At 42.3% G+C, this 121,896-nt stretch overlaps 4 protein-coding genes across 5 annotated transcripts in view; all 4 read right to left on the bottom strand.

The window, feature by feature from the left end:
* Positions 1-492: 492 nt before the first annotated feature.
* LOC138976613 (sacsin-like) lies at positions 493-30,785 on the bottom strand. Of its 2 annotated transcripts, XM_070349480.1 has the most exons (5): positions 29,196-30,785; positions 27,300-27,935; positions 14,474-14,752; positions 8,852-8,979; positions 493-5,563 (listed from the first exon to the last, which is right to left on the bottom strand). In XM_070349480.1, exons 1-4 carry the CDS (start codon positions 30,774-30,776, stop codon positions 8,890-8,892), a joined length of 2,586 nt encoding a protein of 861 aa, XP_070205581.1. In that variant the 5' UTR covers positions 30,777-30,785; the 3' UTR covers positions 493-5,563; positions 8,852-8,889. The 2 variants fall into 2 exon arrangements, with proteins under 2 accessions (XP_070205581.1, XP_070205580.1); XM_070349479.1 differs by lacking the exons at positions 493-5,563; positions 8,852-8,979 and having other exon boundaries at positions 14,019-14,752.
* A 41-nt stretch (positions 30,786-30,826) lies between these two features.
* Positions 30,827-67,080, bottom strand: LOC138977295 (sacsin-like). The gene is made up of 14 exons (XM_070350195.1): positions 66,600-67,080; positions 64,801-65,966; positions 63,521-63,739; positions 61,793-62,600; positions 61,304-61,463; positions 57,190-58,653; positions 56,383-56,716; positions 55,692-55,826; positions 55,061-55,272; positions 53,623-53,713; positions 50,764-50,917; positions 32,462-34,072; positions 31,251-32,011; positions 30,827-30,838 (listed from the first exon to the last, which is right to left on the bottom strand). The coding sequence occupies exons 1-14, from the start codon at positions 67,078-67,080 to the stop codon at positions 30,827-30,829; spliced, it is 7,608 nt and encodes a 2,535-aa protein (XP_070206296.1).
* A 7,703-nt stretch (positions 67,081-74,783) lies between these two features.
* LOC138977294 (sacsin-like) lies at positions 74,784-82,719 on the bottom strand. Its single transcript, XM_070350194.1, has 5 exons — positions 82,714-82,719; positions 77,711-77,734; positions 76,901-77,041; positions 75,738-76,072; positions 74,784-75,429 (listed from the first exon to the last, which is right to left on the bottom strand). The coding sequence occupies exons 1-5, from the start codon at positions 82,717-82,719 to the stop codon at positions 74,784-74,786; spliced, it is 1,152 nt and encodes a 383-aa protein (XP_070206295.1).
* Positions 82,720-113,181: 30,462 nt separating this feature from the next.
* LOC138977293 (G-protein coupled receptor GRL101-like) overlaps positions 113,182-121,896 on the bottom strand; it is a 19,641-nt gene continuing 10,926 nt past the window's right edge. The window contains exons 5-8 of the mRNA XM_070350193.1: positions 120,540-121,655; positions 119,670-119,978; positions 118,375-118,718; positions 113,182-113,978 (exon numbers count right to left, since the gene is read on the bottom strand). Coding sequence (XP_070206294.1) covers positions 113,666-113,978; positions 118,375-118,718; positions 119,670-119,978; positions 120,540-121,655 — 2,082 coding nt within the window. The 3' untranslated portion in view covers positions 113,182-113,665. The remainder of the gene's footprint in view (positions 113,979-118,374; positions 118,719-119,669; positions 119,979-120,539; positions 121,656-121,896) is intronic.

The raw sequence follows: 121,896 nt of genomic DNA, 5'->3' as shown, positions 1-121,896 counted from the left end.
ACCACGAAGGTTATATCGCGACGAATACATTTAGCTACAATGAACTAAATATACTACTCCACATAAGCAATTATTCGCTTGCACCGTGATAAAGCGTGGACATTCACTCTCAAAATATAGGCAAAACAAAGAGAAACAAGTCGCATAAGGCGAAATTACTACATTTAGTCAAGCTGTCAAACTCACAGAATGAAACTGAATGCACTGCATTTTTTTTTCACCAAGACCATAAACTATAGCATCGTCAGTTCCGCGCTCGTGAAAAAAGCAGTGAAATTAACAAGGCAGTATAGCGCGGTAGTGGTTGTGCTAAGCGGGATAGCACACTTTTCTGTACCTCTATTCTGTATCACTTTCTGAGATTGTTTTTAATCCAAACATAACATATCTACTGTACGAAAATTTCGTCTGGGGATATCGTACCAAGGAACTCTCATGGGAAGTTTCATGAAAATCGGTCCAGTAGTTTTCTCGGAATCGCTCTATACACACACACCCACACACATTCACCACAACCCTCGTCTCGATACCCAGCCTATGTTAAAACATTTAGTCAAAACTTGACTAAATGTAAAAAGAACAAAACAGCAGACATAACCAAGTGAAAAAAAGTATGATCAATCGCAAAACAATGCTGTCATTAACATATTCTTACATTTATGAAAATTTAAAACTATGAACCCATTTCACATATATCAATGTTTCTATTTAATAATCATCAAGAAAAATATGTACAGATATTGAAATAAAAAAAAACGGAAGTTGCATTTAACTTTTTCACAGTTGAAAGAGCTGTCATAAAATACAAAAAGCAAACAAACAAGAGCCCAAATAACCAGGAAACTGGTACCGCATGTTAGTCTCTCACTGTTTCTGTGTGATGCAAGTGTGTATGGCACTGTGTTGTTTGGTCTTAAAATGTGCCCATGTGTCTCATCTGATATCATAAGATAAGATAAGATAAAAAAAAAGTCGCGTAAGGCGAAAATACAACATTTAGTCAAATAGCTGTCGAACTCACAGAATGAAACTGAACGCAATGCAATGTTTCAGCAAGACCGTAGCATCGTCAGTCCACCGCTCATGGCGAAGGCAGTGAAATTGACAAGAAGAGCGGGGTAGTAGTTGCGCTGAGAAGGATAGCACGCTTTTCTGTACCTCTCTTCGTTTTAACTTTCTGAGCGTGTTTTGAATCCAAACATATCATATCTATATGTTTTTGGAATCAGGAACCGACAAGGAATAAGATGAAAGTGTTTTTAAATTGATTTCGAAAAACAAAATTTGATAATAATTTTTTTATATTTAATTTTTAGAGCTTGTTTTTAATCCAAATATAACATATGTATATGTTTTTGGAATCGGCAAATGATGGAGAATAAGATGAACGTAAATTTGGATTGTTTTAGAATTTTTTTTTTGTTTTTTTACAATTTTCAGAATTTTAATGACCAAAGTCATTAATTAAATTTTAAGCCACCAAGCTGAAATGCAATACCGAAGTCCGGGATTCGTCGAACATTACTTGAGCAAAATTTCAACCAATTTTGGTTAAAAAATGAGGGCGTGACAGTGTCGCCTCAACTTTCACGAAAAGCCGGATATGACGTCATCAAAGACATTTATCAAAAAAATGAAAAAAACGTATGGGGATATCATACCCAGGAACTCTCATGTCAAATTTCATAAAGATCGGTTCAGTAGTTTGGTCTGAATCGCTCTACACGCACGCACACACATACACACACCACGACCCTCGTCTCGATTCCCCCCTCGATGTTAAAACATTTAGTCATAACTTGACTAAATGTAATGAGCCTTTATTTACATTTGCGGCAGGGGAGGGACTACTATAAATCCCATATAACCACATCAATTCACATATAAAAAGAAGAAAACAAAATCATTAGAATATGTACACAAGAACTGCTATATACATATACAATCATTTAAATTTATAGAAGTAAGTTTATGTAAAATCGCTGTAAACTCGCATTCTAAACTACCAAGAGTCTATTTTCATTTTCATTTTTGTATTTAGTCAAGTTTTGACTAAATATTTTAACATCGAGGGGGAATCGAAACGAGGGTATGGTGTATGTGTGTCTGTCTGTCTGTCTGTCTGTCTGTGCGTGTGTGTGTGTGTAGAGCGATTCAGACTAAACTACTGGACCGATCTTTATGAAATTTGACATGAGAGTTCCTGGGTATGAAATCCCCGAACGTTTTTTTCATTTTTTTGATAAATGTCTTTGATGACGTCATATCCGGCTTTTCGTGAAAGTTGAGGCGGCACTGTCACGCCCTCATTTTTCAACCAAATTGGTTGAAATTTTGGTCAAGTAATCTTCGACGAAGCCCGGGGTTCGGTATTGCATTTCAGCTTGGTGGCTTAAAAATTAATTAATGACTTTGGTCATTAAAAATCGGAAAATTGTAAAAAAAATTAAAAATTTATAAAACGATCCAAATTTACGTTTATCTTATTTTCCATCATTTGCTGATTCCAAAAACATATAAATATGTTATATTCGGATTAAAAACAAGCTCTGAAAATTAAATATATAAAAATTATTATCAAAATTTTTTTTTCGAAATCGTTTTAAAAACACTTTCATATTATTCCTTGTCGGTTCCTGATTCCAAAAACATATAGATATGATATGTTTGGATTAAAAACACGCTCAGAAAGTTAAAACGAAGAGAGGTACAGAAAAGCGTGCTATCCTTCTCAGCGCAACGAATATCCCGCTCTTCTTGTCAATTCCACGGGCACTGCCTTTGCCACGGGCGGTGGAGTGACGATGCTACGAGTATACGGTCTTGCTGCGTTGCGTTGCGTTCAGTTTCATTCTGTGAGCCTCAGCTACTTGACTAAATATTGTATTTTCGCCTTACGCGACTTGTTATTTTTTGTATCTCATTTTATATTTGTACAATAACATAAAAACAAGTAAATAGAAGTAATAACCAGATATAAAACAACAACAAAACACTATGTGGATTCACACGATAATGCATTACATCTTAATCAAGTGTGACAATGATCAAACAGTATAAAGTTTAATGAGAAGTATAAAGTGGCAAGACAAATGCAAGCAGGCATGACCAATCAGTGACATATCAATCAGTAAAATATCAATCAGTGATTGGTGGCAGTATCAAATAGATACTCAAAAGACATGTTTAGCAAAAGATTCCTTGAATAATAGTAACCTGATTTTCATAAAAATCAGATGTTTGCAATCATATTTAAAACTGGAAAAGGGAAAAGCACATGCAGGCATAATGATTTAATATTGTATTGTCGTACACCAAGACATAAATAAAGACATAAAATCTAAATACTTTGACAGAAACAAGATTTTTGTTAGTCAATTAAACCAAATCTCAGTGATTCGTTGTAGTTTTGATAATGAGCAGATTACACATGGTCAGCAATGAATATAAGAACAACCGGTACAACAAACATCTTCATTATTTAAGAAAAAAGTAAATACTAAATACAAAATCATGTACAGTAGTAATCTAAGCCGTGCATCCTCTGTAGGCTTAATAATATGGAGAAAAAATCTCGCATTCAGGAATAAATTCTGTTTTTGTGACAATTCACACATATATAGAATCTGCTGCATAATCATTTGTTACGAGACATAAGTAAGTATGTTTTACATCAAACTTAGGAAAACTTTTCTAAACACTAGTTCAATCAATTTCTAACTCAAGGCATTTCTGATTATTCATGACTGATTTCATAACGCCTTCAAAATCAAGAAAGTGTATTTGTGCCCCGGGGCAGGCAAGTGAGAGCCGGTGTTAAAACAAAAGTCTTACGCATTAAATACATTACGATGATTTCAAACACCTGTTCTTATCATTGATAAGTTTACACCGGGTAAACTTTCTAACAAATTCAAGAAAAACAAACACAAAACCAGATTTTCATTATCCAGTTTCAACAATCCAAGCAAATCCAAAAGTAATGGATCAAAACGTGTTAGCTTTCAATGCCATTTACTTCGCCATACAGCTGGTATAACCTGTTTTTAACAGCATTTCATCTTGCATGTGGGCACAAAGGTATCTATTTTAAGCAGCAACACACTTACAGAATTGCAAAAGGCTAGCAATGTCGGATACAACGACGAAGTAGATTGGGCCAAGGACTGCAGGAAAATGTTTTCTTTTGAATAAAGCGACAAACATCCTACTGACCCAACGTTTAATGAAAGTCTTTGATATGTATGTACAGTTTTAGGTTGATGAATATGAAAGCCATGGTAAAAATTGAAAGCGGACATGAATGTTTTGCATACCAGAGATTGAGATTAATCTAACAAACATTCTCCAATGGTGCAAAGATTGATAACGAAAAAAAAAGTTTTAAAACTATTTTTACTCTCAACATGAGATACAAAGGATTTACGCTGCTGAGACAGATCTGTCCAGCTAGGTAAAGTCGATGGAGGCAGACATTTGAATACAAAACAAGCAACCAACCAACCAAAAATCAGCAGGTCATACAGACACCAACAATAGCTGTTTACACCAAATTTCATCTGGGATATTTTCCTATAAGCATTCGCAGCAGCCGCAAGGCCACATACGAAGTGTCGCATACGTAAAAAGTAGTCTTGTCTCCGTGAGACCCTTGGTTTCTCAACAAGAGCAAGCACTGGTCTATTATGCAGCAATATTTTTTCAAAGTCTTACCCTTGACATTGCGTAATGTAAATTCGATCTTACATTTTGCTTTGAACAGAAGTAGTCATACAAACAAATCTAAATCACACAAACCGCATACTCGTTTTCATTAATATACACTAATCTGTGAACAACCAGACTGAGCTTTTCATTTAGTTTTGCAAAGACACACTGCTAGCAATGCACTGTTCAGCTTTCCTCCATGTCTGATGCATTTTCAGAGGAAGACATCGAAGTTGAGTGCGAGATGTTCATGATGCCCAAGTCACTGTAATCATCACTAGTAACGTCATTTCCGCCTGGGAGTTCTGCGAAAGCTTCTTCTACCGTTTCCCCTGATTCATCGTGGGCCGGTTTACTGTTTTTGGATCTGCTGGGCTTCTTCTGGTGCCTCTGTCGGTTGTCCATCCCCTGTGTCCCTCTGTTAACAAGACGTTGTCGTTGTGTATTTAGGTTTGATGTTGACCCATTTGGTGCGTTTTGTTCAATGCATGGGTCTGACTGAGTTTGATGTGGAGGTTTGTTGATTTGCTTTGGTCGAGCTCCAGCTCCACAAGTCTGGCCAGTAAAGGGTCGTTGATGACCCAGCTGGCCGAAACCTTGCTGATTAGCTCTTTGACTACCCATGACATTTTGCTGATTCGAAACATTTACAACCATGGGTTTTGTCCGTTGCTGTCTTTGCCTTGGAACCAAAGGCCCGTGCGTATCATGCGTCACATCCATTTCACTCTCTGAGGATTCCGCGGGGAAGCCGTGTGCTGCCTGTGTAACGTTGCCAGCATGGGGGTTCTCATACCAATTTGGATAAGGTAACACCTGGTCAACGAAGTTGCCGACCAGTTGAGTTCGAGATTCTCTGAAAAAAACCAAGCACATAACACTTAAAACGCGTGTTCATTTTGAGTCCCGAAAAGACACCTGTCGTTATTATAAAATCGGCTTCAAAGAGACGGTTATCAATAAAAAAAAATAAGACTTCAAAAAAACAGTAGCAACACAAAATCAGTCTCCAAAAACACCTAGGAAGAATATTAATAAGCAATATGCCATGCTACTCTGTGAAACAACTTTGGTTGTCATCATTTTCACGAGTTTTCATTCACAAGCACCTGGGAAATAAATCTCATGTTCCCCAGGCAATAAATCCCCGGTTACCATAGTTGCAGGAAGCAGGTTATACATGGATAATCTAAAGCAAACCCAATACAATAGAAACGCTCGGGGATTCTTCGGCTCTTTTCATTGGCGTTTCCCCAGACCTAAACAGACGACACGACACTGCTTTGCAAAGTTCCAAAAACGAACTGGCAAAAGTAAACAAAAAACAAAACTACTTCATGAAAGGTCATACATTCATCAAAAACAAATGAAACCAAACGATATATTTTGTCTTCTTACATAGTCATGGAGTGCGTGTATCTGTGTTTCGATACACAGACGTTCTGAGAAACACGAACGTCAAGTTCAAGTAAAACGACCCCTGACACACACATTTTGACCCGTGCACAAGACGTTGTATCGATAAACGAAGCACAAATAAGAAACAATAATACAAGCAAAGAAAATAGCAACAAGATATGCAAACATCTAACAAAGCCGAGCAAGCAGAATGACAGGTCAAATGAAAAACAAAGAGGTACTGAGTCGGAAACAAGATCGCGATTCTTTCCTTCGCTGCACGACGCAAATCTTCTGTGACCTTTGACCAAACGTAGCTTCCACATTCGATCACTCAGCTTAATATTTACAACAGAAAGCCGAGGGGGTGGAATACCGAGATGAACCTACAGAACTGTGCATCCTCAAACCTGACATATTCATCCCAACATTTAATGAACTCAAAAACACAGAAAGTTGCTTTCACACGCCAGCTTTGATTGCCAGTGATTATCAAACCGGGACTCGTGTGGTTATCAGCACGGAACCCGTGTTTCAAAGCATGGCTCCCTGGGTTGATTGTGCACTTATTTTTTCACTACCAAAATGATGACAAAAACGATGTTTGATGGTTTGTTGACAGATCAGCTTTTTTGTCGGTCCTCGGGGGGCATGTCGACTTTTGTTTCAAAAGTCGACATGCCCCCCGAGGACCGACAAAAAAGCTGGTCTGTCAACACCCCATCAAACATCTTATATTGACGACGGTTTCTTAAAAAAAAAATTAATTGTACTATTTGCGAGCACATCAAAGTAGCTTCTATGTCTGTCTGTTTATTTGTCTCTCTGAGAGATGTCTTCACCTGACAGACAAGAAAAGTTGATAAAAAAAAAATCCATACAAAAAGAAAACGATCAAAAAAAATCCCGGAGAAGCGAACTCTAGTTAGATTCCAGCTAAACGGGGCGATGCCTGCATCATAAAAAGCCAAACTGTTCAAAGAGAGTGGGCCAATAGTGACGAAAACAGCAGTCACCGTCCTTGGGAACACAACGGGCTGTTGAGAGTAAAGAAACCCGCTCTGGTAACTGGCACCAGGCCAACACCCACGACCGAGGTAATGACTTCACTGAGCTGGGAGTTGACCAGACCACTTGGATTAACCATAGTTAGCATAGAAAAAGCCCAAAAGGAGAGCGGACGATGATTTCCGTTTCCAAGGGGGATTTTGAAGAGGAAAGTCATAATTCTCTGTGTGTCACGGGATGGTGCTGTTTTAATGGGTGGTTTTTTTTAAAGGTATATGGCCATATTCGGTGTAGGAGCCCTCAATAAAATTACCACATGGTCACTTCATCAGTTTTTGCCAGTTTCAGGCCAGAAAGGGAAACCGACGGAATACTTTATCGCGTAATAATGTAGTTCTCATGATAACATTTTAGGTTGAGATTACTGATTTCATGTCTTTTATTAAATAACAGAGTTTACTATTGACGTTGTTTTTATTAATGTGTGTGTGTGTGTGTGTGTGTTTGTGTGTGTGTGTGTGTGTGTGTTTGTGTGTGTGTGTGTTTGTGTGTGTGTGTGTGTGTTTGTGTGTGTGTGTGTTTGTGTGTGTGTGTTTGTTTCTTGTTTGCCTTAAGTTATCATTGACGTTTGGATACGCCCACAAGCGGGAGCGTTGCTGGAACGCGTATTTTGTTGATTCTTCTTCTTCAGCTTCTTCTTCAGCGTTCCAGAATGTTCTGGTTACGTGTGAGCTCGTTTGCCCATGTGGGTTCCCCACACTATTCTCCGAGAGCATAGTCAGCTTCACTCCGCTTTCGTTGAGTAGGCATGCTGGGTATTTTCGTGTTTCCATAACCCACCGAACTCCGACATGGATTACATGATCTTTTCCGTGCGCATTTGGTCTTGTGCTTGCGTGTACACACGAAGGGGGTTAAGTCACTAGCAGGTCTGCACATAAGTTGACCTGGGAGATCGGAAAAATCTCCACTCTTAATTAACCCACCAGGCGGCAGCGACCAGGATTCGACCTCCCGACCTCCCGATTAGGAGGTCGACGTCTTACCACCACGCCACTGCGTCAGTCGTTGTTGATTCAATTGTCTTTTCTTGATCTTTTATTGGGTGTCTGCATTAAAGGCACAGTGCAGCTCACAGCCTTCGTTTTGCGTTTGTGTTGCAGCTGAGTGCATTTACAGTTCAAAAATCCTCCTATGGTAGTAAAACAAACCCAAAACTACCCAACGACGACATCTGTGAAGCTCGACAGTTTCTTGTTCACGCGAGTGCATAAATTAACCTAGTTATTACGTGGTGTTTGGTCGGAGTTCGATTCAACTGAGTGATTCCGGCCTCCATTTTGTTTTACACAAACTCATGATGACGTCTGACATAGTTTGCTTGTGACGTGTCTTTTTGTGCATGATGTGGTGATCTACCTGATCTAAATTTAGATCCAAAAATAGGTCAAGACCAGCCGGGTCCGAGTACGAAATTAATTCGTAAAAAAATCGCAGTTCTTGACTCTTTGGGTGCAAGTCAATGAAACTTGGTAGTTCTTCTAACGGATAGCTGCCTGAGGTATGACTAAAAGCCCCAGGGGCTCCGTGCACCTGGATTTGACAAGTTCAGTACCTTTAAGAGCGAGCATTTACTTATACATACATTAAAATCACAAAGAAGAACACCAGTTTTTAAGACGAAGGTAGAGGGGGTAAAGTTAAAAAGTGAGGGAAGAGGACATGGTTGACTACGCACCTGTTCAGTCGCTTCATGTTTCTTGCAACTGACTAAAGCTAATCAGAGATGTCCACGTCACTTACAGTCTGTTGGGATTCAGGAGGCACTTGCCGATCAAATTGTGACTGTGGTTCGTCTTCTTGTACCTGCGGATTAAAAGATACAATAAGACACGTCGCCGCTACTCAATGTTTAATTATCTTATCAAATAACCAAAGATATCAGAAAACGATAGATATTTCTCTGGATTTAATTGTCGGACAATACCCTATCAATCGGTTCTGTTTAAGCGAAAAATATGTTTTTCCTTTTAAATAAAACAAACGTTTATATGGGTTTATCAGAATGTTGCACATGTCAGTTTAATAATTGATGTAACTGTTCTACACTACCCGTCATAAAAAGAACTAGGCAGATGCGTTTAAGTGCAGATCTTTCTGATGAGGCTGTTTATTGTAATTTTTAACCAACTAGACTTGGCCAAACAATTATTGCAACAAGTTTCGCACGTTCAGAAAAGCGTTAAACCACAATCCATTTTAATTGAACTTTATATGCTGGAAAAGGTAATTATGTCTACTATTCATATCATTTATTCGATAGGTGGTACTTTGTATAGGCATCCCGTTGCAGCCTGTCAAGCAAGGTCACACCTGACAAAAACCAATGCCCCGTATTTTAAAATCTGCAAAAAATCAGAATGTGCACTTACCAAACACTTCTGACTACCATTGGACAGGCCATTCAATTTCTTGTTCAGAGCATTTTGTTTCATGTACCTAGCTTATACGTCTTTAGTATTTGTGTAGCCTTTTGTCAAAGGCGGTACGGTAGGTGTCAACCGTTTCAGATGCCAAAAAAGGCACGTTTTGCGTCCATTTTTGAGGGGGTCCTCCACTGAGAGAGCCATATCTCCTCAAGTTCTCAATGAATTGCTTTGAACATTTCAGAAGTTATGACCAATAGGCTGATAAGAATGTGTGTGGATTTTTGTGAACGTGTATAACGAGCGTGTTGTATTACGTCACTTTTCCGAAAGATCTTGCACGCTAAGCAAACAATGGATGAGGCAATTAGTGCCAAAGTTTCAGGCAGATCTGAGTGCTGGTTTACATTTGCTGAAGATGGGAACGCACAAGAAAAATTATCGATGATCGTCTTTTTACATTTAGTCAAGTTTTGACTAAATGTTTTAACATAGAGGGGGAATCGAGACGAGTGTCGTGGTGTGTGTGTGTGTGTGTGTGTGTGTGTGTGTGTGTATGTGTGTGTGTCTGTCTGTCTGTCTGTATGTGCGTGTGTGTAGAGTGATTCAGAGTAAACTACTGGACCGATCTTTATTAAATTTTACATGAGAGTTCCTGGGTACGATATCCCCAGACATTTTTTCTTTTTTTTAATAAATGTCTTTTATGACGTCATATCCGGCTTTTTGTAAAAGTTGAGGCGGCACTGTCACACCCTCATTTTTCAATTAAATTGATTGAAAATTTTGGCCAAGCAATCTTCGACGAAGGCCGGACTTCGGTATTGCATTTCAGCTTGGTGGCTTAAAAATTAATTGATGACTTTGGTCATTAAAAATCTGAAAATTGTCATTAACTTTGTTTTAAATAAAACGATCCAAATTTACGTTCATCATATTCTTCATCATTTCCTGATTCCAAAAACATATAAATATGTTATATTCGGATTAAAAACAAGCTCTGAAAATTAAAAATGTAAACATTTTGATCAAAATTAAATTTCCGAAATCGATTTCATCTTATTCCTTGTCGGTTCTTGATTCCCAAAACATATAGATATGATCTGTTTGGATTAAAAACACGCTCAGAAAGTTAAAACAACAGTGCAACCGCTACCGCGCTAAACAGGCTCGTCACTTTCACTGCCTTTTGCACTAGCGGCGGACTACGGTCATTGTGAAAAAATGCAGTGCGTTCAGTTTCATTCTGTGAGTTCCACAGCTTGACTAAATGTAGTAATTTCGCCTTACGCGATGCTACGCTGAAAATACAATAACGATTATATAGCTGTTCTGACCTTGATTTGTTGTTCCAAACTTACAAAATGACAGTTTTTGCGTCGATGCGTTCATATCAGGTTTTGATAGCAGACGCCGTTTCCGTTATGCGCATTAGTTTTGCGCAGGAGCCACACTGACTTTGGAAAAAAAACTCGATTTGACAACAAAGCTGTTAAACAGCTTTTTATTAGTTCATTCGTATACAACAAAAAGAAGTTTGAGTTTTTTTACATTTTGAACAAGACTACTTATGAAGAAGACCAAAACACAACATCAACGGAAAACTAGAAACAACTGAAGAACTAGGATGCAACAAGGGGAGGAGAAGTATGGCAATCCGAATGGTGCAAATGTCCCTTCTAGCTCTTGATGTCTAAATAACGCATTATTTAGCTAAATAACGCGTTATTTAGCTAAACAATGCTTTATTTAACTATATCATGCATTATTTAGCTAAATAATGCATTGTTTAACTTAAACAATGCATTATTTACAGATACAGAAAAAAGAGAGCACAAAGCACTAAACAATGCATTGTTTAGCATAAATAATAGATTGTGTCTGTAAATAACCCATTATTTATAAATAATTACGCGTTTTCTCTAAACAATATATTATATGTAAATAAAGTGTTATTTAGATAAATAAAATATTATTTAAATAAATAAAATATTATTTAGATAAATAAAATATTATTTGGATAAATAAAATATTGTATGTAAATAAAATATTATTTAGATAAATAAAATATTATTTAGATAAATAAAATATTATTTAGATAAATAATTTATTATTTACTGTTTTTGCCTTAAAATAGTATTATTACGCTAAATAATGCTTTATATAGCTATATAATAGGTTTCCGCTATATAATTCATGATTTGGTAAATAATACATTATATACCGTAAATAAAATATTATTTACCGTAAACAATATTCATTGTTTAGCGCAGTGCATCGAAGCCGATATTTCTCTTGTTGTTTTTTACCACGTGTTTCCGTGGATCCACTAGAGCTCTGTTGATTCTCAAACTGACCAATCAGACAACTAGCATCTGTACACTAAACTTAAAGGCGAAGTTCCTGAGGAATTTTTCTGCGAGTACGAAGTTTTGATTTATGACGCGCAAACTGACACTTCGGTCGGAATTTTTCTCGTGGAGACGAGAAAAGCATGCGATACGAGAAAAGCATGCCAAGCGGGTGGGGATTTAGTCTCGGCAAAGAAACTACAATACAGTGTTTGGTCTCGGTGAGACTGAAAGAGAGACAGAGAGCACGAGAGAGAGCGACAGGGACACACAGGGTCAGTGATTCAAGTTGGTGGCTTGGTGGCCAAAGGGATCCGGGTTCGATTCCCGGAATGGGCGGTCTTTTAATTATTTATATTTTTTTAATTCTTGTTTACTATTGTTTATTATGAACGTTTTAATGTTTTATTTTACTCTAATAATTTTTTTCATTGTGTAAAAAAAAAAAATGAAACTGGTACAAATATTCAATATTCAATATGTTGGTCCGGTGTCAGAATAATGTGACGTGGCGCACGTTATATGTCAAAGCAGCACCGCCCTGATATGGCCCTTCGTGGTCACATTATTCTGACACCGGACCAACCAGTCCTAGCACTAACCCCATAATGCCAGACACCAGGCGGAGCAGCCACTAGATTGCCAATTTTAAAGTCTTAGGCATGACCCGGCCTGGGTTCTAACCCACGACCTCCCGATCCCGGGGCGGACGCCTTACCACTAGGCCCACCGTGTATGTGCGTATGAGTGTGTGTTTTGTGTGTGAGATTTGTGTGAGTCAATGTGTGTGTGTGTGTGTGTGTGTGTGTGTGTGTGTGTGTGCCGTGGGTGTGTGCGTGCGTACATGCGTGCGTATGTACATGTGTGTGTGTGTGTGTGTGTGTTTGTGTGGGTGTGTGTCTGTATAAGAGAGAAAGAGAGAGAGAGTGGGTGGGTGGGTGTGTGTTTGTGCGTGTGCGCTAGTGTATATGTGTGTGTATGTGTGTTTGTTTGTAAAAGTGTGTATGTCCGTCTGTCTATATGTGCGTATGGGGGTGTGTTTTGTGTACTGTATGAAGTGTGTGTGAGAGAGTGAGTGAGTGCGTGTGAGTGAGTGTGTATATGTGTACGTGTGTAACTTGGGGTGTGTGTGTGTGTGGGGTGTGTTCGTGTGTGTGTGTGTTTGAGAGAGAGAGAGAGAGAGAGAGCCGAGAGAGAGAGAGAGAGAGAGCCGAGAGAGAGAGAGAGAGAGAGAAAGAGAGAGAGAGAGAGAGAGAGAGAGAGAGAGAGAGAGAGAGAGAGAGAGAGAGAGGTTTGTCTTTCGCTGGGGTATGCAGTGCCTTGGCGTTGCACATCTACTTAAGTTTAGTGTACAGATGCTAGTTGTCTGATTGGTCAGTTTGAGAATCAACAGAGCTCTAGTGGATCCACGGAAACACGTGGTAAAAAACAACAAGAGAAATATCGGCTTCGATGCACTGCGCTAAACAATGAATATATTGTTTACGGTAAATAATATTTTAATTACGGTATATAATGTATTATTTACCAAATCATGAATTATATAGCGGAAACCTATTATATAGCTATATAAAGCATTATTTAGCGTAATAATACTATTTTAAGGCAAAAACAGTAAATAATAAATTATTTATCTAAATAATATTTTATTTATCTAAATAATATTTTATTTATCTAAATAATATTTTATTTACATACAATATTTTATTTATCCAAATAATATTTTATTTATCTAAATAATATTTTATTTATTTAAATAATATTTTATTTATCTAAATAACACTTTATTTACATATAATATATTGTTTAGAGAAAACGCGTAATTATTTATAAATAATGGGTTATTTACAGACACAATCTATTATTTATGCTAAACAATGCATTGTTTAATGCTTTGTGCTCTCTTTTTTCTGTATCTGTAAATAATGCATTGTTTAAGTTAAACAATGCATTATTTAGCTAAATAATGCATGATATAGTTAAATAAAGCATTGTTTAGCTAAGTAACGCGTTATTTAGCTAAATAATGCGTTATTTAGACATCAAGAGCTAGAAGGGACATTTGCACCATTCGGATTGCCATAGAGAAGAGAACAGCTCACACAGGCACACAAAAACGGCTGTTCCGTTTTACTCCCCTGTTTGTACTACATCTTTCGACTTTGGGCATTTTGTGGTGTTTAGGGACAGAAAATAATTGGTTTAGTCCTGTTTCATCGGAAAGTTAGCAGAAAAGGGTATGCTATCACATTTGTAAAGCTGAAAAACATTCCCGAGAAGAATTTCAAGTTGTCAGTGTATGCTGTTGTCGATAGAAACATCGCCGCGTGGTACAGATGGGTAAACCGGAACCATGCGTCTTTGTTATTGACAATATGCTTTTGGATATTGATAAAAATGGCCGACTTCCGTAGCATTATGCTTTGATGATCGGAAGAGACCATCCAATCACAGCCCCCGAATTCCCCCACGTGTTCAACAGAATAGCTATATTGTGTCATAACCGCATGTCCAAACATCAAAATGTACCGACCCTGTCACATTAACACACACACACACTTTTACACACGCTATAGAACTCACTAGTATCCGTGCTCTGAGCACAACTTTTTCAGCACATTCGCAGCTCTCCATTGCCTCCTTTCTGCTGTACACTTCAAAGGGGATTTTGGGGTAGTCACTGCCAAGTCCAGGGTACATCATACGTGTATGAACGCCAACGACATTATCCAAAGTGGAAACAAGGGCCAGTATGGTATCATCCTGCACCCGGCTGGCGATGGCGCAAATGCTCTGACTGCATTGTATGTCATGGCTTGCATCTCGGCAGTACAGCACACCTTTCAACGCTTTCTCTGTAGCCTAAAATAGCAAGGTATATTGGCGTGGCATTACGACAACTGTCATCACACACACACACACACAAACTCACACAAACTGAGAGAGAGAGAGAGAGAGAGAGAGAGAGAGAGAGAGAGAGAGAGAGAGAGAGAGAGAGAAAGAGAGAGAGAGAATTAACCTCTCTCTCTCGTGGCAGACACACGCATATACGCACTCTATTTGTAAATACAGTAGAACTTTATTTGGACAACAAACAAACAAACACTAAAAGATGTGGTATCCGAGGTCTTCTTTTTGCAGAAACCTTAAATACCAGAAGCAAAACCAATTGTTCTCTTCTTACTTACAAGCGTGTGTGTGTGTGTGTGTGTGTGTGTGTGTGTGTGTGTGTGTGTTTGCATGTGTGTGTGTGTGTGTGTGTGTGTGAGAGTGTGTGTGTGTGTGTGACTGTGTGTGTGTGTGTGTGTGTGTGTGTGTGTGTGTGTGTGTGTGAAACATTTGAAAATGCTCTGGCCATTCACCTAAGTTTGATCCATGGATTTGTGACACAGATAACCGGTGTAAAAGATCAGGAAAATGCCACAGTCAAAACCTGTTTGTTATCATAAATTTGGTGACTGTAACAGACGATGTTTAGAAATAACTCTGTCTAAACGTTTTGGAAGGTTTGCTCCCCGCTTTGATGTTACGCAACAGGTGGACGACCAGCAATCGCAGCAACACACTGACTCCGATGCGAGTGCTATGCAGTGTCCGCACAGTATATGATGCCTTATTCTTTTGAAAATCTGCACATCGGAGTCACGATTCACTGGCGATGGCCTACAGTGATCGCTGGTGTACGCGTGTTTCACCAAACTCCCGCGACCTCTTCCATTGTGGTAAGATCAATCGTCCGTGGAAGCATGTTGAGCTCCTGTTTTACACTCGGTGCAACATGCCAATTATGTTGAATGAAACAGATGTGTTTGTTGACGTTCGAGACAAGGATACTCTAACACGTGACATGTGTACATTTCTCAATTATTTAAATGTGATAGGAAAAATGAATATTAATGAATTTAGATTTATCCTACATACGTGAGAGAAAAACACTCATTAGATAACAATATCGTTCAAACCACACGTCTGTGTATCATGTAAATGAGGTCACACAAATAAAAAACAAGTCGCGTAAGGCGAAAATACAATATTTAGTCAAGTAGCTGTCGAACTCACAGAATGAAACTGAACGCAATGCCATTTTTCAGCAAGACCGTATACTCGTAGCATCGTCAGTCCACCGCTCATGGCAAAGGCAGTGAAATTGACAAGAAGAGCGGGGTAGTAGTTGCGCTAAGAAGGATAGCACGCTTTTCTGTACCTCTCTTTGTTTTAACTTTCTGAGCGTGTTTTTAATCCAAACATATCATATCTATATGTTTTTGGAATCAGGAACCGACAAGGAATAAGATGAAAGTGTTTTTAAATTGATTTGGACAATTTAATTTTGATAATAATTTTTATATATTTAATTTTCAGAGCTTGTTTTTAATCCGAATATAACATATTTATATGTTTTTGGAATCAGCAAATGATGGAGAATAAGATAAACGTAAATTTGGATCGTTTTATAAATTTTTATTTTTTTTTACAATTTTCAGATTTTTAATGACCAAAGTCATTAATTAATTTTTAAGCCACCAAGCTGAAATGCAATACCGAAGTCCGGGCTTCGTCGAAGATTACTTGACCAAAATTTCAACCAATTTGGTTGAAAAATGAGGGCGTGACAGTGCCGCCTCAACTTTCACGAAAAGCCGGATATGACGTCATCAAAGACATTTATCAAAAAAATGAAAAAAACGTTCGGGGATTTCATACCCAGGAACTCTCATGTCACATTTCATAAAGATCGGTCCAGTAGTTTAGTCTGAATCGCTCTACACACACACACAGACACACAGACACACAGACGCACATACACCACGACCCTCGTTTCGATTCCCCCTCGATGTTAAAATATTTAGTCAAAACTTGACTAAATATAACAAAACAACAAAAAACTACTCCCGTGACCTCAAGCGTATTTCACGTGACCTCAGGCAAAACACAATGTGAGCTATCACACGGTGCAAGCGATCCTTGCCGCAAGAAATCGTGAACTCCGATGCGTACATTTTCGAACGAAAGTATAGACGTTGCGGGGAAGACGGGACCGACAAGGAGGACAGAACTAGACAGGTGTGTTGTCGTTCGGCGTGATCGCGCGTACCCACACTAGTCGCGTTTGCGGGGAGAACGGGCGCCAGTGGCTAGAAGAAGAAAATTCCTGAACGCCCGAACGAAGGGTTTTGATACGACGGGGCATGTTTTGGGTGGTGGGGAACACGCATTTCAGTTATATGAATTATTTGTATTGCACCTAGGTCTTCAAGGTCTGTGTCACGATCGGGTGACAGAGACCAAGAAAGCGTCACTCAGTGGAGTGCCTGTTCTGGGTCAATGTATGATAGAAAGCGCCTGTGTGTGATATTGGACACAGCAGTTTTTGCTGACAGTGCTCCCGAGCACGGATGTTTTGAAACGCACGAGCTTCACAGTGCGGGTTTCTGCTGTCATAGGGCTGACGGTTTTTTTTGCTGACAGCGCGCACGGGATTTGCAGGGATTGAGTTTCTCGTGTCTTTTTCCTGCTTGGGGAGGCAGAATCGTGTATAGCTGGACTGGTTTGGTGACAAGGTCAGTCACGTGTTTTTTGGCTAGGTGGTCTGTCAGAGACTCAAGGACGACACACTTGACACCCAGCGGCAGAAGGGGAAGGATCTAACACACAGTTACTAGAGTATGATGGTTTTTCACCGAGTATTATATTCGGCACTCTAGGGGAACTTCCACAAGTTATTCCTTTTCCTCTGCCACGTTATTTTGCTGAGGACAAGTCGTCACATTTCCTTCGTCGGCGATGGCTTTCGCATAAGGATTCGACAAGGGGTTCTGGACGTTTTGGGTCACTGTTGACGAACAGAGACTGTTCCAGGGAGGAAGCGGACTTTGCTTCCATTGAGAGTTACAATCATAGGCTTTTGAGGTAATAAATCATTATTTAACGCTGTTGATGAGTCTGTGTTGTGGAATGAAATACTCTCTGTTGTTCTTTCCAGGTTAGCGCATAATTTACTCTCTGTGACGCTAAAATACTAATCTGTATATGATTTTTGCAGATAGGGAGAGAAGGACGGAAAATGGCTGTTTTGTTGTTGTAAAAAGTCAGTTTTGTGCAGGCCCACGTGCTCGATGAGATATTTAAAGATGACATGTTTTAAGGTGGTGGGTGAGGGGTAGCTGACATGTTTAGTGCACCGATGCTTTCTGTTTGCAGCCTTCGTTCCTTCGTTCGTTTCGTTCGTTCGTTACGTTCCCGTAACATCGGCACGGCTGACTCTGGCGGGAACTGTTGGGGCTACGCTAACCAGGAGACCGGCTAACCAGGAGACCGGCTAACCAGCGGACCGGCTAACCAGCGAACCGGCTAACCAGCGGACCGGCTAACCAGCGAACCGACTAACCAGCATACCGGCTAAGCAGCAGCAGCAGAGATAAAGCTAAGTGCACCATGTCGTACGCACCCCGTTGACCACCGTTGTCTTTTCGTATCTATGATTTCATTGGAGTAGGGACAACGTGGGGTGTGTGACACCTGCACGAACTAGAGCTTTTCGAACAGAACATTCTCATTTGACTGTATTTACACGGGTTCAGCGTGTTACTATAATTTTCTACATACTACTGGCATTTTGTCAGTGAACACTGGTTTTTTACGTGTTGAGAACGTAAAAGGAACATATTTTGAGTGAAGGCTCGAGGGAGGTGGAGAGTTTGTGCATAGACGGGCGTCTGAAACTTATACTTTTGTTGACTCTATTTAATTGTATGCCTGCGAGAGTGGATCGTGGTGTGGTTAGTTAATTAGTAGTAATTAACCGGTTCATAATCACCTTGAGTGATATATTGAAACGTGACACGTGGGGGCCAAGCCGGGATTTACTCAGTTAATTTCCAACTGATAAAGACCCACCAATTAAGGATAACTAAGAGCAGATAATCTCGTCAGTGCTCGACTTATTTTCTGCTTGGTGCTACCCTTTTTTGTATAGTTTTGATCATATACCACACCTTAAGCGATTCACATCTTGCAGGAAATGTAAATTGTAATTTGTGAGTTATTGTATGCGCTAACTGTGATTACTTCCCTTTCCTTTGTTTGTGAATCTTTGTTGTTGTACGTTGAGTTTTCCGTTGCAGAGAGCTGAGCGGGGTTAGCGGATTCGTTATTCGTTTTACTCAGTTTTCTCTACATTGTTGTTTCGCATTCTGTAACAGGTTACATTTCTATAGTCTTGTTTTACTTGGATTTTTCTCCATATTTTGACTTTGTTGGAATTTTGGGGGGGAAGGGTCCGAGGACTTCTGTCCTAACCAAGGCTGTGGGAGACACTCTGTTTCACCGCAAAAAGCAGCCGATAAAGTAGGCCACGGCTGTGGGAAACACTTTGTTTCACCGCAAAAAGCAGCCATAAAGTAGGCTACGCGTTTTGTTCTACACCGTTTGGATTTTTCTTCTGCATTTTCCGGTTGCTGGATTTTTGTATCCATTTCATCACCGCGGGTTCTAGCTATAGCTGCGTTAGACTTACTTTTGCGATAAAGCTTTGCTAAAACTAACCATGGCTACAGGGGGATCTCCTACGAGGAGAATAACTTTCGAGACTCCTGGGAGCGAGCAACCGACTGAGCGAGACGCACGCGTTAGAGCCCGAAGCGTTCTAAAACGCTTAGAAGTAGAGCGCAAGGAAGAATTTGAGCGACTGACAAGAAAAGAAGAACGTGACCGACAGGACAAGAAAGACGAACTTGACAGACAAGAAAGGGAACGACAGGTTGAACGAGACAGACAGGAAAGGAAAGACGAACGTGACAGACAGGACAAGAAGGACGAACTTGACAGACAAGAAAGGGAACGACAGGCCGAACGAGACAGACAGGAAAAGAAAGACGAACTTGACAGACAAGAAAGGGAACGACAGGCCGAGCGTGACAGACAGGAACGGAAAGAGAAAGAGCAGGCGGATCGCGAACACCAGCTAGAACTAGCTAGGCTACAGGCCGAGAAGGGTACGCTTACTCAGGCTAGCGCGCCGACATTTGTTGCCGACCGTACGAGACTGCCGACGTTCGACGATGACAAGGACGAGCTCGACGACTTTTTACGCCGGTTTGAGCGCATTGCATCTGACCAGAAGTGGGAAGAGGCCACGTGGGCTAGCCGCCTTAGCACCTGCTTGAAAGGACGCGCATTGCAGCTCTACAACGCTTTGGAGGACGACGAGGCGAGAGACTATCAGGCACTTAAGAAGGCGTTACTCCAGCGCTTTAACCTGACTGCGGAAGCCTACAGACGACGTCTGCGTAACAGCAAGAGACTGAGCGGCGAGCTGAGTCATCAGTTTGTGGCACGCCTTAACCTCTACCTGCGGCGCTGGGTGGAGATGGCCGAAAAGGACTGGACCGTCAACGACCTTGCCGACCTCATAGTCATGGAACAACTGATGTCCAGCCTGCGACCTGAGGTGGTGACCTTCGTGCAGGAGCACCAGCCAAAGACTACTCAGGAGGCAGCCGACTGGATCAGAGTGCACGAGGACGCCCAGGCGATCTCCGGCAAATCTTCAGGCTCACGGCCAGGAAAAACGGGAAATTCGGGTTCTTCAGGACCCAAGGACGGGAAGGACGATCAGGGACACAAGGGATCGAGTTCCAGATCTGACATCCAGTGTTACTACTGCAACAAGCGGGGCCACGTGAAGAAGGACTGCCACAAGAGACAGGCTGACCAGAAGGGCGTTCACTTTGTTGGCAGTGAGGAGTTCAGGGACGTCACGAGCTCATGCACCATCCCACAACTCTGCGTTCCGTGCTCCAGGAAACATTTCCAGCCCCACTGCAACGTCTACGTTAACGGAGTGAAGGGCGAGGGTCTGCGGGACACAGGAGCAGACATGATAGTGGTTCGGGCGAGTCTAGTTCCAGCTATGGCCTACACAGGAGACAGCATCAGGGTGAGAATGGCCGAGGCATCTCACGCTTACGATTTGAACACGGCAGTGATCAAGGTCGTAACCCCGTTGTTCACGGGGACCATTGTGGCCGTCGTCATGGACGATCCTCCATGCGACTTGCTCATTGGAAACCGGGTTCAGTTTGTGGACGGCGTCACCAGGGAGGTTCCCGTTTATCGGTCTCCCGACGTCATTTCAGTGCTCACGCGGGCACAGGCGGAGCGAGAGGACAAACCTCTCAAACCCCTACCTGCTGCACGAGCTGCCCTGGGGAACGTGACCCCCGCGCTTCTCGCGAAGGCTCAGGATTCTGACCCGACCTTAGCTACTCCTCGGGAGCACGCGAAGTCGGGGAAGGTGAAGCTGAGCGGGAAGCATGGGAGGTCAAGGTTCCTCAGGGACAAGAAGTTGCTCTACCGTGAGTTCAGCAACAAGGAAGGTGCATTCAAACAGGTTGTCGTGCCTCGCGAGTTTCGCGAGGGTGTCATGGCAACGGCACACGACTCGATTCTGGGAGGTCATCTTGGTACCAAGAAGACCACGGATCGTGTCTGGCGCCACTTTTACTGGCCAGGCATCTGCACGGATGTCCGACGTTTCTGTGCGTCCTGCGATAAGTGCCAGAAGGTGGTTGCCAAAGGAAGGGTGAGGAAGGTCCCCTTAGAGAAGATGCCGCTCATCGACGAACCCTTTCGTCGGGTGGCAGTGGACATCATCGGGCCCATCTTGCCTGCGTCTGAGGACGGAAACAGATACATTTTGACCATGGTGGACTACGCTACTCGATACCCAGAGGCGATCCCTCTGAAATCGATTGAAGCCACGCGAGTAGCTGAGGCTCTGGTTACTATGTGGTCCCGGCTGGGAATTCCATCAGAGGTACTCACCGACAGAGGCACGCAGTTCACGGGAGGAGTGATGGCGGAGGCAGCACGACTGCTATCACTGGAGCAGCACTTCACCACTCCTTACCATGCTCAGTGCAACGGACTGGTGGAAAGGTTCAATGGCACCTTGAAGACCATGCTGAGGAAACTAGCTCAGGAGAAACCACGCACGTGGGACAGGTACATCCCAGCATTGCTTTTTGCATACCGCGAGGTTCCTCAGGAGAGCTTGGGTTTTTCCCCATTTGAGTTGTTGTACGGCAGACAGGTACGCGGTCCCATGGCTATCCTGCGTCAAGCTTGGACGGACGAAGAAGCTGACGAGGAGGTGCAGACGACGGCGACCTACATCGTAGAACTCAGGAACAGGATTGAAGAGACCTGCAAACTGGCTCAAGAGAACCTGGGAAGAGCAGCACAGCGTTACGCGCGAGGATTCGACCGCAAGGCACGGCCGCGCAGCTTCAAGATTGGAGAACGGGTGTTGCTACTTCTACCTGTCAAACACAACAAGCTACAACTGCAGTGGCAAGGACCTTTTGAGGTGACAGCGAAAGTGGGCCAGAACGACTACAGGATCGTCATGAACGGGAAAGCACGCCTGTACCACGCCAACCTGCTGCGCGCCTACATAGAGAGGACTGCCTACGGGGAAAAGGACAAAGTGACAGAAGCAGTTGCTGTCGTGATGGACGAGACAACGGAAGAACAGGGAGGAGGACGGGTACCAGTTTGTCCGCTGGAGGCTAGTGAGGATCTCACGGACGTGCACATCTCACCTGATCTTGGGGACGACCAGCAGGCGGACCTGCAAGAGATCCTGAAGGATGCAGCACGGGTCCTTACAGACATACCACTTCAGACGCATCTAGAGGAGTTTACCTTCGACTTGCTGGAGAAACAGCCAGTGAGGACGAAGCAGTATCCCATGCCTCATGCCCAGAAGGAGGTGGTCAGGAAGGAAATCGCCGACATGACGAAGTTGGGCGTCATCGAGCCAGCGAACTCTCCCTACAGTTCACCAATTGTGCTTGTAAAGAAGAAGGATGGACGCGTCAGGTTCTGTGTCGACTACCGGAAGCTGAACAAGATTACGGCGTTTGACGCGGAACCCATGCCTGATGTGGACTACCTCTTCAGTCACTTGGCCAAGGCCAAGTACTTTTCCAAACTGGACCTCACCAAGGGATACTGGCAGATCCCAGTTGCCGAGGAAGACCGCCCAAAGACTGCTTTTACCACTCCATTCGGCCAGTTCCAGTGGACAGTCATGCCTTTTGGTCTACAGAATGCAGGTGCCGTCTTCACTCGCATGATGAGGAAACTTTTGGAACCATTGAAGCGCGAGGACATCAGCAGTTTCATCGACGATGTGCTGATCGCGACAGAGACATGGACTGAACATCTCGACGCCCTGCGCGACGTGTTCGGAAGGTTGAAGGACGGAAATCTGGGAGCTAAACCGTCCAAGTGCTACTTGGGATTTCGGGAATTGTCTTTCCTGGGTCATGTTGTCGGCGAGGGATTGCTCGTTCCAGAGGACGACAAGATCCAGAAGATTCGGGAGGCGGAGCCACCGCGCACGAAGAAAGAAGTCAGGTCTTTCCTGGGCCTAGCCAGCTTCTACAGACGCTTCATCCCGCACTTTGCCGAAATCGCACTACCACTGACCAACCTTACCAAGAAACTACAACCGACCGTTGTAGTGTGGACTGAGGAATGCAGCTCCGCATTCAACACCCTGAAGAGGCGACTCACCAGTCAGCCTATTCTCCGACTACCAGACCTGAACAAGGACTTCGTGCTGAGGACAGACGCTTCAGGAAAGGGACTTGGGGCAGTGTTGCTTCAGGAGACAGAGGGGTTTTTGCACCCTGTTTGCTTCGCCAGCCGTAAGCTGACCTCGGCCGAGGCAGCGTATGCAACGGTTGAACGCGAGTGTCTCGCCATTGTCTGGGGCATCCAGAAGTTCGAAGCGTACCTGTACGGACGACCTTTCTGTCTGGAGACGGACCATCAACCTCTGCAATATCTTCAGGTTGCAAGGTTGGCGAACGCCAGACTTATGCGCTGGGCGTTGATCCTCCAACCGTACCAATTCACGGTACGCGTCATTCCGGGCGCCAACAATGTTGGAGCTGACTTTCTCTCTCGGGCTGGAGAGGAGAACGTGACTGTGAGCGAAACCGAGGTTTCGTCTTGAAGAGGGGAGGTGTGTCACGATCGGGTGACAGAGACCAAGAAAGCGTCACTCAGTGGAGTGCCTGTTCTGGGTCAATGTATGATAGAAAGCGCCTGTGTGTGATATTGGACACAGCAGTTTTTGCTGACAGTGCTCCCGAGCACGGATGTTTTGAAACGCACGAGCTTCACAGTGCGGGTTTCTGCTGTCATAGGGCTGACGGTTTTTTTTGCTGACAGCGCGCACGGGATTTGCAGGGATTGAGTTTCTCGTGTCTTTTTCCTGCTTGGGGAGGCAGAATCGTGTATAGCTGGACTGGTTTGGTGACAAGGTCAGTCACGTGTTTTTTGGCTAGGTGGTCTGTCAGAGACTCAAGGACGACACACTTGACACCCAGCGGCAGAAGGGGAAGGATCTAACACACAGTTACTAGAGTATGATGGTTTTTCACCGAGTATTATATTCGGCACTCTAGGGGAACTTCCACAAGTTATTCCTTTTCCTCTGCCACGTTATTTTGCTGAGGACAAGTCGTCACATTTCCTTCGTCGGCGATGGCTTTCGCATAAGGATTCGACAAGGGGTTCTGGACGTTTTGGGTCACTGTTGACGAACAGAGACTGTTCCAGGGAGGAAGCGGACTTTGCTTCCATTGAGAGTTACAATCATAGGCTTTTGAGGTAATAAATCATTATTTAACGCTGTTGATGAGTCTGTGTTGTGGAATGAAATACTCTCTGTTGTTCTTTCCAGGTTAGCGCATAATTTACTCTCTGTGACGCTAAAATACTAATCTGTATATGATTTTTGCAGATAGGGAGAGAAGGACGGAAAATGGCTGTTTTGTTGTTGTAAAAAGTCAGTTTTGTGCAGGCCCACGTGCTCGATGAGATATTTAAAGATGACATGTTTTAAGGTGGTGGGTGAGGGGTAGCTGACATGTTTAGTGCACCGATGCTTTCTGTTTGCAGCCTTCGTTCCTTCGTTCGTTTCGTTCGTTCGTTACGTTCCCGTAACATCGGCACGGCTGACTCTGGCGGGAACTGTTGGGGCTACGCTAACCAGGAGACCGGCTAACCAGGAGACCGGCTAACCAGCGGACCGGCTAACCAGCGAACCGGCTAACCAGCGGACCGGCTAACCAGCGAACCGACTAACCAGCATACCGGCTAAGCAGCAGCAGCAGAGATAAAGCTAAGTGCACCATGTCGTACGCACCCCGTTGACCACCGTTGTCTTTTCGTATCTATGATTTCATTGGAGTAGGGACAACGTGGGGTGTGTGACACCTGCACGAACTAGAGCTTTTCGAACAGAACATTCTCATTTGACTGTATTTACACGGGTTCAGCGTGTTACTATAATTTTCTACATACTACTGGCATTTTGTCAGTGAACACTGGTTTTTTACGTGTTGAGAACGTAAAAGGAACATATTTTGAGTGAAGGCTCGAGGGAGGTGGAGAGTTTATACATAAACAGGCGTCTGAAACTTATACTTTTGTTGACTCTATTTAATTGTATGCCTGCGAGAGTGGATCGTGGTGTGGTTAGTTAATTAGTAGTAATTAACCGGTTCATAATCACCTTGAGTGATACATTGAAACGTGACAGTCAGTGACAAGCTTTTCTTAATTATAGAAAAACAGCTGTTGCACTAGCCCATCGGTATCTGAGCTGGGTATATTGGGTATATTATGTATATAATTATGTGTGTGTGTGTGTGTGTGTGTGTGTGTGTGTGTGTGTGTGTGCGTGTGTGTGTGTGTGTGCGAGAGTGTGTGTGTTAGTGTGTGTGTTTATGTGTGAGTGCGCGCACGCTTGAGCGCGCGCGTGTGTGTGTGTTTGTGTGTGTGTGTGAAAAAAGAAGTTGTGTGCCCCCCCCTCCCCCCAGACAAACACACCCACGGACGTTTGCTCTAGCTTTAAGCATGGAAAGCATAAAACTCGTGTAGCACGTGGAGTTTCAACCCTTTGCTCTGGGACGCCCCTCTAACGCAAACCAGTGCCACGCCCATGATTGGGAAGTGGGCGGAGAGTGGATGTGCGTATTCTTACTGAAGAAGCCACAAAAACCCTTGTCACTTCCTGCATATCTCTTACCAGTTCGCTCCCTTGCCCATCGTAAGCAAGCTTACGATGCCCCCCCCCTGTAGTTTTCCACTGACCAATTATCTAATCATAATTTTTATTTTAAAAAAAATTTTTTTTTACATTGGATGGGTCGGACAGTGGATAAACTCATATTTAAGACACACTTTATGACTGAAACAAGCTGGGTTTTTGTTATGTTAGTTATAGAAATGCATTATTAGGCACACAAAAAAAAAAGTCTGTTAACGGTAACATAGGCCAAAAAAATAGGGTCGGTAGGTCGGGACTTTTTTTAATTTTTTTTTCCCTAAAACATATTTTTAAGTTATTTTGCCAAAAAAACAAAGCCCCTTTTTTTCAAATTTTTTTTTTTCAAATTTTTTTTACCAAATGCCAAACAAAAGTCTAGGGTCGCGCGAAAAAATAGGGTCAGTCAGGATACCGTAAACAGAATTTTTTTTTGGGGGGGGGCCTTAGGCATGAAACGTCCAACTTTGAAATTTGGGTGGGGGTATTCAGGTGACAATAACTTTTTTGTTTATCAGCAAAACTCTATAAAACTTTGCTATGTTATGTAAAATGAATGCCCAAACAGACTAGTTAGCAGCATATCTAAAATAAACTGAACACAAAAAAATTTCTTCTGTGTGTTTGTCACGTGTTCCAAAAAATGGGCGTACAAATTTCAACAAAAATCATGTTGTCACCCCCATAAAAAATTTACCTTTAAAGATAGCACAATTCTCTTTGCAAATATGAAAAGCTTATTCATTTTCCTTTCATTTGATATATAACTTTCTATATTTCATTTAGAATATGACCCCAGATAGCCACTCGGCAAGTAGGCACCAACAGCACTGTAAAATATGCCCTAAAACCCCCGAACTGGTAAGAGATATTGTCTCGTTTAGACTATTGTAATGCCCTGTTGATTGGATGTCCTTCGTTAGTTATCCAACCTCTCGCAAAGGCGCCGTCCCGACTGTGTGAGAGGAAAAAAAGAAGGTCTCCGTCACATGTCGTCGTGCTGAGTTGTCGGCCGTCTTCCCGGCAACGTCTATATTAGGTCAAATCGATCGGACGCTGTATAACATACACATCGCGGTACACAAAAGCGGAGCCTAACTCTTCACAACATTTCAAAATCCTGACAGAGTTAATTCCGAAAAACGTACATTACAAAGTCTTGACAGTAAAAATAATCCTAACAAAATCTTATTAAATGACTGTGACAAAATACCATCTCTGTTGTCAAACTTCCAGTTATTAGAATACTATCCGCGGAAAAGCCAGCAAGTAACAGCCTACCTGACGAGTCATGTAACAGACCCAGTTGAAGCCGGCAGTCTCCCTCTTCAGCGTCTCTCTGGCCGCCTCCACGTCTTTCTCTGCCTGTCGCAGCCACCGCTCTCCCTCCTCGGGCTGGGGGTTTGCACAAGAACTGGCAGAAGGTTCCCAGAAGTCGTACCTCTCGTATCTGTCGTTAGAGCTGAAGCTTTCGCTCCAGATGTAATGAGCCTGGGCTCGTGACGACAGGTGAGTAAAGAAATCATCAAAGCTGCTTCCACCAGAGTCTCCATCCCTAAAATCCATTCGTCTAAATCTGCTTCCTGGAAAGTTTCCTCTGCTGAAGAGACCCTTGCCACGTGACACGTAATGCTGTATTCCCTGCACAACTTTTGTGCAAAACTCCCTTTTGTCTGGGTTCTTGTCCGGATGCCACCTGAGAAACAATCGCTTGACGATTCGCTTACGGCTTTTGTCGTCGAGCATGGAACTCCATAGCTGCCGCAGCTGACGTCGAATGTCTTTCAGCACCGCCTTCAGGTCGTCACTGGCCCCGGGCTGGCTGAAGGCGGCAGGGGGAGGGGTCGTGTCTCCAGTGAAAGGAGCGACGGCTGTGGGAGTTCGTCTGATGAACTTGTACAACTCACTCGCTTTCACCTGTACACACAGCAATCACAGTTGGGAATTTGAGCGCCAGAGAATACCATGTTTGTGCCTACGCGCTAATGTCATGCTTCCATTACGTGAGAAGTGGAACACAAAAGAGTGGATTGATCAGCAAGGGGGAAGGCTTTCTTTTCTTTTCTTTATTTGGTGTTTAACGTCGTTTTCAACCACGAAGGTTATATCGCGACGAGGGAAAGGGGGAGATGGGATAGGGGAAAGGGGGGAGATGGGATAGAGCCACTTGTTAAGTGTTTCTTGTTCACAAAAGCACTAATCAAAAAATTGCTCCAGGGGCTTGCAACGTAGTACAATATATGACCTTACTGGGAGAATGCAAGTTTCCAGTACAAAGGACTAAACATTTCTTACATACTGCTTGACTAAAATCTTTACAAACATTGACTATATTCTATACAAGAACCACTTAACAAGGGTTAAAGGAGAAACAGAATCCGTTAGTCGCCTCATACGACATGCGGGGTGCAGAGAAATAAGGATGTGGAAAAGAAGACTTTTGGTAAGTGAAATAAAGGTGATGGATCCAGTCAGGTAGAAATAAGACAACAAGAAAAGAATTGGAAAACTGCAGGGAATAGTAGGGAGAGTTTTCTTGGAAGGAAATATAGGTGAAAGGACTGGTAAGGCAGAAATAAGACAAAAGAAGAGAAGAAACAGAACCGTTAGTCGCCTCTTACGACATGCTGGGTAGCATCGGGTAAATTCTTTCTAGTCCCAACCAATATGGGACTCCCCCTAACCCGCGGGGGGTAGGGGGAAGGCTACAATTATTAACTTTGTACATGTATCACGAAGAGCATTTAGCCTTGAGCTTTGGTGTGTGTCCAACTGGAGGGATAGCCTTACCCCATGTGAATCTCTGGCCAAATATGATATGGTGAGCCCAATCGTTAAAGCACGAAAGACTGCATTGAAATTCTCTTACAATACAATAAAATAAGATTCTAAAATGACAAGTCAACATTATCTAAAATCATTTTGCACCCAAGCATATCAGTTGTTGGCAAATTAAGTGTATAACATCTGGTACTTAAAATGACCTGCAACATTAGATTACTCTTCCAACAAACTGTAAATTATATGCTGGCAAAGTTCTTGATTCCTTTCAATAAATACTTTTACATACGCACACAACGTCTCAGTTCTGCTTCTTTAGTAGCCTGTAACACAACAAATGATTATGTCTGTTCATGTACATTACTCTTGGAACCTATCTCTTAAAGACAAACGTACCTCTCTTGGCTCCTCGTCCTCTCCAACGTCTATGACGTAGCGAAGCAGCAGCAGCCTTGTTCTGACGTAATTGGCAACGCTAGGTTCTTTTAGTTCCTTCACCTTGGCAAAGATGTAGACTGGCCTCGAGCCACCAATATCACTGCCCTTGGTGTTATCTGTATCGTCGTCAGTGTCTTCTGTATCATTGTCAGTGTCGTCTGTATCACTGCCCGGGGTGTCCAGGATGGGGTCGTGCAGCTCGTGGGCCACGTACTCTGACGGCTTGAACTCATACACGTCCTGGTCCAGCATAATGTGCATGTCCTCGGGAACAAAGGAGCCAGGGGGAGGGTACGCTGTGCTCGTGGTCACGGAATGTGTCAAGCTGTAAGGAATTATGCCTGCATCATCCATTTTCTCTGTCGCAGAGGACAAGTCACCTGATAAGCAGTAATCAAGAACTGCAGGAAACTCGTATCCGACTGCCCATTGAACAGCTTTATGCACAAAGGACATGAACTTTCCGTGCTTCCCTTGGTCCATGCCTACCTGCTGACGGGAGTCGATGTACAAAGTCACCTTTTTCACTGATCCATGGCTGGCGGCGTCGCCATCTTTTGCTTCTCGCATCACAAATAACTGTCTGTCTTCTGTTGTGTTCTGCAGCTCATGTCCATCGTAGAAGAGTACCGTTTTCAGATTTGTAACTTTGAGAACCATGAGTTCCCTCAATGATTTTTCTATCTTCTTCTCGTCATCCTCTGTGAAAGTTTGACCCTTCTTAACCCGCTGGTGCTGCACCAGGCGCTTGACCACGACTGCAAACTGTGTTGACCTCAGGAGGTCAGCAACAATACGTGTTTCAGAGTCTCCTTTTGCCAGAGATTTGCATGACTCCATCGGCATCTCTCTCACAACTTCGTGCCACTCTTTCATTCTGTACGGCTCTGGGAGCAAAACGGTTTCTTGATAAAACTCATGGCCTTTGAGGTCAAGTCGACGGAAACCTACAAACACGGCAAGCTCTTTGATAGGCTTCTTCAATCGCCTCTGTTGGCTGTAGTTGACTTCCAGGATCAAATGTCGCGAGTCAATTAGTCTTGTCTGTGGAATCTGTTCCGTTGTCATCATGCTGATGTCTTCTCCGGGGAGAAACAGTTGAGGCTTTGACAGAGAGTCCTTATCATCACCTCGTTTCAAAAGACTGAATAAACTGTGAACAGCGGCAGCAACCACTTTCAGGTCATTGGGGTTGAGAACCTCTCCATGAGACATGCTGTGCAGTCTCTCCAAAGCCATAGCATAATGATCCAGAACGACCGTTTCACACACTCCAAGTCTTCGAAATAGGTCAAAATATTTTCCCAGTGTTTCTGGAGCCCCCGTAACAAGACCCTCCACAATCTGCTCTGGAAGAATTGTGATGACAACTTGATCTGGTGAGTACATGGCTTTCTTTTTTCTATCAATTATGATAGCAACATCCCGCAGTTGCTCCAGCGTATCATTAGGCTCTTGCTCCAAATGTTTGTAGATATCCTCCATGATATTTTCCAGAGATGTCAGTTTCAAGTCGTCAAAATCGTTTAGGACAGACATGTCACCCTTGACTTTCGTGCTGAGTGACTGACACACGTTCTTCACATGTCTCACAACCAGGTCTACACAGGGTTGTGGGCTGAACCCAACCCACTCATGCATGTAACGTTCCCAGTAATCGAAGCGTGAAGGATCCGCGTCACGAGACAAGAGGCACGAGCTTGACCATCCAAGGTACTGCTTGTCAGGCGACAGGCCTTCAGAGAATGATATCAGCGGGGTAGGTGCATGGAACAACTGGTGAATGGCACGAAGTAGTTCACCGTTGAGTACTTCATGATATGACATGGGCTTAAGAAATTTGACACCTTTCAACTGCTTAAGAAATATTTCGCCTCGGAGTTTTTTTGACTTTTTCAGGCACTTTACTAGTTCATGAGATTGCTGTTTTAGCTTGGAAGAGACTGATTTTTGTCCTGCTTCTGCGACCTGTTTGACAAAGGTAAGAAACAAATCTTCTGATACCTCACTGACCATGCCTGCACTCTCCAAGAACAACTTCCACTCGTTATCATCGTATGGAGGTGGAGGGGGAGGGAACCGTTCCTGTGACATCATCACCTTGAACACCTTGCAGTAGGGGCTGAAGAACTGTAAGGCAGTGGTGAGAGTTCCGTCCATCCCCTTGATGAACGGTGTCCGACGCAGTGTTTCGAGCAGAGGTGTGCCGTCTGTCCAGTTGAGAAGGTCTTTGATGTACTCCATGTGCCTGGGAATGGCCTCTACTGGAAGAGATGGAACTGTTGGCAATAGATGCTGAGTGTAGAACTCTTCCTCGTCAGGGGTGTTTATCTTAAGCAGTTTGAACAGCTCCAACAGCCGGTGATTTATTTTCACCAGAGATATGCCTTTGTTGACGGACCATTCACGCAAACCATCTTGAGGAACTCCATCTGGAAGACAGAGCAGAGTCCTTTCGTTTTCAACAGCTATGAAGGTACCGTCAGGTCTTTCAAAAAAGGGCAACAGGCGTAGTTTTGGAGCAAATGCACGACAATCTAACTTTGTGTAAAAGAAATCCAGAATGGCTTCAGCTTTCTTACTCGACAGAGTGTGTCCACGAACAGATGAGCTGATGAGGGCTGTGAGGAGACCTTGTGGATTTGTAACTGATGCCACGATTTGAGTGGCCAAGCCCTGAGGTGCTACCATTGTTATGTCGAGTTTGTGCAGCAGAAGTTCGTCAAGAGTGCGGTTGATAAAGTGATTTTCGTCAATGCTATGTCTTTGTTCTTCTGGTGATAACGGTAATGGAATGTGGGTTACATGGTTTTTATTTTGGATAGGAAACATGTAGATTGTGCTGTCCTTCACTGCTGGAATGACACTCCATTGCTCCAACAAACGAACATCATTGCGTTCTTCGTCTGTTTTTAATCTGTCCAAAAATTTCCAGAGACGACAAATCCATTGAGCCATATGAAACTCTTTACGCTGTAAAGGTATCTCTTTCAACAACAGAATCTGTCCACAACCAAAGACAGACTGATCTAAGGTCTGAGGCAAGTTCTTAGCTAGCGTTACAATGTCAAGTTGCCTCAGATAGTCAGGACACGGATTCAATGAGCTCAGGCTCAACAACGACAGCAAAGCTTTATGCAAGAAGACCTCACCGGAGCCTGGCAGAAGATCATGAAATTTCGAAACGATAGTGGGATCCTGAGAAGTGAAACAATGCAGCTGACCCGACATCCTCAAGCTGAGAGGGAGACCTTCCAGGTCCATGTCTTTTTTCTGTATGAAGCGCAGAACATCACGCACACTGTCGACAGTTTTGAAACCAGTGTCCTCGACAGGCTCAGGGAGGTCTTTCAGGGTGCAACTGTCTGAATCATCGCTGTGACAGGACTGCAGAAAATCTATCACTGTTTCCTCATCCACAGCTTTAACACTCTGCACTGAACTATTGATGAATGCATCGTGGAGTTTGAAAGGACTTTCAATAATGTTCATGTTTAAATTCATCAGTACTTGTTTCAGTACGTGTTTCAGACCTGAACGAGCAGAAGGATGTCTCAAAAAGTACCCAGGGAAACCCTCAGATTTAACAGCTGGTACCCATAGCAGGCGATCCAGATCTGTTCGCACCACAGGGAACACGCCCTCCTCCCTCTCAGCAAGCAGCTTGTAGAACGACGTCATCAAACACTTCCAAAAATGATCAACTTCCATCTCGACATCTGGGAAGAAGTCACAATAATGTTTCAGTTTGTTCTGCAAGTCCTTGCAGTCCAAGAGACTGCCATGTTTCTGTGATTGCTTGACAACGTCCTGCAGTCTCCTTGTCTTTCTCCTCTTTCTGTTGGATCCACTCTCGCTCTGTACGAGGCTAGTTTCACTGTATGTCTGTGCACTAGCTGTGCTTAACGAAGACTCTTCTCTAGAAAAGCACAACCGCCTGACCTCGTGAAGAGCAGTGACGTAAGCAGGTACGATGACGCTGTGAGCCAGCAGCTGGTTCCATGACGTCAGTTTGTGTTCAGGCCGGATGTCGATGTTACGTCGTGTCTCGTGATCCAGCGCAAAGCGACCGTTAACGTGCACTGGCAGGCCTGTGGTGACTGGGATGGGCAGCATGCAGAAGGCCTGAAATCTTCCCTGGTTCCGAGATGACGCAGACTCTTGCCTATCCTCTTGACGTTGACTTGTTGCACCATCTCCCCTGCTGTGCGTTGTGCTGATGCTGCCCGGTCTGAATGCTTTTTTGGCGTAGGAGGACCCAACAGCAAGAGACGGCGCTGGACGTTTAACATCCTCCTTTGTCAGGGACAAGCAAAGAGCAACTCCTCCTAGAGGAAGCAAATTATGCTTTTGTACTAACTCTGCATGCTGTAATTTTGCTGGCAAAGTCTCTGTGTTGGACAAACCAAACCTGTGGACAACCAACCAGTCCTCTGTTGACTGGTCATTGTGACAAAGACGGCAGTGTACAGCGACCTCTTTGGAGGAAAAATCAGTAAGTCCAGATAAGGAACCTTCCCTTTTCAGCTTTTTGGATTCCTGCTTCACGTGTTCGTAGAACTCTTGCTGTCTTTCGGTGTTGTTCTCGTCTGTACTGAGCTGCGTTTCGTAGTCCAGTTCAACTGTTCCGTCTGCCTTTACCGTGTACACTCCGATCTTCTTGACGTTGTTCAGGAAGAGAAGACACTCGCCCATGGTTGACCGAAAGTCTTGCAGAAGGTCGTTCACTTCCTCCATGGTCGCTGCTGGCTGTCTGATTTTGGTCTTGCTTGCTTTGTCTTCCGTCCTGAGCGGTAATCTGAACACTGTTCCTGACTGCGCCTCTGTGCTTGTTGCTGCAATGTATTTCAAGGTGTTTCAAGGCACAGTCCTTGTCGCGTGAGCCTTCATGTAAACCACAACAGATCTGTCCAGGCTTTTGCGTGTAATAAGAACATCCCTCCACATGGACTGATAAAGAAAATCAGTCTGTGCAAAGGGAAATTTTGTTCTCATCAACTTTGTAAAACGTTCCTATAGTATACAAGGAGGCAGTGGTTTATATTTGTGTCGAGGGATATTCTTGTCACATGCAAGTTCAGGGCAGATCCGAGGTGGGGTACACGATCGCTTACCCGAGAAGGAATGTATCATTAAGTAGGGTGGATCTACCATTTTTCCACATCAAGTAAAAAATGTCGACAGAAAAAGACATTTTCCGAAAATAACTATCAGGATTCTTAAGCGTTGTGGAAGAGTTGCGACCCAGTTGTCACATCCCCTTGAACCACAGTAAAACATGAATAGCCCTTTCCAAATTTTGAACTATGGTGCTTCTACTTCTCCTACCGCCTACCAAGTTGACAAACAGCTTGCTTCTATTCTACGCCCGAGAAAAGGTTAAAAAAAAAGATAAAACATTTTTAAAACAAAATTCATATGTAAGTTCAAGGACTGAGAACTAAAACAAAAAGGAAACGATAACCCCTTTTTAATGAGATGACAGAATAAACTTGAGTATGGGATTAAAGTTTTGCAGAAGAATCACAACTTAATAAATAAGCAAGATTGAAAAGAAAACATATTCAAATTTCGAGCTTAAATACCCTGTTTCAATAAGTTATTTATCAATGGAGTCTAATTTGGTTAAATTTGGACAACACTTTGGCGGAAGACCCATTTTAAATAGTACTTCTTGTACCCAAGGTTAGACTCAAGCCTTAAGAGGGGCTTAAACCTCAGTGCACAATCAATGAATGTTCTTAAAAAAGTCAGACGCATAAAGTGAAATGTATACCTTTAGTCAATCTGTCAAACTCACAGAATGAAACAGAATGCACTGCATTCCTTCACCAAGACAATAGCTTCGCCGATACCCAGCGACCGAAAAATCGCCGACATATTCACGTGAAAAGCCTACAGAAATGCGAGCTGCGGCCTGCTGATTAGTTGAAGTGACAAGCCGGTATAGCGCAGTAGCGCTTGCGCATAACAGGAAAGCGCACATTTTTTAAATTTGTTTTAACTTTCTGAACTGGTTTTAATAATGTGGTGAATGAGAGAAATCTGTATTGACATTGTGTGACTGTGTCAATAGAATTATAACTTCTAGCGTCTGTATTGCGTCGTAGGCTGTTATCGTAGGTATGACGTAGGTATGACGTAGGTTTCAGGGTTTCGTCATTTCACAGACAGGGGTGTCAGCTTGTGTCTATTGGTTACGTCCAAACACTGTACATAAAGAAGACGTGGAACTTGCGAAGAAAATGCGAAAAAGTGTTTGTGGGTTATCGTCCCTAGTCACATGCTGGCGGCGAAAACAAAATGGCCGATCGCGTGCGAGGCGGTGGTGATTTTTGCTCGGCTCTTGGTTGCAAGAACGCCCGTTACAAACAGAGCTGCTTCGGGAAAACTTTCCACAAGTTCCCTAAAGAAGAAAAAAGGTGGGTTGTGCAGTGATTATTTCATCAGGTTTACCTTCTTCAGAATGAGAATGCAATGGCTCGAGTCAACTATCTCAGTAGACTAGATCTACAGCGTCAGCGAGTACTTACGACTGTGAGTCAGTGTGAGTCAGCAGTCAGTACAAAACAACAGTTTACACTTGATGACAAACTACCCGTGGGCATATTTGCTGAATCCTTTATCAAACCTTGCTTACGGGAAAACTACAGTACAAAGGTACATCACTCATCCGTTTTGCGTTTAGGCAGAGCGTTAGATTTAGAATGGATGCCATTTCACAAGCTGACAAGGCGATTCCTTTCAATCATAATCATGCCCGTGTGATCAGATTGTCAATGATTGTGATCATAATTACGTACGTACACAATGAAATAACACAATTTTGCAAAGCATGTTTTTATCTTCTCCTGTTTGTACTGGTGTATCCGTAAGCGATTTTGGGCTGGGGGTGTTTCTTGGGCAAGCTAGAATTTTTCGGTTTCGAAGACAAGTCGGAACTCTATTGTTGGCCCTAAATCCTCTCTCTCAGTGACCATTGTGATTTATATATAATTTTTTTCTTTCTTCTTGCAGACTGAAGATCTGATTTAGCTTTTTTTGTCTTTCCTTTTTGCTTAGTTTAACAATAACACAGTTGTTTTTATTGTCAAACTAGGTGCAGAATATGGATGCAATTCACAAGGCGAGAGGATTTTGAAAAGCTGCAGCCAGCTGATGTTCAAGGCCTCAAGCTTTGTACTGAGCACTTTGAGGCCAACCAGTACAACAATCCTGCAGAGAGGGGATCACTTGTGTGGAATGCTGTCCCAACATTGTTTGCAGTGCCAAATCCACCACCGAAGGTTAGTTATTTATTGGGTTTAGGTTGTTGCAAACCAAAGAAGCACACTATTAAATGCAGGTTAAGTAATGACAAGTTTGAGGCTGATGTAAGAATTGAAAAAAACAGCATCGTTCCCATCAAATAATGCCTGTTTGCATTTAGCGCAAAAAAATGATAAGGCCAACCAAAAAAAGTAGTTTCTTATTTTGGATCGACGTCTTGATTATGATGATATGATGAATTTATTTTGCCGAAAAACAGCCCCAAGTGGCAAAAAAAGTATAGGGTCGGCGTCAACAACAAAAAAGTTGTATGTTTCTGCATGGTCACCCGACCCTACCTATGTTTTCCCGACGACCCTAGACTTTTATTTTTGCATTTTCAAAAATAAAAGGGGTATTCGAAAATCGATTGTTTTCCTGTTTTTCGACAAAATAAGTTAAAAAGATGGTTTAAAAAAAAAAAAGGTTATAAAAAAAATCTCCACCTTTAGTCATGTTAGGCCACAAAAAAGTCTGTTTAAGGTAACATAGGCTGCCCAAAAATAGGGTCGGTAGGTCGGCTTTTTATTTTTGTATTTTAGCCATCTAAATATTTTAATTTTATTTTAATTTTATTTTTTAATGCCCCAAAAAAGTCTAGGGCCGGTGGGAAAAAAAAGGTCGGTCCGGATACCGTAAACAGATTATATTTTGTTTTGCCTTACCAGAAACATACACTTTTTTGTGTGGCCTAAGACCAATGCCATGAAATTGGGAGAATTGTTTCATTGTGACTGGGTGTTGGTTTTAAGCTGTGCTTTAAAGTTGAGTTTGTCAGTTAAAGAGCTGTGCATTTGCAGGTTGCTTGTGGGAGGAAGCCACCACCGCAAAGGGTAGCTACAAATGAAGCCAGCACTGACCTGTCGCCTGATGCACAAATTGTTCAACCAGGTAAGAGATTTTTAACCATGATCAAAGAACACCCTGACATCAAACATTTTTTAAACCCATCCATTACATAGTTGATAATTGCTGTATAGGGTGACGAGCGCTGTGGCGGGGTGGTAAGACGTCGGCCTCCTAATTGGAAGGTCGAGGGTTCGAATCCCAGTCGCGGCCGCCTGGTGGGTTAAGTGTGGAGATTTTTCCAATCTCCCAGGTCAACTTATGTGCAGACCTGCAGACTTATCCCCCTTCATGTGTACACGCAAGCACAAGACCATGTACGCACGAAAAAGATCCTGTAATCCATGTCAGAGTTTAATGGGTTATAGAAACACGAAAATACCCCGCATGCTTCCTCTGAAAGCGGCGTATGGCTGCCTAAATGGCGGGGTAAAAACGGTCATACACGTAAAATTCCACTTGTGCAAAAACACGAGTGTACGTGGGAGTTTCAGCCCACGAACGCAGAAGAAGAAGAAGCTGTATAGGGCGGATGCATGGATGGATGAAATTGTACGTGTAGTTCCCACACGTAAAGATGGAACACATATCCTGTTAGAGGCATGGTGTGTGAATACCTCGTACTGTTGTCCTTATGGCCTCACCCATTCAGTACCAAACAAGGTCAATTCCATCATTGTTCCACATCGTATCCATAGTTGCTAATACACTTCATTTCTGGCCTGCCTTCCTACGCTATTGTTTATTTCATTTTGTGATCTAATTACAAGTGTTTTAATTTCTTCCAGGTTATAACTTGTTAAGGTTATATTATTTTATGTGTGTTTTGTGTGTGTGTTTTCTTTTTTAGATGACATTCAGGCGATCCTGGAGGACATAGGATGTAAAGCATCAAAGTCGTCATCCTCCCCATCCCCTCGTGAAGCGGAACTTCGGCAGAAGGTCAACAAACTGAGGAGCAAGGTTTTCCGATTAGAAAAGAAAACGATGGAACCCCGTGTAAAACGAGCGAGTAAATTAGCCAAGCCTCCCAAGAAAGACTTTGTGATAGAACAGTTGTCTCACATATTATCAGGCGAGGCTTTGGATTTTGTGAAATCACAGGTGAGGGAGGTGGGTAAGAAAAAACAAGGGCGCAGGTGGACCGAGAAAGACAAAACAACAGCTCTATCTATCTTTCATGCAAGCCCAAAGGCATACAAGATACTTAAACAGATCTTTCTGCTACCTTCTGTTTCCATCTTGCGCAAAACAATGCAGAAAATCGCAATTTTTCCAGGCTTTCACGACAAGGTCATTGATGCTCTGAATAGAAAGGTGTCTGCAATGTCTGCGAATTCCGACCTGTGTGCCATTGTGATAGACGAAATGACGATCAAGGAACAGGTGAAGTACAACTCTGAAAGAGATGAGGTAGAGGGACTAGAGGATTTTGGGAATGGGGAGAAGACCAGGTTTGTTGCAAACCACGCCACTGTTTTCATTGCACGAGGGCTTTTGCACCACTGGAAGCAGCCGATTGGCTATTTCTTGTCCAGTGGACCAATGGAGAGTGGCAGGCTTCATGGCCTGGTGAAAAACTGCATCGACAGGCTGCAGTCGGCTGGGTTAACACCAAAACTTGTCATAGGTGACCAGGGCTCGAACAACAGAAGTATGTTTGAAAAACACTTCAAGATCTCTCTGAATCAGCCCTACATTCTGCACAATGACCAGAAGATTTTCTTCATACATGACCCACCTCACCTATTGAAGTCCATGCGCAACAACCTGAAAAAAACTGGTTTCAGTGTGGACGGAAATGAATGTTCATGGGACCATGTTGAAGCTTTCTATGATTTTGACAGAAAGAACTCGGTACGCATGGCACCAAAGCTCACAGCAAAACACATTGATTTGCCTGCGTTCTCCAATATGAGTGTGTCATTAGCAGCACAAGTAATGTCACATTCAGTGGCAGCTGGCATATCCACCCTTGTACAGCTGAATGCATTGCCTACACAGGCAATTCATACTGCTCAGTTTATTGAGAGACTTGACAGACTCTTCAACTGTTTCAACAGTGGGAGTGAAAAGAATGCTGGAAGGCAGATGGGCCATGCAATGTCAGAATCTTCCGGTCACAAAGAATTTTTGTTGGAGACCCTAGAGTGGCTGAAAACTGTAAAATCAGGTTCATCTCGTTCTTTACCATGCTTGATTGGATGGCAACTGGCCATTCACACTCTGCTGGGTCTATTTGAAGAGCTCCACACAGAGCATGGAGTTCGTTTCTTGATGACGGACAGGTTAAACCAAGACTGTCTGGAAAATTTCTTTTCATGCATTCGCGGAAAAGGTGGACACCTTGACAACCCTGATGCTACACAGTTCAGGCTGTTTTTCCGTCAGCTCATGGTCGATACATTTTTTCTACACAGCCCAGGTAGCAACTGCAGAGACGACAATGACAGCTTTCTTCTGACATTGACATGTGTCTCATCAAAAAGAGACAATTCTACTGCAAGACCGGTAGGAGTATCGGAGAATGTGTGTGATGTCGGCATGACAGAGATTGTGTGTGATGGGGACATGCCCGAGAGGATGTGTGACATCAGCATAACAGATGTGGTTTGTGACAACATGACAGACGTGGTTTGTGACAACATGACAGAGGTGGTTTGTGACAACATGACAGAGGTGGTTTGTGACAACATGACAGAGGTGGTTTGTGACAACAACATGACAGAGATGGTTTGTGAAAAAAACATGACAGAGGTGGTTTGTGACAACAACATGACGGAGGTTGTTTGTGACAACAACATGACAGAGGTTGTTTGTGATAACAACATGACGGAGGTTGTTTGTGATAACAACATGACAGAGGTGGTTTGTGACAACAACACGACAGAGGTGGTTTGTGACAACATGACAGAGATGGTTTGTGATAACATGACGGAGGTTGTTTGTGATAACAACATGACAGAGGTGGTTTGTGACAACATGACAGACGTGGTTTGTGACAACATGACAGAGATGGTTTGTGATAACATGACAGAGGTGGTTTGTTACAACATGACAGAGGTGATTTGTGACAACATGACAGAGGTGGTTTGTGAGTCCAGTCAGTATGAGGCTTTTCAAGACCTCCGAGACATAGCCTGTCCACCGCCTTCTGAAAAAGATGCGCTACTGCAACTAGCCGAACAGAATATCCTGGTGTACATATCGGGATATATTGCAAAGAAGTTGTTAGGGAAAGTGTGCAATGAGTGCAAGCCATTGCTCACAGGGCCTCTGACTGGTTCACATTCAGAAATCTTCCTGCAAGCAAAGCAATTTGAAGACCTTCCGGATGGCTGTGGTTTAACTGTCCCAAGTCAACAGTTGACTGGTGTGGTTGAAATACTGGAGAATGTGTATACCAAAAACATTGACAGGATTCTGATTGACAGGAAAGTGAAAGGTTCTTTGATGCAAATGTTCAGGGAGGAGCTAAAACACAGCACATTCTTGTGTGCTGTTGGTGTCTGTGACCTGCCAGGCAGTGTGATTCGCTTATTCACAAATGTTCGTCTTCATTTCACTTTGAAGGACTGCTCCAGATCATTCTCTCGAAAATGTGTAAAGCGGAATCGTAAAGTCATGAAACTGTCACATGTGTAGACTGTATGTTTCTTGTGCAACTGAAATTTGTTATCACAAAATGGATGATGACTTATTTTGTCTTGGTCAGCCATGAGGAACCAATCCTCTCATTGAACACATATTATGGGTGTGATCAGAAGGGGTGAAGATTGAAGTGTGTAAAGTAAGTGCCATCATGAAAGTAACTTGTAAAATGCTGTTTTGTACGGACTACTGACTCACTAGATGTTATCAAAGAAACTACATTGTATTGCTATTGATGTTATGTACTATGTATGTTTTGTTTTAGGAATTTGGGATCCAGAATTTCTTTTGTATGCGAGCTATTTTGCCATTTATGCCTGTCCAATCCTGGCAGAGATGGGAACGCATGTTACCAAGGAGCCGAAGGAGAGTCAATGAGATGAGAGAATGTGATAAACAATTGCCAACTCTCTCCGTACAAAAACAAGCTCTGAAAATTAAAAATATAAAAATTATGATCAAAATTAAATAGTATCATCCCTGGTGTGTTGTTTGTGATGTACCTTTTAGTCTGTTTACATTAACATAGGCACAAAAAAAGAGGTCGGTCGGCTTTTCTTAATTTTTTTTTATAACCATCTTTTTAACTTATTTTGCGAAAAAACAGGAACAAAATTGATTTTTTTTTTCTTTTTCTTTTTCTCCAAATGCCAGAAAAAAAGTCTAGGATCGGCGGGGACAAAATAGGGTTGGTCGGGATACCGTAAACAGACTATTTTGTTTTGTTTTGTCTAAGCAATGACTAACTAACTTTCTTAAGGGTCTGACATCGTATATACTATACAATTTTTGGGGTATTAACTAAATACATGTATACAGTTTTTGATTCCTTTTATACTATTTCACAAATTAGCCGCCCCCCCCCCCCTTTTTTTTTAGTCTGCCCTAGGGGCGGGAGATCTCCTAATTTCGGTTTCTAGGGTCACCTTATGCTTCCCCCATGAGCTGAGAACTTAATTTAAAATGGGCCTCGATTTTATTTATTTGTATTTTGTAATTGTGCCTTTGTCCAGTCACATGATTTCACTTTGTACTTAAAAACTTGGCACTGTCATCATTTATTGCTATTTATTGTTCAGTTGTTCAGTATTTATTGCTATTGGGCATCAGTTGTTCAGTTGCCCTCTTTCGAATGAGCCATGCATGCATTATGGATGTGTTTAGCGAATTGGGATACCTCAAGCAATGTAAAAAAGAAACAATGTGAAGCAAACATATAGCACCAAATAAAATAACCGAATCAGAATGGAAACTTCTTCAGTGTATGTGTGTGTGTGTGTGTGTGTGTGTGTGTGTGTGTGTGTGTGTGTGTGTGTGTGTGTGTGTGTGTTTGCTGTTTTAAATACCGAAAATGTGAAAATAAAGCAAGTCACAACATGAGAAAGATCGACTGTACTAGTCATAACAAAGCAGGAGAATTCCTGGTCAGCATGCAGCAAAGGGGAATAACTCATATTTAGCCATTCTCATTTCTAAGCATGCCCAATGAGGAAGTTATCCTTCTTCCCATTGTAGTTTCTTTGTTACGTCTGCGTGTTCGGTTTGAATGAAAACACACAGACTATGCATTTGTTTGAATATTCCTGAATGGGGAATGCTTAGTTTTGTTCTTAATAAGTTGAATTAGTTTAGATCGTATTGATAAAAGAATGTTTGGGGTGGCGACGCATAATCAAGCAGCGTCATATAGGACCCTCTCCCCCCTTCCCCTTTTCCCGACTAAAATGAGTAAAAGTTGTAATGAACTCGGCCAAGGTTGAAACAAACGCGCACTTGTGACCTGGACTGGCAGAGAAAAACATGTCAAGCTTTGCCGGCCTTTGGATGAATTATGCATTTGTGAAGTGAAAAAGTGTGTGTTGGTGTGTACCAACTGGACTGATCCAGTGATGGAGTGTGTGTTGGCTGGATGTCCTGGAACTGAATGCTGTTGTGAACCAGGGAGTGTTTCGTGTCCAGAGATGATGTAGACCAGGTGAGAATAGACCTTTTGTTATCGGTACACCTTCTTTGGAATTGGCACAATAATTTGATTGTTCTTTAGTCATGTAAATGTGTTGGAATTAGATCTCAGCAAGCACAGAAAGTTGGTCCCCTCTCGGACCAATATTGGATTTGGCTAAATGGTCTGTTGTTTTGTCTGGAAATTGACAGCTGTAATAAAATGATGTGTAATTAACAACAGAAGAGAAGGCCAATGATTAGATTGAGAAAACCAAACATGCATGATGTAATACTGGAACTTGAATAATTGTAACTGTGGTTCCGGCTATTGATGACTGTGTGAGATGATCTATATATATATACGACTTGTGTCGGTGTGTGTGTCTGTGTGTGTGTGTATCTGTGTATTTGTGTATTTGTGTATTCGCCATGCACGGCCAAAGTTCTCGATGGATCTGCTTCAAATTTGGTGGGCATATTCAGGTAGACCCGGGACACGACACAACCTGGTCGATATTTCAACACGTGCTCTCAGCGCGCAGCGCGGAAACGATTTTGGTTCCACCTCAGCTATTTTGGTTCCACCTCAGCTACCCGGGCCCCCATACCGACACACCAAAGCCAAAGTTCTCGGTGGATCTTTTTCAAATTTGAACACCGTATTCAGCTACACCCCGGACACAATATCATCGATGAGATATTTCAACACGTGCTCTCAGCGCGCAGCGCTGAATCGATTTTGGTTTTTGTGTTCATTTCACCATTATAAGTAACTCTTCCTTATCTTCTCATATTCTCCAGGTTTTCAGCGTTTACCTCCCTTCCTTCGTATGGTGCACTCATAGTGTGAGTGGAGCGTCTTCGGATATTCCCGGCGTTCTGTTACTGTTACTATTTTTAGAAGGTCAACGCAGTGTCCAGAACGTAAATTGGACCCGTAAATTATCCTCACTGTAAAAGTGCAAAGGTCGAATCAATTTATAGCCACGCGAAAAATACACTGTCATCTATCTCTCTATAGATACGGCTTCTCTGTGTTTTTTTTATGTGTGTGTGTGTGTGTGTGTGTGTGTGTGTGTGTGTGTGTCTCTATGTGAGCAACACCTCTGCATTGTTCAGTTCTGTTTGTGATGTGGTCTGGCGGCTTTTGTATAATTTTATGTACTGGCCTTCCTTTGAGAAGCCATAACTTGCTCAGTCCTGTTTGAGTGGAGTTCGCCTCCAAAGGTGATTAACACGGTTACATTCGTCGACAAGGATGGGACTCGATATGGTCAGGAATGGCATTATGGCCACTGAATCATTTTCGTGCTGTTCCCATTCCACGAATCTGGGAGGGACCTAAGCTTGGCGGGTCCATTGTTCGGACCCGGCGAAGCCGGCGTACGGCTCTAAGTACTTCTTCCCGGCGAAGCCGGCTACCCGGCGAAGCGGGTATTCATTCTAGTACTTTGATATGAATTGTCGCTTCGGTAATTACTGATTTTGCTTTTACTTTTTGTTTTCCCAGCCGAGCGGACTCTTGGTGGGATAGCGTGTATGTTTACTAGCGTGTTTACTACCGTGTTTACTACCGTGTTTAATAGCGTGTTTTAGAGCACACACCAGTGACTTTATAGTGTTGTGGCAACAGAACTTTTCCGTAGTAGAGATTTGCCTCAAGTTACTTCTGAGTTGAGTGCGGAGTATGTGTTTCCACCTTTTTCAGACTAAGTGTTGAAAGTGTTTGTTGAAAAGTAGCATTAGTCTGACGAACCTATTTTTAACTTTTATTTTAAATGCTTGGTGATTGTGTGCGTGAGTGTTATGCAATAAAGAGGACAGAGAACATCATTCAATGTATTCATCAAACTTTTTATTGTTTGTGTATTCTCTCCCTCTCTGCTTCTTGTAATTGCCAACACCCGCATGCGCTCCGCCACAATAAGAACAAAACATATGTTTTTTTACATACAGCCAACGATAAGGAATTCAAAGCAATCATTATTGAATCTCGTATTGACATTGTAATTAGAATTTTGAGACTTTTATTCCCAAACTCATGAATTAGATTTTAGCTTCCAACATGAAATGCAATGCCATGGCCCGGGTTTAATACAATATTACTTGACCTTCATTTAAATCCATTTGAATGAAAAACAAAGGCGTGACAGTGTGAAGGAAATCAAACGGCTAACAACTGAGTCAGGCCGAGTTAGCATTTGTATCCTCCACGATTCACGAAAGCCAACAAGATACACGTGGAAATGTGTGTTGCACGGAGTGAACAGAGCTCACAAACCAGCGAACAGTTAACTTCGTGAATCGTAGCTAGTTTAGCAGCACACTTGACGACTGTCCATTGAGGAGAAAGGTCTCGATGTTAATCGCGCGGGAGGAGAAAATGCCCGGAGAGAATGCAGGAAAAGGTTCCAGCCCTTACTTGTGTTTTCTGAGACGCGATCGTCAAAGCACTTTAACAGGTAACTTTAATAGGCATTCGAATATCGATATTTTGTGTATCGCGTAAGCTGAACCGATTTACATTGCAGAAACTAGTTCGTAGAGGACAGATTGTAAAAACAAGATGTCCGCTCTTCATGTTTGTGCAGTGCGTCTAGTAACCTGTCCATGAGAGGAGGATTGCGGCCAGATGCCGGGAAAGAAGAATCATCTGAGAAGCCGCCGAATATCTTATTTCTCTGGACCAGTTTAGCTGAAGTTCGACGGGACTTTCACGAAGCTAGCAGCGAGGTTACAGGAAAGTCCGTATAGTTGGACCCAGAAAGGTCACGGGACGAAGTGAACTGGTTAGGTCGAGATCGCCAGTCGGAGGATCAAGTACACCGCTACTTTTTCAAGTGAACGGACATATCGACAGTTTTTTTTGGGTGTGATCTAGTTGAGTTAAGCCATGTTCAGGAGAACCTATTTAAGGTATAATTAGTATTTAGCAACTGGATCAGACGATTGTCGCAGTCTGGTCTAAATCCTAAGTGTGAACTGTGATTGTAATTTTTCGTTTACACACTAGCCGTGTGTCGGTATTGTACTGTGGATACCGTGTGCCAGTGATTTCACAGACTGTGTGACCCCCCGCGGGTTAGGGGGAGTCCCATATTGGTTGGGACTAGAAAGAATTTACCCGATGCTACCCAGCATGTCGTAAGAGGCGACTAACGGTTCTGTTTCTTCTCTTCTTTTGTCTTATTTCTGCCTTACCAGCCCTTTCACCTATATTTCCTTCCAAGAAAACTCTCCCTACTATTCCCTGCAGTTTTCCAATTCTTTTCTTGTTGTCTTATTTCTACCTGACTGGATCCATCACCTTTATTTCACTTACCAAAAGTCTTCTTTTCCACATCCTTATTTCTCTGCACCCCGCATGTCGTATGAGGCGACTAACGGATTCTGTTTCTCCTTTTACCCTTGTTAAGTGGTTCTTGTACAGAATATAGTCAATGTTTGTAAAGATTTTAGTCAAGCAGTATGTAAGAAATGTTTAGTCCTTTGTACTGGAAACTTGCATTCTCCCAGTAAGGTCATATATTGTACTACGTTGCAAGCCCCTGGAGCAATTTTTTGATTAGTGCTTTTGTGAACAAGAAACACTTAACAAGTGGCTCTATCCCATCCCTTTCCCTCGTCGCGATATAACCTTCGTGGTTGAAAACGACGTTAAACACCAAATAAAGAAAGAAAGAACAGACTGTGTGTGTGTTTTTCTGTCTACCTCACGGGTAGTGATTTTTTTTATAGACTCCGGGTAAGATTATTGTGTTAGCTTGTGCACGGGATTGTCAAACAGTTTTTTCCATGTTGCCAAACCTGTGAGTACCCGGTTTTGAATCCATAACCCTGATATCTTTCTTTTCATGATTGTGTGTGTATGTTATATGAAGTCTTATATCGCGCGCGTATCTCCAGACTCGGACTCAAGGCGCAGGGATCTATTTATGCCGTGTGAGATGGAATTTTTTTACACAATACATCACGCATTCACATCGACCAGCAGATCGCAGCCATTTCGGCGCATATCCTACTTTTCACGGCCTATTATTCCAAGTCACACGGGTATTTTGGTGGACTTTTTTTTTTATCTATGCCTATACAATTTTGCCAGGAAAGACCCTTTTGTCAATCGTGGGATCTTTAACGTGCACACCCCAATGTAGTGTACACGAAGGGACCTCGGTTTTTCGTCTCATCCGAAAGACTAGCACTTGAACCCACCACCTAGGTTAGGAAAGGGGGTGAGAAAATTGCTAACGCCCTGACCCAGGGTCGAACTCACAACCTCTCGCTTCCGAGCGCAAGTGCGTTACCACTCGGCCACCCAGTCCTAATGTGTGTATATATCATAACTAAACTGTATTATTTATTTGACCCAATACAGTGGAGGGGACTTATTATTGGAGTTGTTGTTTGTTCCTCAATGATGTCATAGTAGCGCATATACATTCATTCACAGACAGCTAGTGCCCTCTCAACTTTCAGTAAAAGCCGGATATGACGTCATCGAAGTTATTTATAAACAAGTCGCGTGAATCAAAATTGATACATTTAGTCAATCTGTCAAACTCACAAAATGGTACTAAACGCACTGCATTTCATGAAATAAAGAAGATAATCCGTGACAGAGACTGAAAGCGCTGATATTCACATGCAAAACGTAGCTCCTCTCATTTGCTTGAAGTGACAAGCCAGTATACAGCGCAGTAGCGTACAGGGCTATATAGGAAAGGCATTTTTTGTTATTCTTATTATCTTTCTAATTGTTTTTAATCCAAACATATTATATCTATATATTTTGGGGGGGAATCAGGAATTGATAAAGAATGAGTTAAAGGCACTTTTGGATCCATTGCTGAATTTTAATTTTAATCAAAACTTTGAGATTTGTAATGACCAAACTCCTAAATTAATTATTAAGCTTTTACGATGTAAAAATCTGGGGATATCATACCCAGGAACTCTCAGTAGTTTTCTAGGAATCGCTCCACACACACATACACACACACACACACACACACACACACACACACACACGGACACACACACACACGGACACACACCACAACCCTCGTCTCGATTCCCGGTCTATGTTAAAACATTTAGTCAAAACTTGACTTAATGTAAAAAAGGAAAACAAGGGTCTGGGAATGTCATCTGGAAGAATTTGTATGTAAAGTTTCCTGAAGATTTATCGACCAGTTTTCTGAGAATTGTATTACACAAACACACTCACTCACTCTCATACACCACCACACTCGCCTCAATTCACAGTCTTTGTTAAAACATTTAGTCAAAACTTGATTAAATATAAAACAAAATCTTCAACAAATTTGGAGGCAACTGAATCAAGTGAAAGGGATGAGGATGAAAACGACGTCTGTAAGACTATAATTAAAAAAAGGGTACATTTCGCTAAAGTGTATAAAGTCAGTACAGCCTTAAATGTACACTTGCGGTAGGTGAGGTGGCGGCTTGAAAGAGGAGGACAAATCCATCACAGATAGTAACAAGTCGCGTGAAGCGATATAAAAACATTCAGTTAAAGGCACAGTAAGCCTCCTGTAAACCATCACAGATACTGTTAGGCTTTTACACACAGTACACACACCCTTCCATTTGAACGCTCACCGAACGAGAACATCCTAGGTGCCCTACGTAAAGAGCGAGCAATTTTCAAAGAATTAATTTTTCGGATTGTCTCCATCCCAATCGGACCGTGGTGCGTTTTGGCGCTAGACCTAACTTTTAAAATCTAAATAATAAATTGACAGCTTGTTACACAAACATTCTTACATCATAAAAGAATTCTTTTTTCAACAAGACAAGATCAGTTTAATTCGAAGTTTGAAAAGTTTGAAAAAAGAAAAGCCCGGAAGCAGGGTCACGCAAGCTCGTGGTTCTCGTAGCACACGACGGTTTATTCCTGTCGCCAGTTCCTCTGAACAGTCAAAAGCCATCGCTAGAGTTCTTGTGAACCACAGCCGTTTGTTTCGTGTATAGTCAGAGGTACATAATAACGTGCTATTGCAGATAGGCTCACAGCGAGCCGCATTCAAATTACAAACTGACGACTGCATTGGGAAAAAGGGAAACTGGATCACACGGGTTCACGATGGCTCAGGGGTAAGATAAACCACGCAAAAATAAATTCTTTGAAAATTGCTCGCTCTTTACGGAGGGCACCTAGGATGTTCTCAAGCGGTGAGTGTTTAAATTAAAGGGTGTTTGTACTGTGTGTAAAAGCCTGACAGTATCTGTGATGGTTTACGGGAGGCTTACTGTGCCTTTAAGCTGAAAGCATCAAAGTAACATATTAACACCAAAAATCAGGCATCGCCGAGACTACGAGACTATTTTAAGATAGTCTCGACTAACCACACCAAAAGACCCAGACGGGTGATGCTCGTCTCCGCGTAGCGTGTGAACGCATTACTGACATTATAACCTATTTTCTGTAATTTTGAGCACATTTTTTAGAGTAAACATCTTTCGCCTCATCTTTCGCTCTTCCAAGCACGACCACATCACCCCTCTTCTTCAAACCCTACACTGGCTGCCTGTTCAACAGAGGATTCAGTTCAAGATCTCCACACTCTGCCTTAGAAACTTTGATCTATTGTCCCGTAGCTATATTTCTGACCTTCTTGATGTCTACTCCCCCTCTCGCTCCCTAAGATCCTCCGCAGACACCCGCCTTTTTAGGATACCATCAGCACGCACCAAAACATATGGCCAGCGCACCTTCTCTTACCAGGCCCCATCCATCTGGAACCAACTCCCGCATTCACTCAGGCACTCCACATCTATGCAATCATTCAAAACCTCACTCAAAACACACCTCTTCCCTCACTAGTCTGTTAATGACCACCCATCCCCCTCTCCTGCTGGTCCTTAATCTGTCTCTTTCTCTCTCCTTCTTCTTCCCTTTCCAGCTCTATTCTTCTTCTCTCAACTAACTTTATGTATCCAATAATTTATTTATTTATTTATGACTGTTTTTCCGTCTTCAGAATGCATGTGCCTGTAGTTGGTATGAGTGAGTGCGTCGCGTTCTCGCTGTGCGTCTGTCTGCGAGTGTAGGAGTCCGAGTGTCTTGGTCCTCGTCGATTTGTGTTTCGTATAATGTTCACTATGTATTGTATATTTTGTAAGCGCCTAGGGCTATATTTAGATTAGGCGCACAAATGTTCATAATAATAATAATAATAATAAACAGATCATATGTATATATTTTTGGATTCAGGAGAAATTGAGCAATGCGATGCATTCATTTTTAAATCTCTTAGTAAAAATTCGATTTTAATGACAACTTTAATGAGCTAACTAATCCCCCAAAAAATTTAAGCTCCAAAGCTGAAATGCAATCCGATAGTCCGGACTTCAATGAAGATTGCTTGACCACAATTTCAATCAATTCGATTGAAAAATGAGGGCATGACAGTGCGGCCTCAACTTTCACAAAAAGCCGGATATGACGTCATCAGAGATATATATCGAAAAATAAAAAAACATCTCGGGATATTACACCCAGGAACCCTTATGTGAAATTTCAAGAAGATCGGTCCAGCAGTTTTTTCCAGAATTGATGTACACACACACACACACACACACACACACACACACACACACACACACACACACACACACACACACACACACACACACACATACACACATACATACACACACACACACATACATCACCACCCTCGTCTCGATTTCCTGTCTACATAAACAGGAGACACACCTTTTTTTGAATTGCAGCCTTTATAATGCTACCAACCTTCTAGCAGTAACGGGGCCAGCATGTTTGAGTACTGAGCCCTGAACCTGTCTGTGACTGACAGCTGTTGTCCCGGTCGTCTGGCACGGGGACTGGCCACAAAGAAGTTGGGGTCCATCACACACAGCTTCTCTCCCAGCTTCTTCTCTTCAACCTGGTAGACATCAACAAGTCAACAAAAAACAGCACCAACAATCAATCCAAAAATTAGAAGAAAAAACAGCAAACGCTAAAGCAACTCCGTTTAAGATGTTCTGATTTTGTGACGATTTTAATGCGGGAACCCTGCTTTTAAGGATTTATTTTGGAAGGTGTCTGTGTTGTAGGTTCTACTGTATAGATGCTACATCATGTACAATCAATCTGTTTGATGAATATGGTAGGGATATGGATGGCCTTTCTAGTCATATACAATTTGTACAATATATGGTATACAGCCTCATCACAAAGCTATGCACTTAATGGCATCTGCCTATTTTTGTTTTGACGGGTCATGTAGAATGACTCAGTCATTACTACAACTCATCACCAGACAGTGTTGTACATTATGGCCAGGTTGTTCACAGTTATAACTACAACACCAGACAGACCTGTGCAGTGTGTTCAGGTTGTTCACAGTTATAACTACAACACCAGACAGACCTGTGCAGTTTGACCAGGTTGTACACAGTTATAACTACAACACCAGACAGATCTGAGTAGTGTGACCAGGTTGTTCACAGTTATAACTACAACACCAGACAGACCTGTGGAGTGTCGCCAGGTTGTTCACAGTTATAACTACAACACCAGACAGCCCTGTTCAGAGTGTCCAGGTTGTTCACAGTTATAACTACAACACCAGACAGACCTGTTCAGTGTGGCCAGGTTGTTAACAGTTATAACTACAACACCAGACAGACCTGTTCAGTGTGGCCAGGTTGTTCACAGTTATAACTACAACACCAGACTGACCTGTATAGTGTGACCAGGTTGTTCACAGTTATAACTACAACACCAGACTGACCTGTGTAGTGTGACCAGGTAGTTCACAGTTATAACTACAACACCAGACTGACCTGTGTAGTGTGACCAGGTTGTTCACAGTTATAACTACATCACCGGACAGACCTGTCCGTCGCGATATAACCCTTCGTGGTTGAAAACGACGTTAAACACCAGTGACCAGGTAGTGGACAGTTATAACTACAACACCAGACAACGCCTTTAAAAGATATGGTTTTGGGAATGATTTCATGCGTTGGGTGCGAGTATTGTTTAGTAGCACAAGGAGTTGTATTGGATATATAGGTTGTATATCAATCGATTAACTACAACACCAGACAGACCTGTGTAATGTGGCCAGGTTGTTCACAGTTATACATGTAACTACAACACCAGACAGACCTATGTAATGTGGCCAGGTTGTTCACAGTTATAACAACACCAGACAGACCTGTGTAATGTGGCCAGGTTTGTTTACAGTTATAACTACAACACCAGACAGACCTGTGCAGTGTGGCCAGGTTGTTCACAGTTATAACTACAACACCAGACTGACATGTTCAGTGTGACCAGGTTTGTTTACAGTTATAACTACAACACCAGACAGACCTGTGCAGTGTGGCCAGGTTGTTCACAGTTATAACTACAACACCAGACTGACATGTTCAGTGTGACCAGGTAGTTCACAGTTATAACTACAACACCAGACAGACATGTGTGATGTTGCCAGGTTATTTACAATTATAACTACAACACCAGACTGACATGTGTAGTGTGACCAGGTTGTTCACAGTTATAACTACAACACCAGACAGACCTGTGTAATGTGGCCAGGTTGTTTACAGTTATAACTACAACACCAGACAGACCTGTGTTGTGTGTCCAGGTTGTTCACAGTTATAACTACAACACCAGCCAGACCTGTGCAGTGTGAGCAGGTTATTCACAGTTATAACTACAACACCAGACAGACCTGTGCAGTGTGGCCAGGTTGTTCACAGTTATAACTACAACACCAGACTGACATGTTCAGTGTGACCAGGTAGTTCACAGTTATAACTACAACACCAGACAGACATGTGCAGTGTGACCAGGTTGTTCACAGTTATAACTACAACACCAGACAACGCCTATAAAAGATATGGTTTTGGGAATGATTTCATGCGTTGGGTGTGAGTATTGTTTAGTAGCACAAGAAATTGTATTGGATAAAACGGTTGGATTGTAAGCGAATAACTACAACACCAGACTGACATGTTCAGTGTGACCAGGTAGTTCACAGGTATAACTACAACACCAGACAGACCTGTGTAGTGTGACGATGTTGTTCACAGTTATAACTACATCACCGGACAGACCTGTGTAGTAGGACGATGTTGTTCCCCGTTATAACTACAACACCAGACAGACCTGTGCAGTATGACTAAGTTGTTCACAGTTATAACTACAACACCAGACAGACCTGTGTAATGTGGCCTGGTTGTTCACAGTTATAACTACAACACCAGACAGACCTGTGTAATATGGCCAGGTTGTTTACAGATATAACTACAACACCAGACAGACCTGTGTTGTGTGTCCAGGTTGTTCACAGTTATAACTACAACACCAGACAGACCTGTGCAGTGTGTCCAGGTTGTTCACAGTTATAACTACAACACCAGACAGACCTGTGCAGTGTGACCAGGTTGTTCACAGTTATAACTACAACACCAGACAGACCTGTGCAGTGTCACCATGTTGTTCACAGTTATAACTACAACACCAGACAGATCTGAGTAGTGTGACCAGGTTGTTCACAGTTATAACTACAACACCAGACAGACCTGTGGAGTACCAGGTTGTTCACAGTTATAACTACAACACCAAACAGACCTGTGCAGTGTCGCCAGGTTCAGGCACCACTCTGGTCCAGAAGCAGGGTGTGTCGGTCAGGTTGTACACAGCGTTGAAGCCAACTCCGTACCTGTAAAACAACATCCTTTCACACAGGGAAGTATTGCTTACCTAAGTGGTTTTGTGTAACTTTGACTACTACAAAGGCGTTCCTTTCAAATTGTGCAATACACATCACTAACACACACCACAAACATGGAAGTCAAACATCATCCTTTTACCAGCTCAGTCATTCACTCATTCTTTTTAAAAGACATTTTCATTTACAATAAAAATACAAACATAAAAGCATAATACCACCAACAACAAAAGCATGTTAAGCACACACAAACACACCATCATCAACAACAAAATCACTGGTTGGTCCGGTGTCAGAATAATGTGACTGGGTGAGACATGACGCCTGTGCTGCGACTTCTGTCTTGTGTGTGACGCACGTTAAATGTCAAAGCAGTACCGCCCTGATATAACCCTTCGTGGTGGACTGGGCGTTAAGCAAACAAACAAACAAACAAACAACAAAATCAAATGCATATTAAAATTGTCATGAGATAAAAATTTATCAGGAACAGCAAGGCTAAAAAAAACAAAAGTCACGTAGGGCGAAATTACTACATTTAGTCAAGCTGTCGAACTCACGGAATGAAACTGAAGGCACTGTATTTTTTTCACCAGTACACCTTCGTCAATCCCCGGGTGGAGGAAATCGCTCATCTTCCACGTGCAAAACGTAGTGATATTGACACGCCAGATTAGCGCACTAAGCAGGAAAGCGCGCATTTCTGTATTCCAGTTAACTTTCTGAGCTTGTTTTGAATACAACCTATCATATCTATATGTTTTTGGAATCAGGAAATGATAAAGAATAAGATGAAATCATTTTTGGGTCGATTTCTTAAATTTTAATCGTAAGACTAATTAATCTATTTTTGTTAAATGTGATCACATTTTAAGAGTAAACATGTCATATGTATATATTTTTAGATTGAGAATGTGATGAAGAATACGATGCAATCAATTTTAATGACAACTTTAATGAGCAAACTCATTAATTAACTGTTAAGCCTCCAAGCCGAAATGCAATACCAAAGTCCGGGCTTCGTCGAAGATTACTTGACCAAAATTTCAACCAATTTGGTTGAAAACTGAGAGCGTGACAGTGCCGCCTCAACTTTCACGAAAAGCCGGATATGACGTCATCAAAGATATCTATCAATTTTTTTTTTTAAACGTCTGGAGATACCATACTCAGGATCTCTCATGTCAAGTTTCATGAAGATCGGTCCGGTAGTTTTCTCTGAATCGCTCTACACACACACACACACACACACATATCACGACCTTCGTCTCGATTCCCCCCTCTACGTTAAAACATTTAGTCAAAACTTGACTAAATGTAAAAACCATTACAACTCACTTTCCAGTTTTCAAGGCGTCCCGCCCCTTGCTTCCCTCCCCTAGATCCTGGATGCCTTTCATGTCACGTGGTGTAAAGCTGGCGTCATTGAATATACATAGGGCAGGGCCAAACATCTCTTTCCACTTTTCGTTGAGAAGTTTTTCTGTGCTATGATTTCGAAAATCTTTCACAAACCGAACCTGAAGAAAGAATATAAATATAAGCCAGTCCTGGTTTTCATGATGCCTTTCAGCTAGTTGTGTAGAATCTTTAAAGATATTTTTTCTTTGTTGTTGTTGTTTTGTTTTGTTTCTGTATTATTTGTTGTTGTTTGTGTTTGTGTGTGTGTGTGTGTGTGTGTGTGTGTGTGTGTGTGTGTGTGTGTGTGTGTGTGTGTTTCGTTTGTTTGTTGTTGTTTTTTTGGGTTTTTTTTTTTTTTTTTTTTTTTTTTGGGGGGGGGGGTCTTCCGACTAGAGTATATGTAATCTGCAGCATGTACAAAATATTCTTTTCTCAAATGTTCAGTTGTAATACGCAATGTCATTGTGTAGTTTTTTTTTCATTTTCTCGTACCCTAAATGGTAATTACAGTAACAAAACAAAAACATGACAGCTTCTATCTCTGCCCAAAACGTGGGACGTCACTGACCTCTGTGGCACCGGCATCGTCCGCATTCTGCAGCAGTTCCTTGAAGATGGAGGCGTCCCGCGTGTAGCCCTGCAGCAAACGGTTGATACGGTTGGTCAGCTCCTCGTGCTGACCGAACGACTCTGAGAACTCGTCCTGCGAGGAGTGTAACGATTGGCAGAGTCTGGCGCGTGACATGTATACATAGACATTTCTACCTAACAAATTGTTCAGTTAAACCTCTCTCTACACGACAGTTACTTTGAATCCATCGGACAATGTTTTAAATGAGCATAAGAGAGAGAGGTAGAGAGAGGTAGAGGTAGAGAGAGAGAGTGAGAGAGAGAGTGAGAGAGAAAGAGAGAGAGAGAGAGAGGGAGAGAGAGAGACAGACAGACAGAGACAGAGAAAGAGGGAGTGAGATATTGAATGGATGGAGAGAGAAAGAGAGAGAGAGAGAGGTTAAAAAGATATGGGGGGGGGGGACAAAACTTTGGGGTAGACGTTCTTGTCTGCTTGGAAAAAAACATTGGAATGTCATATCAAAAATCTTTCTTTGGCCTGCCACCCGCACACATGGAGAGAGAGAGAGAGCGAGGGAAAGATCAGAGATATGGAATAAGACAGCCAATTAAACAAACAGACAGATGGATGGGTTCACACACACACACACACACACACACACACACACACACACACACACACTAATCACCTCGTCATGCTCTCGTTTTGTTCTGACGCCAAGAGCGAGAGCAAGATGCTCCGAGAACTTGGGATGCAGGAAGTGCATGGTGTCTGACTCATCCAGCCAATCACAGTCGTTGAGACAAAGCTCGCTGATCGGATACAACCATCGTTTTGTGTCAGGCAGGTACAGACCACGAGCTTCTTCCTCTTCAAGTCGCTTTCTTTTTTCCAACTGGAGGGTTGTCTCAAGGAGTTCTGCCATCTTCAGAAGGAGGTCGACAAGTTTGCTGTCACACCGGAATTCACTATGGTCAAAGGCCAGCTGTTGCATCGCTTCCAGTATATCCGACACTCCGTATCTGAAATCAAAGGTAAGAAAGCGATATAACAAGACTTACATTTACGGGCTGGGCTTAATAGCGGAGGAAAAGGTGCAACTTTGGTATAATTAACTCAAAGTCCTTTTATTTGACAATTTGTGTACATCATCTTGCTGACCACAAAATATAGAACTGACATAATTGAAATTAGTGTTTTACCTGACCAAACTTATCTTTTCTGAAGATCTCCTAACAGCTGTTATTCATAACCTACTCTGTATCTTTGGGAATCTAGTCATTCTTGTTGTTTTTATAATGAAAGAATGCGTAACCAATCATCAATGTGGTTACCTACCTTATCAGTTAGCAAGTCTCTTTTGATCTTTTGTTCAGCAAGAGTTTTGCAAGGTTGGTTTGTGACCAAGAAAATATTTCATTTCAGATCAGGCTACTTTCGTCCACATAACATGAAGACAGCAAGGACATACTGTCACAAGTGGTTATACACTTACGCTGCCTTGACGCCAAGGAAAGCGAAGAGGTTGGGACTGCGCCATGTGTTTTCATCTACGTACGTTAGGTATGGCTCCAGGTCGTTCCCCGATCCCATGGCTAGACGTCCTGCTTCCTGGAAGCCTCGACCCGTCAGCACTACCTTTCGTTCTCTCAGCCCTTCAATCACAAGCCTGTGGTCCTCGTACATCTTCCTCCGGTCACGACTGCAGAAACTGTCCAGATATTGATAGATCTCCTTGCAGATGTTTGCCACATCCTGGTAGTTGCTAGGGGACACTGCGTAGGGGTCTTTGGCAATAATCATCAGCTGAGCGACGGTTATTTTTGTCAACCGCGTTTTACTCAAGGACATATATTTATCCTGAGTGACTCCCAGTGAACCCAACGTGTCCCGGTCTTTGGTGGACAGGTCCAAGGGAACTTCATTGAGAACCGTTGCCTGGCAACCCACAAGCTCTTTTAGGCTGATGGAAAACGTTTCAGAAGGCGCCGCGAAGGTTTTCTCCTGTCCAGCCCACATTAGAGGCCAATCCTCGGGTTGTTTCAAAACCGGCAAGAACTTGATGTTTCTCAAGACTGCCGCGTAACTCTCCATTTTTTCCCCAAGGCTCAGCAAGTACGTGATGATGGCTCTGGCTCTCTGCACAGCTGTTGTTTCGTCAACCGTCTCCACTGACTGAGCACGCTTCTTCAGCTCCTCTCTGCTGACTGTGTCCTTCACCATGCCCAGCTCCAGCAGCTGGCTGAGGGCGGTGTGGGTGGTGAAGTCTGCCTCCCCCTCACGCTGTGGGAACCTGGCGTCGTCCTCGGAGTAGAGTGGGGCGGCCAGGCCGTGGGGGTGGACCAGACTGGCCGGAGCTCGCAGACGTCCGTCAGGGCGACACGGGATGCAGGCGTGAGACTGTACCAGCTTGTGCAGCGCGGCATTGTGGGACTTCAGGGCGTACAGAACCAGCCGGTCTCTGTCCCCGGTCTCTAGCGCTGGGTGGTCCTGGTCAACTTTAGGGAAGAGGACACGGCGACAGAACTGCTCCATGGTGATAACTCTCTGTCTGAAGGCGACGTCTTGTCCGGACCGCGAGATGCTGTCAGTCACGCCAGGCGGGAGGTCAATTAGACGACCAGCACTCCACTCGGTCTCCTCCCAGAAGGTTTCAAGCACCCTGAACGCTACCCGGCCAATGTCTGTGTCACTAAGCTCCGGGTCAAAGAAGAAGGAGTCAGAGAAGCCTGTGCAGCCACTGGGATGAAGAAAGACGGCGAAGTTTTCTTGCACCAAGAGCTGATAGAAGTGTGAGTACAGCTCGCACTGTGGACTCTGGCCTTCCCTCAGTGGCTGTGCTGTGTGCTGGGGCCACAGGCTGTAGTACGGCTCTGCTGATGTCTGTGTCGGCGCCACGCTCTCCAAGGCAGCCAGGTAGGCTCTGGGGATTGGGTCCGAGAACAGAGTCATGTTCCACCTGAAAAACGAAGGAAGCACTGCTAAAAATGTTCTTGTAGAATATCTCTCTACATAGTAAATACCCAAATTCAAATGCAATAGTTTTTAGTGAGTTTTTAAGTCCATATTTTCAGACAAGGGTGTCTTTTTCGTTTACAAAAAATGATGCATTCGCTTTACACCAATAAAGATACAAATAGCATGATTAACTAGAATAGGCGAGATAGCCACAAAGGCACGCGTTTGACAGGCATAACATGATGGACAGGCATTTCTATCGGTATGCACAGCGTGCTGAGTTTTACTCATGTTTAAATTTGGTCGATTATATTAATTCGAAATTCAGGGTTCTGTCGTGTCTTTGGGCGGGGATGTACCCTTATTTGATTTCCTGTCGATAGCCTCCTGGAAAAGATATCCTAAATCCAAAACGCGTGATTAATAGCCAAGAGATGTGTTTTTGGGGGGCAGAAATGCAAACATACGTGTAATAACATGAATGTGGTTCCTGTGGTTGAGGTTCAAAAGAAGGATGCAGTATTTGGCAGGGGTGGGGGGGGGGGGGGGGGCAAGGTTAACAAGAAGGGCAAAGCCCATACGACTCACATGCTTGACCTTCTGCTTTACACATTTTTCCTACCAAAATACATGTGACCTTGACCCAAGGTCAAGGTCATCCAAGGTCATGCAACACAAAGCTGTTAATTCAAGACATAGGAAGTACAATGTTGCTTATTGGCTCTTTCTACCATGAGATATGGTCACTTTTAGTGGTTCACTACCTTATTTTGGTCACATTTCATAAGGGTCAAAGTGACCTTGACCTTGATCATATGGGACCAAATGTGTCTCATGATGAAAGCATAACATGTGCCCCACATAATTTTTAAGTTTGAAACAGTTATCTTCCATAGTTCAGGGTCAAGGTCACTTCAAAATATGTATACAATCCAACTTTGAAGAGCTCCTGTGACCTTGACCTTGAAGCAAGGTAAACCAAACTGGTATCAAAAGATGGGGCTTACTTTGCCCTATATATCATATATAGGTGAGGTATTCAATCTCAAAAACCTCAGAGAAAATGGGAAAAATAGCTGTTTTTTAGACAACATCTATGGCCCCTGCGACCTTGACCTTGAAGCAAGGTCAAGATGCTATGTATGTTTTTTGGGGCCTTGTCATCATACACCATCTTGCCAAATTTGGTACTGATAGACTGAATAGTGTCCAAGAAATATTCAACGTTAAAGTTTTCCGGACGGCCGGCCGGACGGACGGACGGACGACTCGGGTGAGTACATAGACTCACTTTTGCTTCGCATGTGAGTCAATAAAAAAGGAATTGACTACAGCAGACTCTTAACCTTGTAAGAAAAATAATCCTTTATGTATCGATTGGACATTGGATTTTCCTTCTTTGAGCCATGTGACGTCAGAGGCCTACACAACTGCATATTTTGGCGTTTCAGGTTGACCGAAACTTTAAAGGAACTACAAAACACACGTCATGTGTTTGATTGCATGTGTGTGTGCTGTTCAATGTCAAAACAACAACAAAGTCAGTACATGACGTGTGTTTTGTAGTTCCTTTGAAGTTTCGGTCAACCTGAAACGCCCAAATATGAAGCTTATGTGTTTGATTGCATGTGTGTGTGTGCTCGTTCAATCGTCAAAACAACAACAAAGTCATAGTACCTGAAAGGAATTCGATCGATACATGTTATTTGCATTTTTGACCAAAATATGACATTTTACACAGATCTCGACAGTCATATTTTGGTCAAAAACGCAAATAAGGAATAATGTATCGATCGGACATTGGATTTCCCTTCTTTGAGCCATGTGACGTCAGAGGCCTACAAAACTTCATATTTGGGCGTTTCATTAAAGGAACTACAAAACACACGTCATGTGTTTGATTGCATGTGTGTGTGCTGTTCAATGTCAAAACAACAACAAAGTCAGTACATGACGTGTGTTTTGTAGTTCCTTTGAAGTTTCGGTCAACCTGAAACGCCCAAATATGAAGCTTATGTGTTTGATTGCATACATGTGTGTGTGTGCTCGTTCAATCGTCAAAACAACAACAAAGTCATAGTACCTGAAAGGAATTCGATCGATACATAAATGTTTTTTGCGTTTTTGACCAAAATATGACATTTTACACAGATCTCGACAGTCATTGTTCACCTCGACCGCTATTGCGGTCTCGGAGAACAATGACTGTCTCGATCTGTGTAAAATGTCATATTTTGGTCAAAAACGCAAATAACGTATATTGTTCGCTTAAATGGCATGAGAGGTTTGATCTATACGGTCTACGTGAATTGCTTAGGTGTTTCTGTCAGTTTGAAAGAAAATAAAATGTATGTGTAATTTTGTAGGCCATCTGCAGCAGGTTTTGTTCAGGGGGTAGAGCTTTCGTTTCCTTGCCAATATTTTGCTGGTTGTGTGTGTGTGTGTGGTGTGTGTGTGTGGTGTGTGTGTGTGTGTGTATGTGTGTGTGTTTGTGTGTGTGTGTGTATGTATGTGTGTGTGCGTGCGTGCGTGCGTGTGTGCGTGCGTGTGTCTGTGTCTGCCTGTCTCAGTGTCTGTGTATCTGTCTTTCTTGTTCTCTCTCCTTCTGTTTAGAAGGGGTGGGAGTCATTTTCCATATAATCACAACAGACCGTCCTTCAATGAGCTTTGTGTCATCTTCATTCTGAGACAGCAGCCCCCGGCGGTCAGACGTCAAGGCAAAAGGCGCGTTGATTTGCACTGGAAGGTCAGTCAGGGAAACTTGCCGGGCCAGTGGGAGGAAGCAGAGCAGATGACCCGTTGTGTAAAATCCTAAACAAAGGCCTCACTGACATAAAGAAGAACAACCGGCATCACATGCTTGTGACTACGGTTTCAAGAATGAAGAAGTAGAACTAACAATATGGCATTTGTTCTGCTTTAAGTTAAGATAAAACGGCTTGCTACAAGTAACGTCAAGCTTGATCACAGTAAAACAAAAGAGTGACCAGACTCAGATGGAAACTGGATGAACTGTCAAATGCATTCATGTGAACCAGCTGTAAAATTCCAACATATTACATGCAACTGTGACCTCTACCTTTGCAAAATATGCAAATATCAAAAGATCATATTAATAAGTATTTAAACATCACACATACCTTTGGGACAAGACTCAATTAGCCTTATCCTTCCTTCACTATCTGTGGGAATGGCAGCAGCAGCCAGCGGTATGAAGCCTTCCCTGCTTGTCTCACGTGCTGTGTCACACGATTCTCCTGCTCCTGGTGTCCAGGCAATGTGAAAAGTGCACTGTGTTGTCTTTTTGTGTCTTTTCTTTTTCTGTTCAGCTTCCTTGGAAATTGTAACACATTCAATGAAACTCTGCTCGTGGAAAGACTCGTCTTGTTCAACTGCTGATTTCCAAGCTTGTGAGAAATGTTCCAAGATGCTTTCGGTGCCTGGCAACTTGCGTGGCACTGTAGGTACAGAGTTTCGCTGCACCACCATCAGACGCTGGGCCTTTGCGGGGTCCCTGCAGTCTCTGGACAGACGGTACAGCTCCACGCGCTTCACGTGCTGAAGGAACAGCAGCAAGTTGCCCGCCTTGGACATCAAGCCCTCCATGAAGTCCTCTCGTCGTTCTGCAGTGAACGCCTCCTGACAGATCTCGCTCTTCTCTGCCTGCCCTTCTGTCCTGAACGGGAAGCGGAAGAGAGTTCCAGAGAACGGTTTCCAGTCCTTGTTCAACATGTCGCAGCCAAAGACCCCCTGGAAAGGCCTGAACTGGTTGGGCATCCGTCTGAGCAGCACCTTGTTCATGATGTCCCTGAAGTCCATCTTCTTGCCGCGTTTGTTGTCCAGGTAGCGCTGGTGAGGATCCAGCATGGCCAGGGTGCTGCCAGAGTAGATGCTGGGCACCTCAGTCACGTTGTACACCGCGTTGAACCCCAGGCCAAATTTCCCCACCTTTTGACAAAGAAAACAAACGATATTCTCTGTACGACTGGTGAGTATTGTTAAGAAAAAGGGGTACAAAATTCAGTTCGGCATAGTTAACTTTGATATCTGCTGTCATAAAAATAAATTCAACATGACATGCCTGTGTGACGAAACTGAAAACAGAACGGAATAAAAATACACATTATTATCAAAACGCATAGCGTGAAATTGTGTACGGGTGTCATAAAAGAACAGCTGAATTTGATTTCATTTGGACTCAAGTTTGGTATCAAAATGAGCATGCAATTTAGAGTGAACCTAAACTGATGTGTTCAATAAAGCAATAAAATGCGACATAGTTGTCATTACGTGCATTTGTTCTATGTTTTGTGACATCACAAATGAGACAGTAGAAACATTTTGAAGCTGACCAGTGATGGCAACTATCATACTCAAAAATACATCTTAGAAACGAAAACAGCTGTCTTAATTGTGTTTCTCTGCAAGAAGACATCAACTAACAACTTCGTTTTCTGGGTCGTTGACGACCCAGAGCCTCACAAAAGTGTCTGTATATCTAAAACTATTGGGAGTTTTGGATTGAAATTTCATGTAGTCGTCAAACACTATACCACTTTCCTATGGACTTTGAAAGGATTATCTTTGTAAACAAACAAATAAACAATGATGTCATTTGAACTACACAGTCCGGGTGTTGTGTCTCGTGGAAAGAAGCCATTTTACGGTGTTTATCCCTATACGGATGGCGTGGGTCGTGTTTGACCCATACTCTGCAAAGAGGCGGTAAAGAGTTTATCCCTAATCAGATGGCATCGGTCGTTTAAGACCCATACTTTTTACGCTGAAGACTTATGTCGACCCTCATCATCCGGACTGTGTAGTCTAAAGAGTGATCCGGTGAAGGTTATCAGATAGTGTTGACCCACCTTGCTGCAGTCCTGTTTCTTGGTGGCCCCTCCCAGCTTGCACAGGTTGTCAAAGTCGTCCCTGGTGAAGACAGAGTCGTTGTAGACCCAGAGAGCCGGGCCCTGCAGGTCGGCGAGGGCGGGGGTCACCAGTCCGCTCCTCCAGTCGCCGTTGTCGCGTTCGTCCACCAGGAACTTCACCACGCTCGCCCCGGCGTCGTCTGCGTTCTGCACCAGCTCCTGCAGGCACAACACACACTTTGTGAGGATACTTCAAGAGCGGCTAAAATATAACACTAGCTGCATAATTATAACAAACTTTAGCTGCAAACAGGTGATTTTTCGTCAATAAATTGATAGTCAAAAGTAGACCTGTTTGGAAATAACTCTTTCGAGGTATTTATTACATATGGAAGAGTTGCACCCCTTTGAAACAGAAAGACAAACACACATCACTGATCAGTTAAAGCAAGCCATTATGGTGTAAACATTGAACACTGTGATCGATGTGCACTTTATGCAGTGTCCGCTCGATGCAATGACTTTTTCCTTTAAAAAATGTGTTCATCACAACTCGCTTTTCACCGCGGCCTTGAAAGCTTGCGTTCATTAATCCTTGACCACGCGTGTTAATCTCACTATTTTGAAAGGGTCGCCTCTCTTCCACAACAAATACCCCCCCCCCCCCCCCCCTTCTCCAAAAAGTTATTCCCTTTTTTTTTCTTTTCTTTTTTTTGGACCTCAGTTGCATGCAGGTTGCTACTACCCTTCTTATTTGCTTTTTTTCCTTTTATTTATTTATTTTTTTTCATGCTGGGAGCATCCTTCTTCATAGGTCTTTTTTCTTGTATCAATCAAATTCTTACATTTTTAAATCAACAGCCTAAATGACGGGTTGAAAAAAAAAGGAAAAAAAAGTTATTCCCAGATTCCTTCATTGTGAACAAGAGTTCGTACTGAGCAGTCACTTGCACCAGTGTTATTCCTTGTGTCCCGTTTTGTCTATGTTACAGGTCATTAAACTGATCTAACAACAGATTCATTAGATACATTTGTTGCATACTTTTACTACTTAAACATACGGAAGTATCAGTCAATGGTTTGACTGTCTAAGCTGTTTGAAGCCAGACGTTTGTAAAGTTATTGGATTCTCTCTTCATATTAAAGAAGTGTGTTCTCGAAGGAATTCATATACCATGGAGCAAAACATGCAATTAATTGTTTTTGTCACAATCCCACGTCTTTTACAATCATACATGATAATGATTATTTGTGAAACAACTTAGGTTGACCGGTCTCACCTTGGGAACGGAGAAGCCGTCAGTGTAGCCCTCACGGAGCAGGTTGTGCAATCTGGTCGTCAGATTCTCATACTGGCCGAACTCTGAGTCACTGAGCTCTGATTCATCAATGTCAAGGTCATCCATTCCAGCCATTGTCCTCTTCTTTAGGTCAAGGGCTCCGAGTTTCAGAGCAACGCTTTTCTTAAGGTCAGGATGGACAAAGGTCATTCCTTCCTCTTCCTCCACTAGCAGTTCTATAACATCCGGGTCTGGGGCTACCGTGCACTCTCTGCCCAAGGCAAACTTAAGTTCTCTTGGGTTGGTCGAGTATACAGGCAAGAGAATGTCTTCCTTGTTATATTCCCCTGTGTTGACAATGGCTCGAAGGACGGTTCGTACAAGTTTCAGATCTTTTTTGAAAGCCTTTTTATCGCAGGAAAGCTGTGCGTGCTTGGTCTGAATCTTCTGCAGGACCTCTGTGAGAACTCCACATCCCTGTCCCTGGTGACAGCCGCACGCCGCGAACAGCTCGTCAAGACCCACATCCACCATGTCAGAGGGCAGCGGGAAGCAGTATGGCGACAGGTCAAGGTCATCGCTGTCCTCATCCGCTATCCAGAACTTCCCCGGACGCCGGAAACACCCGTCTTTCTCCGTCAAAATGCAGTTCATCTCCTTCAGTTTTTCTGTCACAACCCTCTCACCGCCACGATACATAGCATTCAGTTCTGTGTAAATGTGATGCAAAATGCTAGAAAATTGGTGTGACTGTTTCCTACTGAACTTGGAAATCACAACGCTCAGGTGTTCGATGACAACATATGCAGTGGGCTGGGAAAAGTAGGAAGAAATGGAACAGTCAGAAGTAAGGGGTGAAAGCACCACTGGCTTGACGGTCCCGACAAGCTCCAGTTTGTCGTAGTGACACATGTCCACGGCACGCGAGATGCCCAAGGCCTGGTGTTGTGCGGGACACACAGGGAGCGCGGCAGGGAAGCCAGGCGGGGCGTGGTCTCTGCTTGTGACGCAAGGCAGGCACTGCAGCGTGGCCAGATGTTGCACCGTGTCTGTGGTTAGTGTGTGGCCGTGTTTCTGGACAAAGGTCCACATCGCCTTGGCCTTTCCCTGTGCTGTGGCGATGTCCTCTGATCTTTTGCTACTGCATAATATTTTGATTTCAATGGCTGTTTGAATCAGATCTTGACCAGTGACTTCACTACTGCTTCGCAACCCAAGCAGTTTTAAGTTTTGAAATAGGGTTTGTTTACCTTGATAGAATGTTTTGTCAGGAAATCGGTTTTCTCCAAAGAAAAGTGCATGAAGCAGTTCATCATCGGGGTCATAAAGCTCCTCTGCCTTCTTCAGTTTTGTTGAAAAGTAGGAAGGTAAAAACTGCAGTTGTTTTGCAAGCTTCTGCAAATGCTTGGTCTGAAATGTGTAGCTTTGCAAAAAATAGCTCACAAAAGCTATGACATCCTTATTGTAGGCATCAGTCGTTGAGACAGTGGATGGATTGTTCAAAAGATCTGTCAGGACTCTGGCGACAAGGTCTTCCAAGGACATTTCCTTTGCACCAAGAGCCATGGCAAACTGCCGTTGGTTCTTAGTGTCACAACTAAGCAGTTTGGGCGATGACCGAAGTGCGGGTGGAAGGGGAGTACTGACATCAGGGGTCATCTGTCTGACCTCTTCAACACTGCTGTATTCCGTTGAAATGTCGCTAATTTTGTTATGCCTAACTTTTGCCTGGCCTTCTTTTATACGTTGAATTTTTGCTTTGTGCAAACATTCCGGCCACACAGGAAAAAGATTCAAACGTTTGAGGACAGATATTGCAGCTTTCCACTCGGTTTCCTCAAAACCATCATTGCTGTTCCCTGCGTCAGCCAGAATCTCTACCAAGGCACGTTTTTCATCAGCCTTGGACTCTGTGTTGAACTTTGTCACCGCCTGTTCAAGGTTGTCCTCGTCTTCAGTGGCCAGGCTTGCCATACACTTGAGAACGCCCAAACGAGAGGGTGGCTGAACTCGGTAATGGATGACGTCTCTATGATGCAGAACGAAGTCAGGAAGACTGGTGATGACGTTTACACCTAGGGGACCAAGAGATCCTTGAAGGGCCTTGGGGGCAGATGGAAAACCGTCAAGTTTTTCACACAAGTATTTTCCCTGGAGAGGCTTCAGGGTCAGGGTGTCTCCATGGAGACAGGGAAGGAGGGGCAGATGATCATAGCTCTTTAGGTCTTGTCCCTGCAGGAACTTCCACACCTCCCTGAGCCAGTTGTCATCGGGAGGCATCGTTTTGTCAGTTTGACTTTGATGTTGTGCTTCTAGGCTTTCTTCTAGGAGTGCAGGGACTTTCTCGTCAGTCAAAAGCCTCAGATTACCAAATTCTGCAGGAAGCAAGAAAACAAAGGCTTTAAAAAACGCCTAAGCATGTCTGATTTAAGACTCTTTAAAACATCTGGGTATAAGCAACTCTATACGTTGGGGGGGGGGGGGGGGGGGGCGAGTAGCGATCGATGGAATTGGGCAGTTGTTAGAATCACTTGTTCTTGTTGTTTTGCAAAGCTGGGAATTTTTTTAAACAAGATTTGCTATCGTTCATTAGACTTCCCTTTGCAATGGCAGGGTGTGGTAGGGGGAGGAGGTTACTAACACAAAACGACCAATAAATGTACTGTATTAACGCATTGTTTTTGTTGTGAGCAGTGACCTTGAACATAAATGAAGATTAACCACACCTTCGAAACAAACAAGAACCATAGAATACTTTACTTGTGTTTAGCTGCAAACACTTACACCTATGTCATGTTCGTAGGTTATCACACTCTGGAGATGTGTAAAGTTTTAATGACCCCCCCCCCCCCCAACAACAACAACAAAATAATAATGATAATAATAATAATAAAAGTAATTGTCAGTAAGTACTGGTGTTTACATGACTGATGTGAACCAGTTGGTTGGCTAATGGCGATGCGCTTAAAACTGTTAGCGCACTCTTGGAGTGCGCTAACTTTTCCAGAGCGTATTCTTCCGCCCTTTGCCGAAGCAAGACTGTACTCTCATCCTCAGAATTAATTAATGACATGTAGCTTATATTCTCCACAATACCAAATGACCATAAATTTTCTGCTTCTCAATTAAAGCAGAAGTGGTTTTTTTCTGACAGATTGCATGTGCCGTGCCACAGATCTTAAAATAGAAGCCGCTGTGTCTCGTCTCATTTTCGACTTGCATAGATTCTTCTCATTTACCGTGTTAGTGGCATGTACCTTATTATCCACATTACCAAATGATGAGTTAGTATACAATTCGCAGCGGCTAACAGAAAACACAAGTGTTATTCCGATAACGTACCAGCTAGACAAGCATTTGGAAGTCGACTGACTCGATCGACTGTCATACGTAGCAGACTACACTGAAATACGACTGCATCAGTTCAGTAAATGAATGGTTTCCGAATTATTATTTCAAGGCAACAACAATCGGAATCGAAAACGTGTAGGGTTCCTTAGGCCAAAAAAAATAGGTGTGGTTACGGTAACCCGACCTGCCCTATTTTTAGGGGCCGACCCTATAACTTTTTATGAATTTTTTCAAAAAACACACACAAAAACCAAGTGCAGAAAACGCAATGCAAGCGAAAGCGCTCGAGTCGCACACTTATTTCCCTGTCAAGTAGGTTTAATTTGTACACATTAGAAAAAAAAGTTAAAAAAAGAGAAGTGATTGCCTACTTTCCTACCCTATTTGTTTTGGCTATGTTACTGTAACCACACCTATTTTTTTGTTGGCCTTACCATGTATAAGATTTATTACCAGCCTGCCTCATGGTGCAGACTCAGTGCAACGTCACGAGCAATTTTTGTTTTTGAAATGAGACTGCAGTGGTTCCATTGCCTTAGCCTAGCAGACGACATAAACCCCGCTCAGCAAATTAACAAACATGTTGGGGAAATGTGAACGAAAAAACGATGGGGATATAATACGTGTAGGGATTAGAGCATTCTTACCGTCCATATTTAGTACCAGACTCCCCGATGAGTGTAGATACAACACGAGAAACATACCACATTAATTTTGAAAATGTGCTAACCGTCGACCAGTCCACGGACTTACATTACCTGGACAGCTGTCTTCGCGCCAGCTGCTCTTTGTCTCTGTTAATAACTGGCTTGAGCGGTCAAGGTCACCAAATGACTGTGTCGCTTACTTCCGGCGAATGCTCGAAATGGTGTTCAGAGAGAATCCTGCAGCGATGGATTCTTTTATTGAGCAGATAATCAATGTAAGTTTGCTTGTTTTTATTACAAAAGTGAGTTTCAGAATGAGTGGTTTGTAGGAGTATTGTGAATCACTGATTCAATTACCAAACCAGGCTGAAGTTGACAAGTGCATGTGTCACGGAACGCGAGTGACTGACTGACTCGAGAAGTACGAGTTGCCACGTTTTTGTTGTTGTTTATTTTTTTTAAAGATTATGAGAAGTTAAAATGTTTTGATGTGGCATTTCGTACGTCAGTTCACAAGAAACTTGTTTTGGTTGTAGCTAACGATTCCAATCCATTTCCTAAACATAACTAGAGCGAGAGAGAGGGATTGTAACTGTGTAACTTACACAGTAAGAAAAGAAAAAGAAAAAGGGGAAGTTCTGATCACAGATGTTTGTGTTCTGACAACAATATGCAGTCTAAGAATTTTCATTTGTTTCTGAGAAGAGGGCAGTGCAAAAGGACAGCTTACGGCCTTAGGTGAAATTGAATTGCTTTCAGATTCAGTATCTTATATGAATATGAGGAGCCACAAGCACTTTGATAAACAAGAAGAGCAAACGCTCGATCGAGTCACTTTCGCAGTTCTGAATATTATATGAGGCATCAGATGGACAGGAAGAAATTGCTATTCACAACACAATGAGTCACGTTCACATAAAATTTGAGCCCGGTCACTTTTATAGTTTCCGAGAAAAGCCCAACGTTAAGTTGTGTGTTGCCGAACAGAAAAGGCTAGTTATCTCCCTTGTTTTTCTGATAACGTTCGTAAAAGGCTACAGATGTAAATACTTTGATGTAAAGAATAATCCTACAAAGTTTCAATCACATCCGATGAACTTTGTCAAAGATATAAAATGTCTAATTTTTCCTTTGACGCTGACCTGTGACCTTGAAAAAGGTCAAAGGTCAACGAAACCATCGTTAAAGTGTAGAGGTCATTGGAGGTCACGACTAAACAAAATATGAGCCCGATCGCTTTGATAGTTTCCGAGAAAAGTCCAACGTTAAGGTGGTGTCTACGGACGGCCGGCCGGCCGGACAGACTAACACTGACCGATTACATAGAGTCACATTTTCTCAAGTGACTCAAAAAAATAAAAGAGAAGTCAAGGAACGAGACTTTGTACTACCACAGACTGATGTCCCATTAAATTGAAATTGAATAATTACCATTTTTCAGTTATCTCAAACTTAACTATGTTTTTGTTATTTACTGATTTTTGACTTTTGGCTTGGGTACGGCCAAGTCAAAAAGGTGGGAAAGGTTAGAAATAGTCATAACAAGTTCACTTTTGGGTCTTTTTCAAATCTGTTTGCTGCATGTTTTCTGTGACCATTGTGGCTATGCACTGACACACACAAAAGTGGAGAAAGGGGAGAAATGAAGATTTTTTATTACTACATCACAGTCAGGGATTGTTGACATGTACATTGTCAAGAGGTCAAAACAAATTTTAAAAGCTGTTGGACACTGCACTAGTGTTGCTTTAATCAAGGCGAGTCTGGAACAATAGGTCCACCCCACCAAAAAGTCAACATGGAATTAGTTATGATTTTTTAGCCTTTTGGCTTGGGTACGGCCAAGTCAAAAAGGTGGGAAAGGTTAGAAATAGTCATAACAAGTTCACTTTTGGGTCTTTTTCAAATCTGTTTGCTGCATGTTTTCTGTGACCATTGTGGCTATGCACTGACACACACAAAAGTGGAGAAAGGGGAGAAATGAAGATTTTTTATTACTACATCACAGTCAGGGATTGTTGACATGTACATTGTCAAGAGGTCAAAACAAATTTTAAAAGCTGTTGGACACTGCACTAGTGTTGCTTTAATCAAGGCGAGTCTGGAACAATAGGTCCACCCCACCAAAAAGTCAACATGGAATTAGTTATGATTTTTTTAGCCTTTTGGCTTGGGTCCAAGTCAAAAAGGTGAGAGGGGTTACAAATAGTCATAACAAGTTCAGTTTGGGGTCTTTTTGAAATCTGTTTGATGCATCTTGTCTGTGACCATTGTGGCTATGCACTCAATGTCAAAAAAGTGCAGAAAGGTGAAAAATGAAGATTTTTCCTTCTTACAAGACAATGTGTGATTTGGCACATTTTGCCTCAGTCTTTATCAAGAGCCTGTCTAACCCACTTTGAAGCTGTTGGAGACTGCAGTAATGTTCCTTGATGTACATCAAGGCGAGTGCACGATGGTGCATTTCTACCCCCCCCCCCCCTAATGTTCACTTTAATATCAATCAATCAATAGATATTCAGTCACAGTTTAACTAACTCATTCACCCTGATCACTCACTCATCCTGTTCTATTGTATTTGTGCTAAGTTTGGTTTGCAGACTTTATTCTTTTTCTCAAATTTCTGTCCTCATGGCATCAAGTGGTTTTGTTTATAAATACCCCCCTCCACACACACTTCGAATTCATACTATTAACACACACATTTCTTAATAAGTTATAATCTATAATTGCGATAGCGATAGGTACGTTTTCTGTTAAAACTAAAAGTATTGACCGTTTAATTATTTAATTACCAAGTTTTAAACTGTGACCACTATTGTTAATGGGGAACTCCAGAGCCAAATGACGTGAGCAAATCTTGGCTTTGTCTGGATTGAAGCTGCCGTCAGCGCGATTTATGGCATGGATCAACGCAGCACGCTATTTGTTTTGGTCAACACTGACTCCAGCCTTCGGAAGTTTGACGAAAGAAAGCCCTCTACATTTCGTTTGCGTCGTGTGGCATCCAAAATACAGCAGTTTGAACCGCTTCCCTTGCACATATGCCATTTTTCGCGAAGTAGCATCAGGACCGAAACACGCCAAAGCCGATGTCGGCCATTAACCGGAAGAAGCGGGCACCGCTCGTCAGGTGGGTGTGTCAAACAGGCACTTATTCGACCTTGACCCTAAGACAGCCGTCCATCTCATGTACGTCCGTGACCAGTCCTTGGAGTCAATTCAAGGGGCGCCACTCTTCACAGTCAATCCATCGGAGCGAGCTGAAGGTTTCAAATCACAAATAACTAAGACCACAGTTCTTTCTCCGAGTTCAAATGTGACCCTCCACCACGAAATGTCACCTTTGCATGATTTTCATATTGTTACATTTTCCTATAGAGTTGTTAATGCTCTATCTAGTGGTGAAAACCGTTTTAGAAAAGAGCGAAAACTGTTTGCGTTATAAGCCTGTGACTAAGGTGACCCTCACACTGTTACCAGGCGCTTCCCGGACCGCGCGAGGTGACATGTGACTCATTTCGTGGTGGAGGGTCACAAATGAGGTCTCTCTGAAAGATCATCACTGTTCAGCTTAACGCTACACTGGAATTTACCAACAGAAATTAAAATGCGTGTGACGAAAGCACGACCCGCTTGAGACACCCCACACAAAAGTAGATCTTACACGACCTGACCACACAGTTATGCCTATTCAAATGCGCGTAGCAAACTGTGCGTTTTAAATCTTCTTTTTTTTCTGGCGGTACTGACAATATCGTTATTGAAACAATCCCAGTGCACTAAGGGATTTATAGAGCAAATCTCGAAAATAATTATTGAACTCAGCGCTATGCGCTTCGTTCAATAATGAATGTTCTCGATTTGCTCTATAAATCCCTTAGTGCACTGGGATGTCTCAATAACTTAAATATTAATAATAATTGTCAGTAAGTACTGGTGTCACATGACTGATGTGAACCAGTTGATTGGCTAATGGCGATGCGCTAAAACTGTTAGCGCACTCTTGGAGTGCGCTAACTTTTCCACAGAGCGTATTCTTACGCCCTTTACCTAAGCAAGACTGTGCTCTCATCCTCAGAATTAATTACTGACATGTAGCTTATATTCTCCACAATACCAAATGACCATAAATTCCCTGCTTCTCAATTAAAGCAGAAGTGGGTTTTTTTCTGACATATTGCATGTGCCTGTGCCACAGTGCGGCTGCCACTGATCTAAAAATAGAAGCCGCTGTGTAACTTTCATCTAATTCTCGCCGACTTGCATAGATTCTTCTCCTCGTGTTAGTGGCATGTAGCTTATCATCCACATTACCAAATGATGAGTTAATATAAAATTCCCACCCGCTAGCAGAAAACACAAGTGTTATTCCGATAACGTACCAGCTAGACCAGTTTGGAAGACTGACTGGATCGACTGTCATACGTAGCCGCACTGACTACACTGAAATACGACTGCATCAGTTCAGTAAATGAATGGTTTCCGAATTATTATTTCAAGGCAAGAACAATCGTAATCGAAAACGTGTAGGGTTCAGAACGTTCTTACCATTATAAGACTTATTACCAGCGTGCCTCGTGCGTGCAGACTCAGTCAGTGCAGACTGCATGCAGTGGTTTGATTGCCCTAGCAGACGACATAAACCCCGCTCAGCAAATTAACATGTTGGGCAAATGTGAACGAAAATACGATGGGGATATAATACGTGTAGGGTTCAGAGCATTCTTACCGTTCATATTTAGTATCAGACTCCCCGATGAGTGAAGATACAACACGAGAAATATGCCACATTTGTTTTGAAAATGTGCGAACCGTCGAGTCCCGCGGCTTCGAGTCAATTCAAGGGGAGTCACTCCGCACAGTCAATCCGTCGAAGCTCGACTGGAGGTTTCGAATCGCAAATAATGAAGAGCACAGCCCTTTCTCCGAGTTCAAATGAGGTCTCTCTGAAAGATCATCACTGTTCTGATTAACGCTACACTGGAATTTTCCAACAGAAATTAAAATGCGTGTGACGAAAGCACGACACACTTGAGACACCCCACACAAAAGTAGATCTTTACTGTACACGACCTGACCACACAGTTATGCCTATTCGATTCAAATGCGCGTTGCAAAATGTGCGCTTGGAATCTTCTTTTTTCTATGGCGGTACTGACAATATCGTTATTGAAACAATCCCAGTGCACTAAGGGATTTATAGAGCAAATCTCGAAAATAATTATTGAACTCAGCGCTATGCGCTTCGTTCAATAATGAATTTTCTCGATTTGCTCTATAAATCCCTTAGTGCACTGGGATGTCTCAATAACTTAAATAATAATAATAATAATAATACTAATAATAATAATAATAATAATAATAATAATAATAATAATAATAACACAAGGTCCAGACTGTTTACCCCCAAAACTTGACAAGAGTAATGGTCAAGTCAAAAAATAGTGATCTGATGACCAAAATAGTAACCCAGTGGTTACAATCAACAACATCAGTAATACACAAACCTTAGTTGAAGCTCATTTGAAAATCGTCGTCTGAACTCAAATAGAGTATTTTCTCCCCAAAATCCTAAAAAATAGTAATAAATTACTCCAAAATAGTAAGGGTAAACAGGTCTGCAAGGTCTGACCAAACCACTGGACCAATCTTTATAAAAGAAGAAGAAGAAAAAAATAATAATAATAACACAAGGACAATACAATACAATACAATACAAAGGACATAAAGAACATAAACATTAAAGTCAAACACTACACACAATGCTATGTTCACCTGATCACTTCGGTTAGTCATGAGAATACGCTTTACCTACACGGGAATGCTGGGAATATAAACCGTCAACTGAATGTATCAAGTAAAGGCAGTACAGAAAAAAGTATAACTGTGATTTTTTAAGAGAAAATATATTATAAAAGGTGTTCCTTATCTGCTGCCTGTACAATTGTAGATGTGGGTGACAAAACAAGTGATTATCAATTTTTAGATACCTGATGACGCAAGTTCCTGGAGATATTGCTGCAGTCCATCGGGAGAAGTCACGTAACAGAGGCGATCATGAAGTCCTTGCAAGATACTTAGCTCTCGCTGAGTGCGGCATACGTGAGCCACATGCTTGTTGCACATACCAAAGGAACCGTCAGCCAATGGCAGTAGCTCCAGGTCAAGCAGTATTGACTTATTACCATGGCAACAGAGGTAAAGGAGAATGAGACTTTTTTTCTCCCTAGAAAGTTTCTCAGACCATGTCCCATTTGATCGCATCAGATCGCTGAGATGTTGAGGGCTGACAGCCGTCACAGAGGTCACGCTGACCTCGTTCAGTCCGTGCAGCACGTGCCGGGGAAGCCGGACCAGGTTGACCCGACACACGGCGTACACCTCAACCACCGCCACCTCCGTGTCCTCGTCCAGGTCGTCATGGGCAGGGGACGTCATCAACACCGCTTCTTGCAGGGAAACCCAATGACCTCCCTTGAGCTGGGTGTAGAAGAGCCGAGAGACGGACAGTTTCTGATAGAACGGAGCCAGCAGTGGCTGCCAGTGAGTGGTGAGCTTGGAGTGGTTGGGGCACAGCTTGTACAGCACATCCGCTATCATGGCAACGGTCTGCCGTGATGATGACCCACTGTCAATGGAAGTTGATGTAAACAATAAGGCCAAGAACAGTCATGATGAACACAGCAGGACATGTTCTATGTACAGGAAATACAACTGCATGATGGTGCCTGCTGTACCTTTCTATACTGCACTGAAATACCTTTTAAAGACATTTTGCAAAGTTTACGTGAGATTTCCGTCTTATCTTGCCTGAGGTAAAACAACCCTTGAGAATTGTAATTGCTTAAAAGTATGCCTGAATAAACAGATCTAAAACATTCCCTCGTCTAAAACATGCTCAAGTAAGAGTTTACTTTAAAGCCAGCCGTACGTCACCTGGTGAAGGGGGACGCTCCAGTCCCAGCTGAGTTGACCAGTTCAGTGAGCAGTGTGACGTAAGCACGAGGCATGACCTCCGTGACCAACAGACTGTTCCACAAGGCTGCCTCGTCGCTCGGTCCCCCCTCCTCCCCCTCCCCCTTGGGCCATTCCACGTGACGTCGGTTCTGGCTCAGCTCGAAGAACCCGTGCACGTGCACTGGCAGCCCCGTAGGGCTCGGCGTCTCGGGGGGTAGCGGCAGAAAGCAGAACAGCTGACCTTGGAACACTTCCAGTGGGCTGTTGCGTTTGGCCGCGACACCCACATAAGGTCGGTGAGAGAGATGCTTCTTCTGGAAGAAAAACGAATACAGGACCTAAAATTGTTTCATACCAGCTACCAAAATAATCTCGGCTAGTCAAAGGAATTACAGTAGTTTAGAAAATTACTCAATGTTTTTCTTCCGCAGGGTCTGTGTGCATGCGAAGTCATGAATTTGTTGTGATGTAAGTCAACAATCCTAGGACGAATTCTAAGCTCTTGGCGGAACATTGCATCACATCTCACAAAATACCTGTAAGGATCTAATATTTCACCGTAAGTATGTCTCGTAGGTAGACATAACATTCTCAAAGTGTAGGCGCTATATTAGGATTTGCGCCATATAAATACCCTTATTATTATTATTAAAGTTTCAGAGCAATCCGAGCGATATTTGCTAAAGACTGCTTGTTGACACGATTCCCTTCAACATTGACGCATCGACACCTGCATCAGTAGGAAGAGTATAACACACACACTACGTGAACACACAAATCAGTTAAGGATAGATGATTGATTTGACTTTCTTCTCCAACGTAAAAGTTGCCTTGTGGTGCCTGTTATGAAGTGTTGTTGACTGTTTAAAAACACCATACGTTTTGCCATGTTAATTTCAGAAGTACTCCTTTGAGTTGTCGGAGCGAAACATTAACATCTGAAACATTAACATCTGAACCGTCAACATTAGGAAGAATAACAACCTTGTGCATAACTTCTAATGCCTTGCGGCCGAGCCTGTATTTATACAGACATAAACATAACCGCTACTGTGCCTATGAAGTTGATACATTTGGTTTTCACTACCCCTTAAAATGTTTTTGCGGTGTTGTTTTTATGTGATGAGATTATCTGTACGCACCAAGCACATGTCTCGAAGCTGCTGTGACATATCGTCCAATCCCTGATGATAGTGCACCACCGTCCAATGTTCTTCATCTTCCTCCATCATACCTTGCACTGATCTGCGTGTCTTCAGTACCAGCTGGCTGGTGACAGAAATCTGCAATAAAAAAAAACACACGATCAAAGCTGATTTAACTCTAAGTCAGCGTACGCACTCACTTGATCTTCTTTAATTCTGCTTTCGAACAAAATGTCATTCCGCCAAAAATGATCATCTCAGTATTTGGATATATTCATGTATGTCAGGAAAACCTATGTCTGTTTGCACCTTACCTTTATTCTGCACGTACCAAGTGTCCTTATCTGGTTTGACCCCTTCTGATTTGAAAATATCGAATGTTTTCTAGCGCGCAAGGAAGTGACTATTTTCTGATGCAAAGATCTCTGTCCCGCATTGATCGCTCACCACGTGTGTTTTGCCAAAGACATGTGACCACTGGCAAAACACGTTACCAGCGATTATGCAACCCCAAAGACTTTGTTGCATTTAATGAACAGTGCGCTCCCATGTGCATATTTTTTTTTAAAGGGCATCATATCGGAACTCTTTGTTGCCAGTGATCGTTGTGATCACACACTTCAACTACATGGAATGTATCGTTTTCCCTTTTATGTTAAGGGACGCAACTAAACGCCGACGGACATATTTTCGATCATCGTCCATTGACGCCAACACTTCCCAATGTCGACCTCTAACGCGGTCAACACCTGCTTCAGCTGAAATGGGGTAACATCAAATGCACACACAAAAGCGATACAAACTTACCTGGTTATTGATGTCTTCCTTTGCCTGTGCAACAGTTGCAAATTTGTACCTACTGTATTTCAAATTTGTGACGATTTGATATCGTGACGCAAGAAAAAGTTTAAACGTCCAGACTGTCGATTTCCTGCTGTCTGTGTAGGTGCTCCTTCGAACTACACAGGGGGAGGGTTCCGTCTCTGGACCACTTTTGCTTCTTGCTGATTACGAGTTTGCTCTCTCGGAAAGAAGTTTAATTTTGTGCTTGATGGTCGTTCTCCAGTCAGTTTATCGCCAGGCCTAAGCAAGACGATTTATCTTAGGTAGACAACCTTAAAACATTTTTGAAAAAGAAACAAATTGACAACCGGTCCATATTAGAAGCCTGGACAACAAATATCAACCGGTAAATATGCCATCAGGATTGAATCGAAATTCCTATATACTTCAAAATAAATCTTGATACTCAGTATGGAGTCAGACTATTTCAAATATGAAAAAGATTCGTTGTATTAGTTTGATAAGAACATTAATTGGGGCACACCAGGAAACAAACGAATCTTATCAAAGACAGAAAAAAGTGCTTGGAATAGTAAAGACTAGCATGTCTTGTTGAAAGCTTGCGTGATTGCACTAGCCTGATAGGATGCTTTAGATGGCCAATTTTAGGTTAATATCTGTAAGCTTATGTGGGCGTCTTCAATCTTGGCACGGAGAGTGTGACATTTTGTAATTTAAAGTTGGATTGTCACAAAAATTGGCATAGTAGTCCGTTGTTCTTAATTAAACTGAAACACATACTTTTCAAGAGAAAAAAGCAATATTTTTGGCAGTTAAAAGTCCGTTAAATCTCATTTTTAAGCCGATTTTTGTGAAATTTGGTTAGTAGGTCTGTTGTTTCTAACTGAATATCATAACATACTTTTCAAGACAAAAACCAAAGTTTTGGCAGTTTGAAAAACCGTTAAACCCCATTTTTTCACCGATCTTAGTGAAATTTTGTAGGTAGATCTGTTGTCCCTAACTAAATTTCAATTCAAACTTTTGATGAAGAAAAGTAAACTTTTGTCCATTAAAAACAGTTAAGGATTGATATTTTTCTTTGATTTTGACGATGTTTGTTTGATAGGACCACAAACCCTGACTGAATTTAGATATACACCTTTTAACCTTTGCCGTGCTTCCTGGGTTCACGCAAACCCATACTTTTTACAGAGTAGTAGTGATTGTAACTATCCCTCTGCCGACGGCGCGGGTTCTGCTACACCCATAATTACCAAAGCGGCGGAACAGTGTCTGTCTGCCTGTTTGTCTCCAAGAGACTGTCTGTCTCTCTGTCTGTCTGTCCGTATCTCTCTGTCTGTATGTCTGTTGTCAGTTGCTCTGTCTGTCTGTCTGTCTGTCTATCTGTCTATCCGTCTATCTGTCTATCCGTCTATCTGACTGTCTGTCTATCTGACTGTCTGTCTCTCTCTCTCTCTGTCTCTCTCTGTCTCTCTCTCTGTCTCTCTCTCTCTGTCTCTCTCTCTCTGTCTCTCTCTCTGTCTCTCTCTCTCTGTCTCTCTCTTAGTCTCTCTCTCTGTCTCTCTCTCTCTCTTAGTCTCTCTCTCTGTCTCTCTTTCTTAGTCTCTCTCTCTCTCTTTCTTAGTCTCTCTCTCTTTCTTAGTCTCTCTCTCTCTCTTTCTTAGTCTCTCTCTCTCTTTCTTAGTCTCTCTCTCTCTCTTTCTTAGTCTCTCTCTTTCTTAGTCTCTCTCTCTCTCTTTCTTAGTCTCTCTCTCTCTTTCTTAGCCCGTACGAAATGAACATATATGAACATATAAGAGACATATAAGAAACCTATAAGTTTCTTATAAGAAACATATAAGTTTCATATATGACAAGTAAAAAGCTATAGGGGGCCCGGGTAGCTCAGGTGGTAGAGCACTGGACTTGTGATCGAGAGGTCGCTGGTTCGAATCCGGGCCGGGACGGACACGGGTCAACTTTATGTGCAGACCCAGAGACGGTATCCATCTCCCACCCCCGTGTCACCACAATGGCACATTAAAGATCTTGGTCATTCTACCATAAGTGTAGATGGCTGATACCACCTAAACACGCAAACATCAAAAGCCGTGAGGGCGTAAAAACTCGAATCGTATAAACCAATTCATGTCCAATATAGGCAATTAAGACCTGACAGACAATAAGCCCCTTAAAATTTACTTTTTTAAAAAGCTATGTATGTCAGTTGTAGGAATAGGTTTCTTATAAGTCTCTTATATGAAAAAGACCCCAATTCATATAAGAATCATATATGAATCATATATGAGAACCTGCACTTCCAGAAACCTATAGTTCTCTTATATGTTTCTTATATGAATCTTATATGACTCTTATATGAATCATCACTTAGTTTCTGCATAGGAGAATTCAGGACTTAGAAAAAATATTGGACAATGCTGAATTACTGGCAATACTGGCTTTCATATATGTTTCATATATGAACAGGAAGTGGATGGTTTGCCTTGAGCATTATCTCCCCCTGACTGAACGGCCATCTTTGTGACAGCAGCTCTGTGAGGATGTTTAGCAGAAAATCAGTGAAAGAGCAGGACTAAAATGCAAAGTTCTCACAGAAATAATTGGACTTGATGTATGAATATGTGAAGAGAATGTTTATGTCATGCTGATGTTTGTGGGTGGCTGGCAGCCCAACCAACCCAACAGCTTGACACTGACAGGTTTGTGTTTTTATTCAAAATCCAGAATTTCCCTCCATTATTTGTTTTACTTTACAGTTCTGGTTCTGCATCAGGTGATCAAATCATGTTTACCAGCACTACATGTACTTTGGTTCAAGCAACAAGAAACTGTGACAGCTGTGCATATTCAAGAAAATTATTTGTGGCTGTAACTTGTTTGTTGTTTCTTGTTCATAATTTCAAGTTTCAAAGTATTGGATTTGAAGAGGACAATGCATGTCTTACTCCTCTTCTTGTGACCAGTGATTTAGAGATCTGTTTGTTTTTGCCCTCAAAATAAACACAACTTCAGTAAAGATATGTATATATACTGAACCAAAAGGTATTTTGCAGTTGGATTCATTATAATTCAAAGTCAAGACAGTTAAATTGGGTTAAGCAGGTGTTATTTCCCTTGTAAACACAAATGTAGGTCAAGGTCGTGTGTCTAGTATGAGACATATAAATATCATATATGAGACATATAAGAATCCTATAAGGGAGATGTAGGTTTCATATAAGATTCTTATAAGTCTCATATATGAACATTTCATATAAGAGACCTATAGCTTTCTTATAAGAGAATATAAGATTCATATAAGAGACCTATATGAGCTCAGGTTATAGGTTCATATATGATTCATATAAGTTTCTTATAAGAATTTACCTCATTTGCATTTAAAATACCTATAAGCCACATATATGAAATTGTCATACAAGACTCTTATAAGAATCTTATATGAAATTGGGTCCAATTTCTTATAAGAACGTTTCGTACGGGTAGCCTCTCTCTCTCTCTTAGTCTCTCTCTCTCTCTTTCTTAGTCTCTATCTCTCTCTCTTTCTTTGTCTCTCTCTCTCTCTCTTTCTTAGTCTCTCTTTCTCTCTCTTTCTTAGTCTCTCTCTCCCTTCTTAGTCTCTCTCTCTCTCTCTCTTTCTTAGTCTCTCTCTCTCTCTTTCTTAGTCTCTCTCTCTCTCTTTCTTAGTCTCTCTCTCTTTCTTAGTCTCTCTCTCTCTCTCTTTCTTAGTCTCTCTCTCTCTCTTTCTTAGTCTCTCTCTCTTTTTTAGTCTCTCTCTCTCTCTTTCTTAGTCTCTCTCTCTCTCTCTCTTTCTTAGTCTCTCTCTCTCTTTTTTAGTCTCTCTCTCTCTTTCTTAGTCTCTCTCTCTCTTTCTTAGTCTCTCTCTCTCTCTTAGTCTCTCTCTCTCTCTTTCTTAGTCTCTCTCTCTCTCTTTCTTTGTCTCTCTCTCTCTCTCTTTCTTAGTCTCTCTTTCTTTCTTAGTCTCTCTCTCTCTCTTTCTTAGTCTCTCTCTCTCTTTCTTAGTCTCTCTCTCTCTTTCTTAGTCTCTCTCTCTCTCTCTTTTTCTTAGTCTCTCTCTCTCTCTCTCTTTGTCTCTCTCTCTCTTTCTTAGTCTCTCTCTCTCTCTCTTTCTTAGTCTCTCTCTCTCTCTATTTCTTAGTCTCTCTCTCTCTTTCTTAGTCTCTCTCTCTCTCTTTCTTAGTCTCTCTCTCTCTCTCTCTCTCTCTTTCTTAGTCTCTCTCTCTCTTTCTTAGTCTCTCTCTCTCTTTCTTAGTCTCTCTCTCTCTCTTTCTTAGTCTCTCTCTCTCTCTTTCTTAGTCTCTCTCTCTCTCTCTTTCTTAGTCTCTCTCTCTCTTTCTTAGTCTCTCTCTCTCTTTCTTAGTCTCTCTCTCTCTCTTTGTCTCTCTCTCTCTCTTTCTTAGTCTCTCTCTCTCTTTCTTAGTCTCTGTATCTCTTTCTTAGTCTCTCTCTCTCTCTCTCTTTCTTAGTCTCTCTCTCTTTCTTAGTCTCTCTCTCTCTCTCTTTCTTAGACTCTCTCTCTCTCTTTCTTAGTCTCTCTCTCTCTCTCTCTTTCTTAGTCTCTCTCTCTCTCTCTTTCTTAGTCTCTCTCTCTCTCTCTTTGTCTCTCTCTCTCTCTCTTTCTTAGTCTCTCTCTCTCTCTTTCTTAGTCTCTCTCTCTCTCTCTCTTTCTTAGTCTCTCTCTCTCTCTTTCTTAGTCTCTCTCTCTGTCTTAGTCTCTCTCTCTCTCTCTTTCTTAGACTCTCTCTCTCTCTTTCTTAGTCTATCTCTCTCTCTCTTTCTTAGTCTCTCTCTCTCTTTCTTTCGTAGTCTCTCAGTCTCTCTCAGTCTCTCCCTCCCCCTCTCCCTCCCCCTTTCTCTCCCCTGCAAGAAGTCGGTGAAGGGAGAAACTCGATGCACCCACTGAAGTAGCGCTGTGGGTTTCCCACCCCGTCGTTAGAGAAATAAACGGTAAAAACCCTCTTTCAAATGTATGGGTTCAGACAAACCCGCATCGTCGGGCGTGTGTAGTCAAAAGCGGCATCCGGCAAAGGTTAAGAAGAAAAACAAACTTTTGTCAGTTAAAACCCGTTATATCTCATTTCTGCACCGATTGTGGTCATCAGACGTTGAGGTTAAGCAGACTGATATTTATAGCCTACTCCAACAGGATCAAGCCTGGTACAGGTTCACAGGCCAAATACCTGAGTGTACCGGCTGAATAACAGTGTACGGGCCGAACAGAAATATGTACGGATGACGTCACGACGAAATTACGTATTGTAATGACGTTCAGCGTTCCATTTCGTCATTTTGAAGAATAAATTGCATTGAATTTGCTTGTCAAAACCAGTAGCCATTTGGTGTGTACATCTATTTTGAGTTTTGAACAAAATTCAAACAAGCCTTGCAGCATTTCGATTATATATTTTTTTTATTGATTTTACTGAATTTTAAATCGATTTTGTCATTCAAAATTCACTGTTTGGAGAGTAACATGCTTGTGGTGTGTTCTCAGGAGTGTTTTTTCCAAAGTCAAATGTCTCTTGAATCTTTGGGGTATGGCAACATAATGATTTCATAAGAGACATCCATAGTGTGATTCGACTTGCTATTCACAGCACAAAGAAGCCAGTGAAAATGTGAGTTCTTGAGACCATTTGTTATTGAATATGTTAGTGTATGTGCTTTGCTGGCCTTAGATGATTCTACTCTCATATTTTCTTGAAAAATGGATGTACGCGACCGACTTTTTACCGTGCCTGTTTAGGCGAAATGCCTTGTCATTTATCAACTTTGCTTAGCATCATTTAACTTTCATCCTTTGTGGTATTTTCAACACCTGTATCGCATTTGAAAACTGTGTAATTTTAAAAAACGAGCACTTCAAAGTTGCGTGTTGACCGATGTCACACATTTCGTCGCCATTTTGACTCGCTCATCGGATTACAAAAATATATTATAAATTCACAAGAACAGATTTTTGTAATATTGAGCGTTCATTTTATTAGTAAAATGCCTCAGAAGGCAAATGAATAACATTTGGTTCTGTCATATTTGCAGCAATGTGTCCAAACACATCCCCAAAGTTGTACACCTATCAATTTTTGGTCTGTGCTCAGTATCAGAGACGCCCACTAATGTATTAAAGACTGAAACCAGTCGTTTTCGGTTCTTTTTCTTATTAAAGGTGGTCCATATTAAGAGACACATACATAGTTTGAGATATTGCTATGTTGGGTTTTTTCTTCGCGCTAGAAAGACGGGGCAAACACTGCTTACATGCACAGTTTATGCTATTATGCAGAGTACCCTGCAAGAGAAATGCTCTTTACAGCAGATCCCTTTTTCCTCTTAACCTTCGCCGTTGGTCGTGGGTCCGTGTGGACCCAGAAGGGTGTTTAATTGCTTATGTCCTAAAAGATCATTCAATTGCAGCGAGAAGTACCGGTAATGAAAAAAAGAAAGGTAAAATTTAGACTACAAACGGAAGACATCGTGGGGCCGTGCGGACCCATGTTTCTCAAAGAAGGAAAAGCGTGCATCCCCTTCCGTAGACGTCGTCCAAGAAAGAAAAACATGCATACCCTTCTGTAGACGTCGTGGGGCCGTGCGGACCCATACTTCTCTAAGAAGGAAAAATATGCATACCCTTCCGTAGATGCCGTGGGGCCGCGCGGACCCATGCTTCTCAAAGAAAGAAAAATATGCATACCCTTCCGTAGACGCCGTGGGGGGGGGGGGGGGAATGTCCAGGGGGGGGGGGGGATTGTCTGGGGGGAAAAGTCCAGGGGGGTGAAGTCCGGGGGGGGGGGGGGGAGGGATTGTCCTAGAACCCCAATGAGTGATGCTCCGACTTTCAATCAAAACTTGAAAGATTGCATCCGTTCATTGTGCCAAGCCTTATTTGGACCTGAAGGAAACTGTTTGTAGTATACTAAGAACGAGCGCCGTTCGTTACATCCACTTCCACTATGAATCCGCGAAAATAACTGTACAACTTCAGTGCTATTTGATATCCGCGGCGTCAGATCTTCACAGTCCTAAATCAGCGTTGGGTGTCTATTATCATGTCATCTTAAATTAAAACAGGCTTAATTCATGCATCCAACGAAGGGCAGTGGACACGTAGAAAAGAATGGAGATTATGTTCCCAAACAATACCATGAACTAGAATAGAATGTGCTGCAACAAATTCGTACCTGATGCTTAGGGCTATGTTTGTCCTTGGTGGTGATACCAGACAGGAATTTCTCCCTGCTGGCTCTGACGGCCGCCACACACCCTCCGCTCAGTTCCACGGAGAAGTCAAGCGTAGGGGCAGATGTCCGAGAGTCACCGTCTGCAGAGAATACCTCGACTTTCTCCAGTCTCTTCAGGAACAACAACATGGTGCTGATTTCGGTTTTGAATGCCTGTTTTAACTGCTGAACTCGCTGTTTTGTGTAGATCGTCTTCGATAATTTGGATGGTGTTTGTCTGAGTGGAAACCAAAGTACCGTACCCTCGAATCGTTCGCCTGCACAAATAGAATGACAGTCTAGCTTGCACAAGGAATCGATGCGAGGTAAGTCAAGAAGAACAATAATAATGTCATACACATCCGAGGAAAAGTCGATTTCAAAATGTCATGAAAGAATATATACTTGTATGATTGAAATTCCCTCGTCTTCACCAGTGCTCTTTACAAAAGACTGAAGAAACATTATACACTGATGTTGCGACACTCGCTTTCTCGTGTCCCATTTCATTTTTTTCCATTACAGCTAGTGGTATTGTTCAAATAGATTTGAATGATTTAAAATAGAGCACCAACCAGTCAGTGAGCCTTTGTCCAGCAGACATAGCAAAGGTGCCAAAGCGTGACGTAACGTTTCCTGTTCCTGTCGGTCAAGGTCATCAAGTGACGTCATGTAAATGGTTTTGTGTTCCTCCCGGAATGGGTCCATGACCAGCAGTTGTCCTCCGCTGAGAATGATGGGGTGATCTGACAATGAAGGAATTGGTAAAATTAACAGGGTTTAATGAGCAAAGAAATTTCAGTTAATTCAGGTCTTATATAATTCTGATGAATCAAAAAACAAGAAAGGTAAGTTGTTGGAACGTCTGTTATTGACAAAACAATACGTTACAGTCACAAATATATCAAAATTAATATATATATATGACTTCCCTGAAAGCGGCCGAACATTCCGTCAAGCCAAGTTCTTGTTACTTATTTGTTATCTGTGCACTTAAAAGACTGTTGGGTCAATATATTTGTGAATGTATTGTTTTGTCAATAACAAACGTTCCAACAACCTACCTTTCTTGTTTTTTGATTCTCAATTTTGGAACGTTGGCAGTCTCTTTGTTTTCTTGGAAGCTTTGAGGTTGACGCAGCTGTTGATCTGCCCGTTCTTTGCTAATGGATGGCTAGAGTATGTAAAGGTTTGAAAATGTCTTTCTTCAGACTGTAAGTTGGAAATAGTAGATTTTTTCAGACAACCCCTACTCTTTATTGCAGTGTTTAAACTAAGCCTGCTTCTTATTTTTAATAGTGGGCTGTATGTAAGAGCATTACAGGTTGTGCAAGACAATATCTCTGTAGAAAACATCCGCACTCGGCCGGATAAAGCAAATTATTAAAATTACACCATTTTTTTCTGCATGATTTTCTTAACGTTAAAAAGCTACTTGTGTTGGAAATTCTTGCGAATCGTGTTGGCGAGATTTTGAAAGCTGTCCGTACTATAAAAACAAAACAAACACCAGATATAAAACATTTGAAAGTAGATCTTACGGAACTGGCAACTAAAAATGCTTTTATTATGATGTCTAAGATGTAAGCTCAAGATGGGTGAAGAAATTGAGATACAGATGAGAGACTTGGAAAAATACAAACACCACAAAGTAGCACAAACCTGTCAGATGAAACACAGACTTGAAGCCCAGTCCGAATCTGCCGACCTTGAGAGGGTCCTTGACCTTGACACTGGCTTGGAGTTTCGTGATGCCCTGCCAGTCCACTTCCGTGAACAGTGCGTCGTTGTAGACACACAGTCCTGGCATCTGAAATGTACATACATGTTTGAATACAGTTCAGCTTGAATAATGTGTTTTGGGTTGCATTTACTCGAGACACCATTCGTGTTATCGCAATAGAGACATTCGGTTTGAGACTGATACGCAAACACTCATTTAACACAAATAAAAAGTATGTATAACACTAAAACCACTTATGAATGACTTGATCACAAAGGTAAATGTGCAATCATCACCTCATATCCTTGGCAAGTCTTGCATTGCAGTATATGCATATGACGTATAACTTGTTGCTTAAGATTGAAAATTAAATAAACATTACACACACACACACACACACACACACACACACACACACACACACACACACACACAATCACACACACAATCACACACACACACACACACACAAAATCACACACACACATGCATATGCACATGGATACATGTATACATATGGGCGCACGCTCGTCAACATTTAATTTGACTCCAGTCTTTACCATGATTTATCAATTCCAACATGCAATGACGATTCGTTTGAATGATCAACTGAACTAAAATCAAAACATGTCAATCTAGACCTATGGGGTCATTTGATACCATATTGGATAGAACAAGTCCTGCCTGTGACAACAGACGGCGAGAGTAGACGTTCAGTGGTTTCAGCTCATGTAGCAACAGCGCTAATTGCAACTTTCTGCAATGCGACATTGGATCACAGGACCACACGCAACAAACAAGACAAGCAAATGCATGCTTCTTCCATACTAAAACTTACCGACAGCAGATCGGCAAAAGGTGGTCGCCATGGAATGAATTCTTCTAGTTTTCGTTCTGAAAGGAAAAGCGGGTTGTGAATTGGTGAGAGGGCAAAACGAAGAGGTTCTTAATGAATAACAAGAACCAGTGCAACGCCTGTGCTGGACCCCTTTGTCTACGAACCGTCTGGCAGTCAGTGCATAATAATTCTTCCAATCCAGCGGACAGTGGCTGAGATCTCAGAACGATAACATTTTGCTGTACTGGGGGCCACCTTCTTTGATGTCAACAAAGCATAAACATTAACGACCTGATTTGTATTATATCAGACAGTTGTTGTTTTTACTTGAAATCGACACTTTAAATCCAGGAACGCAAGGTACGTCTTCTTCCAGTCAAATCTCTAAGGCACCTTACCTTATTTGGATTGGATAAGATTTACAGTCCAGTGAGGTTACCCTCATGGAAATTCGGGCTGCTTTCTCCCCGGGGAAAGCGAGCTGCCATACATACGGCGCTACCCATATTTTTATTTTTTCCTGCATTCGTGTATTCATGTTTCCTGAGACTTAATGCCGTGTGAGATGGAATTTTTTTACTTTATTCCAAGTCCCACGGGTATTTGATGGACATTTTTATCTATGCCTATACAATTTTGCCAGGAAAGACCCTTTTGTCAATCGTGGGATCTTTAACGTGCACACCCCAATGTAGTGTACACGAAGGGACCTCGGTTTTTCGTCTCATCCGAAAGACTAGCACTTGAACCCACCACCTAGGTTAGGAAAGGGGGGAGAAAATTGCGACCTGACCCAGGCCTGAACACGCAACCTCTCGCTTCCGAGCGCAAGTGCGTTACCACTCGGCCACCGACAGATTTCTGACAGATGAACGTAGTGCATCTGTAATCAAATAACGCAAGCCTGCGTTAGGGGCAAATTACACTTGCGCAGAGTCAGCGGCACAGACGACGCACCGCAGATTATTGAGGTAATTCTTTTTTTTTCACAGCCCGCTGCACCGTTGCGTGAAAGGAAACCGGCCAAGTACTCGATCGTCATAATCCATATCGCAGCATGCAGCGCCGCTGACGCTGCGCAGGTGTAATTTGCCCCTTATATAGTCTCTTCTTTCATAAGTATTGCACCATCATCGTATGATACACTTCGATTCACCATTGAAATGTGTTATTCTTCTTCTTCTTCTTCTTCTTCAGCGTTCCAGAATTGTCTGTTACGTGTGAGCTCGTTTGCCCATTTGGGTTCCCCACACTATTCAACTCTGAGAGCATAGTCAGCTTCACTCTTCTTTCGTTGAGTAGGCATGCTGCGTATTTTCGTGTTTCCATAACCCACCGAACTCCGACATGGATTACAGGATCTTTTCCGTGCGCACTTGGTCTTGTGCTTGCTAATACACACGAAGGGGGTTAAGTCACTAGCAGGTCTGTACATAAGTTGACCTGAGTGGGAGATCGGAAAAATCTCTACTCTTAACCCACCAGGCGGCAGCGACCGGGATTCGAACTCACGACCTCCCGATTAGGAGGCCGACGTCTTACCACCACGCCACTGCGCCCGTCTGAAATGTGTTATACATTGTCCTAGGCTCCTAATGTGGACCAGTGGTGAATTTGTCTATATTTAATTTTTGCTGAATTTCTGTCAAAGCTTATTCGCTCTAATTAGGCTGAATGGAGAGAAGGACTACCAACCACAAAATGAAACTTCTTTTCAAGAAAACAAGCTAGTTATCAGCATGAAACAAAAGTGGTCTATATTGGGCAGCCTTCCCAAAATCAAACAAGTCGCGTAAGGCGAAAATACAACATTTAGTCAAGTAGCTGTCGAACTCACAGAATGAAACTGAACGCAATGCCATTTTTCAGCAAGACCGTATACTCGTAGCATCGTCAGTCCACCGCTCATGGCAAAGGCAGTGAAATTGACAAGAAGAGCGGGGTAGTAGTTGCACTAAGAAGGATAGCAAGCTTTTCTGTACCTCTCTTTGTTTTAACTTTCTGAGCGTGTTTTTAATCCAAAAATATCATATCTATATGTTTTTGGAAACAGGAACCGACAAGGAATAAGATGAAAGTGTTTTTAAATTGATTTTGACAATTTAATTTTGATAATAATTTTTATATATTTAATTTTCAGAGCTTGTTTTTATTCGAAATATAACATATTTATATGTTTTTGGAATCAGAAAATGATGGAGAATAAGATGAACGTAAATTTGGATCGTTTTATACATTTTTATTTTTTTTTTACAATTTTCAGATTTTTAATGACCAAAGTCATTAATTAATTTTTAAGCCACCAAGCTGAAATGCAATACCGAAGTCCGGGCTTCGTCGAAGATTACTTGACCAAAATTTCAACCAATTTGGTTGAAAAATGAGGGCGTGACAGTGCCGCCTCAACTTTCACAAAAAGCCGGATATGACGTCATGAAAGACATTTATCAAAAAAAAAGAAAAAAACATCTGGGGATATCATACCCAGGAACTCTCATGTCAAATTTCATAAAGATCGGTCCAGTAGTTTAGTCTGAATCGCTCTACACACACACACAGACACACACACACACGCACGCACATACACCACGACCCTCGTCTCGATTCCCCCCTCTACGTTAAAACATTTAGTCAAAACACGCAGCATAGTATAATTTGCTGCATTGTCCCTGACCTAATGAACACTTACTTTTTGACGGTGGTGCCAGCATCGTTGTGCCTTCAGACACCGACACAATCTTCACCGTTGTCGCCCTGGCATCCTCCGCGTTCTGTAGCAACTCCTGCACACATACACATAAGGACTGTTGGTTGGGTCCTCCAATTGTTGTGTGCGTGAATAATAAACAAGTCGCGTAAGGCGAAAATACAACATTTAGTCAAGTAGCTGTCGAACTCACAGAATGAAACTGAACGCAATGCCATTTTTCAGCAAGACCGTATACTCGTAGCATCGTCAGTCCACCGCTCATGGCAAAGGCAGTGAAATTGACAAGAAGAGCGGGGTAGTAGTTGCGCTCAGAAGGATAGCACGCTTTTCTGTACGTCTCATTGTTTTAACTTTCTGAGCGTGTTTTTAATCCAAACATATCATATCTATATGTTTTTGGAATCAGGAACCGACAAGGAATAAGATGAAAGTATTTTTAAATTGATTTCGACAATTTAATTTTGATAATAATTTTTATATATTTAATTTTCAGAGCTTGTTTTTAATCCAAATATAACATATTTATATGTTTTTGGAATCAGAAAATGATGGAGAATAAGATGAACGTACATTTGGATCGTTTTATAATTTTTCTTATTTTTTTTTTACAATTTTCAGATTTTTAATGACCAAAGTCATTAATTAATTTTTAAGCCACCAAGCTGAAATGCAATACCGAAGTCCGGGCTTCGTCGAAGATTACTTGACCAAAATTTCAACCAATTTGGTTGAAAAATGAGGGCGTGACAGTGCCGCCTCAACTTTCACGAAAAGCCGGATATGACGTCATCAAAGACATTTATCAAAAAAATGAAAAAAACGTTCGGGGATTTCATACCCAGGAACTCTCATGTCAAATTTCATAAAGATCGGTCCAGTAGTTTAGTCTGAATCGCTCTACACACACACACAGACACACACACACACGCACATACACCACGACCCTCGTCTCGATTCCCCCCTCTACGTTAAAACATTTAGTCAAAACTTGACTAAATGTAACAAGTCGCGTAAGGCGAAAATACAACATTTAGTCAAGTAGCTGTCGAACTCACAGAATGAAACTGAACGCAATGCAATGTTTCAGCAAGACCGTAGCATCGTCAGTCCACCGCTCATGGCGAAGGCAGTGAAATTGACAAGAAGAGCGGGGTAGTAGTTGCGCTGAGAAGGATAGCACGCTTTTCTGTACCTCTCTTCGTTTTAACTTTCTGAGCGTGTTTTGAATCCAAACATATCATATCTATATGTTTTTGGAATTAGGAACCGACAAGGAATAAGATGAAAGTGTTTTTAAATTGATTTCGAAAAAAAAATTTGATAATAATTTTTATATATTTAATTTTCAGAGCTTGTTTTTAATCCAAATATAACATATGTATATGTTTTTGGAATCAGCAAATGATGGAGAATAAGATGAACGTAAATTTGGATAGTTGTATAAAAAATTTTGTTTTACAATTTTCAGATTTTTAATGACCAAAGTCATCAATTAAATTTTAAGCCACCAAGCTGAAATGCAATACCGAAGTCCGGGCTTCGTCGAAGATTACTTGACCAAAATTTCAACCAATTTGGTTGAAAAATGAGGGCGTGACAGTGCTGCCTCAACTTTCACAAATAGCCGGATATGACGTCATCAAAGACATTTACCGAAAAAATGAAAACAAATTTTGGGGATATTGTACCCAGGAACTCTCATGTTAAATTTCATCAAAATCGGTCCAGTAGTTTTCTCTGAATTGCTACACACACACACACACACACACACACACACAAACCACGACCCTCGTCTCGATTCCCCCCTCGATGTTAAAACATTTAGTCATAACTTGACTAAAATTTGTAAAAACGCTCGCGCTGGACCCGAGTACTCTTCAGACATTCACACACACACACACACACACACACACACACACACACACACACACACACACACACACACTCTCTCTCTCTCTCTCCCTCACTCCTTCTCTCTCTCCCTCTCCCTCTCTCTCACACACACACACACACACTACCACATCTCCATTCTAAAACACGTCACGTTCCAAATCAAAAGACGACATTCTATTTTCTTACGTCACTATTCTTGGTTTACGGTACCATTCGGCGGCTTTGCTACGAGTATGGCATAGTCTTGGTTTGCCGAGACCTTGCACCGTTCTATCAGACTGCCTGGCTGGCTGTTGCACCGCGAATTCCTCCCACCGCCAAGTCGTTTTTTTGTGGTTTATTTCGCATTTAGGTCCCAGGTAACATTATGAATTTTTAATACGATCAATCGGACCTATTATCAAGTTAGTGTATCAACTTTTGAACGAACTGCGCCCAGTAGTTTCCCGGCAATAGGCTGTTAAGTCGAGACACACAGACAGACAGACAGACACACAATTAAAGTCTGCTGGACCCTTGTACTAGCGTACTCGGGGAAAACATATAAATATATATGTCTCCGTGAGTTGCATCGCCTTTAAAGCGATCCAATTGAAAAGGTGTGGCAGAAGACTTCTTCTTTACCATAGCCCTCTGTTGAACAGCAGCGAAAAGTTGACCACTTGACCTGTTTCACTTCTTAAAAATTAAGTCTCCTTGTTCGTGTATCCTTTACTGGATCTACAGGCTGATACAGAGCAATATCTCCCGTTAGGCTTTTTAAATTTTCGCTTGTTTTAACCTAATTTTTTGGTTAAAACTTGTCTAAATTTCAAAATTCCTTTTTAACAAATTTAGATTCCACAGTTTGACCTTAAATCAAACTGTTTCTCTTCACAGATGTCCTCTTGGGATTGTCAGATGAGGGCAGTCTCCCATGACAACAGAAGCTACCACTCACAGAGTGGTTTAACTGCTTCTTGGTTTGATACCATGGGTTGACAACTCTCACCATCTCTACAACCCGCGACCACTGACGAGACACACTAGTGTCGAAACACGTGTCTGGTCTTGGTAGTAAAACAATGGTCCTCCTCAGGACTAGATGTCTCTGTTGATACGGTCTCCCGTTCAGGGGTGTTAGCTTTTCTTTGAAATCTTGGTCCCGTCCGAGGAGGGTCAGATTTCCCCAATGTAATGCTGTCTGTAAAGGAACACTTTTTTCTCTCTTGCTTTTGCTCTGCTAAGAGATTTTAACAAATCTCAGAAGAAAGTCTCGACTGACTTTCAATTGTTTCTGTCACAATTTCCGATATCTTATATGAGTTGTTCTTCAGTACTGGTGACAGAAAGGGGGAAAAGTGGTCAAAATTCAAATCTCTAGTTTTGTTTTTGAAATATTGCTTTTCATAAAGCAGAAATACTGTAGTATCTGTTGTACATAAGAAAAAATCACTGGTTCACATGGTTCCTACATAATCTAACTTTTAAAGCTGGTTCTTGTGTGTCTGTGTGTATGTTTGTATGATGACGATAGGACCCGAAACGGCTGCACGGACTGAGACAGGAATTGCAGAGAATGTTCTTTGCCACTCGAGTCGTGTCATAAAGTACTTTTGGAATAGCAAATTTGAAAGGATTCTTCAAAAAACGGCGGAAAACATTATATACCCTGTGAGCTATCGAGGATCCTCCCCGTCTGGGCTGTCGAAACATGGTCTTGTTAAAAGACGTTTTCAAATGCGGTTAACGGGGAGATACACTCGAAGCACATTTAGCGAAGTTATGTTGCCAAATCATCAAAGATCAACATTTCACTACACGGATCGATGCACACAGTCGAAATAGATGTGACTTTCACACGACCGAAGACTACTTACTAGCAGACTAGCAGACGACAAGATCTAAATATTTAGATCAGTGAGAGCAATCCGTTGAAGAACAGTTACTCCGCTTATTCGTCTTCAGTTAAGCTTATTTCCCCTGCCATAAGTTTCCTTGCAGATCTGCAGTCGCGTAGTGAAATGAACTAGTGTCATCGGAAGATTCTTCTCAGTCAATGATCAAAGCACAGTAAGTTCTATGCTGACAAAAGTCACTTTCGGACAACACGACGATTGACTTAATTTATGAGCCCAAAGGTAACAATATCGACAAGAATGTACGCATTTGACATTAAATGAAACATTCATAGACAGTTTCCAACTCACCAGATCTGCCAAAGAGCCGTCATTCGTGAAAAAACGATGATTTTAATCAGACAGGTATCGGAAACAAGCCTTGGTCACCTGCGTTATTCCTTCCAAGGCGACGTGACGGCGCCACATTTGTTTGTTTATGGCTGTTTATCGCGAAACAACACAGTTGAAATTTGTGTGTAAAATACCACAAATTTGTGGTGAATCAGTTCGTCATCTGCGTTTCGATTGTAATTAAGTCAGATTGGAGTTACTTTGAATCGAAGGCGAGGGTAACCTGCGTTATTTGTGGGACATCGTGAACAAATTTGATTGCAATATTTTATACAGAAAGTAAATTTCAATGATTCTGGCTCAGACTTGTAGATCTGTTATGCAGTGTGTTGGTAGTGTATCTGCTTTTCTGCTATGAAGCTCATTTGGAGTGATACGCTGATCGAAGTGGGGTACCCTATGTGGGACATCAGCCGTATGCAGATTACGCCTCAGAACACTCTCGCATTTCACAAAGACAACAATAATTTGCAACATTTCAAGAACTGCATCAGTTTTATTAGATACTATTTCAACAACAACAGCACAAACACGACCATTATCAACAACACAGAACGGGAGGTAAGTCTTCAAAGACGCACCAAGTGTGCGTTCCCGTTTTTGGACGCCATTTTTGCTGGCATTTTCACAGTAAATCTTAATATTTCCATATCTATTGAATGATTTTGGTATTTTCTTTGATTGTGCCGATTCTCCTATCTCTCTGGCATGTACTGGGTGCTTTGTGACCAGTTTCTCCCCTAGACTGTATTGAAATATGCGTCCGTGTGAGCTGACCCCCACTTGTGACCAGTAGCAAAGAACAACTCATATATAAAAATGCAGTGCGTTGAGTTTCATTCTGTGAGTTCGACAGCTTGACTAAATGTTGTATTTTCGCCTTACGCGACATGTTTGTCTGCTGCCATAACGTCTTGAGCAACGGGTGCTGCCGCCCCTGTCAATTCTGGTATGGCCATGGCCTCGTCTGTAACTTCCGCTATCCCTGCCATCTCTCGTAGAGCCATGGCCTCGTCTGTAACTTCCTCGGTCCCTGTCATCTCTCGTATGGCAGATTTCAGCTCTTCCTCTGTCGTCAGTACGTCTGCAACTTCGTCTGCGTTAGGCAATGTGTACTTGGAAAACTGTTAATTTGTCATTTTTTCATCAAAACGCGCACGATGCTTGCTGTTCATCCTGACTGTTCCTCTGCTGTCAGTAAAATGAAAGCTTAAACTAAAAGTTTAAAGTTGGTATTGTTTGTGAGTTTCAATCACGCAGGACCCTTGTTTGATTGACAATACAGGTATACGGGAACAAGTATTTCTTGACGATATGCTCACAAACCGTTCACTCTGTGTGTGGCTGATTTTGCAGAATGGGCAACTTGCCCATTACGCGTAATCGGCTGCCGAATTCGCGAAATGGGCAAGTTTTAGAGGCCTTTACGCGATTTCGGCAAAACGCTGCCGATTCCGCGTATTGGGCAGCGTTTTGCCAATTACGCGAAATGGGCAAAAGTGTTGCCCATTACGCGGAATCGGCAATTACGTGAAATCGGCACGACATATGTCTATATTGCGTGCGTGCGAGCGTGTATGTTGTGCGTGTTAGAGAGAGAGACAATGGCAATGACAATTCTTATTTTACGAGGGTAACAGAATAAGCAAAGGAATACTTTTTTGCATCTGGCCCTCGCCCTAAAGAGGGACTAAGAGGGGGGATATTTGTGTTGCATGGTTGTTTGTATTGTCATAATAACTACTTCTACATGAATACATAATTAGTGAAATAGTATAAGTTTATGTATAGAAGCGCATTATTTAGAAACATTGTAGTTCATACATGTTTATGACTAGGAGCAAGGCAACAAATGTGTAAGGTCAGAATGATATGCAATAGTAAGGGAAAGTCCCCAAAATACCGAACAGTTAAGGAAATCTGCCATTTTCTCAAAAACAACAGAAGACAGACCGTTTTTGAATGTGAATGTTAATAAAGTAAATAATCAGCAACATTCATGCCAATGTTTGTGGAAAGAAATCAACATAAAAGAAAGTTTTCTTATTTTCAAAAAATCTTAAATATGTTCGGAAGTACAACACCTGTTCCCTAAATCCGAAAGAGGTTCAAAATCCAAACAGCAAAAACCAATGTTACTTTGACTGACAAACATCGCAAAAGTACTCTCTTTGACTTTCTGTTATTCCAGCGCAATCCACATGTACCCATTTTGAGCACATCAAACACATCATGTCCTCACAGGTGCATTTTTGGCACACAAAAACAGAACCAGTTATAGCTTCCTGTTGATGACTGACATTTCTAGCCCTATGTTTTTAGCTTTCTGTTTCTCTCTGTTCTCTGTGTTTGACTTTGGTTTGCTTGTTTTCCTTATTGGTTTTTGTTTTGCGTGCGACACTTCAAGTTTACCTGTGTATGGACTTGATATTTTCAGCTTCTGTATTGTTCGGTAATTGAAATCTACCTAACTGTTTTTAAACCACATGGTGCTCAGGCAAGATTAAGACGAATGCTTTCAAACAGACATATTTAGCTAGCAGATAGACCCCACTGTTCATTTCAACCATATCTTTTCACTAAAAGCAACTCAATTTCTTACTATGATTAGTCTTCTGTAGGTCGAAAATAGCTTTGAGAGTCATAAAATCCTAAAATCACATACCGTTTTCTTGTGCATCCTTTCGCCGCCATGATTTTTCTAATAATAGACGATGCTCAATCACCTCGTGCAGTCAAATTTGAGCAGTCACCTCTTGTGTTCGAGAAATCAGCTGTTCGGTATTAGTAACCTGTTTGACATTTGGGGATTTTCCCCTACATCAACTCTGCAAAAGGATGGATTTTGTGCAGAACATCATAAATTCGCCAGATGCTCGGTAATACCTGAAAATCGACCCTAGGGAAAACATGCACGATATTCAGAACTCGGAGTGTGTAACCTCTATATATTTGTTTTTCTTTGGGTTTAGAGACATATGGTTTAGTTCAGTCCACTCTGTCAACTGGTGCAAACTCCTTTGAAGTGATTCTGATAAGCAAGTTAAATTTGTGTTGCTGGAGTGAATTGTGGTGTCATCTGCAAAAAGTTCACATACATTCTGATTATGTAGGGGGAGGTCATTATTGTATATAGAGAAAAGCAGGGGTCCTAAAACCGATCCTTGTGGTACACCGTATTCTACTTCTTCCATGCTCGACGCCGAGGCGTTTGTAATTACAGTTTGTTGTCTGCCGGTGAGAAATTAACTATACTGTTCAAAAAAAGAAACGCATAGCTTGTAATATTTGGTTAATTTAGTTATATGGCTACAAGGATATCCACCAAACTGCAGAAAATGTTTATCTGGTCGTCGACATTTCGTCCATTGCCACAAGTGAGCTCTACACGTGACGCATGCGTTATCAGTGGCTACAATGTCAAAATTGCTCATTTGGCATGACCACTCGTCATGCTTCAGTGTAATCTCGTGAAACTCGGGGAATATTGAGCTCTCACCATGTCTTCCAAAATCCATAAAAGCGGATTGTTCGCCACAAAGAAATCAGACGACAATTCAGCGACGAAAGATGCCCGATTGAGCAGAGAAGACCGCCAAATTGCATTGGGTCGTTTACAAGCAGGCCAAAGTCAAAGTGCAATCGCCAGGCACTTCCACGTGTCCCAGAGCACCATCAGTAGACTGTGGGTCAGGTTTCAAGCCACTGGCTCCGTTGCTGACTTGCCACGAGCGGGAAGACCAAGGGCGACAACTGCTGCTCACGACCGCTTCATACGGCTCCGCCACCTCCGGAATCGTTTCCTGTCGGCCTCATCTTCTGTCCAGGCTCTCCCCGGGCCACACCGATTATCGGACCAGACCGTGCGGAACCGCCTGCATGAAGCTGGTTTGAGAGCTCGCAGACCTCACAGAGGAGCTGTCCTCACCCGCCGCCATCGCCAGAACCGAGTGCAGTGGGGCAACCAGCACCTTCGCTGGACCGTCCGGAATCACTGGAGACACGTGTGGTTCAGCGACGAGTCCTACTTCCTGCTCCAGCGACATGATGGTCGGAGGAGGGTCTACCGGAGAGTAAACGAACGTTACGCGCCCAACTGTGTGGATGAGGCACCCGTTCATGGTGGTGGAGGCGTCATGGTGTGGGGGGCGATCAATACCGCTGGAAGGAGCACCCTGGTGCACGTCCAAGGGCGCATAACTGCCCAGCGATACGTGGAGGAAATTCTGCGCCCACACGCCCTTCCTCTTCTGGCTGACCAGGATGCCATATTCCAGCAGGACAACGCTCGCCCGCACACAGCACGACTCACCACCCAGTTCCTCACCGACCACCATGTCCAGGTGCTTCCCTGGCCATCCATGTCGCCCGACATGAACCCGATAGAACACCTCTGGGATGAATTGGACAGACGTGTGCGCAGGCGAGAAGAAGCGCCGGCAAATCACCGCGATCTATTGCAGGCACTTCAGGAGGAGTGGGACACCATCCCACAGCAAGATATCCGGCATCTGATCCAGTCCATGCCCAGAAGGTGCCGGGCAGTTGTTGCTGCTCAAGGCAGTCACACCCCCTACTGACTTGACAGCCTCGGCACCCAATCGTATTGATTGACTGATTGATTTGAAGATGCAAATGAACTGTGTGTGCATTCAACTGTGTCCATACCAAATTTCAAACAAATAATCTAAATATTGGATTTTCTGTTAATTTTTTCGAAAAATAAAACAAATTTGGCAAGTAGCAACTATGCGTTTCTTTTTTTGAACAGTATAATAAGTTTGACAGTTTCGATTCCGATGCCATACAATGCGAATTTTCTCAGTAATAACGTGTGATCAATAACGTCAAAGGCTTTGACAAAATCAACAAAAATGACATCACAGAATTCATTGTCATTAATTTTCTCCAGCCATTTATCAACAAGAGAAATTAAGGCAGTATGGCAGGAATGCTTAGCTTTAAAACCCGATTTTTTCGGGTGAAGTAAATTGTTTTGGTTACAATGTGTTAGAATATGCTTGTTAATGTGTTTTTCAAGTAGTTTTGATAAAACAGATAATATGGAAATTGTCCTATAGTTTGATGGGTTTTTTGATACCTGATTTAAACACCCCTTCTTCACTCCCTACACTGGCTGCCTATCACTAAAAGGATCGAATACAAACTCTCCTCTCTTTCTTTTGCCGTCGTTTCTGGTTCTGCCCCAGAATACTTGTCAGAACTCCTCAATCTCTACACCCCCTCTCGTCAGCTTCGCTCCGCCGCCGACACTCGACTCTTTCGACTCCCCACAGTGCAAACAAAGACATGTGGCGAGAGGTCCTTCGCCTATCAAGCCCCTGTGACCTGGAATAGATTACCTCTGCCTCTCAGACACACAGATTCTCTCACTACATTCAAGACAAATCTCAAAACACATCTCTTTCAGCGCAAGTTATTTTTTTTTTTTTTTTTTTTTTTACCCTCCAGCATCTCCCCACCCACCCCATCCCGCCCCACCTCACCCTCTACCTCGTGCCTAAAATAACGTGTATATATATTTTCTGCGCTTTGTGTCAGCACTGTTTGTGTGTGTGTAAATAGTACTGTCGACACGTTTTTATATAGAAGCCTACTGTGGTTCTTGTGCTTAGGCTGTGTATTGGACTGTCACTGTATGCCTGCATTATTAGTTGTCAGTAATTATTACATGTGCTGATTGTTCTCTTTGCCTGCGCGCGTATAGTATGTTGGTTATGTTTGGTCATAGTATGTTTGCTTATGTTTGGTCGTTACCTTTGCCTGTGCGTGTATTGTATGTTTGGTCGTTTTCTTTGCCTGTGCATGTATAGTTTGTTGGTTATGTTTGGTCGGTTTCTTTGCCTGTGCGTGTATAGTATGCTTGGTCGATGTATGTATTGTAAAGCGCTAAGAGTAGACATTTTTCTAGAATAGTGCTATAAAAGTTTGCATTATTATTATTAAACAGAGGAATGACTTCAGCCTGTTTTAAGGCGACTGGTAAATAATTTTTGTCAAAGCAAAGATTAAAGAGGTAAGTGAGTGTTTAAGAAATTACAGGGGCTGACAATTTAAGAATCCTACCGTCGAGGTCGTTGATTCCCCCTGGCGCCTTTTTGCTTCAGGTGTGTAAGTGCGTAAACAACTGCAGGTACTGGAAGTCGAGGAGTATTCGCTTGACTTAAAATTTGTTTCGACTCACAATATTCTTCTAAAACTTTCAAATTGTTTCATTGAGACTTATCAGTTGTAATCACTTTTTCAGCTATTTTAGAAAAATGAATGTTTAAATCATCAGGGGATATGTCCTTAACACAACTTGAATGACTGGCAATCTTTTTATTTGTAAGTTCATTTATTGCTTTCCATATATTCTTTGAATTTTGCTTTGATGACGCTAGGTCATGAAATTACTTGATTTTTTTGGTTCGTTTAAGTGAGTTTACTTTATTTCTTTGTTCTCTATACTCTGCTTCCTTGCCAACTGATTGTAAGAAATCACGATGGCCAATGGCATCTTGTAATTCAGTATCAAACCATTTAGGTTTTACTATTTGCCTGACTCTCTTTATTCTCCATGGGGCTTGTTTATCGTATATTTCTGTGAAGGCATTCATCCAGTGTGTTAGTGCATCATCAGGATCCGTATAATTATAAACATCAGAGAGAGAAGAATTACTTAAGTCTACCAGAAAAGCGTCCTCGTTACATTTTGAAAAGGAACGGTACTTTACTGTCTTGTGACCAACTTTGGGGATTTTTACACCCTTTCTTGACCACGTGAGACAAACAGGAAAATGATCACTACAGCCGCTGGTTGGAACACAAACTTCTGCAACGTTACGGAGGTTAGAAACATAAATATGGTCTATCAAGGTGCTTGAAAATGCGGTTACCCTAGTAGGGGTGTTCACGAATTGCTTAAAATCATAAAAGTTAAACAAATCTAACTATGGTTTATTTTGTTTTAATACATCCATATTAAAATCTCCTAATAGAATGGGTTTTTTTTAGATTCGAGTAAAACAGCATCTAACATATGCGTAAGTTTATCTGTCCAGTTTACTCATTCTGAAGGATTTTTGTAACAAAAACCTAACAGCATTGGAGGTGCCTTTTTTAATTTGACCTCAATCCAGACCGATTCCACAAACTGTTCGAGGTGTGTTAAACGTGTGAAACTCCGTGATTCATTTATGTACACAAGCAGACGGGCGCAGTGGCGAGGTGGTAAGATGTCGGCCTCCTAATCGGGAGGTCGTGAGTTCGAATCCCGCTCGCTGCCGCCTGGTGGGTTAAGAGTGGAGATTTTTCCGATCTCCCAGGTCAACTTATGTGCAGACCTGCTACTGACTTTATCCCCCTTCGTGTGTACACGCAAGCACAAGACCAAGTGCGCACGGAAAATATCCTGTAATTCATGTCAGATTTTGATGGGTTATAGAAACACGAAAATGCCCAGCATGCTTCCCCCGAAAGTGACGTATGCTGCCTGAATGGCGGGATAAAAACGGTCATACACGTAAAAACCCACTCATACAAAAAAAGAGTGAATGTGGGAGTTTCAGCCCATGAACGAAGAAGAAGAGTACACAAGCAATCCTGTTTCTTTGCATTGTTGGGGATTTCTGTGGACAGCACTGTAACCTGGCACACAAACATCGGAAATCGAAATCGTGTCAGATAATCTTGATTCTGTGAACCCCATAACATAACAATTCGTCCCTGAGTTTGAAAGCATTGTGGAAACCTCGTTTAAGCATGCTGGGTATTTTCGTGTTTCTATTACCCACCGAACTCTGACATGGATTACAGGATCTTTTCCGTGCGCACTTGGTCTTGTGCTTGCTTGTACACACGAAGGGCGATAAGGCACTCGCAGGTCTGCACATAAGTTGACCTGGGAGATCGGAAAAATCACCATCTTAACCCACCCGGCGCAGCCGGGATTCGAACCCACGACCTTCCGCTTTGGAGGCCGGCGTCTTACCACCAAGCCATTGCACCCATTTAATGGGACTCGAACTCGAGACCGCCGGCACTAGAGGCAAACGTACAACCACCCTACCAACGAGGCACACAAAATATAGGCGTGAAAACTAAAACTTAAACTGCATGCAAACATACCTTCCACGTGCCCGGGTGTTCGAGTCGAGCATTTATCGACTCGTCGGTTTCCCGGTTCGTATTTGTGTTTTGATCTCGTTTTCTTGATCTCATCATTGCATGTAGTCGTGGTGTTACCTATAGGGCATTACATTTTCACCAAAGCCAATTTTACTCTTTTTTTTTTTAAATAGAATGGGTAATTCTTGGGAAATTGTCCCGCTGGAAGTACTCAATAATCTAAAATGTTAAAATAAATAAAATACAAGAATTACGTGTTCAGAAAATAATTGCCGTCGAAGAGGATCGAACCCGGGACCACGAATGTTAGAAAAAGCAATCGAGCGCTTTACAATCTGAGCTATTCTGTCGCACTATAGGTTTTAACTTCAAATATTACACTTGAGTTCTGGAGCGTGGCGATTAGTATTGACTCCACTCGAGTTTCCGAGTCTCTTCGTTCGTATTTGTGTACTGTTCTCTTTATCTCACTGTTTCAGGAAAGTTAAGTTAATAATAACTGACCATGTGCTCCCGTTCACTTCGTATAAGATTGGAAAGCAATATCTAGTAGCGATAATTTCAAGCGTGAGCGACATTATGTTGTTGACGGTCTGGCTACGAAATGCCTTGACCAATCGCCAAAAGGCGCTGACGTCATTGCATAAACAAATTTCCCTACCCAAAATCCTCTATTTTCGATGACATACAAAGGATTTAGTTCGGAACGACGACGATCTATGGGCGGTTTATTATATAAAGGGAAGTAAGCGGTTAAAAACGGACGTCGATAGAGCCAATGAACAGTGATCTCAGCTTATAATTTCATCAACTTGTGATCTGACAGAATCGCAAAACGTACACAACACGTCTTTCATTGTAGTTCTGTATTGTTAAACAGATTTTGTTCTGACACAAAATAAGTTCCTGAACAAGAGGGTATAGTTATTTTATGACACAACAGTTGCATTAAATAATTAAGAACCAGGTGAACTTTTCTATTAAGCAGGCATTCTTCAGACAGATGGTTTATAAAACGCTCTCTGCAAATCGAGGGACATTTTTTTTTTTACATGCCAACACAAATAATGTGGGCTTTTTTTTTTATGTAATCTAGGTTATACGTTTGTGGTCAAAATTATTTTAATGATACTTGCAAAACTTGTGATAGAAAAAGTAAACGCCCTACATGATGAGAAGAAAAAATTAAAGGACCTAACGCATGATTAACTTTAGAAATAACGAATATTGTATGCATCTGTAATGCTGCTGGTTGAAAAGAGATTATTTTTCTGCGTATACTGAAACGCTTACTTCGCTTTGACATTATTACTGTTTCAATGGAGCATATTTTTAGCCTTAAGCTGCTAAATTTTGACCACAAAATGGCTGTCATGTATCAGTTTTATGTCTCGCTCTAAAGCAGAGGGCATTAAGCCTTGATAAGATATATCTTACTGACATACAACAGTGGTGCCAAAAAGTACCTTTTTCCAAACGATTTTTCTTCGTTTGGCCGCTCTCGACAATGAGGGTCCCTTCTTTAGTTTAGTACTGACCTTGAAGATGTGTTTGTCCGGGTACTCGTGTAGGATGTTTTTGAGGTCCTCCAGCAGACTAGGTCTCTCAAAGCCAAGCACATTCTGCCGCTTGACTTTGTGTTGACCTCCAACGGTTCGGCCATCGTCATCACTCTTCCCAGCAGACATCCTGTCGTGTGGGTTGGCCAGATGTGGGCAAAAGTCAGATCATGAACGTATTCTGAAAATCAGAGAGTGTTGAGGGAATATTAGTTACATTAAGTTATTTTCCTTGGTTTTTTTTTTATCTTGTGTGGGGTAAGTTACCTCCCTCGCTTTTATCTGATTGTACAAGAAAAGGGCAGGTTAATTCGAAACGTATGTGGCATAAACACATCATTTTGCAAAAGCAACTTGCTTTTAGCACAAAGCTCCGACAGATCTAAGGCGATGCGTTGAGGAGTTAAAGAAATATGCCGGTTTTCTTATCAAGGTACCCTGTAAAACGGCTTCAAAAACCGCCTTTTTATGGCTTCTGAGAAGAGTACACATACACTGCTCAGCGTGCCATTACGTCACTGCTAGTCAAGATAGATAAACAAAACATAAAGTTGGATAAAGTTTTTAATGTTCTTGCCAACGACATAGAAAACTTGCCCCGTTTAAGCTGCCCTGATTTTGTGTCGATTTTAACGCATGGAATTTGCTCTTGTGAATTTGATTTGGGGCCGGGGTGTCAGACGTACACTACCTAAACAATCTGTTTATCGAATATAGTATAGGAATCGATTACATTTTCAGGCATATCACCGGTGGTACAATAAACGCCCTCATCACAAAGATGTGCACTCAAACGCATCTGCCAAGGCGGGTTTGTGTGTGTGTGTGTTTCTTTTTAATGACGGGAAGTTTAGACGCTATTTTTATTAAAGTCTTGCTGATTTAATTTTCCAGTAATACAGAACACTTAATTACCAATCTAACCCTTGGTCTGGTTTCAATGAGTTGTTTCACTTTGATAATAGCAAATAGAACGTTGCCTGGGTTTCACTTCAACGTTGTTAGTTGACAGCGACGCTGAAACGTTTGTGATGCGGTCCTTTTTAAAATTGGCCACGTTTTTGCACCAGTGTGTGACAAATGGATTTGTACATAGTTCAGTATAAAACTTGTTTAACAAATGTGTACAGATTGGCTTGCCATACTTGTGATTCACATGAGTGTAAATATCACCTGTTGAAATGAGGTGACCTGTTTTTGCAAAGTATATTTTCATTAACCAATGAGAGAGGAGATTGCTAACAGGAGGTAGCCATGTTGGATTGTGAAGGGTAGAATATTAGTGACAACTGGAGAAGACAGACGTCTATGTTATTGTCTCCACGTCTGGTCGGAATATTGCTCACCAAACATTGAGGTCGAATGTTACGACTCGTGTTGTGGAAGAATCATGTGTGATTCTATGCTGTGAATATACAGGTATTTATTGAATTGTATTTTGCTCAGTAGTTTTGACTTGTGAAATGACTGTGAGAGTCATGTTGTAAATTGGGTTGGAAAGCGTGAGCTGTTGTCAGCCATTTTGAAAAGGAATGTTTGTATGTTCTTTTGTAATGGAGTCATTTGTAAATGAGCTGTTGTAAATACTGTTACAGCATAAGCTAGTTGACGGATGAATGAATAGTATTGAGAAAGAATTGAAGTATTATTTTGTGGAGAAGTTTATCTAAGAATTGAGACTGATGGTAGCATAAACTTTTTACACAGCACCCCGGTGGGAGTGAAGGATGCACTCGGCTGCGGGAGAGAGAGAAGAGACTGACATCCCCTCCTTGGCGCCACGGATCGGTTGATCGTGGGCGCAAGGTTGTAGCAGCGCAGGAGTTCTGGAACCCGGTGGAACCCCACCCCATATCACCACGAGCTGTATTCTGTCGTTGGCGTGATATGGTTCCAGTGCAGGGCCGGACCATTTAAATGACTTGTAAGGGGGGTGGGGTTCCTCCTTTTGGGGGGGGGGGGGGGCAAATCAGCGAAGTGGCGAAGCCGCAGGCGCGCGAACTAGGGGGGTCCGGGGGCATGCTCCCCCGGAAAATGTTTGAAAAACGGTTAAAATCTGTGCAATCTGGTGCATTCTGGGCCTTGTTTTGAGGGTTAAGAGCAGCATTATGGGGGGGGGGGGGGTGTGTACCTTTTTCTCATTGGATTTCACATTGAATAAAATTTGTTAGAGACACACACAAAATTTATTTAAAAAAAAAAAAAAAAAAAACCCACTCAAAGCAAGGTACATGCTTTTTCCAGGGGGGGGGGGGTACGGAACCCCTGGAACCCCCCCCCCCCCCTGGGTCCGGCCCTGCAGTGAATGTACCCGCTGGTATGTGAGTAGTCATTGTAACTGTGAATTACCACTGAAGAAACATAATCGACAGAAGGATTGTGTGAGTCGAGGACTTCGTCAACGGAGAATTACGTAACATGTGGAATGTGCGTAAAGTGATACTGTGTTAAACAGGAAACATAATCGACAGAAGGATTGTGTGAGACGAGGACTTCGTCAATCGAGAGACAGTTAATCTCCTACGTGTTCTCTACGTGAATGCAAGAGATTTGTTGACTGCATGAGAGATAACATATTTGTATTTATGTGTTGATGTTTTGAATATAAGTTCGAGGGCAAAGGGCAGTAACGTGTTTAAGACTTTGTATGAGTGCCGTGTGCGTATGAGAAGGAGTTGATTTGGTAAACAAAGTAGAACATGCATTTTCTGATAGAGTAATAAATACACACATACACTCACGAAAAAACCTCCGTAACAAAAACCCTCGTTTTCAAAAAAATAAAATCGTTATTATTTTTATGCACAGTCATAGCTGAGCATAGGGTCAGTCGATCTGAGCAGTACTCACAACACAGAACCGTTGTTTCATTTTCGTAATTTGCCTTCGCAATAATATACCATTCGAAGTTAGACAATTTACCCAAATATGCGGCATTGTTATCCCATTTGGGGGATATTTATTGGCACATACTTTCAAAAGCAATACAAGATTTATTTAAAGTTAGGATGCCTACTATAACTGAGCTTAAATGACAACTAGCGTTGCATAATTCAGGTTAATTTTGAACATAACAAAGATCAAGACACAGAAGGACTCTCAAATGACACAAGCCTTGTTGTACAAAGTACCATATATACACATTGTACACATATTTTGCAATGCTTTGTAACACTTTTCTAAAATTACGGTCAGAGCAAAGATTTTTTATGTATGTATACAAAAAGGTCTATAGGTGCCAGCATTATGCACATATTTTTTAAGAGAAAACATAATATTATATACATGCAACCTGTTCCTTTTGACTAACATAAAAGATCTCTCTCTCTCTCTCTCTGTCCCTCTCTCTCCCTCCCTCTCTCTCTATCTCTTCATATCTCTCCCTCTCCCTCCCTTTCTCTCTCCTTCACTCTCTCCCTCTCTCTTTCTCTCTCTCTCCCTCTCTCACTCTCTTCTTCTCTCTCCCCCCCCCCCCTCTCTCTCTCTCTCTCTCTCTTTCTCTCTCTCTTCATATGCTTCCACTTTTGCCCTAGATAGACAACAGGCGTCTCGACCCCTCTGTGATTTTTGTCCCAGTATCTCTCTATTTTATTCCTAGTGTTTGCCTCGTGAAAACATGTTTTGTTTGTCTATTGAATCGCACTTACATGCTTCTTTTGCAACGACGGTCCTACGTGGGGTGGAAAGTATGCCAAGTGATCGAAGCTGTGTTGCGTTTACATGCCTTGAATGACGACGCTCAAACTAAACTGGGTGCCGGTTTATTGATTGCCAACACCAGTGCTGGACTGATTGTGTAACCTCTGCGAACGCCAAGAAGAAGAAGAAGATTGATTGCCAAGTGATCGAAGCTGTGTTGCGTGTATATGCCTTGAATGACGACGCTCAAACTAAACTGGGTGCCGGTTTATTGATTGCCAAGTGATCGAAGCTGTCTAGCGTGTATGCGAGTCCCATTCAAAACGTCGCATAGCTGTGGAGAATCATTAACAAAGAAAACAATATGATTTTCGGGCTTAAATATACGGTTTTAATCATGTCTTTCAGGGCCGGACTGGGCTAAGAGGAGGGGGGGTTGCTGATGGGTAGGTCATATTCTGAGATAGCAAAATGGTCGCTCCTTGCATGAAACGGCATAAAATAAGCAATAATACAAAAAATTAAATAAGTAAGGTACATGTTTAGGCTGGGGGGGGGGGGGGGGGTTGCGCAACCCCCATAACCCCCCCGGTAGTCCGGCCCTGTCTTTTCTCCACAGCTTTAAAAGCGCGCAGACAAAATGTGGCGGTGACAGTGAGAACATATAGTCTTGCTCTTATCTGTCGATCCAAAGTTGCGGTTTTGGACAAAAATGATCGCTTACCTTGCGCATGACGTTGGCACAATAGATATCTGGTTCAGTGTCTGCAAATTCAGCCGGAAAGCTGCTGTTTTCTTGAAGACCAAATAATGTGAAGGCACAGCGCGCACCGGTTTAAACCAGGTATGACGGGCCTACAACAATGGAAGACGCATTACGTCAGCGAGTCTATTTAAAGCGACTGGGTTTTTCCAAGTCGAAGCTAGTTTCGTTTTTTCATTCTTGGCTTTCGTTTTACCAACTTCATGTGTAGAAGGTTCGGAAACTCTTGTTTTGTTTCTCTTCTCGATGTTGATGTGTTACGGACTCACTCTGGACTCATCTCTCACTGACACAACATATGACATTGTGACACTGAACAGCAGAATACTGGCATGGCAAACTTTATTCCTGTGTCTATCTCGATCTTCTTCTCTCCTCCACTGCGCCTACCGACCGAAGCCGGTGGCTACAAGCCACAATACAAGGTTGACTACATCTCTAAAACATGATGCTCCTCTCTTGGAGTCCAAGGGAAAAGTGGCCGAAAATGGGGGGAAAAATTGTAGAATTGCAGGATAAGCACTCTCTTATCCTGTAGCCAGACAAAACCAGTTCTTTGCACTCAACTACTTTCAGTGCCTCAAAATACTATAAATATTCATTAATAACATAGGAGAAGATTCCAAAATACTAACATTATGCATTATTGATTAGAAATTTTGTATCCCTACACAAGACAGACGTTTTCAGTGGCAGGGGAAGACAAGCACACTGGTCACACCAGAGTTATCCTCAAACACAGAGATATAGACTAAGGAGTAGTGCAGGGGAGATAATCAACATTTTGATTTAGCAAAGTGACTGCACCACTGGAATAAATGAAAATACATCTCAAGATTTAAACAGTATTATGTACACATGTAAATGTGAACCTCTTACACATGTATAAGCTTTTACGTTCACCATAATAGTTTGTCATCTTCTTGGTTTGAACCTAGTTTGTTTTCTTATCTGTTATATCTTCTTGTTCCTTTTTATGGGAAGACAGTGTTAGACCATTAAAGGGAATGGCTTCTAAGCTTCTTGAACACGCTCGACTTGATGTAAAAACATTAATTACATGTGTAAAATATACACCCGTTTTTGTGGAAAGGAAAGTAACCTTTAACTGTTGTTCTCTTAAAAATAACATTGTTACCTTGATACCATCTTTCCCTCAAAAGAGTTATGTCAAGATACAGGTCAGACTAGGTAGGCCTAATTCGCTTGCCTTCACGATGTCAAGAAAAGATAACTTCATTTCGCTGTCACAAAAAGGTGTTTAAAGTGCTGTGCTTGACGAAAATGGAATATAAAATGACACAATGTAGATTCAAGTGTTTCAGAATCAGATAGATGTAACTTTAAAACATTTGCTTTAAAACGAGTTTCTTGATATTGCAATGAAATTTGCATTATGAGGTACATTGGGTACACAGGTACTTATTCAATCGGATGAGCACTATTTTGCTTCGAAATTCTGACAGATTATACAGTTATATACATTTCTATAAAAGGGCTTATTTTGGGTTTCAGTGGAACATTCTGACAGTGAAATAAAGTTTCAAATGCTTGTGATATGAACAGGTATTAAAGTGCAATATTTGATTGTTTTGGGTGTAAAGAATAATGATCTTGTCTATATTGTAATTTTAAAAGTGAGTGGCTATTGATGTGTTTGTTATTATATGAGATACTATGTGAATTGTGTGTAGGTGTCTGATTGAATGTCCAAATAAATCTTACTAAAATTTTGTGTGTCTAATGATCGTTTACTGCCAGGTTGGGTGCGTCAAAGAACATTTTCTAGCGGGGTATGATTCAATGTAATTTTCGCGTATCTGGCCAAAATTATACAACCATTGGAACTATTCTCCCCCTACGTCGCAAGTGCTTGAGCCAATCAGAAAGCCTTACGATAGCTTTTTTGAGGGATTTGTTTGAACTTAGATTTCACAGCTTTTGCAAGGTCCTGGATGCAGTGCAACTTCTTAGCATAAAGTCAAAGTTTAAAGATCACAAGAAATGACAAGGGTTTATTTTGAGGCTGAGCAGTTTGTGGGGCAAAAATGGGATCATTTGGACAGGTTTGCAAGTTAACTTCAATAGCTTACAAACTGATTTAATTCCTTTTTGTATTACATTCTACTCCACAGTTATTACAGGAGACACAGAAAATCATTCTATCTACCAACAATGATGTGATTCTTGAGGAAACAGACACTAGCTGTAAAGCTTCATGCAGTGAGTGAGTTAATCTCCAGAGCTTTGTACCAGTGGAAACGATGGTAAGCGAGTAATCTTTCTCTATTTAACTGAGACATTTTAACCATATGTAACAAGGGGAAGGATAACTCGAACATCAGCGTAGAGTGTGCATGGGTTTATTCATCTACACATCCACATCACCTCACACCTAGAACATGCCAGTATAAAACAACATAAGAAAAGTGTACAAGATCAAAGTATAAAAATCAACGGAAAAGTATTTGTCAGGACTGTAGTGAACACAAAACTATTTGCAGAAACATCAATAGGTGATGAATCATCAAAAACAGGAATAGTCATAACTATGTACAAAGAGATCAACAAGTCGCGTAAGGCGAAAATACAACATTTAGTCAAGTAGCTGTCGAACTCACAGAATGAAACTGAACGCAATGCAACGCAGCAAGAACGTATACTCGCAGCATCGTCAGTCCACCGCGGACGGCAAAGGCAGTGAAATTGACAAGAAGAGCGGGGTAGTACTTGCGCTGAGAAGGATAGCACGCTTTTCTGTACCTCTCTTCGTTTTAACTTTCTGAGCGTGTTTTTAATCCAAACATATCATATCTATATGTTTTTGGAATCAGGAACCGACAAGGAATAAGATGAAGGTGTTTTTAAATTGATTTGGACAATTTAATTTTGATAATAATTTTTATATTTTTAATTTTCAGAGCTTGTTTTTAATCCAAATATAACATATTTATATATTTTTGGAATCAGAAAATGATAAAGAATAAGATGTACGTAAATTTGGATCGTTTTATAAAAAATTTTTTTTTTTTACAATTTTCAGATTTTTAATGACCAAACTCACTCATTAGTTTTTAAGCCACCAAGCTGAAATGCAATACCAAACCCCGGCCTTTGTCGAAGATTACTTGACCAAAATTTCAACCAATTTGGTTGAAAAATGAGAGCGTGACAGTGCCGCCTCAACTTTCACGAAAAGCCGGATATGACGTCATCAAAGACATTTATAGAAAAAATGAAAAAAACGTATGGGGATTTCATACCCAGGAACTCTCATGTCAAATTTCATAAAGATCGGTCCAGTAGTTTAGTCTGAATCGCTCTACACACACACACAGACAGACAGACACACACACACACACACATACACCACGACCCTCGTCTCGATTCCCCCCTCTACGTTAAAATATTTAGTCAAAACTTGACTAAATATAAAAAGAAAGAAAACACCTCATGAACATCCATCTAATATTGTTAAAATCCACAAACAATCCCATTAGACACACCTTCCGCCCAAGCCGGTGCTTACATTCTGCTGTGAAAATTAATAACATCACTTCCAACCACACATCTGTCTAAACTCGCGTGTGATTATGTTTGTAATCACACACACAAAAGAAATTCTGTTTAGTTGTGGTGATCGATCATATATATATCGTCAAGATGTCTGACGCTGACAGAAAGGTTATCTTAAGGGAAGCAACTCTGCTACCAGTATATAGTTATAATGGAATGGTTATACCCCTTGAACAAATGCTGGTAGCCTCCGAAAAACGACCCCCCCCCCCCCTCCAATAAATGTGTAATACATCTCAATTTTGTTTATGCGTGTGTGTGTGTGTGTGTGTGTGTGTGTGTGTGTGTGTGTCGGGAGATCAAGTATCTTTCTTCTGGCTGTTGTTTTAAACTACGGTGGTAATGTAGTTTTTTTCCACGGTCCGTGAGTGCAGGATGTTTCAACTCCCCGCAGTAAGGAAGGGTGTTGGGTTTGGGTATGTGACCAAGTGGAGGGATAGTCTTATCCCATGTAAAGGCCTGATCAGATCTGAGATGGTGAGCCGAATGGTCTTAAAGAAAATAAATTAGCCCCTCAGACTGAAAAACAGTAGGTACTCGAGATTTTAAACCGGTTTTTTTTCACAGATAGCAGTGTTTCTTTCAGGGCTTCAACAACGATCTTCTTCAATAACAATTATAACAACACTTCATTTTCCATTAAAAAGCATTACAAATGGCATGTACTATGCAGAAACCGTATTACCCAAACTAAACCACGAAATCAGCAGTCAGCGCCAAAACGCCGGAACCAAGAACATCCTTCTCCTCAATGACAATGCAGGTCTCAATAAAATAAGGACCGTAACTCAGTTAAGTTCCCAGAAGTCAAAGAACTATAAAGAATAGCAATGCCGCATTCAATCAATGAAGGTAATGGGGCAATTCTTGGGTGTAAAGTGATTTCTGTGTATTCTGTAATAACTTTGGAGAAGTCGGAATGTAGTCTGCTATAATGTATCGATTGTATAAGATTGTTATGATTAAACACACACACACACACACACACACACACACACACACACACACACACACACACACACATTTACTTGCTTACCGACTCTGAGTTAAGGGAACATTTCAGTATTCTTGTAAAGTTAGAAATTAAGAATGTGTTCAGTAAAACATGTGAGCATTAAAAAAAAATTAAATCTTTTGTGTTGCCAGCTGGGGTTTATGCAGGCATTTTATTGACTGTTTTACCTCGACATTTATCAACAGTTACGCAGGCATGTACAAGTACGAACATTAAAACGAATAAAAGAAGAGCGAAAATAATTGAAACAGAATGAGGTTACAGGAAGAGCCAGGACTTGTTTTATTGGCTCATACACAATGCAAAAGGGTGACACAGCGTTAAGCATCTTTGCCCTTTGCGAATGCTGGAATGATTGTTGTTGTTGTTGTTGTTGTTGTTGTTGTTGCTGTTGTTGTTGTTGTTGTTCATCTACCCTTCCAGCTGTATTCGACAGACTCTTTTTGGCACACATGCTGTTGTCGCACCTGTTGTTCTTTAGTTAATTGTAGCTGCACTTGGCACAAGAGGTCAACTATTATCACTATCCTGCCTCCGTCGCTATAGCATAACGTTCACAATTCCAAGAAAAAGGCAGAAACAATTAGCTCCAACCACCTGTTGATAGTTAACGGATACAGAATTCATCTGACACTGGTGTTCATTACCCAGTGCTCTCCCCCTCTTCAGCTATCTGAGCCAACACCTGCTTCAAGAGACGCTCGTCCCGGCCCCGCCCCCGTCTCTCCAGCAGCATATTGATGGTGTAGAGGAAGGGGTTGAGGGCGGAGTTGAGCGGCAGCACCAGGATGGCCAGACCAACGCTGACCTCCCCTGGTATGGCCACGCCCCTGGCGGCCAGCAGGCCCAGCAGACCAATGGGGAACCAGCACAGGAAGTCTGACAGCGCCACGCTAAACAGACGGCGTGCAATCCTCATGTCCGCGGATTTTCTCGAGGTGTCAGTCACTGCCACGCTGTTGGTTTAAACAAAACTGTATTCAGTTTTAGTATCGTGACATGCAACATATGACATAGGGGTAACAAACTCAAGCAAAAAGCTTATATTAACGAATACAAGCAACGCTGTTGGTTCAAACGCAATGTCATTCATATTTGCACAACATATATCACAGCAACAGACATAAAAGGGAGATTAACAAGTTTGACATTTATTTCACATACCCTGCCCTGACTTTGGTACAACGAGATGTTAACGAACAAGAGTTGACTTTCACCTTCTTTCCAGCTTCAATAGAAATCTAAACAACAAGAACAGTGACTGTGGGTGAAGTAAACAACCAGAACAGTGACTGTGGCAGAAGTAAACAACCAGAACAGTGACTGTGGGTGAAGTAAACAACAAGAAAAGTGACTGTGGGTGAAGTAAACAACAAGAAAAGTGACTGTGGGTGAAGTAAACAACCAGAACAGTGACTGTGGCAGAAGTAAACAACCAGAACAGTGACTGTGGGTGAAGTAAACAACCAGAACAGTGACTGTGGGTGAAGTAAACAACAAGAACAGTGACTGTGGGTGAAGTAAACAACCAGAACAGTGACTGTGGGTGAAGTAACCAACAAGAACAGTGACTGTGGGTGAAGTAAACAACAAGAACAGTGACTGTGGGTGAAGTAAACAACACGAACAGTGACTGTGGGTGAAGTAAACAACAAGAACAGTGAATGTGGGTGAAGTAAACAACAAGAACAGTGACTGTGGGTGAAGTAAACAACCAGAACAGTGACTGTGGGTGAAGTAAACAACAAGAACAGTGACTGTGGCAGAAGTAAACAACCAGAACAGTGACTGTGGGTGAAGTAAACAACAAGAACAGTGACTGTGGGTGAAGTAAACAACCAGAACAGTGACTGTGGCAGAAGTAAACAACCAGAACAGTACGTGACTGTGGGTGAAGTAAACAACAAGAAAAGTGACTGTGGGTGAAGTAAACAACAAGAAAAGTGACTGTGGGTGAAGTAAACAACCAGAACAGTGACTGTGGGTGAAGTAAACAACCAGAACAGTGACTGTGGGTGAAGTAACCAACAAGAACAGTGACTGTGGGTGAAGTAAACAACCAGAACAGTGACTGTGGGTGAAGTAAACAACAAGAACAGTGACTGTGGGTGAAGTAAACAACCAGAACAGTGACTGTGGGTGAAGTAACCAACAAGAACAGTGACTGTGGGTGAAGTAAACAACAAGAACAGTGACTGTGGGTGAAGTAAACAACCAGAACAGTGACTGTGGGTGAAGTAAACAACAAGAACAGTGACTGTGGGTGAAGTAAACAACAAGAACAGTGACTGTGGGTGAAGTAAACAACAAGAACAGTGACTGTGGGTGAAGTAAACAACAAGAACAGTGACTGTGGCAGAAGTAAACAACCAGAACAGTGACTGTGGGTGAAGTAAACAACAAGAACAGTGACTGTGGGTGAAGTAAACAACCAGAACAGTGACTGTGGCAGAAGTAAACAACCAGAACAGTACGTGACTGTGGGTGAAGTAAACAACAAGAAAAGTGACTGTGGGTGAAGTAAACAACAAGAAAAGTGACTGTGGGTGAAGTAAACAACCAGAACAGTGACTGTGGGTGAAGTAAACAACCAGAACAGTGACTGTGGGTGAAGTAACCAACAAGAACAGTGACTGTGGGTGAAGTAAACAACCAGAACAGTGACTGTGGGTGAAGTAAACAACAAGAACAGTGACTGTGGGTGAAGTAAACAACCAGAACAGTGACTGTGGGTGAAGTAACCAACAAGAACAGTGACTGTGGGTGAAGTAAACAACAAGAACAGTGACTGTGGGTGAAGTAAACAACCAGAACAGTGACTGTGGGTGAAGTAAACAACAAGAACAGTGACTGTGGGTGAAGTAAACAACAAGAACAGTGACTGTGGGTGAAGTAAACAACCAGAACAGTGACTGTGGGTGAAGTAAACAACAAGAACAGTGACTGTGGCAGAAGTAAACAACCAGAACAGTGACTGTGGGTGAAGTAAACAACAAGAACAGTGACTGTGGGTGAAGTAAACAACCAGAACAGTGACTATGGGTGAAGTAAACAACAAGAACAGTGACTGTGGGTGAAGTAAACAACCAGAACAGTGACTGTGGGTGAAGTAAACAACCAGAACAGTGACTGTGGGTGAAGTAAACAACCAGAACAGTGACTGTGGGTGAAGTAAACAACACGAACAGTGACTGTGGGTGAAGTAAACAACCAGAACAGTGACTGTGGGTGAAGTAAACAACCAGAACAGTGACTGTGGGTGAAGTAAACAACAAGAACAGTGACTGTGGGTGAAGTAAACAACAAGAACAGTGACTGTGGCAGAAGTAAACAACCAGAACAGTGACTGTGGGTGAAGTAAACAACCAGAACAGTGACTGTGGGTGAAGTAAACAACAAGAACAGTGACTGTGGGTGAGGTAAACAACACGAACAGTGACTGTGGGTGAAGTAAACAACAAGAACAGTGACTGTGGGTGAAGTAAACAACACGAACAGTGACTGTGGGTGAAGTAAACAACAAGAACAGTGAATGTGGGTGAAGTAAACAACAAGAACAGTGACTGTGGGTGAAGTAAACAAAGCTAAAAAACAAAAGAAGTCGTTAGCCTACTCACCAACACAAGGACTATTGAATATAGCTTCAATAGAAGTTGAAGAAGACAGAAGATTATACAAATAACAATTAGACTAGTAATGTCTATCCCCGCAGTGACATACCCATTGTATTGATATTGTAATTATAATGTATCTATTCCAACGTTGTAAATATACCATCATGCCAACTCGTGCAAATGTGTCATTGTTTTGGGGTCACGTAATGTCAGTATATTGCTTGAGTTCCTGTCGTAATTGTATAATTAGGTTTGTAGCATGACACTTTCGACTCAATCATGTTTATTTGGATGCATCCTTCCAGTGCAAAACCATTATGTCAATGAGCGCCTCTGGGGTGGTGACGCGAGACAACTCCTGTGATCTTGCCACGAGGTTCCGCCTGTTACCATTGTCTTTTTACCGTATAAAATGCACGACTTACACACGAACTGTTACCAACGCGACATGCTATTTGGGACCAATGCACGTTTTTTTCCTTTCTCGTGTGATCTTGCCGCGAGGTTCCGCCTGTTACCTGCCGAAAAAAAGAAGGGAAGGAACATAACCTCACCAGAACCGCCCATTACCATAGGTTAGTGCAGACTTTCACATATCATAAGCGGTTCTGTATCTACGTTATATGCAAAACATCACCAGCCTTGTTGCTTTCTATGCACACTGGACCATTGATTTCACTGTGCAAAATGCATTTATTTAGCTTTTTTTTTTTTAAATATTGTATATAACTTCAGATGCTCTAAATGCATGTTAAATTCTTAACAGGTCAATGGTTTTATATGACACCAGTTGTAAGGATGCTTATAGTCGTAATGCAGATAACATACTAAACAAATATGTAATTTGTATGACTTCAACTGCAAGGATGCTTATAGTCGTAATACGGATGCTCATAGTTGTAATACGGATGCTAATAGTTGTAATATCGATGCTTATAGTTGTGATACGGATGCTTGTAGTTGTAATACGGATGCTTATAGTTGTAATGTGGATGTTTATAGTTGTAATATGGATGCTTATAGTCGTAATACGGATGCTCATAGTTGTAATACGGATGCTAATAGTTGTAATATCGATGCTTATAGTTGTGATACGGATGCTTGTAGTTGTAATACGGATGCTTATAGTTGTAATGTGGATGTTTATAGTTGTAATATGGATGCTTATAGTTGTAATACGGATGCTTATAGTTGTAATACGGATGCTAATAGTTGTAATACGGATGCTCATAGTAGTAATATGGATGCTCATAATTGCAATACGGATGCTCATAGTCGTAATACGGATGCTCATAGTTGTAAAATGGATGCACATAGTTGTGATATGGACCCTTATAGTTGTAATATGGATGATTATAGTTGTAATATGGATCCTTATAGTTGTAATATGGATCCTTATAGTCGTAATATGGATGCTCATAGTTGCAATACGGATGCTCATAGTCGTAATGCATGTGAAATCCTCAACATATCTGCGGTCCACTGATCCACACGATAAGGAAGGTGACTTCAATGCAACTGACCTCTCTGGCTGACATTTCTAACAGGGGTATTAGTACTTGTTTGACCTTTTACAGCACATGAAAAATAATGTCTATTTAGATGTAAATATGTGACCATACTTAGTATAAGCTTAGCTTGTTGTGTGGTCCCAATTGTCCCTGATGTACTCTATATATTTATATATATATATGCAACCACATGTTCTCGGAATACAATATTGTTTAAACCAACTGACCTGTCCATACTGTTGGCAGTGATGGCGGCATAGATGGAGGCCTGGCCTATGGCGATGAGCATGAAGAGGATAAAGTTGAGGACGATGATGACACCAAAGGCGTACTTCTGGCCGGGAAATTCCCCACGAGTGACGGGCAGCGGGATGCAGATCCCCGTGCTTCTGTAGAATGACCAGTGTGACGTCACGGGCAGCAGGGGCACGGCGGCCATCACCATGGCGACGAGCCAGACGGCGGTGCACGTGAGATGGGCGGAGCGAGTGTTGAAGCGCAGTGTACTCAGCGGGAAGCGCAGCGCCAGGAAGCGGTCCAGCGTGATCAGGCAGATGATGAAAGCAGACACCTACAGATAACAAAATACACTTTATCCTACATACGTGTGTAACCGAGTGCCGCCGAAACACTACGATCACCTCGGGAAGCGAAGTGCAATCAAACAGGTTTGAAAATATTAGGGTTAATTTCTTAGCCCTATAAAAACTGTTATGCAAAGCCGAAAGTTTCCATGAACATACAGACAATCGGAAACCACCAGACCCTATCACAAACAGAATTCTACAACACACCGGTGTTGACTTTTAAAGGCCAACAACTCAGGTGCAGAGTCTGCTGTGAAAGGAGCGGTAGACTCCCCTGTCACAATCGCCCCCGTTTAAAATGAACTTCGTCCCGAAGTTCCGAACCGGGGGACCACTGTCCATCCCAAGTTCGCAGAATGGGAACAGCACGAAAATGTTCAGTGGTCATATTATGCCATTACCTGAACATATCATGCCGAGTCCCATCCCTGCTCGCAAGCGCCAGATGTAACCGAGTGCCGAAACACTACGATCACCTCGGGAAGCGAAGTGCAATCAAACAGGTTTGAAAATATTAGGGCTAATTTCTTAGCCCTATAAAAACTGTTATGCAAAGCCGAAAGTTTCCATGAACATACAGACAATCGGAAACCACCAGACCCTATCACAAACAGAATTCTACAACACACCGGTGTTGACTTTTAAAGGCCAACAACTCGGGTGCAGAGTCTGCTGTGAAAGGAGCGGTAGCCTCCCCTGTCACACGTGAAAGAGACCACCCATTAGATTACTGAAGCGTATACTCGCACGTGTTTATATCCTGTTAATGAGGTCGTGTCACGCTAGTCTGACAGGGATCTAATTTTCCGTTGCTCATAATGAAAAAATCACCGAGACGAACGACCTTATGGGAACCCTTTTGCGCTTGCACTTACATACACATCGCAATCACAAACCCTCACAAAGAGGCGTACACAAAAAATGCCAACACTAACCTCATTTGACATCAACGACAGATACCCCGCTACGCCACACCCGGCGCTGTGCCTCCACCCCACGTCCTCCCAGAGGTATTCATCCCGGTACAGGCGGTCAGCCACCCCGATCACTGCCAGGTACACCCCCATCAGGAAGTCGGAGAGGGACAGGTGGGTGACGAAGACGCTGAAGCCCGACTTGCTGCTCTTGAGGCAGAGCGTTCTAACCACGAAGCAGCCCAGGTTTCCCAGCAGGGCCAGGGCGGCGAATATGGAGAGGCAGACTCGATACAGGTCAGAGCGGAGCAAGGACTCACACGACGATACCTCAAGACAAGACAAGACAAGACAAGACAAGACAAGACAAATTCTGTATCAACGATCGTAATGGCATAATTATAAGCAAACAGTTGTTTTTTTACGTCCAGCCCTCGCCCATAAGAGGAACTTATCTAGTGATAATACGTTTTATAAATGTTAAGAAAACATTTAAAAAATAATAAAAGCACACAAACAAACGAAACAATAACGAACACAAACACACACAAAACACAAACGCAAACAAAAACCCTGAGCAACCAACCAACAAACAAAACAAAAAAAACATCCATACAAACTAGCATCAATCATTAGTATCCGGTCTTAGTGCGTCAAGAAAAGATTTTCATACAAACAAGCAAAAAAACGTAAAATGTCGAGAGAGAAATAATTCTCCGTGAATTGAGTAATAGCATAAAAGGAACATCTACGTTGCACGTATTATTAAACATTAAACACATTCACAAAAGACATGCCATGAAATAATTCATGAAGTATACTTATCTACTGAAACGTGTGAAAGGTAGAATCAAACAATGTAGAATCACACAATGCACCAGAAATGTTCACCTCGTCAAAAGGAGCCCTGCAGTTGGCCAGGTTGAAGCCAGGGGGCAACGTGGCCTGACAGCACAGCTTGTAGTTGTCAGCGGCCACAGACTGCAGCCGGTCAAGCCCAAAAAGTAGGTCACGCGGAAAGTAGGTCATGGGACAACCAACTAAGTCGAGGACTTGGAGAGAGGGCAGTGTGTGCAGGACTTGTCCCGTGACGTCATCCACTCCGCAGTGAGAGAGATTGAGTGTGAGCAGGCCGGGGAAGATGGACAACATCTCTGTGTTCAGTGTGGGCATCTTCACGCCAGACACGCGCAGCGTTCTCACGGCAGGGAAAGAAAGGCCTTGTGAGTGCGAGTCAAACAAAGACTGGAGCGGGTTTTTAGACAGAAACAGGTGCTGAAGATTGAGCATTCCGCGAAGCAGATCCGCGCTGACGTCATACAAGCGGTTGTGGCTGAGGTCAAGGCTGCGGAGGTTAGGGAAGGTCAGATTGCCGACACTCTGAAGGCCGCAACTCGACACGCTAAGGTGGATCAGGAGGTTGTGCTCAGTCACCCGTGACGGCGTCAGACCGCTGCCGCTGGCGTCAAGGTATCTGATGTCTGGGTGAAGCAGGTCTGCCGGGAAAGGAGCGTGACAGGCGACACTCAGTCCATGGCACGTGCACCCTGGTGGGCAGGCGATATCACAGAACAGCTCGTCGTCGTGCTGTGGACACTGGTACACGCCGTCACACACGTGCGTTGGGTGCACGCAGACACTGGAGGCGCGGCAACGATACAGACCACGACACGTCACTCTCTCACACCCCTCCTCATCCTCTATACCGGGGCAGTCGTTCACGCCGTTACAGAGAAGGAAGAGGGGCAGGCAGTAGCCGTTGTCCGCACACTGGAAGTGTGTTTCTGGGCACGGCGAGGAGGAGCTGTTCGCGTCCACCGATTGAGGCAATGGAGTGATGAGGAAAGGGAACTGGTCCTTCCACGCCGCGGAGAGAGGGATGAAGTTGACCAGTGAGGGGGGAGGGGGAGTGCGGATGTTAGACTGAATAAAGAAGTGACATTGGTCTTCGTCTGACCCGTCCAGACAGTCATGCTGGCCGTTACACAGCGCTGACTGAGGCACACACTGCGACACATACAACACATCATGTTATACCGAGTGTAGTAGTAGTAGAATTAGTGGTACATGTAGCAGTGTTAGTTGTGGGACTGGCGTATAATCGCCTCCAGGCCACGCGGCCCACAAGCTGACCCATTGTTTGGTTGTGTACTGACAGAGTTTTATATCCTTACTCGTAAAAGTCGACGAATCTTTCTAATAATTGTGTGGACTTGTCCAGAAGATTTTAAAAACTGTAAGTGCTTGG

Source organism: Littorina saxatilis, linkage group LG9, assembly GCF_037325665.1.
Source record: "Littorina saxatilis isolate snail1 linkage group LG9, US_GU_Lsax_2.0, whole genome shotgun sequence".
NCBI classification, from domain to species: domain Eukaryota; kingdom Metazoa; phylum Mollusca; class Gastropoda; order Littorinimorpha; family Littorinidae; genus Littorina; species Littorina saxatilis.
The sequence above is the reverse complement of the archived record's forward strand: the minus strand, read 5'-3'. Positions and strand labels throughout refer to the sequence as shown.

Bases quoted from the DNA above. Each gene is read 5' to 3' on its own strand.
- LOC138976613 (XM_070349479.1), bottom strand. From the start codon at position 30,776: ATGTCTGTCCTAAACGATTTTGACGACTTGAAACTGACATCTCTGGAA. The intron at 27,936-29,195 runs GTACGTTTGTCT...CTGTGTGTACAG, and splicing joins AGGACGAGGAGCCAAGAGAG to GTGAAAGCGAGTGAGTTGTA. The intron at 14,753-27,299 runs GTAGGCTGTTAC...TTGCTATTTTAG, and splicing joins TCTGTTACATGACTCGTCAG to GCTACAGAGAAAGCGTTGAA.
- LOC138977295 (XM_070350195.1), bottom strand. From the start codon at position 67,080: ATGCCTCCCGATGACAACTGGCTCAGGGAGGTGTGGAAGTTCCTGCAG. The intron at 58,654-61,303 runs GTCTGTTGTGAT...TTCGTTTTTCAG, and splicing joins ACAAAGCTCATTGAAGGACG to GTGGAACATGACTCTGTTCT. The intron at 34,073-50,763 runs GTTGGTAGCATT...AATACATTGCAG, and splicing joins GGCCCCGTTACTGCTAGAAG to CAACAAGCACAGAGGCGCAG.
- LOC138977294 (XM_070350194.1), bottom strand. The intron at 77,042-77,710 runs GTAAGTTTGTAT...TTTTTATTGCAG, and splicing joins AGGAAGACATCAATAACCAG to ATTTCTGTCACCAGCCAGCT. The intron at 75,430-75,737 runs GTGACGTACGGC...TTCCATTGACAG, and splicing joins GGAGCGTCCCCCTTCACCAG to TGGGTCATCATCACGGCAGA.